Here is a 144,179-nt window from a genome sequence, read left to right as displayed (position 1 = left end):
AAACACATACATTGAAAGTGCTGAAAGAAAAAATCCTGTAACTAAGAATACTCTATCCAGCACGGCTATCATTCAGAATAGAAGAAGAGATAAAGAGTTTCCAAGATAAATAAAAGTTAAAGAAATTTATGACCACTAAATGAGCTCTATGAGAAATATTAAAGAGAAATTTTTGAATGGCAAGGAAAGGGTATAATTAAAGGTAAGAAAAATAGGAAATGCAAAAGCAGCAATATTAAGTATATCTATAAAAACCAGCCAAGGGATTCGTAAAATAAAAAAGATGTAAAATATGGGGTGCCTCAGTGGCACAGTCAGTTAAGCACCCTACTCTTGGTTTCAGCTCAGGTAGTGATCTCAAGGTCATGAGAGGGAATCCTGTCAGGCTCTAGGCTCAGCAGGGCGTCTGCTTGAGATTCTCTCTCCCTCTCCCTCTGCCCCTCCCCCGGTGCTCTTGTGCATGTGCACTTGTGTGCATGTGCACTCGTGTGCATGTGCATGCATGCTTTCTCTCTCTCAATTAAATATAAATATCTTTTTAAAAAGATGTAAAATATGACACCATATACCTAAAATGTGGCAGAGAGAGGAGTAAAGAATGGGTTCAAACTTAAGCAACCATCAACTTAATATAGACCATTATATCCATAAGATGTTATATATAAACCTAATGGTAACTACAAACCAAAAATGAGAAATAGATATGAAAAAATAATAAAGAGAGAAAAGAATCCAAATATAACACTAAAGAAAATCAGAAAACTGTGTGAGGAAAGAGCAAGAGAAGAAAGGAACAGAGAAGAACTACAAAGGGAACCAAACAAGTAACAAAATGGCAATAAGTACAACCTATCAATAATTACTTTGAATATAAATGGACTAAATGCTTTAATCAAAAGACATGGTGATAGAATAGGTAAAAAACAAGACCCATCTATATTCTGCCAACAAGAGACTCATTTCAGACCTCAAGACATGCAGATTGAAAGTGAAAAGCACTTAAACACATGGAAGTAAAAAGAAAGCTACGGTAGCAATATTAACATAGATAAAATGGACTTTAAAATAAAGATAGGCAAGGACATGATATAATCATAAACAATCCAACAAGAAGATATAACAGTCATAAATATTAGTGCACCCAACATAGGAGCTCTCAGATACATAAAGCAGCTAATAACACACATAAATAAATTAATTGATAATAATACAATAATAGTAGAGGACTTTAAGACCCCACTTACATCAATGGATAGATTATCCAAACAGAAAATCAACAAGGAAACAATGGCTTTGAATGACACACTGGACAGATGGGTCTAGCAGATATATTAATAACATTCCATCCTAAAACAGAATATACATTCTTCCCAAGTGTATATGAAACATTCTTCAGAATAGATCACACATTAGGCCACAAACAAGTCTCAACAAATTGAAAACGACTGAAGTCATACCATGCATCTTTTCCAACCAGAATGCTATGAAACTAAAAATCAACCACAAGAAAAAAATCTGGAAAGAACACAAATAAATTGAGGTTAAACAACATGCTAATAAACAAAGAATGAGTCAAGCAAGAAATCAAAGAGGAAATAAAAAAATGCATGGAGACAAATGAGAATGAAAACCCAATGGCCTGAAATCTTTGAGATGCAGCAAAAGTTATTCTAAGAGGGAAGTATATAGCAATACAGGCCTACCTCAAGAAGTAAGAAACATCTCAAACACCTAAGGGAGCTAGAGAAAGAACAACAAACAAATCCCAAAGCCAGTAGAAGCAATGAAATAATGAAAAGTAAAGCACAAATAAAATAGAAGTTAAAAAAAGATAGAACAGATCAATGAAATCAGGACCTGGTTCTTTGAAAACATCAACAAAATTAATAAACCTCTAGCCAGACCCATAAAAAGGAAAGAAGAACGAACGAACGAACGAAAGAAAGAAAGAAAGAAAGATCAAATAAAATCAAAAATAAAAGAGAAGAAATAACAACCCACACCGCAGAAATACAAAAGATCATAAGAGAATATTATGAAAAATTATATACCAACAAATTGGACAGCCTAACAGAAATAAATAAATTCTTAGAAATATATAACCTCCCAAAACTGAATCAAGAAGAAATAGAAAATTTGAGCAGGCTGATTACTAGCAATGAAATTGAATCAATAATAAAAAACTCCCAACAAAGCAAAATCCAGGACCAGATGGCTTCACAGATGAATCCTATGAAATATTTAAAGAAGAGTTAACACCAATTCTCTGATTTCTCTTCAGATCATGTAAATTTTACACCTTTTACTAAAGAAGAGTTAATACCTATTCTCAAACTATTCCAAAAAATAGAAGAAGAAAGAAAATTTCCTAATAATAAATTACTCTAATACCAAACCAGAAAAAGACACTACATACAAAAGAACTACAGGCCAGTATCTTTGATGAACACAGATGTAAAAATTCTCAACAAAATACTAGCAAACCAAACCCAACAAATTGTTTACCACTATCAAGTGAAATTTATTTCTGGGCTGCAAGGGAGGTTCAATATTTGCAAATCAATCAACATTATATATCACATAAATAAGAGAAGAAGACAGGATGTCCACCATCACCCCTGTTATTCAACACAGTACTCTAAGTTCTATCCACAGCAATCAGACAACAAAAGGAAGGAAAAGGCATCAAAATTGGTAAGCGAGAAGTAAAACTTAACACTCTTGGCAGATGACATGATATTATGTATAGAAAACTCTAAAGACTCCATGAAAAATTACTGATAAATGAATCAGTAAAGTTGAAGGATACAAAGTCAATATACAGAAATCAATTGCATTCCTATACACTAATAATGAAGTAATAGAAAGAAAAAATAAGAAAACAATCCAATATACAATTGCATCAAAAATAATAAAATCGCTAGGAATAAATTTAACCAAGGAGGTGAAAGACCTGGACTCTGAAAACTATAAAACACTGATGAAAGAAATTGAAGACAAGACAAACAACTGGAAAAATATTTCATGCTCATGGAATGGAAGAACAAATATTGTTAAGATGTCCATACTACCGAAAGCAATCTACAGATTTAAAGAAATCCCTATCAAAATATCAACCTCATTTTTCACATAACTAGAAAAATAATCCTAGAATTTGTACGGAACAACAAAAGATCCTGAAGAGCCAAAGCAATCTTGAAAAAAGATGAACAAAACTGGAGGTATCATAATTCCAGATTTCAAGATATACTTCAAAACTGTAGTAATCAAAATGGTATAGTACTGGCACAAAAACATAAGACACATAGATCAACAGAACCAGAATAGAAAATCCAGAAATAAACCCATGATTATACAGTCAATTAATCTTTGACAAAGGAAGTAAGAATATGCAATGTGAAAAAGAAAGTCTCTTCATCAAATGATATTCGGAGAACTGACAGCAACATGCAAAAGAATGAAACTGGACCACTTTCTTACACCATCCACAGAAACAAACTTAAAATGGATTAAGGATATAATGTGGACCTAAAACCATAAAAATCCCAGAAGGCAGGACAGACAATAATTTCTCTGACATCTGCTATAGCAACATCTTTCTAGATATGTGTCCTGAGTCAAGGAAACAAAAGCAAAAATAAATTTTTGGGAGTACGACAAAATAAAAAGCTTTTACATAGCAAAGTTAACAACCAAGAAAAATAAAAGATACCCAACTGAATGGGAGAAGATATTCGCATATGACATATCCAATAAAGGTTTAGTCCTCAAAATGTATAAAGAACTTATACAACTCAACAGAAAAAAAAGCCCCACAAATAATCCAGTTAAAAATGGGCAGAAGAGGGACACCTGTGTGGCTCAGTGGTTGAGCACCTGCCTTCGGTCCAGGGAGTGAACTTGGAGTCCCAGGATCAAGTCCCACATCAGGCTCCCTGCATAGAGTCTGCTTCTCTCTCTGCCTTTGTCTCTGCCAATCTCTCTCTCTGTGTCTTTCATGAATCAATAAATAAAATCTTTTTTAAAAAATGGGCAGAAGACATGAATAGACATTTTTCCAAAAACGACATCCAGATGGCCAAGAGACACATGAAAAAATGTTCAACATCACTAATTATCAGGGAAATGCAAATCAAAACCACAATGAAATATCACCTCACACCTGTTAGAATGGCTAAAATAAAAAACTCAAGAAACAAGCGTTGGTGAGGATGTGGAGGAAGAGGAACCCTCAAGCACTGTTGGTGGAAATAAAAACTGATACAGCCACTGCAGAAAACAGTATGGAAGTTTCTTAAAAAATTAAAAAGAATTACCATATGATCTAGTAATCGCTACTGGATTTACCCAAAGAATACAAAAACACTAATGTGAAAAGATAGATACATGCACCCCGAAGTTTGTTGCAGCATTACTTACAACAGCCAAATTATGGAAGCAGACCAAATATCCATCCATAGATGAGTGGATAAAGAATATATGTATATATATATGCAATGAAATATTAGTTACAAAAAAGAATGAAATCTTGTCACTTGCAACAACATGGATGGATCTAGAGAATATAATGCTAAGTGAAATAAGTCAGAGAAAGACAAATACCATATGATTTCACTCATATGTGAAATTTAAGAGACAAGGCAAATGAACAAATAAAAAAAATAGACGCTAAAAACTAAAGAGAACTGATGATTACCAAAGAGGTGGTAGGTGGGGTGATTGGTGAAATAGGTGAATAGGATTAAGAGTACACTTATCTTGGGCACTGAGTAACTTATAGAACTGCTGAATCTCTATATGGTACAACTGAAACTAATATAACACTATACATTAACTACTGGAATAATAAGTGTAAAAATAAAATAAAAATTTAAAACATTTTTAAAAAGTCAGAAAACAAAAACTGAAATCTGGTGCTTTGAGAAAAGTCAACTGGCTAATTCAGTCAAGAAAAGAAATGAAAAAATGTGCTAATGAAGTCAGTACTAAGGGAGAAATAACCATAAAAATGAAAAAGGAAAAAAAAAAGACCAAACCTTAATAAACTGGACTTGAACAAATGGAAAGGCATTTTGGGTATGAAGACTCAAAAATAGCAAAACTAACCCTTCAAAAGATATAAAATAAACAGTGCATAAATAGCACAATTTCCATAGGAGAAGCACAGAATTTCATCAAAGAGTTATTGCTGCCTCTTGCCCATTTTCCCTAGCCAAAATACCAGGTAGATATAATTTCTCAGGGGAATTGTACAAGAAACAGATATTTCTAATGTTATTTAAAATGTTTTAGAGTATAGACAAAGAATTAAATGTTCTTTTTTGAAATAAGTAGGGCACTGATGGTCAAAATCTAATAAAGCACATAAAAAATAAAACTATCTCTTATCTCTTGTATGAATATTGAAGAAAATTTCTTTTTATTATTTTTTTATTTTATTTTTATTTTTTAATTTTTATTTATTTATGATAGTCACAGAGAGATAGAGAGAGGCAGAGACACAGGCAGAGGGAGAAGCAGGCTCCATGCACCGGGAGCCCGACGTGGGATTCGATCCCGGGTCTCCAGGATCGCGCCCCGGGCCAAAGGCAGGCGCCAAACCGCTGCGCCACCCAGGGATCCCAAGAAAATTTCTTTTTAAGAATATTTTTAAAAAATATTTGTATTTATTCATGAGAAACACAGCAAGAGAGAGAGGCAGAGACATAGGCTGAGGGAGAAGCAGGTTCCCTGCAAGGAGCCTGATGTGGGACTCCATCCCGAGATCACGCCTTGGGCCAAGGCCAAAAGCTCACCCAGGGGTCCCAGAATATTGAAGAAAATTCCTAAATAAGTCCAGCAGCATATTTAAAAATAATGCATCATTTCCAAGTAGAATTTATTACAAGTCTGCAAAAGGAGGTTTAATATTAGAAAATCTATTAATCTACAGATATGATCTCTCAATTACTGGCATAAGAAAAAGAATCATAGGGACCCCTGAGTGGCTCAGTCATTTGAGCATCCAACTCTTGGTTTCGGTTCAGGTCATGGTCTTATATGGATCATAGGATCAAGTCCCATGTCAGGTTCCATGCTCAGTGGGGAGTTTACTTGAAGAGTCTCTCCCTCTGCTCCTCCCTCCACCCACACTCTCTCTCTCAAATAAAATAAATAAATCTTTAAAAAAAACAAACAGAAAAAGAACCATAAATTATCTTCATATGTATTAAAAAGACATTTGACCAAATTCAAGAACCATTCTTCATGAAATTCTTAAGAATATATTTATCAATGGATAATTCTTTAAATATTAGAATATTTTTATTGCCGCCCCCAATCAGTTTTATGTTTAAGGGGGAAACACAAGAGCATAACCACTCAGGAACAAGGCTGCAATGGTCCTATCACCAGTATTATTTAACATTATACCAGAAGTACTAGTCATGCACTTATGCAAGAGAAAGAAATTAGAGACAGAGAAATTAAAAAGGAGATAAAGTTATCACTCTATGCAGATTACATGATAACATACTTAGAAAACCCAAGGAAGTCAAGTGAAACACTACTACAAATAAACAAAAAATTCAGTAAATTAGAAGGTGTAAAATTATAATTAGAAGTTTCATATACCCCCACCCTGGGATCCTGAATCCTGGCTTAACTAATAATAAACACTCATTGGAAAAGTGAAAAAAAAAAAAAAAAGAAGTTTCATATACATAATCAAATTAATTGAAAACATAATGAAAGAAAATACCTCATTTCTAGGGAAAGGGGCTAAAATAAATGTTCAAGGCCTTGTAATCTAAAGAAAAAAAATATTAAAACATTCTCTGAAAGACAAAAGGAAGTCTTGAACAAATGGAAAGGCATTTTGGGTATGAAGACTCAATATCATAAAGATGTTGATCCTCCCTAAGATAACTTGTAAATTTAATGTAATTCCAATAAAAATAAAAGCCAAGTCTTTTTTTCAGAACTAGAGTTTAAAACTTATTGATCTTAAAATCTATATGGAAATATAAACACAAAGTCAGGAAATCTCCCAAAAGGAGAATACTGGGGGAATTTTCTTTGTTAGATAAAGCTTTAATAATAAAGTATACTGCTGACACACAGACAAATGCCACAGTCAGAAGGAGACCTAAATACATATGGAACAGAACTAAATACATTTTAGTATTGATATCTCAAATCACTGACAAAATAGGACTATCAATCAATTATCTGGGAACAACCAGGAAGCCATGTGGAGAAAAAGTATGGCTTGATCTATATTTCACATCATAACCCAAGACACGTCCCAAATGGGCTAGAAATTTATACTATTGATACAAACACATAAGAATAATATGACACTTTAAAAGTACTGAAAAAATAAAATAAAAGTATTCACTGAAGCACTAAAACAACATATTGGAAATAGCCTTACTGCTTACCATAGGGAACTGGTTAAATGCATTAATAACATATCTTTAAAATGGATTATAAACAAAAATAAATAAATAAATAAAATGGAATATGATGATTTTATGTTAAAAAAGATATTTTATATGAATATATTATATCAAAAGGTCTCCAAGCTATAATAAGTGAAAAGAGTAAGGAGTAATAAAATGTGCAAAGTATATTGTTAGCTGTACTTAAAAAGAGGAACAATATAATAATATATATTTGTGGGCAGCCCCAGTGGCTCAGTGGTTTAGAGCCGCCTTCAGCCCAGAGTGTGATCCTGGAGACCCAGGATTGAGTCACATGTTGGGCTCCCTGCATGGGGCCTCCTTCTCCTTCTGCCTGTGTCTCTGCCTCTCTCTCTACGTGTGTCTCTCATGAATAAATAAATAAAATCTTAAATATATATATACATATATATATATTTGTATTGGCTTGTATATAAATAAAAACTCTTATGAAGTATAACTGAGAAATCAATAAAACTGATCACCCATTAGGGGTCTACAAGAAACAGATGGCTAAGGTCAAGGATGTGAAGGAAAATTGTAGCTACATACATTTTTATACTTTCTATCAGAAAGTTAAACCAGGTAAATACTTATGCAAAAAGTTAGTACATATTTTTAAATGACAACAGTCCTAATCTAATTATAACCAAAGTGAAACAGGAAGGTCTATAAACAATTTGTCTACTAGCAGACAAAAACTCTACTAGCAGAGATAAATTTATTTCACCAATAAATATGTCCATAATGCTTTTTTTGTAAATAAATACCACTTTAAAAAGAAAATGTGGGGCATTCAGTTAAGCTCAATCAGTTAAGCATTTGCCTTCAGCTTGGGTCATGATCCGGAGCGGCTGGGATGGAGTGGCTCCCTGCTCAGCGGGGAGTCTGCTTCTTCCTCTCTCTCTCTGCCTCCCCCAACTCATGCTCTCTCTTGCTCACTTGCTCTCTCTCAAGTAAATAAATAAAACCTTTAAAAAAAATTTTTTTAAAGAAAAAGAAAAGACATTCTTGAACTTTACAGCCTAGGCCAAATGCCCGTGTTTTATATTTATACACACATGCATCCCCTGTTCTTCCGTAGAACACTTATTAAAATTAATAATCAGGATGCCTGGGTGGCTCAGTGGTTGACCATCTGCCTTCAGCTCAGGGCGTGATCCTGAGGTTATGGGATTGAGTCCCGCATTGGGCTCCTGAAATGGAGAGCCTGCTTCCCCCTCTGCCTACGTCTCTCTCTGCCTCTCTCCCTGTGTCTCTCATGAATAAATAAATACAATATTTTTTTAAAATTTAAAAAAAATTAAATTAATAATCAACTCATAATAAATTATTCAGTGTCTGTCTGCCATCCTAGAATGTAAACATCACAAGGGCAGCAACCAGGACTGTCTTGTTTACTTCTGTTTCTTACAGTGTTAACACACAGCAGGTACTCTCTCTGTGTTACATGAAGGAGTTGTGTTTTAAAATCTAGATGTTTTATTTCCATTTGTTCTGAGAGTCAAAATAACTACTGCTACATGCCTGGTTCACTGCTACTTAGACAGAGGGGCTGAGCAAGATGCTTGCTGATATCCTCTCTGCTGTGCTGCTTCATGCAGGTATCTATCCTTCCTTTGGAAGAAAGGGTTAAACTGAAAAGCTATTTGCAGGAGACCTCTGAGGTTTCAAACACTTGATGTGCTCTTGAAAGAAGTTTTGGAATTTTCCCCACATTCATTCCACTCTTCTGTACAAAAGAACTCTCCATATCCATCAAGTTTTGGCCACGCTAATGGCCACTACAGTTAGAGATGTCATTTTCCAGCTTCCCTTAATTCTTAGTGAGGCTTTGAGTCTTGGTTTTACCTATTAGGTTTTAGCAACAATGTCCGCTTCATGTCCTCCAAAATGAAGGTGTTTTCTCTCTTTCCTTCCCTTGGCCTGGAACATGGGTATAGTGTGGTGCAGGTGAAGACAACTGGAACAAATGGCTTGGAGCCAGAGAGGAAAGCCAATGGAGCAGATGGCAGAGTCATCCCACCAACCAAGGTTCCTAGGTGACTTTGTAGAGCATAGCGCAATTACCCATCTTGAGCTATGAGACAGAAAGAAGCTTCTAGAATATTTAAAACACTGTACTTAGAGTCACTTTTTTTTTTTTTTAAATGGCAACATTCAACTGCTGGGATTCTTAGTTGCTGGATCTATTTTGCAGAGAACAAAATCCACTCTACCTAGTTTAAGAAGAAAGGGATTTTCTATAGCCCATTAGATAACTTATGGAACTTTTTGGAAAGCCAAGAAAACAATCTTGGATTACACACTGTCAAGGGCAATGTTGCCAGAAAAAACGTCCAACTCACAATAGATTTATTCCCAAGAAAATCCCACTGATGAGAACACTCTAAGCTAACCCCCCACCCAGTATCATCCTTTTCTCTGGGTTCCACACTAACTTGTTGAACTGTGAGAATGAACACAGCTACCCATAGAGCTCAACTGGGTCCTGCCTCTCTGTGTCACACCAGGGTGGGCTCTGGCTGTAATGTATCGATCTACTTAGCTCTCCTTCCTTTCTGGCATAATGTTTCCTGTAAAGAAGCTTTTGTTTCAGTCTCTTGGGGTGTTTGGTGCTTTCATTTGCTCTCAGCAATATCACTGAATGGCCCATTTCTTCTTTAAGGGTTCCTAAAAACGTGATCTTTCAAAATTTTTCATTTTAAGTTCAGCATAATAAAATGCTTTAAACAAGGGATGTCATTTTCAGCAAGAGTCATCCTGTCACAATTCTAGGGCTAATTCCAAAACCATCCCTGAAAGGACATGATTTATGGACAAAGAATGAGTTTAAGTCATAAAGTTGGCAAGTAGTCAAAATAGATCAACTCTCAATTATTAACATTCTGAGCCATATGTGAATTGACTAGAAAGCAGATCTTGGGTCATAAACATTAAGACTTGTTCTTTCCTTTCTGTCAGTTTAAACACCAAAAGCACTTTAGGGAACTAAAGAAACATGAACATTTGTAAAGGAAAAAGACTTACTTCTATTGCCAGGATACTCTTTCACATTCTTTCTAATGTTTTATTTAGTTTAATGTTTTCTATAATGTTTACACCTTTCCTAAAAGGTACTTCATTGTGACTCAGCAAAGTATGTCACCTTCATATATTTTTCATATTTTTACTTGCAAGCTTTAATATATGTACACACCCATGAAGCCATCATCACAATGAAGATAATGAGGTGTCTATCACTCCCCAAATTCCTCAATCCCCATGTAATCCTAAAACCCAGAACCCCAGGCGTTCATATATTTTCATATAACTTCATATATTTTCACATAACTGCAAACTGTCTCTTCAGTGTTTAAAACATTTTTCATCTTAGTTTTGCCAGAAATCTTCCTTTAGTCTATAATATTCTCACCTTCCTTATTAAATGGAAGATACTTCTTTCATATCTTAATGAATACCTATCACTACTTACTCTTCGAAGAGTAAAATTCTAACTACTTTTCAAACTTTTTTCTCTTTCTATATTATTGGCAATCACTTTTTATTGGAACTCCATCAAATATGTGGATGCCATCTCCTCTTTTTAAGTGTATTTTTTAAATAATTTATCAAGCTTAATTGAAGTTGTGTGTTAAGCAAAGCCAAGAGGCTCTGCGTGAGGGTTTCTAAGTTTATCCAGGAAGTAAAGAATTTAATAACTTCAGTGAGCTACAGTGCTGCAGCTTTGTCAAGGCCATGCCAACCTGCTTTTCAGAAAATTTCTGGTTGTGTATATGAAAGACTAGGTGATCATAGAAATCTGACCCCAAAAGAGAGTGGTTTTATTATAATTTTAGATTCAATCTTTTTGAAAACAGTTTTATTGAAGTATAATTGATATATAATAAACTACATATATTTAAAGTGTACACTTGCAAGCTTTGATATATGTACACACCCATGAAACCATCATTACAACAAGATAATAAGCATGCCTATCACTCCCCAAAATTCCTCAATCCCCTGTGTAATCTTAAAACCCAGAACCCCAGGAAACCACTGATCTCCTTTATGTCACTACAGGTTAGTTTGTATTTTCTAGAGTTTTAAATAAATGAAATCATACAATATGTATTGTTGTTGTTGTTGTTTTTGGCTGTTTTCCCCCCTACTCTGCATAATTATTTTGAGATTCATCCATGCTGTAGCATGTACTGATAATTTATTTCTTTTTATTGCTGAGTAACAGCATACTTTATAGCCATACCATAGTTTGTTTATCTACCCATCTGTTTATAAACATTTGGATTGTTTTCATTTTTTAGCTATTACTAATGTGTGCCTTTATGTACAAGTGTGCGGTGTTATGGGCTAATTTGTGTTCCCTGTAAAATTCATATGTTGAAGTTCTAGCCCCCATTATCTCAGAATATAGCATCTTATTTGGAGACAAGAGGATATATAGAACTGATTAAGTCTTGTCCTCGTAAGAAGAAATTAGGATAAATGGAAAGACACCAGGGGAGGGGAGGACATGCACAGAGAAAAGACCCATGAGGACATAGCAGGAAGGCAGTCAGAGAGGCCTCAGAGAAAACCAACCATGCTGGTACTAAATCTTGGGCTTCCAGTCTCCAAAGCTGTGAGAAAATAGATTGGTTGCTTAACCTACCTAGTCTATTTTATTTTGTTATGGCAGCCCTAGCAAATTAATATATACGGACATGTACTTTCATTTCTCTGGAATAAATAAATACCTAGGAGTGGAATGATGGGTCATATGGTAAGTATAAATTTAATTATTTTTAAGTGAAAAGTAAATTCTTTTTAATAAACTGAGAAACCATTTTTCAAAATAGTTGTACCACATTACATGCTAACTAGCAGTATGTGAGAATCCTAGTTCCTTTGTACTGGTAAGGTCAGTCTTTTTAATATCAGTGTAATTTTAATAAGGTGAACTGCTAGTTTCTAGAAGTTCTATAGTTTTAGGTTTTTCATTTAGGTCTATGATCCATTTTGAGTGAATTTTTGCAAATGGTGTATAAATTAAGGTTATTTCCCGTTTCACCATTTGTTAAAAAGACTATTGAAAATCAGTTGACCATAAATTTGTGAGTCTACTTCTAAATTCTATTTTGTTCCATTGATCTATTTCTCTGTCTTTACAATAGTGCTATACTATCTTGATTATGATAATATTTTACTAACCTTGAAATCAAGTAGTTTTAGTCCTCCAACTCAGTTCTTTCCAAAGTTGTCATGGCTATTGTAGGTCCTTGGCATTTCCATATGTATTTCAGAATTGGTTTATCAATTCCTACAAAAGAACCTGCTGGGATTATGATTGAGATTGCATTAAATCTTTAGAGTTAGTTTCAATTAGTTGATTTGTTTTCCTAGTATGGTTCACATTTTCTTGCTTCTTTGCATGACTTGTAATCTTTAATGACCAGCAGACATTGTAAATTTCATCTTTTTGGGTGCTGATAGTCTTGTGTTCCTCTAAATATTCTAGAGCTTTGTTCTAGGATGCAGTTAAATTACTTGGAAACAATTTTATCCTTTCATGTCTTATTGGACTAGCTCAGAGCAATGCTTAGTCTAGAACTATTTACATTCTACCACTGAGCCAAGACCCTTCTATGTATCAAACCCAAGTCCTGTAAATCATGAGCTTTTCTACTCTGGCTTCTGGGAGGAAGTTCTATTCTCAGCCCTGTATGAGTGGTGGGCACTGCTACTTCTAAATGTTGAGGCATTTCTTTTCCCAACTTCAGGCAGTTTCCTCCAAGACAGGTGCTAATCACTACTCAGCTACACACTCAAGGGGAACCCTTTGCAGATCTCTGACTTCCTCTCTTTCTGTGCGGCTCTCTCCTTTCCAATACTCTGTCCTGTGAATGATAGCCATCTTAGTGTCCTGGACCCTCAGCTTTACCTCCTCACCTCACAAAGTCCACTACTCACTCTGAGTTCCCCCCCTCCTAGCACTGTGACCTGGAACTCTCCAAGATGGTAAGCAGAGTAATCACAGAGCTCATCTTGCTTATTTCCTGTCTCTCAGAGATCACTATCCTTTGTTGCCTGATGTTCGGTGTCCTGAAAATCACTGCTTCCAATATTTTGTCCATCTTTTGGATTGTTACTGGTAAGAAGAATATGGTCCCTATTACTCTATCTGGGTCATAAGTGGAAGTTCCTCACAATCTGCTTTTTTGCCAATGTTTTATAAGTCAAGATAAAGGCAATGCAATTTTTAAACAATTATGTCATTGATTAAAACTTTTAGTAAAATGTTAGCTATTTTAATTCACTTATTTTTCTTATATTATGCCATTCAGGAACTATGCCTTTTGATTCTAACCAATGTGGGATTCCTTTTCCATTCTGTATCAAGCATTGCCAATAATAAAGGTAGCACTGGACAATAAATATTGACTTTCTGTCTTTATGTGCCAACTCTGACTTGTTATGGCCACCAGATTGTGTTGGCTCATAATAGTCTATTTGCTACATCTCCATCAATAACTAAAAACAAGTAGAGAGGAAAAGTTTTAAGTTAAGAAGTTGTTTCAAATTTTGGTTAGAGTGCTAAAACATTCTCCAAAAAAGGATAAGGCCTGCTGTATGCCAGACACTGTGCTAAGTGTTTTACATATCTTATCTCATTTTCCTTCCTTCCAAAAACTATGAAGTAGATACCATTTTTAATATACAATACTTAGGGGAGGAAACTGAGGCCTAGCAAAGATACATTTGCCTAAAATTAACAGCTAGTAAATAATGAAAATTGAATTCTAGGCTAGACAGTCTAATTCCAAAGCCATGTTCATAATCACAGTCAACGTAGTTTGGGCATACATAAAAATGGAAGAGCAGAACAGAAAAGAGCTCAAAATCAAAACCACTATATCCATGGGATTTTACTGTATGATAAAGATGACACAAATTAATTTAACAATTACTGCTGAACAACTGGCTCTGCAATATAAAAAAAAATTATTACACCATACAAGAAAAAGATACAATTCACACATTTTAAAAAATTAAGGTACAAAATAGAACTAGTACTAAAAAGAATGTAGAACACCAGAATAATAGGTTCCTGTGTCACTCAGGGGGGCTAAGTTGTACGACAGGAACACAGACAACCTCAGAGTCTCAGTGCCTTGTGACAACAAAGGTGCATCTCTCCTTCATTTATATGTCCAACACAGATTGACAGGCATTCTCCTCATCATGGTCACTCAGGACCCAGACTCCATCTCAACTATGTTTCCACAATCACCACAGCAGGGAGAAGCAGAGGTTTCCAGCTAGAAATAATTAGTCTGATCTTGAAGAAGCCACGTGACCTATGGCTACAACCCATTGGCTAAAACAAACCATATCAAATGTTAAGGTCAAAGGGGTTGACAATAGTGCATTCAATCAAAGACCTGGAAGGAAAAGAAATATTCCGAATAGCCTTAGTAACTATTCCTTTGCCTTTACCTCAGTTTCATAAGAATGCTGCTAGATTTTAGTACTAGACATGATTTTTGTTTTTGTAGTTGCTGTTGACTTGTGAAGAATTCTTTTGATTATATTTTAATTTTTATCATATTTATATATATGTATGCAATTTTTTACACTTCTATTTTTCTTGTATCATTAAAAATTCTTTTTAACAAGTTTTCTTCACTCAAGTTTGCCATCAGTTTTTATCAGGGAGAATGTTGAATTTTATCTTTTAAAATCTATAAAAATAAGCACTTTGTTTTTTTCTCCTTCAACCTTAATAATTACTATGAATTTTCTACTTTGAATCATTCTCGCATTGCAGGGGAAAACCCTATTAAATCACAATTTATTATTATTTTGTTTAAATGCTTCCAGATTGATATATATTTCAACAGTTTACTTTGAATGTTTTCATTATCATATCTGAAATCAGGCTACATAGTCTGATATTTTTGTTCCATCTTTGTTGATGACTTATATAACTCATAAGTGAAAACTACCTATTCTAGTGTCTCTAAGAAAGTAAATTTTGAAACATCTTAAATTTCTTCTACAGTTGTTGGTTTATTCAGATTTTTGAACTTTTCTTAAGTTCTTAGCTTAAACTATCCATTCTACCCAGATATTTTTTAATGACAAAGTTGTAGATGGTCCATTTTAATTATTTAATCTCTATCTAAGGTTATATATCCTTTCTCATTCATAATATTTGCATTTGTATCTCTTACATTTTTTTTTCTTGGTCAGAACATGCCAAACATTTACCTGTTTTACTGACTTTTATAAAACTGGCTCTTGATGTTACTCATTAATTTTTTGCTTTATTATTGTCTTATTCATTAATTTCCACTTTCTTCCTCCTTTTGTAGTTGAATTCTTTACTTCCTGGCATCTTTTCTAGGTTCTTCAGACAAAAGTTTAGTTTGTTTCATTTCAATTATGATCATTCTATGTGCTATCTCAACTGTCACAACTTCTCCAACATCTAAAAGGTTTCTCTCTGGAATGAATGAGTGTGTGTGTGTGTATATGTGTGGATGTTTTAAAATTAATAATTTGACATAAATTTTTGCAAAAGAAACAAAATAAATTTCACAATGGTAGGACTGTTCACTTCACAAGGCCAACTGCTGTCCTTTAAAGCACTTGGTGAATGCATAAATGTACCTGTTCCTTGCAAACATCTCTCAGGTTCTTGTCTCTACTCATTCTACCTGGAATGCCCTTTCCCATTTTTGCTTGGTAAATGTGTGTCAATTCTTCAAGACTGGTTCTAGGTCATTTGCCAAAAATCAATTGCAGAAAGCCTGACTTTCCATAAGGCCAATTTGCCAAATTTTCTTGTTCCTTTGAACTATTTCTAAAGTTTACAACAATTCACATTGGATGGGACAGTTTTAATAGCTTTTAAACATTTGTGTAAACTTTCAGTTGACCACTTCATTTTGTTTTCATAACAGCATTTTAAGGAATGTTTAATTTGTCTCTACTCAGATTCTTGATGCTGCAGTTGGAAAAAACTGAGACAGAGGAAAGGGATTTCTACTGGGGGCAAGATAAAAAGGAGGGTCAGTACGCATTGTTTCTCACGCAGAGGCAAGATGTCCACATAAGGAAAAGGATAAGTTCGTGGCCCATATATTCAAAAGAATATATTCTCAAATGTAATTTTATAAGTACATTCTACTTATAAATAAGAAGCCGCACCCAGATTCCTCCCCTGTTCTCTACACATATAACCCTGTTTCATCTCACCTCTGTAGTCTCCTTCTGGGAGGGCTGTGCTATGTGCTGACTCTGCTTCCTGTCTCTTCCCAAGTAGTCATTCCATCCCTGCTCCTTCCAGTGCCAGCAGCAAGGAGCTGGGGCAGAGACAAACCCAACATTCCTTTGCATGCTATTATGGAGACAAAATTAAAACTAGCCCATCAAAACTAAAGCAGTGAAAGGAAACAAGTAAATCCATAGAAGCAGTTATTTGGTGACTAGGACTCATTTCCTCTAGGACTTCACTCCTTTGACTATTCTACAAAGCCTTCTCTGACTCTACGTGGCTGAATTGGGGGGTGCCACTATACCCTGTTCACACCACCATTATATCACTTAGAAATGATTTGAAGATAGAAGCATTCTATCTTCTATCTTATCTGATTTCATAAATAGCTCACTTTATAGACTACTTATGCATTCAACATCTACTTAATAAAAAAAATTCTTCATTGAACAGATATTTATGAAGGGGGCGTTAAATGGGAGAAGGAGTGAAAAGGTACAAGCTTCCAGTTAAAAATTATAAGTCATGGGGATGTAATTACAGTATGGTGACTATAGTTAATAATACTGTATTTCATATTTGAAAGTTACTAAGATGGCAAATCATAAAAGTTCTCATCATAAGAAAAAATGTTTTGTAACTATGTATAGTGATGGATGCTAACTACACTTATTACAGGGATCATTTCATAATATATACAAATATCAAATCATTACATTGAACACCTGAAACTAACATGTTATCTGTCAATAAGATCTTTTTAAAAAACTAAACACATTTACTATGTGCTAGAAAGTAGAGTAGATGCTAAAGATTAAGGTTAAGTAAGTCCAAGTTCCAGTCCAAAGATCTCACTCTGGGGGATGCAGACCAAGTCTCAGAAATCTTTATATTCACCCTTCCACTTTGCGTTGTGGTTGGCTTAGTCTGTGCTCAATAGAAATGCTGAGCATATTATAGGCATGCTGCCACTAAAAGAACTAGAACTACAAGTTCCAAGTACACTCATGGGTATTATAACTAACATTTAAAATAGCAGCAGAAAACAGTTCAAGTCCAAGAAAGTTTATGAGGTGGCTCTGAAAGCTACATTTCTAATTCACCAAAATATTCAACAATAGCAAAAAAAAAAAAAAAAAGACAAAGAAAATTGTTTAGTGAGATACATGGTATTCAGAAAGTCACAAGAAGAAGAAGAAAAAAAAAGAACATGGGATAGCCCTGTGTTTAAAGTTTGTCATTTAAGTTTTAGCAATAATAACCCAGTAACTATCTTCCAAGTCAGTTGGGATATATTAAATAATCTGTTAGGTGTAAACTCATTGAAAAAATGTTATTAATTCAGCCATGATTGAGTTCAAAATGTAACCTATCAGTCCCAGGATGATAAAAATTAAACAGTGTTGAAGCATTCCACATTCAGTGTCTTATAGCTTCCACATGGCTGATCAAAAACATGCAGAAATATGTAGTAATTTAGGAAGTTCAGTAACATATAAAAAATGACCACAATAAAATTTAATTCAAATCTGGCCCTCAGGATCTTTGAAAACTATATCTAAATTAGTCTGGATATTTAAAAATAGAAATTATGTTGTCTGATATTCCCTTAAATAACCCTCTTTTAAAATAAACTTCATCAGAAACCTAAATTTATTATTGGTACTCAAAAAGAAAGGTCTTTGGAATCTCCATCCCTTGAAATTCTGTTCAGTGGTAGTGGGTAGTAATTATGTTTGAGTTTGGGCGCATTTTCAGACAGCATACATGTTAGACTGAATAATGTCCCTGTCTCCCCAAAAATATGTCCTAATCCCTAGAGCCTATGAATATTACCTTATGGGGCCATTAAGGACTTCACAGATATAATTAAATTAAAGATTTTGAGATGGGAAGATTACCCTGGATTACCTGGGTACATAACAATTAATATAGTTATGATTTACAGTTGTATCAGTTATACTTTGTCAATATAACTATTTAATTTAGAGGCACAATAAATCCTATTTATTAGGATAAATCCTGTAGTCAAACTGATGTGAAAGACAAAATTACAAGGATAATAAAAGTCAACATATTCCGCTCCACCTCTCCTGAATGAACCAGAATTCCCTTATTTCCTACTTTGGCTCAAGGGCCAGACTGTGCCCTTAGGCCATCAAAACCAGTTAGTCACACAATTGCCTCATTGACTCCTATTAAGTAACTAACTCATATGCTCTGAGTTATAACTAGATCTAATTCAGGACCTGTCAGACTGTCAGGCCAGATTTCCATGATGCAGTCCCTGAACAAAACATCTAAGGCCAGAGATTCCAACAATTTCTTTTATCCTATAAATTTAAAGGATCTTTGGAGTAAGCCCTCTGCCCCTTACCACTTCTTGAATAGCCAGATAAGTTCTGAGAGGTGCAGCTCTGCTTCCCAAATTACTCTGGATGATCTGATCATCCAACAAATTCCCAGCTATCCTCACCATCATATAATCCACAGCTACACAATTAGGACTATTAATTAAATCTCAGGTAAAAGCTTTAACTTTATATCTTTGTAATTAAGAGACATTTTTATATACACACACATGCCCAAAGCCTTTTTAATTAAAACCTTTTGGTGGAAATACTCTTACTTTCCATTTTGGAGATGGTGAGAAGTATATGAAAAGTTTGATTCTACTCAAGGCATTCCTGTTTTAAATCAAATTAATTTTTCCATAAAATATTCTGTGATTTTCCCCCTTTTACTACACTTCAGCCAGACATGTTCCCTTTGAAATTAATTCCAGTTTGTGAAATTTGAAAGATGAAGACTAGTAGGAATTTAATTTCATATTGGTGGTTTCTGTGGCTGGGTAAACATTATTAATGTTTTCATAATGGCACAGTAAGTGATTTAACTCACTAAGCACAATGGACATATGGTACCATGTGTGTATTAGCTCTGCCCAGTTCATGAAAAGAAATCACTAAGTATGATTCACAGGTCTACATTTTTTTTTAACTAACCCACTGCATTTGAATATGAATTTGTCACCAATAGGGAAGATCTCTAGCTAATATGAACTATGGCAAGAGACCATAGATATACCATTAGATATAAAGCTTAATAACTACAGCATGTACAAAGTGGGTGATTAACAATTTAATTCTACAAATGCTGGGGTCTTATTATATATATGACAGGTCCTGTATCCTGAACTGGGGATGGAGTGATGAGCCAGCTCCAGCCTGCTCTATGGATCCTAGTATATAATCGGAGTACCACACTTCCTAGACTCCCTGTGGGTTCCACTAATCAGGTGCATTTATCAAAGACCAGGATTCAAACTAAATTAAGTGGTGACTTGGGTTGCTACAGATTTTGTGAGCCCATTACTAAACGAAAATGCATGTACCCTGCACAAAAAGCAGGAAAAAAACTTTCCTTCCTTCTGTGGTCTTTCCCACAATTTGTCACGATGGATTTTTTTTTCTTTTTTGTTTGCTCTTCAATGTTGCACTCCCAGGACGCAGGGACACTCAGAGTAGGCTTTGGACACTCATCTGCGCACAAGGGCCCTGCCCACAATTCTGCACACTGGCTGCTAGGTTTCCTCTGTCACCTGCTGCAGAACTGAAGCCTCCCAAAGTCCAGTCAGTCATCTCTTTCCCAAGTCCTGCCACCCCAGTCCATGGAGGATGGTCCAGTCCGAGAGTATTGTCACCTCCGCAGCCCAACGTTCTATGCACCAGGACAGAGGCTGGCAAGAGACCCGTCCCCACCACCCCATCACCTAATCACCTAATCGCCAGCATCACCTTGATGCTACCACCGGCCTAAGGGGAAGACTTCGTGACCTGCTCTGCCCGCAGATGCCACAGGGCACATGTGCCTGACTCAAACCCATCCCAATCCTCCCGCACTCCAGAGTGTCAGGAGCTGAAGGCCTGGAGGGTCAGGGCAGAAGGGACTGGCCCAGAACTTTTCACAGGGAGGTGGCAGGAGGAAAGAGCTGAGGCTCCAAGCTCCCAATGCAAAATCCGCCCTCCCAAAGTAAAACACAAATTTGAAGATAACATTTAGAATTTCAAGGTGGCAACCTCAGAGTGCTGGACTCCAAGCCTGGTGCCCTTCTCAGCATGGCATCTTGAACGACTGCACAAGCTACATGCTTGTGAGGCTGGTCCTGAGTGGAGAGAGGGTGGAAGGCTTTCATTTTATGTCTTAAGATTTTAGCAAAAGTATTAAGGTTTTTCATCATCAGTTTCTTGCAAAAATAGCAGGAAGAGGGGCACCTGGGTAGCTCAGTTGGTTAAGCTTCTGGCTTTGCTGAGGTCATGATTCCAGGGTCCTCCCATTGGACCTCACTTAGGGCTCCCCACTCAGCAGGAGCCTGCCTCTTCATTTCCTTCTGCAGCTCCTCCTGCTGGTGCTGTCAAATAAATAAATAAAATCTTTTTTAAAAAATGCCAGGAAGAGACTGTGAGGTTCTTAGCCATGCAGAAGCTGTTTGATTTTGCAAATTGGGAGTCATTCCTAGAAGCTCAGCGTAGAGCCTCCTCTTATAGACTTTAAGATAATTCTGTAAAGAATAGAATAAGCTAGCAATAATTCCCATATCCCAACCAGAAGGGTTCAGTTGCAAATAACAGAAACCACAAGGGATATAGTTGTATAATTCTGTCTGGAGAGGCATGATATAAGACAATTCCAGGAGTAAATTGATTACAGTGGTGAGCAATGTTCAGAAACAAAAGCAAGCATTTTATATTGAAGCTGTCATTCAGTGCTAGAAGAAGAACCAATTACACTAAAGCAGAGGCTTCACAGAAATGAAATAGCTTTGTCATTCTTCACTTCTCTTTATAGTATGAATTGGAGAGGATAGTTGAAACAGAGCAATGATTAGGTTTGAGAATGGAGAATAAATTATGTCCTTGCTTAGAAAAAAGTAGGAATTGTCCCCATGATAAAGTAGGAAAACGTGAGCTTTTGATTTAAGTAGATTTACTTGCTGTATTATGTTGGGTAAGTAGATTAATTCTCCAAGTCTCAGGTTCTTCATACTATCCTTCCAGGGTAGTTAGAGATAATACATAAAAAGAACCTAGAATAATATCTAATACACAGTAGATACTCAAGAATTGCTGTTATTATGATACTAAAATAAAAATTTGTGAATAGGAACAGGTTTAGGAATATGTGGATGGCTTTTCCAGGCGCCCTTATAACTGGGTTCATCACTCAAAGCAACACCACCCCAATTATCTATTGGATTCCTTGGCATTCATCTCCTATCCTCCCATCTATCCATCTACCAATCCAGTCCACTCACTCATCCCCCCTCTCACCAGTCCATCTATCCTCTCTCCCTTCTAAAACTGAAACTGTCATAAAAGTTGGAATTCAATATTCAGAAGCCTCAAGATTGCCTAGTAGCCATCTATCACAGCAAGCCATGAATTACAGATGGGATATACTCTAAAATAAAATTAGCTTAAAATCCATATAAAACTTTATCCTCAAAGAGTTGCATCAACTTTGTAGCAATCCCAGGGATGCTAAAAATTTCTGTGTTTGATGGGAGATGGGTCTTCATGTCAGTGCCACCATCTGTTTTGAATATTGATGAGGAATCCTTCTATAATTGCATGTACCATTTCTTCAGCTTAGAATTCTTCCCCTCGTTGATTTGATAAATTTAAGGTCCATGCCATATTTCTGCTCCTCTTGAATCCTCCAGCATTCCTGGCAACTGATCACCCCCTCCTCATTACCAACATTGTATCTCATGCACACCTCTGCATAGCACTTCCTATAGTAAATTACAATTATTTGTTTATACAGCCATATATTTTAGATCCTTGTTTATATTTTTAAAAATCTAAAAATCTAGCTCCATTGGATAACTAGGGGTGCTTGCTACATGCTGAATTAATCTAGAACCTTAACAGCAAGCACAAGCCCTTCTAGACTCCATCCCATGTCAGCTCAGTCTAGGTTCTCCTCTTAAGTTATGACCAGCAGCTCTATACATCCTTCCCTTTGCTTACTGGAGCTCATTGTGTGGGAAAGCACTTCACTCAAATCTCATCCATCCATTTCCATACCCCTGTTCTGTCCTGTACTCTCTCAGATACACTTTGGAATGTAAAGAGGAAAACAGGAGGCAAAAGAAAAAAACAAAAGAGAGGGTTTCAGGAAGAACAGCATGATCAACAATGACAAATGTAACACGAGGTAAGAGAGAGGTTGAAGTGTCAAATGTATTGAGCCTTACCATGCTCCAGGCTTACACAAGATGTAAAGAGTAGACAAAATAACAAGGCAGATGAGTTCTTGCCCAGTTGGACCTTGCATCCTGCCATGCTACATGCAATAAGTGAACAAACAATCACAGTTCATAAGTATGACAAAGGAAAAAAATAGGGAGATAAGATGAAGATGTTGCCTATAACAATAAATGGTTACTTATAATTAATCCTAAATTACTGCTGTATGTCAAATCTTGTTCTAAATACTACATGTATATAATCTCATTTAATCCTTACAGCAACCCTAGGAGATCTGTACAATTATATCCTTAATTATAGATGAGAAACTGAACCACAGAGAGGTTAAATGATGTTCTCAAGGTCACATGTCAATCATTGTACATTCCAGAAAAAGCCTGAGAATGGATATCTGAGCCAAGACCTGAGGGATGCTAACCAAGCAGCCAGAGAGAGAACCCCAGGCTATGGGAAGAACAAGGACAAAAGCCTGGAGGTGGTTAGGGGATTTGAAGATGAAAGAGGAGACAGGTGGGGCTGGATGACCAGGAGTGAGGGGGTGAGTGCAGGAGAGGAGACTGATGGGGAGCAGGGGCTGATCACTGGGCTGGTATGTTGCAGGAGGAGGTTGTGGTGAGAGCCAGATTGACTTGAGCAGTTGCAAAATGGAGATGTGGTGGCAGAAGGCAGGGTTAGTGGGTTGAGGAGAGAATGGGAGGTGCAGAAGTGAAGACAAATACTCAGAACTGCTTAAAGCAGCCCTGCTTTAGAAAGAGGAGAAAGGGTGGTAGAGAGAGGCAGGATGCGGGGTTGAGAAACTAAGTATGTGTAAATGCTGTAGAGAATGAGTTTATGACATAGGAGAGATGATTTTTCTGAGCCAGGTCTGAATATGCACTGAGGGGCTCTGATTCAGGGTATCAGGGAGGGATTAGAGTCTGGGGAGGGTCAGCGATTCCATTGTGACTGGAGTGATGGAAGGAAGGAGGGATTGGATGCTCATAAATTCATAACTGAGATGGAAAAAAGCTGGAAAGCTAGCATCTCCTTCTTTTGTTCTGTCTGTGAAGTAGGTTCCTCACATCCTGTGTCCCATTCATGTGACTGAATACTCAAGGCCAAACTTTACTAGAATTAAGGCTGAGATTCTTACTTCTCTCAGACCTAGTCCTTGTCCTCTACCCATTCCCAATTGAGGCTCCTGCTGTGGATTACCGCTCCTGGCGGTAATCTCCTTCTCTGCTGACCAAAAGATGATCAGTACAACAAAATGCTTTGTGACTGTTTTCGTGAGACCAGGGAATACCTAAAGTCTTAGAATGGCAGTAATATATGCTCAAAAATTAAAAATACATGAGAATTGATCTCTTTATCAAGGAACTTTGTGACAGATAGCTCACTATGTATGTAAACCTCATACCATGAGATGACACCAAAGGAATTCCATAGCCCCATTATCAAGGAAAATATTTCCTTACTGGGTGGAGTGAAATCCTTTGAACAATTCCCTCTGGCAGCATTGATTTTGTCAACCTAGACTGAATGGGATCACAGATTCTGACAGATAGAAAATTCCACTGGTGTAAGACATTAATGAACATGTTCAATAAAGCTGTTATGATGAAATGACATGTTCATTCCAAAACACCTACCCACGATTTATTCATCTCTTTTGAGAAAATTATAATGGTGTGTTTCTCTCCCTTAATAATAAAGATAATAAGAACAATCCATGCAGAAAAGGATGGGTTACTTCCATTACTCAAAATGAGTTTTACATAACAATTTGCTTGTTTTGAGAAATAAATTCTTTCTTCTTATGAAAAGGCTGAAGTTGTTGACATAACTATTATAAAATTTTTCTCAAATTTTCAGATGTAAGATCAGTAATGTCTGAGCATCTGATGTATTAAATGGTGATTATAGTTGATAACATGGCATCATTATAGATGAAATTTGTTAAGAGATTAGAACTTAACTATTCTCACGCACACAAAAGAGATAAATATGTGAGGTGATGGATGTGTTAACTTGATGGGAGGAATCCTTTCACAATGCATATGTATATCAAATCACGCCCTGCACTTTAAATATCTTATGATTTTGTCAATTATAACTCAATAAAACTAAAAAAAATAGTAAAATGATTTGTATGCATCTTTTCTTTTCTCCCACTCATCCACAATTCTTTTTTTCTCAACACATAAACTCTGTTGGGCAGGAAAGACTATGCTCTCTGAATTAGTTAAAAAAAAAATAAAAGGTTATGTTCAGAAAAATTTTAGAAGTATGTTGCACTATATTATCTAAAAACCATATATCAATTATAGTATTTTTCTAAATGTCTAAAAATTCACTATTTTAAACTAAATATCCTAGACTCAACATAAATATCTACTGTTTAAATTATTCTTAAGTCACAAGAAATAAGAGACTTTACCATATTAATAGTCTGAAATATGAACAGACTGTTTAAAGATTGGGATGAACAGTCATCAAGGAAGTATATGAAAAATTTTTCAAAAAAGCAGTAAAAATGCCCAACAAAACAGGTCACATTTTTCTAATAATGCCATTATTAGTTGTATCAATGTTTCTCAAGGTGAGATGCATAAAGCCCTAAGTTACCTGAAAGTTTTGTTACCAAAAATCAAATTGATTCTGTTTCCAGATTTTTATATTACAATTGAATCTAAAAGAAGAAAGATAGTAACTACTAAATGTTAGGTTTTATAATGTTTTACTATTAAGGAGAATGAAATAGGAGTTGTATTTAGATAAGTTCTGGTTATCGTTACAAGATAAATTGAGGTATATTTAAAATTTTAAGAATTTGAGCAAAAATGGATTCTAATTGGGTAGCACCAAATGGGAAATGATTAATAGGAGTTCTTCACGGACAGGAGCTATGGGCAAGACTTTTATAGAGAAGAGATGGAAGCAAAGCAAGGAAATTATTTGATTGGCTCTAGCTAAAGCATTTGCTTTATTTGGAAAAGCCTAGCTGGTTGTTTGTGATTGGTTGTCTTTATGTTCTGATTTATTAACCTTGAGGGATTTATAGGCATAAGTTTTAGTTTGCTGAAACTAAGGCTGCTAAGGTATTAGAACCAGCTCGGTCTACTTGCTCCCTTGTTTAATTAATTTAACAATACATATTTTTTGTTAGAACTTATCAGTTAATTTGAGATAAGAATGGAAACTAATTAGGGTATGGAGACAACACTACATATGACTAATTTTTTAAAAAATGAAAACAAAAAAAATATGATTTAGGAGATCCTGTATAGATTCCTATTGGATTTAATTAAACTGACAGAACATTACTGTTTCCAGAAACTTTTGTTTGCCTATGGTTTTTCAAATATAATGACCAAAAAATGTATTATTACTTCCAATGCTAATGTATTAGTTTAAGACACTAACTTTAGCTGTAACACCTGAAAGTGGGTTGAATAATTAAGGAGCTAACTATTAAGTAATAAAATGTCTAATGTAAGGCTGTCAAGAGCTGGAGCTCTGTATCATTGAGAACCACGGTCAGTCCTGTCTTTCTGCTCCATCATGCTTGGCATGTGACTTTTCTCCACATTGTCATGGCATGGCCCGCTGCACTACCTCACGTTTCATCTCCTGTCAGGGCCATATCACCTTAGTTTATCCCTTTGAAAAAGCTGTTTCAAAGTTTCATATAATAACTTACATGTTACTGGCTAGAATTGGGTCATATGGTCACCTCTTATGGAAAGATTGTTAGAAAGGTGAGTATTTTAGGGGTGCCTGGGTGGCTCAGTTGATTAAGCATCGGACTCTTGGTTTTGGCTCAGGTCATAATCCAATGGGTCATGAGATCAAGCCCCACTCATGGGGTCCTGGCTCAACAGGGAGTCTGCTTGAGGATTGTCTCCCTTTGCCTCTCCTCCCACTTGCTCTCTCTCTCTCAAATAAACAAATTTTTTTTAAAAAAGTATTTTAGCTTTCAAGCCATTACATAGAAAAAGGCAAGAGTGAAAGATTGCAAATGGATTTTAAACCACCCAGTCTGTATCTGTAGGCAAGGGGATGAGGAATTTTGTAAAAAATATTAATAGGCCATCCAGATAATTTTCTAAATCACAGAAAGAGCACATTTCCTTAGCAAATACTGATTTTTATAAGTATTATTGGTTGGCACTAGAAGGCAAATCTTACTGATTTAGTGAATCAATGTAAAAGACACTTACTTACCAGTGAGATGGTTTTTCAATGTGCTAATCTCCTGTTATGATTTGACTTTCAGAGGACTTCAATTTTTCAAATGCTTTTAGTTCAACTCTGGACACTTCTAGACACTCAAACTTCAGGATAACATAGATCTCAGCCCCATTATTCCCTTTCCAAGCTATATCAAGAAACAACAACAGGGAGCAAGTTTGTCTACTTACATTAGCTAGCTAGGGAAGTCAGGTGTTAAATGGTCTCACTTATATGATGATTCTACATATTAGAACCAGCTAGGAAATTTTTAAGAAATTCTGATAAATTGATTTTTAAGAGCTCCGTAGATAATTAGGATGTGCAGCAAGTGCTGATAACTACTGCATTAGAAAGAAGGAAAAAACTAGAAATAGCATGGAAAACCACGAGCAAGTTATTGAACCTCTTCAAGTTCATTTTTCTCATCTATTAAATGAGTTAATCCATATAAACATTTAGTTTGGTGTGTGGTACATGGTAAACAATAAATATTATTGTTTTGATGTTAATATATTTTTGAAAAAAAATTTTTGTGAGCAAATGGAGTTTTTCCAAGGCAAGCAATGAACTATAAGAGCAGAAATCTTGAAGACAGCAAAACTGGGTATTTAAATCCCAGCTTGGCCATTTATAGTTAATTTGACATTGAGCAGGGAAGCCATTTGATCTCTCAGTTTTTTCACCTATTAAATATGAATATTACCTAATTTTCAGGTTGTAATGTAGGTGTAATATAATGAAGATTAAAAGATACTATGTATGCTAAAGTGTAATTTTCAGAAATGTTAAATCATGACTCTTACACAAATATAAAATGGACATGTAACGAAGATTTTACTCAACTTTTTAATACTTGAAAGAACAGATATGATGGTAAGACCTGTTCAAATGAGAATCTGACTTAAAAAGCTTTATAATCTCCAGTCAAAATTCATTTGCATTGATACAAACTAGAATTATTTGCATTGCTATTTGTCTTTTACAATTTGACATCTATCCTTGGAGAGATGTAAAATAATCTAGTCAAAAGAAAGTCAATTTAAGGTGCACATTCCTGCAATGGGATAATCTGAAGTTCTTCTGGTAATGCTTAGCACTCTACTGAAAGCATTCTACTGTAATCTTTGACCATTTCCAAGTCCTAACATGTAAATAAAGCACATGGCAGGGTATATCCATCATGTATTAAATACTGATTAAATGGTGCTTACAGTTCTTGTTATTCTTGGGTAATATGATTATTTACCCAAAAAACCTAAGCAAATCAACTGAATGTATGTCTAAGACAGATTTGTCATTATTATGACACTAAGCATTCATGCTTTACATTCCTCCCACTGCTGTAAACATAGCAATGATAGGTGTTTTTATAATAAAGAAAAGTCACAGTCATATTCAAAAGCAGTATAATAGATATCTGCAGCAATATATAGGCAGCCCAGAGTTGGACTTGTGTGGGACGACAGAGCCAGGTGTCCTTACGAAAGCTGGAAGCAAGGAAGTGTTACCTTTGCCAGCTCAATGTCTGAATCTCTCTGATATTTCCAGTCACCAACGGACAGAAGCTGGAGCCACCAACTAAGAACTAAGACCATGCCTTGGCTAGAGATGGTACAGGCAAGCAAAAGACTGAGAGATGAGGAGCCTTGGATAAGAGGAAGATGGAAACTTTTACATAAAATAAGCCTTAAGGGAACTAGAATTTCAAAGAAAATGAGAAAAATTAACAGAAAGACAGCAAATAAACCTAACCACAGCAGTAATAATTCATAGAGAATATGATGCAGCCATTAATTGTGGAATGTTTAACAACATGGAAAATGTGTTAAAAGGAAAACATGTCAAGAGGGAGGTCAATGTGTTTAAGACAAGTCTGCTCTTTGGCCTCTACTCCTCAACTCCTTTTCTACTCTTCTTTTTCCTCCATTGCAGGGAGCAGGAAGTCTGCATACTCGCCTTTTCATACTCCCCTTCCAGTTGTCTCACAGAGAATCTTCCCGTAGGAGACAGTAGCACTGGGAATGACAAGGACTGTCCTTGGAGATAGCTCCTAAAAACGTGGTGGCAGCAGCAGGCAAGTCTGAGCAACACGGTTTGGGCGGTAGGGTTCCTGGACTCGTGTAACACTAGTGGGATTTTAAAAAATTTATTCTATCATTTTCTTTCCATCTGAGCCAAGAACCTTAGAAAAGGTTCTATTCTGAGTACATAGCCAAGTGGCTATGCAGTGACAAGTGCAGGATTGTCAATGCGGTTGTTTTAAAGTTAGCCTCTCAGGCATTGCGATTGAAACATAACCCTGATGGCTTGCACAGTGTAATAAAATGCTTCACAAAAGGTTGCAGAATTGTAGGATGTAATAAAATCTTAGCTTCATTTCCAATGCTGCAGAACTGCCCGCTTCCTGTAAATCAGCAGTTGAGTTCCGGCAGCCTCAGGAGCACACAGACTGTCGAGTCTGGGCAAAAGCATCTGACTTTCTGCTTCTGTTATATCTTGGGCATGGTAGCACCTCCGGCAGTTACTAATCTTTAGATAAACATACCTTCCCTTTTTGCGGCTCTTCAATCCTTTCAACATATTCATAACTACTTTTCTGTAGTACTTTTGCTCTGGGTTGGTTGCCTGAGTGGACACTGACTGATAGAGCTGGCTACATTAGCACAGTACAGGTAACGGGCAGCATTCTCGTATATGCTGAAAAATCAGAGCAACGATGATTCTTAAGGAACTGTGGATGAAAGCAGGAACTGACTTACTACGCTAAAAAAAAAAAAAAGTGAATAGCTTACACAGTACAAATGTATGTACATATCTATAGAAAGGAAGTTGGCTTTCTCTAAAACTCTGTAATAGAATTGCAGGTGATTTTTCTGTGGTGAGAGGATTACCAGTGCTGGAAGCAGCCTAATTAGGCTCACATCCCAGCTCTTCGACCTCTTAAGTGTGTAGCCCTGGGCAGGATTTTTAACCACTCCGCTTCAATTTCTCCAAATGCCAAGTGGTTTCAGAAATATCTCAAAAAGTCCCTTGAAGGGAAAAAGTGAGTTACTGAAGTTAAAGAGCACAGAAAAAAACCTGGTATATAATATATAAGTGGTTTTCAGAAATTAAAAATGATTTAAATATTCTAATTCATTTTTAAAAAGATTTTATTTATTTATTCATGAGAGACAAACAGAGAGAGAGAGAGAGGCAGAGACACAGCAGAGGGAGAAGCAGGCTCCAAGCAGGGAGCCTTACGTGGGACTAGATTCCTGGCCTCCAGGATCACACCCTGGGCTGAAGGTGGCGCTAAAAGGCTGAGCCACCCAGGCTGCCCTAAATATTCTAATTCTAATAAAGGATATATAATTGACCAGAAAACATGTGATATAAAAAGAAAAATGTGACATTTCACAAAAAGAAAATATAAGTAGTTTTAGAGTTACTGTTAAATTTTTAATTTAATTGTTATAGTGTCACAGGGCTTGAGAAGCCACGTCCTATTGGTTACACAAACCAATCACAGGACAATGTAAGAGGGAACTACACGAGGGTGAGAAGGAGATGGGGATTGTTGTGGGCCACCTTGGAGACCGGCTACCACAATCTGGACTATGAAGACCACTGTCATACTTATGACCAAATTAATTTTTTCCCTAAACCAGTTAATAATGCATGCTGCTAAGAGTAACAGAAATTCCAGCCAAAGGTGATTTAAATAAAAAGTTTTCATCCCACAAGAAGCTCCAAACTAGGCAGTCCACAGCTAGTATGGCAGTCAAGGATACATTCAAGGACCCAAGCTCCTTCTCACCTTCAGCTCTACCATTCTCAGTGATGACCACAGCACTTCCAGACCCCCTGGCAGAAAGACATCATGTGGCTCCAGAGACCTTCCCCTTATACCTTGGTCAGAATCTCATCATACAACTTTTAGCTGAAAAGCAAACTGGGGAATTGAGTTTTTAGATATTCCAGTCTCTATAGTAGATGAAGGCAAAGAAAAACAAGGAAAACTGTGTTGACTGAGCCCCCACTTCCTAAGTTCAGATTTTGGAGACAGCATTTTCCTAAGGTAAATCACTAGGCAATAAATTACTAGAGCTACATTATAGCATAAAAGAAGTACAGGGATTTTGCGTGTAAAAGGTTCTTACGAACTCTTTCTCAAGTTACCATATTATATAGTTTTAGGTATTTAGCATCTCTTCTCATCAATAACCTTATACAAGCATTTCTTAAAATGATTTTATATGCTATTTGCATTCATTGGGAAAGACAGATTTTCCATTACTAGTAGGTAAAAAGAGTAAAACAACACAATAATTTTATGTGGTTTACTTCATCTTAATTTCAAGATTTGCATTAAAGGTTTTTGTTGGTGCATGAAATGTCAAGCCCAGCTACACTTCAGCTCAATGCTTCTCTTGCCACCCACTGTGCCCCAAACCTTTTCCTACTATCCATAGATCTCTCCTCACATAAAAGTTCTTTTTCTATCACTCTTCTTCTTGGTTCAGGATTCTCTTCTTTAAATAACATAAAAATAAAAAATGATAGGGCAAATGACTAAACACATTCCCTTTAGGAAAAAAAAATGATGTTATAAGAAACTAACTTTGTAAAGGAGACAACCCGAAAAACAAACTGCATTCTGAAAATACCATGAAATGCCAACATAGCATTTTTGTACTTCAAAAAAATGTCTTCAACTTTTATGCCAAAATTGACTTGAAAATTGAAGCTGTTAAAAATACACACTTAATTTAGTAGCTTTTAATTCACAGGGCTTTCTCATGGGTGGGGTTGCAAAGTGGTGAGCTGAATTTTGCCACAGAGGAATATACTGCCTCTGTACAAGTCAGACTTTTTACTAAGAATAGACTTGTGGGCTGCAGGATAATTAAAAAGTGCTTGGCATAATTGAAGTTTTGGTGAGGAAATGATTAAAGTCATGGTCTTGCATGTTGGGTGTATACAAACTACTTTAAAACTTGGATACTGGAATGTATGGCCTTAAAAGGACTGCATTAAGATGAAAAACATAAAATGTCCCTGATAAGCTGTACTTCATTTTTAAATAGAACTGAAGTCACTAAAATTATATATTGATTTTTACATGAATAGTAGAAACTTGCTATACCTATTAGAATATAGAAAAACATCTTTTTTAAAAGGGTAGTTTATGCTTTTACTCAAAACAGACAATGGAAAATAAATTACAGAAAAATGTTTACTTGGTCATTTCATCATTAACAAACATTTTCAATGTTGCTCAGTATCTCTAGCTTTGTGCTCTACTAAAATTTAAAATGTATGTATGTAAAATTAATTCTTGTTATTTATAAAAAAAAAAACCAGATACTGATTAAAGTATTGAAAGTTAAAGAATTAGGCTTTCTTTTAAAGGTTTTGAATAGACAACAGTGGGTGGCAAGAGAAGCATTGAGCTGAAGTGTAGCTGGGCTTGGCATTTCATGCACATTTTGAATAAGCAACTATTACCAGTGACGACTTTGGGGAGTGGAATCTGGGGTGAGAAGCAGTGATGCAATACTTTTTACATCATATTCCTTAATAGCATTTGAATTTGCTTTTAATTAAACATTATCTTCATAATTAAGTTCTTAATGATAAAATTAAGTTGAAAACTTTATTAGATCAAAAATCACTGAAGAAACTGAAAAGTCATAAAAAAGAATTGTCTTGACTGAAACTTGAAAAGTATCTTCACATATGATATGAACAAGTTTCAAAATAGATCCAGCCTGGATCTGGAATTACCATCTTAAGACTGAACAGGAAAACTGAAATGATAACATACTGTTCTGTGTTATAGTGCTCTTTAAAATCTATCTGATTCTCTCTCTCTCTTCCTTTGCCTCTCCTCCACACCTCCACCTCATGTGCATATGCTTGAACTCTCTCTAAAAATAAAATGAAATAAAAATATGAAAAAAACTCTATCCGAAAAATCAAGGAACTCAAATTCCTTATTATCAATTGACCCATTAACAAAAGGAAAGGCCATCATCCTCATCTTTTTCCTAGTAATTTTGAAGTCTCCTAACATGCTTTAATTACCAGTTTCAGGGTTCCCAGGCTAGGTGTAGACCCCATGAAATACGATAAAGATGAAAAATACAAATTTAGATGATTATTTTACACATGGCTACAACATTAATTTTTATTTATTTATTTATTTATTTATTTATTTATTTTTAAAGATTTATTTATTTATTCATGATAGAGGGGGAGAGAGAGAGAGAGAGAGAGAGAGAGAGGCAGAGACACAGGCAGAGGAAGAAGCAGGCTCCATGCCAGGAACCCGACGTGGGACTCGATCCCCAGTCTCCAGGATCGCGCCCTGGGCCAAAGGCAGGCGCTACACCACTGAGCCACCCAAGGATCCCTAATTTTTATTTTAAAGTAATACCTATACTGCACTATAAAACCAACAAAAGGTTTTATTATCAGACTAAATTATCCTAGACAAAATTATCAAGGACTGGGAAGGGGAGGGAATGGGAGAACTAACAAACTCCTAACTCTATGAAAAGGCACTGAAACAAAAATAGTGAAATAGACACAAATTATCAGGCAAATATGAAGAAAAGGTACGTAGAGGTAGCAATATCATCCAATTATAATTCAAGGCAAAAAGGCATAAAATAATGAAGCCTATGTACATAAGTCATCAACTTTGTGACTACCCACAAAAGATTAAAAAGTGAATGTTCTCAGACATCTTTTGAAAAGAGCAGATAATATCTAAATAATAGCATCAAATTATGTGGAATAAAAATAATACTTGTAGGAGGAAAAATGGGCAGAAAACACATGCAGTGGGAGATTTTAACATGTATCAGCATTAATATGTGACAAGACAGACAAAATAAGGAAATTCACAAAACTTAGAAAAGTGATAATGAATAATTGCAGAAGAATAACAAAAATAGAAAACCAGCATTTTAAGATTCCCTAGTGAAATAATGGATCTTGGCAATGATTATCAATGACTGCTTAAAAGCGTTTGGTAAAAGCTGACATGATTCTTTTTAATGAATGACTCAGTTTGATATCACCAGAATCCACTGATCCATTTTAATGTTAATGATAGTTGGACAGAGATCATATTACTCCTAATGTGATGCAGCTGAAAGTATACAGTACCACCTAGGACATATTCTTGACAAAAAGATTTAAAACTTGAATTCAATCATGATTTTGGACCTAAATACTGGTTTACAGGAAATACAGAAGATGTAGAAACATGTTACATAATGCCATGAGGATATAATCAACCAAGGAAAGATTATGAGAAATTCTGTAGGGCAAATTACCTGATTTATTCCATAAATGTCATGAAAAATAAAGGTAGGGCAACTATTAGAGATTCAAGAGACATGTCTACCAAATGCAATATGTGAATTTTTTTTGGATCCTGATATGAATAAGTCATTTGTAAAAAGACAAATTTTAAACACGAATATTTAAAAAACATACAATGTTTACTATTAATATTAATTACAATCTTATGCTGCCTGTTTAAAAAGGCAAGAGCATCAAAAAAAAAAAAAAAAAGGCAAGAGCATCAACTGAAATACTAACAGAATTAGTAATGTGACTAAATAGAAGATAAAAATGATACTTTTCATATACTATTAATCACTAGTAAGAAACTAACAATTCTTGAGCTACACAAAAAATCCAAATTCTCAGAAATAATTTTACAATGAAATATATGTAAGCAGTTGGAAAACTATAAAACTTATACTGATACAAATGCTTAAATTAATTGAGAACTAGAGTTTAAAACTCTATTTATACTCCCTCCCATTGCCTTAATAATCATTGAACATTAAATGTGCTTTAGCCCATCTTACCATATACCTTGGTTCCTTACGCTGTTATCAATCTACTAATCAAAAACATATGACAGTTAACTTGATTATTTATTTTAGTAAAAATGTCTCTTTACTTGGGAATCCCAAAATCATGAACTGAAGTATGCGGTTATAGAATCACTCATTATTAGCAGTTAGGCAGATAATCATAACTGGATCTGCCATTAATGATTAGGGGTTTGCTAAATCATTTGTGAACTTTCTAGGATTAGGAAATTGCTGCAGCCTCATAAAGTTTCATTATGGGAACCACAGCTTTATCACCTCCTATGGCCTAGTGTCATTAAATGCAGTTCTGCTATGTTAAATTTACAAGGCTCCCACCACCAGCAGCAACCAGATGACCATAAACCAGCTTAGGGAATATTGTCCTGGCCATTCCAGTTACCCCAATCTGAGTATTTATAGTGATTACATTGTCAAATTATAATGTGATCCTGGCAGTAGTTAATGCCATAATCCTAGGCATGGTTCTCTCTACATATTCAACATACCTTTATTTTTATTTTATTTTATTTTTAAAATATTTTATTTATTTATTCATAGAGACACAGAGAGAGAGGGGGGCAGAGGAACAGGCAGAGGGAGAAGCAGGCTCTATGCAGGGAGCCTGACGTGGGACTCGATCCAGGGTCCCCAGGATCACACCCTGGGCTGCAGGCGGCGCTAAACCGCTGTGCCACCGGGGCTGCCCTTCACCATACCTTTAAAGGATATCATTATAAATCAATTAAAAGCTAATGTGGGAATACATCCTAACAACCTTCCATATCATTCCTCAACTAAGTATCACAATAAATTATAACTGGTTCAACTATTTATAAATTAAATAAAACATTTATTTGTGAAGTAGATAGGAGTTTACATTTTTTATAACTAGGAGATTTTCTGAGAATTGCAGAAGACTTGCATTTATCAACTAAAATACCAAGTATCCACAGACTTAGAATTTAAAAATTAATAAAACAAATAAGCATAAACTCAACCATAAATATTATTTTGTTTCTGTCATTTTCCCATTACAAATAACTTTATCTCAGTTATTTCAAAGCCAAACTATACTGCAATCCATGCAATGGAAATTATGTGTTCTTCTGAATGAAGAAAATTTGTAATACAGAGAAAGAACAGAAGAGAAACTGAGATAGTAAACAGGTTAATAAGATGCTAATTTCCACTTCCAAATAACAAGCTATAAGTAGTCTAGATGAGCCATGGAATAGAGACCCAAGCTGAGGAAGGGAGTCTGATACACCTACATTCTCAGATCCAAAAGGCATCTAGAGTTAGTACCAGTTCTCCCCTAAGGGGTATGAGAAAATATTCAGAGTCTTTCATAAGAGAAGGGCTAGAAAAGAGGGATGAATTTATTGAGGCAAAGGGTCTCAAACAGTGCCACAAATGGGTTACAATGTGAAAGTACTAATCTTCTCAACTCGTAAAGTGGACTGATCTGGTCGAGACATATGTTGGCTAAGAGCTCTGGGCCAGAAATTTCTGGCTATAAGCATCCTCCTCTATTTACTATAGTTTTACATAAAATATATATTATTTTCCATATGTGTCACGGTTTTATTTTTTATTTTTTTAAATTTTTTTGTTTATTTATGATAGGGAGAGAGAGAGAGACGCAGAGACACAGGCAGAGGGAGAAGCAGGCTCCATGCACTGGGAGCCTGACGTGGGATTCGATCCCGGGTCTCCAGGATCTCGCCCTGGGCCAAAGGCAGGTGCTAAACTGCTGCGCCACCCAGGGATCCCTGTGTCACGGTTTTAAAAAGGTTAAGAAACAAACGAAAACACACACACACACACACAAAAGTTAGGAAGTAAAAAAAAAAAAAAAGGAAGTTCTGTTGTGTGAGAAGAAAATAGGTTTTAATCATCTCTGATGTTCAGCATTTGGCAGTATGTTTCCTGAGGAGACAGCTGCCAGTGCTGTCCATGGCTAGAAGCTGGGAATTCAGGCTTGGCCCCTAGGAGAAGACTGCTTCTGGGGGGTCAGAGAAAGCAGCAGCAGTTTTGATGGTAGGTGGAAAATGGAAGGAAACAATGGAGATTCATGGGTGTCAAATATACAGCATGTTTCCTCATTAAGACATTTTCTGAATTCTGAAGCCTGTGTGGGATAATTGGCTAAAATCTTAATCTGAAAACCAGTGAAGAACAGAGAACTACTTGCAGTCCATCAATGCTTAAGAAGGAAAGACTCTCACACTTAAATTCCAAAAAAGATAGCCATTGGAAAAAGGGTGGCCAGAGGTAGACTCTGTCTTGTCAAAACAATAACCTAGTCTTACATCAGCTAATTGCATTAAGGCACCTAATTTGCTTTACAGAAAAAAGGTAGATTCTCCTTGGCAAAAAATAAGTCATCTTTACCCTAAAGAGAAGGAAACTTGGGGGAAAACAAAGATATTTGATTGATTTACAAGAGTAATCAAAGGAGAGAAAAAGGAAAATAAAACAAGCAGTCTCAAGAGGGGAGTATATTGCAACACAGGCTTATAAGAAGGAAAACCCCAAATAAACAACCTAACCTTATACCTAAAGGAGCTAGAAAAAGAACAACAAATGAGGCCAAAAGCTAGAAGGAAGTAAATAATAAGGATTAGAGCAGAAATAAATGATATAGAAACTAAAAACAACAACAAAAACCCACAATAGAACAGATCAATGAAACCAGAAGCCAGTTCTTTAAAAAAAATTAATACTCAGCTCTCTCTCTTTCACTCTGATACACACACACACACACACACACTCACACACACACACACACACACACACACAGAGCTGGTGATCCCTTCCGCACATTTCTCACCCTATGCAAATGGTTTCTCCTCCCAAGAAAAGACTCTAGATTCACCACCACACATGCTGGGCCTTTCAGGAGCTGGGGTGCCAAGATGAGCAGAGAGGAGAACCCAGCCAGCAAGCCGACGCCCGTGCAGGACGTGCAGGGCGACGGACGCTGGATGTCCCTGCACCATCGTTTCGTGGCCGACAGCAAAGATAAGGAACCCGAAGTGGTCTTCATCAGGGACTCCTTGGTCCAGCTAATGCATCAGTGCGAGATCTGGCGGGAGCTTTTTTCTCTGCACGTGCTTAACTTTGGCATTGGCAGTGACAGCACGCAACATATGCTTTGGCGGCTGGAGAATGATTGTGGTGGTCTGGGTGGGTACCAACAACCACAGGCACACAGCAGAGCAAGTGACTGGTGGCATCAAGGCCATTGCGCAACTGGTGAACCAACGGCAGCCCCAAGCCCAGGTCGTGGTGCTGGGCCTGCTTCCAAGGGGCCAGCACCCTAACCCACTTTGTGAGAAAAACCTGCGGGTGAACGAGCTGGTCCGAGCGGCACTGGCTGGCCACCCACGGGCGCACATCCTGGATGCCGACCTTGGCTTTGTGCACTCAGATGGCACCATAAGCCACCATGACATGTACAATTACCTGCACCTGAGCCGCCTGGGCTACCCACCTGTCTGTCGGGCCTTGCACTCCCTGCTTCTGCGTCTGCTGGCCCAAGACCAGGGCCAGGGCATCCCCCTGCCAGAAGCTACACCCTAAGCATCCTCCTCCCCTGACATTAAATTCTCATTCCCCAGTCAAAAAAAAAAAAAAATTAATACTCGGGTGCCTGCGTGGTTCAGTCAGTCAAGCATCTGCCCTCTCTGCCTGCTTCTCCCTCTCCCTCTGCCTGCTGTTCCCCCTGCTTGTGCTTTTTCTCTCTCAAATAAATAAATAAAATCTTTAAAAAATTTAATTGATAAGCCTCCAATCAGATTCATCAAATAAAAAAATGTTTATTCATTCAAATAAACAAAATCCAAAAAGAGGACAAACGACCACCAAAACCACAGAAATACAAACAATTGTGAGAGAATATTATGAAAAATTATATGTCAACAAATTGGACAACCTGGATGAAATAGATAAATTCCTAGAAATTACCAAAACTGAAACAGGAATAAAAAACTTGAACAGACTGATAACTAGCAAAGAAATTGAATCAGTAATTTAAAAAGTTAAAAAAAAAAAAAACTCCCAACAAACAAAATTCCTGGGATAGATGGCTTCACAGGCAAATTCTACCAAACATTTAAGGAAGAGTTAATACCTATTTTTTTCTCAAACTATTCCAAAAATAGAAGAGGAAGGAAAACTTTCAAACTCATTCTATGAGGCCAGAATTACCCTGATATCCAAACCAGATAGACCCCACTAAAAAAGTGAACTACAGGCTATTTCCTGAATAACATGGATGTAAAAATTCTCAATAAAATACTAGCAAACTGAAATTAAAAATACATTAAAAAAATCATTCACCACAATCAAGTCGGATTTACTCCTGGGTTGCAGGGGTGGTTCAATATTCATAAATCAATCACTGTGATGCAGCACATTAATTAAAAAAAAACACACAAAGGATAAGAGCCATATGAACCTCTCAATAGATGCAAAAAAAAAAGCATTTGACAACATATAGCATCTTTTTTTTCTTTAAGATTATTTATTTATTCATGAAAGATACACAGAGAGAGGCAGAGATACAGAGGGAGAAGCAAGCTTTCTGTGGGTTGCCTGATGCGGGACTAGATTCCAGGACTCTGGGATCATGCCTTGAGCTGAAGGCAGATGCTTAACCACTGAGCCACCCAGGTATCCCTACAGCATCTACCTTGATAAAAACTCTCAACAAAGTAGGCATAGAGGGAACATACATAACATCATAAAGGCCATATATGAAAAATCCACAGCATGTATCTTCTTCAAGTTTGAAAAACTGAGAGCTTTTCCTCTATGGTCAGGAAAAAGACAGGGATGTTGACTCTCACCAATATTATTTAACATAGTACTGGGAGTCCCAGCCTCAACAATCAGACAGACAAAAAAGAAATAAAAGACATCCAAATCGGCAAGGAAGAAGTAAAACTTTCCATATTTGCAGATGACATGATACTATATACAAAACACCTGAAAGACTCCACCAAAAATTGCTCAGATACATGAATTCAGTAGTTGCAGGACAGAAAATGAATGTGCAGAAATCTTTCCATTTCCATATACCAATAATGAAGCAGCAGAAAGAGAAATTAAGGAATCAATCCCATTTACATTTGCACCAAAAGCAAAAAGATACCTAGGAATAAATCAACCAAAGAGGTGAAAGGCCTGTACTCCAAAAACTATAAGACACTTAAGAGAGAAACTGGAGATGACTCAAAGAAATGGAAACACACTCCATGATCGTGGATTGGAAGAACAAATATTGTTAAAATGCTGGTACCAGCCAAAACAATGTACACATTGAATGCAATCCCTATAAAAATATCAAGAGCATTTTTCACAGAGCTGGAACAATCCTAAAATTTGTATGGAACCACAAAAGAACTTGAATAGCCAAAGCAATCTTGAAAAAGAAAAGCAAAGTTGGAGGCACTGAAATTCTGGACTTCAAGTTATATTACAAAGTTATAGTAATCAAACCAATATGGTACTGACACAAAAATAAACAGATAGTTCAATGGAGCAGAATAGCAAACTTGGAAAGGAACCCACAATTGCATGGTCAATTAATCCTTGACAAATCAGGAAAGAATATCCAATGGGAAAAAGATAATCTCTTCAACAAATGATGTTGGGAAAACTGGACAGCAACATGTAAAAGAATGAAACTGCACCCTGTCATACACCATACACAAAAATAAATTAAAATAACAAAAGACTGAAATGTGAGACCTGAGTCATAAAAATCCTAGAAGAGAACACTGGCAGTAACCTCTTCAACATTGGCCATAGCCACATCTTTCTAGATATGTCTACTGAGGTGAGGGAAACAAGAGCAAAAATAAACTATCAGGATTTCATCAAAATAAAAAGCTTCTGTAAAGTGAAGGAAACAATCAACAAAACTAAAAGGTAACCTACAGAATGGGAGAAGATTTTTGCAAACGACATTGTCTGATAAAGAGTTAGTATCCAAAACATACAAAGAACTTATTTGCAAATGACATGATCTGATAAAGGGTTAGTATCCAAAATACATAAAAAACTTATAAAACTCAACACCCAAAACCCAAATAATCCAATTAAGAAATGGCAGAAAACATGAATAGACATTTTTCCAAAGATGTACAGATGGTCAACAGACACATGAAAGGATACTGAACATCTCTGATCATCAGGGAAATATCTCACACCTGTCAGAATGGCTTAAATCAACAACACAAGAAACAGCAGGTGTTGGTGACAATATGGAGAAAGGGAACCCTCTTGCACTGTTGGTTAGAACGCAAACTGATGTAGCCACTTCGGGAACCAGTATAGAGGTTAAAAACAGAACTACCCTAAGATCCAGCTATCATATTGCTGGGTATTTATGCAAATACAGAAACACTAATGCAAAGAGATACATGCACCCTGATGTGTATAGCAGCATTATCTACAATAGTCAAGATATAGAGGTAGCCCAATCCATTGATTGATGAATGGATAATAAATGTGGGGGGGGGGCAGGTGTATATCAGAATATTATTCAGCCATAAAAAAGAATGAAGTCTTGGTATTTGCAATGGCATGGATGGAATCTTGGCATTTGTGAGGACATAGATGGTGCTAGAGAGTGTAATGCTAAGTGAAGTAAACTAGAGAAAGATAAATACCATATGATTTCACTCACATATGGTATTTAAAAAACAAAACAAATGAGCAAAGGGGGGGAAAAAAAGAAATGAGGCAAACCAAGAAACAGACTGTTAATTATAGGGAACAAACTGATGGTTACCAGAGGGAGGGGGGAATGGGTAAAATAGGTGATAGGAATTAAGGAGAGCACTTGTGATAAGCACCAGGTGTCCTATGGAAGTGCTGAATCACTATATTGTACACCTGAAACTAATATCGCACTGTATGTTAACTGGAATCTAATAAAAACTTTTAAAAAAGACAAAAATGTCATAATAAGGTTAAAAAATGGATTAAGGGACACCTGGGTGGCTCAGTGCTTGAACATCTGCCTTTGGCTCAGCGCGTGATCTTGGAGTCCCAGGATCGAGTCCCACATCGGGCTCCCTGCATGGAGCCTGCTTCTCCTTCTGCCTATATCTCTGCCTCTGTGTGTGTCTCTCATGAATGGGAAAAAAAAAAAGGATCAAATAGGAAAAAAATCAATAAGCCCAAGTATGTTAAAAATTAAATAATAAATAGGCTAAAATATTCAGATGATTGTCAAACTGAAAAGGCAACAAGCAAACTATATTTTTGTGGCTTACAGAATAAAATATAAGGCTATAGAAATGTTGGGAATAATAGGATGGAAAAAGATATACAGTTGACCACTGAACAACATATCGGTTAACGGCATTGACCCCCTGTGCAGTCCAAAATCACATATAACTTGTGACTCCCCCAAAACTTAACTACTATAGCTTACTGTTGACTGGAAGCCTTATCAATAATGTAAATGAGTTAATAATCAATTAACTCATATTTTGTATGCTACATGTGTTATGTATTATATACTATATTCTTAAAATAAAATAAGCTAGAGAAAAGAAAATGTTAAGAAAACCATAAGGAAGAGAAAATACATCTACAGTACTACACTGTATTTATTGAGAAAAAATATATGCGGACCCATGAAGTCCAAACTTGTGTTGTTCAAGGGTTAATTGTACTATGAAAGCTGGCATAACTATATTAATATGAGACGACATACTTTAAGGCAAAAAGCATTAGTAGAAACAAAGACATTTAATAATGATAAAAGGGGTCAACCCACAGGAAAACAATTCTAAATCTGAATGCATACAATAACATAGGTAAAAATAGATACAGGGAAAATGGAAAGAATTAAGAAATGAGAAATAAACACAACTAAAACTGACAGAATGAGAAATAGAAAAATATACAATAATGATGAGAGATTTTTATGTGCCTTCACTATTCAGAAATTTAATACCATTTGGGGAGGTAGAGAAAATTGCTCTCCTGCCTTAGGACAACGCCCCCATAACTAAAACTGACGAGAATGCTTTTAAGAAAAAAAATTACAGGCAAATCTCTCATGCAAACGTAGAGGTAAAAATCCTCAACAAAATATTAGCAGATTAGTTTAATACAGTAATAAACAAAAAAAAAGGATAATATAGAATGAGCAAATAGAGTTTATTTCAGAAGTGCATGGGTGATTTAATATTTGAAATCAATTAATCTAATTAACACTATTAACCAAAAAGCAGAGGAAATCATATACTTATTTTGAAAGATATATTAAATAGCAATTCATAAAATCCAACATCCATTCATAATAAAAACTCTTAGCAAACTAGGAGTAGAAAGGCATTTCTTAATCTGATAATACATCTACAATAACCCACATCAAACATTATACATAATGAATTATTGAAAGCTATTCCCTAAGATTTCAAAGAAGAAAACAGTATCTGCTGTCATTATCTTATTCAAAATTGTATAGGAAGTCTTATCCAGTGTACTAAAAAAAAGAGAGATAAGAGAAAGGCATAAAAATTAGAAGAAATTAGTCTTTATTTGCAAATGATATGACTGTATGCAAATAAAAGCCCAAAGAACATACAAACTATCGGAATTAAATTTCATCAATATATCTGAGTATAAGGCAAAAATATAAAAAGGAACTCTATTACTGCACAACAAATGTATAAAAATGAAACTTAAAAAATACTATCGATAGGATCTTCAAAAAAAATCACACTGAGGCCTAACAAAGTATGTGCAAGGCATTTAACTGTAAACTACAAAACATTACAGAGATCTTTCTAAAAATTTTAAATAGTGGAAGGATAGTGGAAGGATATATAATATTTCATCTAATAGTAAAGATGCCAGTCATCTTTTTCAAATTGATCTACATAGATCTAGAAGTTCAATAGGATCCCAATAAAAAACCCCAACATTTAATTTTTTAGGTGGACATCAACAAGCTGACTCTAAAATTTGCATTGAAATAAGAAGGACCAAGGATGGTCAAAGTAATCTTGAAGAACAGAGCTGGAGGGAAGAGTGGTATTGTTGCAAAGATAGAAAAACTGAACAATAAAACAGAAGAGAGCTCAAACAGAAACCACACATCTGATTTATGACATCTAATTTTATCTGCCATGACACAGGTGACACTGAAGTACCGAGGGAAATTGATTTGATTTTCAACAAATGTTGCCAAGTCAGTCAGATATATGGACATCCATATGAAAAAAAATTCTTATCTCCTGGCTCAAACCATAAGCAAAATCTAATCAAGATGGATTGCAGATTGAAACATGAAATGCAAAACAATAAAGCTTTTAGAAGAAAACGGAAGACACCATCTTCATTAGCTTGGAATAGGCAAAGATTTCTGAAATAGGATACAAAAGATGCTAACCATAAAGGAAACAACTGATAAACTAGACTATATTTGTGACAATTTTATGTCAGTTTGACGGGATCATGGGATCCTCAGCTATCTGATTAAAGATTATTACTCCGTGGGTCTGTGAGGGTGTTTCTGGAAGAGATTAGCATTTGAATTGGTAGACTGAATAAAGCAGATTTCCCCCTCCAATGTGGGTGGGCATCATCTAATCCTTTGAGGGCCTGAATAGAACCAAAAAGATAGAGGGAGGATTTACTGGAGGTTTGCATGATTACTTGTGCTGAAACATCAATCTCCTGCCCTCGGTACTCCTGGCTTTCAGGCCTTCAGACTAGAATTTATATCATTGGCTTTCAGGCCAATGAACACCAACAGCTTTCCTGAGACTCCAGATTGCAGACAGCAGAGCATGGGACTTCTCAGGTTCAACGGTCACATAGCCCATACCATGGAAATGGTTTCTCTAGAGAAACGTGACCAACACAATATTAAAATTAAGAACTCTCATCATCAAAAGTTACAATGAAGATAGTAAAAAGACAACTAATAGAGAAGTAGAAAATATTTTATATATCTCCCACAAAGATTCATATCCAGAATTCATTTTATACTACCACCTATCTTGACTTTTAACATAAAAATATTAATAAAGGGGGTGCATGCCTGGCTCAGTTGGAAGAGCATTTAACTTTTTTTTTTTTTTTTTGACAGAGAGAAAGAGCACAAGCAGGGGGAGTGGCAGGCAGAGGGAGAGGGAGAAGCTGGCCCCCTGCAGAGCAGGGAGCCCTATGTGGGGCTGGATACCAGGACCCTGGAATCATGACCTGAGCTGAAGGCAAACACTCAACCGACTGAGCCACCCAAGTGCCCAGAGCATGCAACTCTTAATCTTGGTGAATTCAAGCCCCCTGTTGGATGTAGAGATTAATTTTTTAATTTTGAAAAAAAATTAATACAAATGAATATCAAATAATAGATATGTAGAAAGCTTCTGGTTTTATTAAATTGACACCAGCTATAGCACTTCTAAAATTATGAACAAATGCTAACATTTATAATTTAATAACTCCTGGTAAATTTCAGAGCATGTTCACATTCCTACTTTACAGTCACAATTAAAATTGAAAGATGACTTGGCCATACTGCTATTCATTTGAATGTCGAATGACAAGATTTGTTACTAGGTGCCAGGCATTAGCTAAACAATGGAGTGGCATAACAGAAGTAGTTCCCACCAGCATCTAATTATTATCTTGGGATAAATGCCTAAGTTGAAAATTATTGTAGCAAATGGCATGAGCAATTCTGTTTCAAGAACCCTGAAAACTTTTATGGCATTTGATACTATAATTTACATCTAAGCATTTATCCTAAAGTAATAATTAAATGCATGATGATAGCCATTGCAGAAGAGTTTGTAATAGAGAAAACATGAAAACAACACAACTATCCAACTGTGGAGTAATAATTAAATTATTTTTGTATATCAAGAGATAAATGGAACAGTAAGTCCCATTTGTAGTGTGTGAGAATTCTTAGTTTACCTCTTTAGAAAACTAGGAATTACCTTTTTAAAATTACTATAGGGAAAAAGAAATTCATTTTCACTTGCACTTCTTTAGTACTAAATCTGAGCTTTTTTTTTTTTTTTTTAAGATTTTATAAACTTACTTGACAGAGAGAGACCACAAGCAGGTGGAGCAGCAGGCAAAGGGAGTGGGAGAAGCAGGCTCCCTGCTGGGCAAGGAACTCAATGCGGGGCTGGATGTGGGGCTTGATCCCAAGGCTCTGGGATTATGACCTAAAGCAAAGGCAGACACCTAACCAACTGAGCCACCCAGGTGCCTCTAAATCTGAACATCTTATTTTTATTTGTTAGCCATTGGTAATTCTTCTGACCTGTTTTTATCCTTTGGCCATTTTATCTGATGGACATTCAAATTTTATTAATGTGTAAGACTTGTTAATATGTTAGGCAGAAAAAAGAAAGTATAGATATAAATATTTGTGTCTACACAAAGATTTTCAAGTGGTAGGCTTAGTGTTTTATTGTTTTATTTTTTTAAAGATTTTATTTATTTATTCATGAGAGACACAGAGAGAGAGAGAGAGAGAGGCAGAGACACGGGCAGAGGGAGAAGCAGGCTCTATGCAGTGAGCAGGATGTGGGATTTGATCCTGGGACTCCAGGATCACTCTGGGCTGAATGAAGGCAGGCGCCAAACTGCTGAGCCACCCAGGGATCCCCAGGTTTAGTGTTTTAATAGGAGTCAACTCATTTAATTAAAATTCTTATTTCTCATTTCAATTTTATGAACACTATCAGAAAGGCTAAAATACAACTCTCAAATAAGACAAGTTCAAAATAGTAAAACCCAAGTTAGACTTCTGGCATGGAAATGAAAACTTATGAAGTTTTAAAGAATTAACTATGCTCATCTGGAGAAGTAAAACAAAATCTTTTAAATATAAAAAAGTTTTAGATAGTATTCAGGTGACATTCAAGAAGTTTTAGTTACCATTAATTACAAAAATGAAATTGCCATTTTTAAAAGATCATTTACATATGCCTTACCATATTAGATTCAAATACTCTATTCAGTTCTCTTTCAAAAATTGTGTTTTTTTAAATGATAGGAAAGAGATCTACTTTACAAAGAAGTTGCAAAAAATAAACTTATGTAAGCTTGCAAAAGTGGTCACAGTTTACAATTAAAATGTTTATTAAAAATAATGTGTGACAGCTAATCACAGGTTTAACTTTTCTGTTTTGAAGCTTAGTCTGTTGTCAATATTAACTTCATCAAGTAACAACAAACAACATAGAGGGTTCCTAACAGTTCTCCTTCCCTCTAACCCCACCCTCAAGCCATGCCAAAGAAAGAACAAGCAAGATACTTTTTTTTTTTAATGTACCTAAACTTTACAATCTTAAGGAAATCTTAAATTTTAAGGAAAGAAGTTATTTTTAATATTTTTTTCTCTCATGGAAGTGTTATTGGAAAGTATTGCAACTGATTGTAACATTAAATCAAAAACACTAACATTATACTTGGGACGTAAGCAACGTTCCCAACCGAGTAGTATCAGAAGAAAAGAAGACACCAGATGGGATTTTTATTAATCTTAAGAAAAAAAGAAATTCCTCTTAAAACTACCTGAAGCAACCCATTCCACTTTTCCTGACTTCCTCCCAATGCTGACTCCCTCCCATTTTCCACTGTAGCCTCTGTGACACACATCTGATCATAAATAAGGTCTCCTGTACCCTGAGTCTCTTCAGACTCTACCTCTGCCTGAAAGGAAACCTGCCACCTCACCCACAAAACGGCTTCCCCTGCAGATGGCAAGAGAGAGAGCTACTCATTCTTCCAGACTGTGTAACTTCCCTACCTTTCCTGGCAACTCCCCTTGCCCTACTTTGAAGCTCAGAACTAATGGCAGCATTGCCATCCCTCCATCTACCTATCCATCCAACAAATACATGCTTAGTGGCTACGTACCAGGCACTGTGTTAGATGTAGGCTACTGGACAGTAAATCCCACTGCTAAAATCTAGGGAAACAGATGTGATGCAATCACACAAGTAAAAAATTGCCAATTCGGAAAGAGTTTTTCAAAAGGAAGGAAGGCATGAATTCAGGTTTCAGGGAGAGCAAGTGCAACTGGGCACGGTGGGTAAGGTAAGGAGAAAGTGGTAGGAGTGAGGAAGTGGGCAGAGCCTTGAGGCCATGGACATGAGGGCCAGAACATGCAAGGCCGTAAGGGTCACGTTGAAGACTTTAGATTTTATTCTAAATGCAATCAGAAACAAGTAGTAGAGTACTTTGATTCTGTAGCACAGCAACCTGCTCACCTGCCCATGTTTACCCAGGATGCTTGCCCTTCACCTCTACCCCAATTCCTGCCATTCTAGATGGCTTTAACATCCGTGCCTTCTCAGTTACACGGCATCCTGTGTTCCAGTGACCTCCACTACACCTCAACCAGACTTCTCACTTTTTCCTTGTCCCACACTATTGCACCTGTGAAAATCCAATTCTAATGTTTCCAATATTTGTCAGACCATAACCTCCTTCATTCCTTCCACTCCCTAACATGTCTACCATCCAACCTCTAAATTTTTTTTATCCGGTTAGCAAATAATTGAAAGTAATATGATCTCATTGGAATAAGTAGAATAATTACTATTTCCTCTATCCCTACACCAAGGTATGTAGGCTTCTCAACACCTTTCTCCATGCTTATGCCAACATATATGAACTTATTCACAAAGAGACGCTTGGTTTGATTACAAAAGGTGAATCATACTGAATACATAATTCTGTCACTCAGAAGGTTACAATAAAAATTTTGTAAAAATAAAAATCATGAACAAATCTCAAGCCAGGAGATACAGATTGAATTCATTAAGTTGCATTAGGCTGCATTAAAAGCATTATTCTAGGTTCCCCTTCACAGGGGACCTTCACTTGTGGTTTGCTGCAACAAACTTGCTGACCCCAGGACACCTTGAAATGGCGTTCAAGTGGAGTGAAAGTACTTCCAGTCTTGGTAGTAGAGAGGAACTGACGCTCGTGACTGAAAACGTTGGGAGCAGGAAGGTTTTTCACATCCCTTCAGCTGTGGGTAGCAGGTCTCAGGTCGTGAGAACTAAAGCCATCCGCCTTTCACCACCTGGCTCGCTACTGCCCAAGAAATGTGCAGGGCAGGCTGCTGGCAGGTACTGAGGGAACCACAACCATGAGGAGCAAAGAAAACTAAAACTCACATGGGGTTTGGAAAGAAAGATGGCTAACAGAAGGGAAACTGGAGATTCCTACTGTAGTAGAACCAATGGAAGAAACAGATGAGAATTTTAATGAAAATATAATGGAATTACAGCACTACAAACAAAAAAACCAAAACCCAATGCTTTCAGGAACTAAAAAACATGATTTCTTAATTAGAAATTCAATATCCAACAGAAAGAGAATGGCTGCCTTTGAGAACCACACTAGTGGTCAGAAAAATCAGGTGAAAATATCTCACAAGATACCCTGTGATAGACCCTGAGGGAAAAGGCAAGTTGTGTGGAGAGCATATCCAGGAGACAAAACAAATAGGAGGAAAAGAACATGTGGAGAGGTAATAATTACATAAATAATGGAAAAAACCTTTTAGGACTCAAGAAAGTCTCGAGGCCCTGAATATCAGGGATAAAGAGAAAACCCTGCCAGGTTGTTGGCACCATGGGACAAAGGCTTTCTGGGATGGTGGAGAGTTGGCAGTAGAGACACTGCTTAGGGACACCAGGGCACTGACACAGGGCCTCCTGAATGCTGAGTTTGGTTCACACACCAAAAGAGTCCAATGTCTGTACTTCATGCTGCAGTTCTCCTAGAGTCTGGCACATTTCCTCTTGTCCTTTGTCACTAGTATCTGAGTTCAACCTCAGGGACTCTACAGTAGTCATTTCCTTCCACAGACCATGTGAAACACTGCAGGCACTAAACTACCTAGGTAAAAATTAGAAGTATAACAAAAAGAAAATATTCATAGGGGAGGTAGATGCATGATTGTTACAAGAAGCCTTTACCTTTATTTATGAAATATATATGAAGGTGGTATGGTCATTCATTGACAAGAGCAGAGACTCTGGATGCCTGCCACTTACTAGCTCTGTAACCATGGGTAAGAAACCTTTTCTGTGTTTTGGTTTCCTGAAAAATAAATGGAATTAATCGCAGCTATCTCATTAAGTGCAAAGATTAAATGAGTTAGTACATGTGCCACATTGGGAGCTTTGTCTGGCACATAGCAAATCCTTAGTAAATAAAAGCAATGCTGCTGCTGCCACCACTGCTTACAGGAAAACAGCACTGTACATAGAACTTTAATTTTAGAATCTGAAGAGTTGAGCTTAAATGCCAACTTTAAGATTTTAGAGTTTTATACCATAGCTATGGTAGTTTTCCTTCTATGCTTACATTTTTTATATGTAAAACAGGAAATATGAATACCTTTCTCTTTCAACATCCATCCATCTATCCACTGAGCATCTACTACGGATCAGCTATTGTGTAGTGGCTGGAATAGAAATATGAATAAGATACAGTTCTGCCCTTCAAGAGCTCACAGTCTGGTGAGCAATATTCAAGAACCTTAGTTTCATTTCATCTCAGTATTTTTTTAAAAATATTTTATTTATTTATTCATGAGAGACACAGAGAAGGCAGAGATATAGGCAGAGGGAGAAGCAGACTCCTCTCAGAGAGCCCGATGTGGGACTTGATCCCAGAACCCCGGGATCACGACCTGAGCCTAAGGCAGAGAGTGTTAAGATGCTTAACTGCTGAACCACCCAGGTGTCCCCCATTTCAGTATTTCTTAAAGTTCTGTTTGCCTTAGGAGGTGAAGAAAGGACCACAAGGGTCAGCTATGTGTCTTAGTAAAAAGCAAGTTCCAATTTCTGATCAGAGAAGAGGATAAAACATCTCGGGGAGACAGCTCTGTTCAGAGGTTGGACTACTAGCTCACAATTTGCTTCTCTGAATGATCTTTCGAGACCCGAGCCTGTTTGAATAAACAGCTCTCAAGCCACTGTCTGAGAGGAGCTACTCTTACCTGATTTCCTTGTTGACACATCAATCCCCTTTTAGAGTATCCTGCCTTGGCACACTGGGTAGGAGACTAGGAGGAGTAAGTTCTTGGTATCTCTTCTATGTCACTGCAATAGTAAGCACCTTATCCTAAAACTTGATATTAAAAGTGCTTATTTTGATCATCCCAAGGGAGTTGGCTACGGAAAGGGGTGGGAGAAGTCGTTCGCCTTTAATCTTTTAGTTAACTCAGGGGATTTAGAATGTCCATCCTGATAATAATTTAAGACAATTACCAATAAAAAATGAAATAGAAAGAGACTATGAATTTATAGGAGAGACCAAATGCCCATTCTTTATAAAGAAACAGTGTACACCAACGTGTTTCCATCTGTCACCATCAGTTGGCATTTAATAGCTATGATTTAAAATTCTATTATTAAAAGCCTCATAGAAATTAGAATGGCATCATACTTGAAACCATATTAATTTGACATTTGGTATCTTTAGAAAGTATGTAATTATACCATTATTAAAAATTAGTATCCAGAATATTTGATTTTATATATATATATAAAATCACAAAGTAAAACAATTATTATTATTATTATTTATTATTTTTATTATTTTTTAACAAAGTAAAACAATTATATATGTTATTCAAAATCATGTATTTGGCTCATAACTGGCCTAGATTTATTACAAATTCACTTGAATGGTGGTTACAGACAGTAACAAAAAATGATTCTGGCTTCTTTTGTGTGTGTGAAAACCATTCTAAAAATCAATATAATTTAAATAAGTATTAAACCAGAGCTAAGTGGAAATTACCTAGCAAACAGGAATACTAACATCTGTATCTTATTTTAAAGTTGCAATTGGATAATGAATTGTATTTAAGAACTCTACATAAATACTCTACTACCACCCATAAATTAAAGTATATTTATTATTATTTTTGTACCTAATCATGTTTTAGACTTAGAGTAAAATCCTTTTGCTTATAGAAAATAAATCTGACAATTTATTCAAACATTGTTACATAAGAAGTTTTAAGAAACTGTAAATAATTCTTAATACTCTCATTTTGATTCTCCGACTTTTCAAGACTATGTTGTATTTCCTTCAAACATACTTCCTGCTGTTGTGCTTTCTAAATAAGAAAAGAAATAAACATAATCAATAATGACATTCATATCAAAGGGTAGTCATAATGTAAAATTTATGTATACAATAATTAAGTACATGACTTCTAGTTTTTTAAGAGAAAGAAATTTAACATCTGATATATGCATTAACAACTTACCTTAGAGTTCATTTGTCTTTAAAATCCAGCATAACTAAAGTACATACCTGGTTGATCTCTACTGTGATATAGTTTGTTGTAATACACAGTCAACCCCAAATAATTACATATTTAACATGATTAACATAACAGATTTTATTTAAAACTGCCATAATTATTTTTCATTACATTTAACATGACCTATTTTAATACTAGTTTTTGCCATTTCCTCTGCCTAAGAAATCATATTTCATACCATAAGATTTTTGCTGCCTTAAGATGTGTCAGAATTCTAGTTTCGATAATATGAACACTTTATTTTTAGAATCCTTTAAAAATAAAAATAACTCTAAAAATTATATTCTTGAGACGCCTGGGTGGCTCAGTGGTTAAGCATCTGCCTTCCGGCCCAGGGCGTGATCCTGGAGTCCCAGGATCGAGTCCCACGTCGGGCTCCCTGCTTGGAGCCTGCTTCTCCCTCTGTGTCTCTGCCTCTCTCTGTGTGTCTCTCATCATAAATAAATAAAATATTTTAAAAAATAAAAATAAAAATTATATTCTTTATTTGAGGGAAAAAATTAAAAGCCCAATAATATTCTTTAAAAATACTCAGTTGCAAATAAATTCTCAAGTAGGTCTATTCACTGAAAATACTTCAGATAGATAGACAGCCTGCCATTATCATTTAGCTTCCAATTGAAATGCAGGCACTTTAAAATGAGAAATCTTTTATTTCCTTCCTATCAGGTATATATCTGATTACTTCTGAAACTGAGTGATGCCCCTTGGGGGCAGTGGAGTGGTATGAAGCAATGTGCTAGGCTGGCTACAGGAAGTTACAGAATGAATATAGTGAATCTTTCTGGAACATCCATTTTACTCAACAGTTTGGAGAGAAAAATATTCCTAAGAACACACTTATATTGTAGGGTAGAATATAAAATGTTCATAGATTTCAGGATAATATGTTAGACTCCAAAGACATTTCACGCTTTAGGCAGGTCGGCCTGGATTAAGGGAGTGAGGCCATGCTTGGGTCTGTGCATTCACTCTGCCCCAGCTGAAGCACTTGAACAGAAACTGTGAAGAAGCCTGCTTGTGTGGTCAGGGTGCTGAGGAAGACACTGGGATATAATCAGCTATGAGACCTGCTCTCAGGGCGCTTACAATTCAATTGGAGCTAAGATATGTATACAAAATAAATACGGACCTGCCCACGGAACTGTCCCCTGGAAGGGACACAACACATAGACTCATTTTTCAGCAATATCGAAATCTGTTCTTACAATTCTCCATTTTTACTACTGTAAAAATTATCAGGTTTAATAGAACATTACATCTTAATTTTATTTTTAACGATTACTTAATTAATTATTCATGAGAGACACACAGAGAGAGGCAGACACACACACAGGCAGAGGGAGAGGCAGGCTCCCTGCAGGGAGCCTGATGCAAGACTCTATCCCAGAATCCCGGCATCACAACCTGAGCCAAAGGCAGACCCCTCAACCACTGAGCCAAACAGGTGCCCCATTATTTTTTTAAAGATTTTATCTATCTATCTATCTATCTATCTATCTATCTATCTATCTATCTATCTATCTATCATCTATCTAAGATTTTATTTATTTATTCATGAGAGACACAGAGGGAGAGCAGAGACATAGGGAGAAGCAGCCTCCATGCAGGGAGCCTGAGAGGGGACTCGATCCCAGGACCTAGGGATCACAAACTAACCAAAAGGCTGATGCTCAACCACGGAGCCATTCAGGTGCCCCTAAGATTTTATTTATTTATTTGAGGGAGAGAGAGAGAGAGAGAGAGAGCGAGCAAGAGAGCCCAAGTAGGGGGAGTGGCAGGCAGAGGGAGAGGGAGGAGCAGACTCCCCGCTGAGCAGGGAGTCCACCACAGGGCTGGATCCTAAGACCCTGGGATCATGACCTGAGCTGAAGGCAGACACTTAACCAACTGAGCCACCCAGGTGCCCTAGAACATCACACCTTAAACTTATTTATTTTGGTAGCTTTAACCAAGCATTGGGACTATTATAGAGAAACCCAACTCATGTTAGTACTTATTTTTTCAGAAGCTTTAATTACACATATTTTACAGTATCAGAAACTCTGATGGTGAAAAAAATAAAAATATATAAATAAAAGAGTTAGAATAAAGGGAAGATCCATGTTAAATTAAAAGTGAGAAATGTTTGTTCTGATGAAGTTGCCATGGAAATTTTGATGGCGATAAAATTAAACTAATACTGCATGCCAAAAATAATCTAACTTCTGAACCTTTCACGTTTTCAACTTTTTATACACTTGGGAATGAAAAAAAACAGTTTCTATGGTGTCTCCGGCTCCCAGAAAAGATAAACTATCATCATTTTCTATGTCATCAAGTATACAGTTTTGAAGTAATTTAGTCATGACTAGTGCTAGCTTCTGTAGTATCTTATGCCAATTGACGATTTTCATGAATATTTAGGAAGAGACATCAGAAGATTAATTAAACACAGCCAATTTAGGATTTTCATTTCATGGCTGAGTGGCCCACAGCACCTATCTTATATGCAGATATAACAACACTGAATATTTACTTAATACAAACTCATCACTTTCTAAAGTAAAATATTCATTACTCAAGACAGATATCAAAATCTAATTCATAAGAGTTTAAATTGTGTATCTTAAAAAAATGAAAAATTCATACCAGAAATTCCTGAGTAGATTATATCTGTAACTTTCATTAAGCAGCTGTCGTGTGAAAGTAATATGCAGGAAAGGGCCAGACGAGGCTTTGGGAAAATGTGCTAGGAGCTACCAAGGATGCACAGTAATAATTCTTTGGCATAAAAAAAAAAAAAAATTCTTTGGCATAATCATGACATTTTAAATTTTCATGGTTTAGATTATTTGTTATCCTTAATATTACCAGAAAAGCAAGAGTCCTGATTCCCCTCACTTCATACTTTAAGTCAACTACATGGTAAGAATGTTAAATGCTAATTTATTTTTTATGAAAATACATTAAGTCATACTAATACTTACACTGTTTATTTTGCAAACAAGTTGATTTTGTTCTTCACTTTTCTTTCTAAGCTCAGTTTCCAGATCTAATATTTTCATCTGTAAAGCCCTCTCTCTAGATGACATTTTCTCTATTTCTTCAGAAACCTGTAATTTTCATTAAAAGAGTAAAATAACTAAATATGCTTTTTAAAAAGTATGATCTAAAACCTTGACATAGTTATAACTGTACCTTTTTCTCTGAACAGATACTTTAATTGCAAGATGTTTAATGATGTTCTATCCTCAGGAAACACGTAGAGCAACAACATATGTTTACTTCTCTTTGCAGTATAAGTATCTGCAAAATTAGTTTGAGATGGAAGACGTATACATATTTGCACTGCTCTGTGACTTAGGTAGGTGTTTTGCCCAATAATATATTTTCATAACCTACTGAGACTAGTGGGCATGTTTTACTGTATTTATATTCACCACGATGTCCAGACCGTGATGGTACACAGAAAGTTCTCATTCAGTGCTGACTATAGACTGGATGGATGAGATTAGGCAGGGTAGGGGACATATACACTTCACTCACATACACAAAGGAGATAGCTTTTTCATTCATTCACTTCCAAAGTGATCTGAATTTGAGTTTTCTTATTTCTATGATTGCGTATTCTAGCAGAAAGTCTAGTTTAGCTATGTTCATCCAACAATTAAAATACACGGGAACCTATTTGTAAGAATGTTGTGTTGGAACCACAAGGGTAAGTGTTGAGGCAAGGACTAGTTCAGGAGCAAGGAGCTAGTGGGAAAGACTGTCCTCTAACCACACTCCTATAAACTCAGTTCTGAGTTACTATAAAGTAATCTACAAAGATTTCTTTTGCACAAATTCCAAGGGCAGTTGTGTATAAGGGATGCTGGCAGGGATCGGAAGCTGTAGGAGAAAGAGCCCTTGACGATGTCCTCAGAATGGACAATGGTGATAAGGCAGTGATGGTACTCCTCACCTGACAAGAACTAGAGACAGAGACAGCCCCACATTTCAGTGCAGCAGGAGAGACAGAAGAAGGCAATCACATTTCTGGGGATTCTGAACACTTCTGAGAAGGAATCTGAGAACACCTAGCATTTCTGAAGTCCACTTAGGCTGAACCCAGGATAAAACCATTTATTTTCCTCTCAAAGGTTGATGGGGCTGAGAAATCCAGATTACATTTCTATCATTAGCAATACATTCTACTATTTAGCTTTTATTCAATGATGTATGTTTCAAAGTCAATTTAAATTGGTTTTTCAGAGTTAAAAAAAATCAAAGTATATTATATTTATATATATCAAAAATATCAAAATATACATATGTATATATATATAAGACACCTGTGATATAAGAGCTACACTTCAGGGATATCAGATTTTTTTTTAAAGATTTTATTTATTAATTCATGAGAGACCGAGGATGGGGGGCGGGGCAGAGACACAGGCAGAAGGAGAAGTAGGCTCCACGTGGGGAGACTGACATGGGACTCGATCCTGGGTCTCTAGGATCATGCCCTGGGCTGAAGGCGGCACTAAACCGCTGCGCCACTGGGACTGTCGGGATATCAGATTTTATCTATGTGGAATTGCCATTAACAGGCTTGAGAAAGACATGTGTAGAAGACAGTTTAGAAGGAAAGATTCAGAACTTGGTATTAGACATGTTAAGTCTGAGATGCCTATTAACAGTGGAGATGTCAAATAAGTAGCAGAATATCTGAGTCTAGATTTCAGGGGAGAGAAAAGTCTGGGGTAAAGATATATATCTGAGAGTCATCATGGTAGAGACAATCTCTTTTTAGCATCATTCAATCTGATGAAGAAATTCACTATCCTCATTTCACCAATAAAGGAACTAAAGTTGAAAGAAGTGATTCAGGGCAGCCCCGGTGGCACAGCGGTTTAGCGCCGCCTGCAGCCTGGGCGTGATCCTGGAGACCCTGGATCGAGTCCCACATCAGGCTCTCTGCATGGAGCCTGCTTCTCCTTCTGCCTGTGTCTCTGCCTCTCTCTCTGTGTGTCTCAATAAATAAAATCTTTGAAAAAAAAAAAAAAAGAAAGAAAGAAAAAAGTGATTCACTCTGGGTCAGGGTGTAATGTATCAGAGCCAGAATTCAAATCTAGTTCCTGCTGGACTCCAAAGCCCATCTTCCCATCTTAAGTCCTTTTAAGATTACATTTTCAAGTCATCTGATAAATTTACCTCTTCTTTAAGACTTTCCTGAATCCTTTCCTATCAACCGCACATTAAACTAACGATGTCCTCCGGTATACCTTGTACACTCCCTCTGTTATGGCACCTACATGCTGGATGACATTTGTCTGTTCACATATTATCTTCCCACTGGACTATGAGTGTCCTGAGAACTGAAGCCAGGTATTTGGAAGAAGTTATAAAAAGACATGACCTCCGGGTAACCCACGAGCTGGACCTGGGCAACTAGAAGCTCCCCACCTTCTCCCCTGTCCTTGAGATAGGTATGTGTTCTGCTTTCCTCCTTGGTTCTCAGAAGCCGCTCCAAGTAAGGAGCCTTTAGAAAGGAATGGGGTGTTGAAGCTATTTGGACTGGGTATATGACTGAACCTAGTTAAGGGCCTGTACACAAACTTTTAAGATTCTGTCAAGTGGGTGTAGAAATCTACTCATCTTGTGGTCATCCAAGACAACCCTCATGTTCCCTTGCTTATTAAACCTGTCTTTCAACCTGGAGTGGTTTGCCTCTTGCTACAGTCTCTCCCTGCCCTCTGCACACAGGTTTCTGATAACACCAGGGAAACTGCTGAGCAGCTTGTGAACTAACTAGGTCTTAATTATCTTTGCATCTCAAATACTAGCAGTGTGCCTGACACACACTGAGATGTTTATTAAAGGCTAGCAAAATGGATTAACTGGAATTTAATTCTTGCATGTATTCATGTAAAAACACTGGCCAAAAGAAAAGGGAGTCGAGCTCCACAGCTCACTAGGTCCTGATCAAAACCAAAATGTTTACTAATTTGCATAATTGCTTTGGTTTTATTTGAAAAAACAAAAAACAAAAAGAAGGAGGGGGATCTCCTTCATGTTTTCCATTTCTGCCTTTTACCCTGCCACATCATCATTTACCTAGTTAAGTAACTGTACCAGTAATACAGATGTTTAGGTCCAAAAGGGAAAAGTAGGTAAAAAAACAAAAATGTAATTGCTCTCTTCACCCTGTCATCAGGATAAAAACAATAACTGTAGGTTTGGTAAGATGAGATATTGTCTGTTTAAAAAGGCGACTCTTTGGTAAACTAATTAAAAAGTTTCTAAATAAAGCCCATCTGTACCTTTTGTCTTCCTTCTTCTAAAGCAGCTTCCAGCTGTCTGGCCAATGCTGTATATTCTGCAGATTTCTCTTTAAACTTAAGATTGCTATGCTTAATACATTCTTCTTGGTTTGCCAGCTTCTTTTCAAGCTCTTTATTTTCCGCATCCATCTGTTCTAATTTTCTTTTTACAGAAAACATATATTTTAAAATTATAGTGCGTAGAGAAAAATGTAACACCAATTTTAAGTCAATTTAATACTTACTGTTTAAGGTTTTCACACTTCAACTGAATAAGATAATTTTCCTCTTCCAGAGAAAGCTTTCTCAGAAGATTATGATTTGCATCAACCTAAAAGGGGAAAAATAAAGTTTTCTTGGTTATTTCCTTTATAATCAACTTCCAAAGAAATCTATGTACTTTATTAGAATAATCATAAAAAAACAAGAATACATAAATATTATTACTCTTACACAGAGAGACACAAAGAAATATTACACTGTTAAAAAACAAAGTCCTAAATTCCTAGTTAATTCTAAAAACACTGCCTCATAAAAAATCACCTACTAAAATTTTTTCTGGAAGATGGCAACTAAAACATTCTGAACAATGCTTTAATGAAAAAGGACACTTATCACGTGAATTTGAAGACTAACAATATTAATCTCCTTTTGATGGATTTTTAGGTACTCTTACAGTTTCCTGTTTTAACTAAAGATAGTGATTGATAATTGACTACCTATGAAGTTGTAGCTACAAGTAAAAACTCTATTTGTGAGAAACAAAATAAAACAAATCAACCAAAGACAATTCCTGATACCAAGAAAGAATATCTTCCCATTGCTTCAAAAGCTATTCTTATTTTAAGAAGCTTTGAAAATAAATTTTTTCTCATAATTTAATTAATTATTTAGGTTATCTATGCAGATTTGACATTTTCCTAGAAAAATCTCTTCTCAGAGATTTAAATTTACCAAAATTTTACTTGTATGCTTTTAAAAAAACAGGATGCATTTCAAAAGTAAAATCCAGATTACATTTGGAAGACAGGGAATTTTTCCTAAAATTGTTTTACAAATAGCCAAAAACACGTACATGCTTCTTTGAAAAAAACAAGAAACATTTATTAAGCACTTACTTTGTGTTAGGCATTGAATTGGGATGTGGCTATGTGGTGACTAACTAGGGACCCATAATCTCTATTCGGAGGGAGTAAACAAGTATAATTTAGAAAGAAAGTAATTGAGAATAATCCCAAATGAATTCTATGCATAATTCGAATTGAAATAAGTCATACTTTTTATAAGGTAAATTACAATAATTTAGCATATCCTGATGTCAAAAAATATATATATGAACATAGCATTGTCCTTCTCTCATGCTATTACCATGTTCTGAAATATCTAAATACATATTTGTATGAAAAAACTAAAATGAGAAATGTTAGCAATTTTTCATGATAAAATAAGTATCTACAATAAACTGATAAGCTGATTTAGATGGGAGTAAAAACAAAACAAAACAAACAAAAAAACAAACCAACAACGCAACCCCTGACATGAGTGCCCTCAACTGGTGAAATCATTCCAAAGTGTTCCTTTAACATATCTAGTAGAAAGCAGAATAATGGCCGGACACCTGGCCCTGAAGCTCCCTAATGGTGCACGCCTGGTCTGCACATTTCCCCTTGTAGTGCTGCAGACTCTCCTGACACTCGTGAAGTCTCCGTTCTGCTCCCGTCAACGAATCATGGACGTGCTCTAACTCCTTCAGATGAGACTCCATCTGGCCTCTCATCTGAGTTGTAGCATTAGGGAAATAAGTGCAAGGTCACACATTCAGCATTAATGTTTTTACTATCTTAAATACTAGACAGCCTCATAATATAATATGTATCTTAGGTATAAGGGTTTTAAACAAAAGGATTCAACCAAATAGATACAGATAAACATTAAGTTAGACTCTGCTAACAAGAACACATACCTCAAAAGTGGGTTGTACTTTAGTTTTCAAAAAGTTTGTTGAGTAACTATTATAATACTGTAAGTTAATTACATTAGAATTTAAAAAATTTAAATAGTTTTTTAAAAAGTTGAGTAAGTGCATATAGCTATATCAGCCTACAGGGAGAATGTTTAACCTACTTAGGAAAGCAAACTTTTTGAATCCTGTCATTTATATTCAAGCATAGTCTTTTTTTTTTAAAGATGTATTTATTTGTTTATTTGAGAGAGAGCAAGAGAGAAAGAGACAGAAAGAATGAGCACAGAGGGAGCAGCAAATTCCCCACTGGGCAGGGAGCCCGATGCGGGGCTCAATCCTAGGACCCTGCGAGCATGTCCTGAGCCAAAGGCAAACGCTGAACCGACTGAGCCACCCAGGCAGCCCTGAAGCATAATTATTACTAGTAAAGCTGGTATGGCCATTTTCCACTGTCCAGCCAACAGTCTAAAGTAATTGTCACTTTGTCATTCAATCTTGTAACTCAGATATTTCAATTAGAACAGCCTTGCTGCACTCATTTTAGTCCAGATTGGTGGGGTTTACTGGGTATTATGTTAAGATAGCTAATATGATCAGTCCTCAGTAGACTGTCATTTCATCATTAATATTACTATGAACAATCTCTCTACTTGTACCTATATTCATCTCTTTGGCTACTGAAGTGCCTCACAGTGGCACTTTTGTGGAGATGTGACAAGAAGCAACCCTAAGAACTGTTTCACAATTAAGAAAAAATAACCAGACTTAGGGCATTTAGGATGTTTATAGGGAGGAAAACACAAGAGCCAGACTCTTGCCTTAAGACAGGGAACACCAAGAGCTACTGTGCACATCAGGCATTCTTGATCACAAAAGATAAAATAAGAACAAAGCATACCTCTGGGTCCCCAAACACCCAAGAGCTCATGAGAACACCAGAAGATTTAACAGTAGAAAAGGAAAAGGAAAAAGTTCCTCTTAAAAAATGACCTTTCTGGTTTAATACCAGTTAGAAGATACTGTGACCTCACTGTATCTGAAAATCACAGGCTTGTGCCCCATCAGCCTTCTGAACAGGTTTTTTAATAGACTTTTATTTACAGTGCTGCCCAGCAAAAGAGGAGACCTTTGCGGTGGTGTGTCTCGTGAGAAAGAGAGACCAGGACACATGAAATGCTAGATGTGCTGCTAAAAATAGGTAAAAAGTAATTCTAAGAAAGTAGTAAGTTGCATGTTTGGTGGGCTATCTTTATCTCTGTTTAACCAGCAGAATGCCTGCTCTGGCTGACCTCTTCTTCACACTGTGCTTCACTCAGACTTCTCAATCCCAAGAAGTGGGGGCAATGCAGACAGTCACCTTTTTAAACTCACTTGGAAGTGCCTGGTAACATCCCATGACCTCTCCAGCCAGGAGTCAGTGTCCTACGACTTTCACTGCTTCCTTACCAAAACAACATGAGAAGACCCAAAGAGAGATGCGGTTTCATTTAAAAAGTTAAAAATATTCACAAAAACATCAAAACTTGCCAACACTGGCCTTTCCCTCATTCTGTTGCAATGGGGTGACAAAAAAGGAAATGATGCTGTTTTTTTAAAATATTATTTTTCTTCCAAAAAGCACTTAGCAGAGAATATTTACTTTGCTTTTAGACACAAAAGATTTAGTACCAAAAACAAAAAGGTGGGATTAAAAATGAGAGTTACTCAAGTTTCCATATTTATGGCTGATGAAGCCAATGATAAGTGATAACCATTTTTTTGAGATATGTGAGTCTGCTCTTATATCAGAAAAATTAAACATTTATGCTATTTTCCAAATATTAAGGAAAAAGTAAAAAAACATTCATACAAACAAACATTTCAAGCCTGGAAGAAACATTATCTCCTTAGAAAACAAACTCCTACAGAGACTTAAGACAGATAATTCCTAGGTCAAGACTAAAGAACATGACTACAATGAAGGAATATGTATAATACTCATAAAGTACAAAAATATAAGTATTACTTGATTGTTTAAAACATCAAACTCACCTTCTCTAATGTTTTATTTTTGTTTTTTGTAATTAGGTTATTTTCATGTAGCAAATTTCCACATCTGCTTTTCAGCATTTCAGCTGCTTCTTGCAACTTTTGTATCTGAAAATAAAATATATTAGAGTAACACATTTTATTAAGACCTTAATGTAAAATAAAAAGCTAAACATTTGAATTTTTAATTATAAACAAATCATTATTTCCTTATCAATACCCTCAGCATCTTTACCTAATGTCATTCCTCACTCAGTGCTCTACTCCAATACACAATCCTTTTATGATTTACCTGTCTTTTCCCATTAGTACTTCTAGAGTCTCCTTGAGGCTGAATATTAGCGAGATCTTTATTTGCAGGTCAATATCACTTTAAAGAAATAAAAAAAAATCTGGAGACCAAGAAGTAATTGAAATATTGACATGCAGATTTGGGAAAAGTCACATTTATTTAACAAAATACATTTTTGTTTAAAAAATAAAAATCAACCTCTGGTCCAAACTAGCTCTCATACCAATTATTTTACACTCCAAAACAATGCTTAAAAAAAAAAAAAAAAAAAAAAAAAGCCTGAGCCCTTTATACAAAGCCCAGAGCCTAGAACATGCATGTTATTCTTGCTAAGGATTAAACCCAAATAGTCAGTTGGAGGACCTAGCTGACATTCTCAGTATCAGGGCCACAGTTCACCACAGCCTCTACCCTACCTCTGGTAAGTTCTTCATGACTGCAGTATTCTCACTGGATGTCTAAACTCCATCTTCCCATCTAAACCATCCAGATGAACTTCTTTCCTACTTATCTACAGAATGCCCTCCTTAAGCTTTAACCTTTAAAATTTACCTTTTACCTTTAATAATTCATTACGCTTAATTCAAATGCTCTCTCTGCTAGTAAAATCCAGCTCTTTATTGACCAGATTGTTACCACTGCTAAAGGAAGAACCTGGATAAGTCCCATCTTTCTCATAAAGATTTTCTTGAATACTATGTTTCCAAAACATAAGGTTTTATATAAATTGCCATTGAACACAGCTCTATTCCACACCACATGTATTTTCATATTCTCTTCCAGGTCTTTTGTGTGAGTAAATCAGAATTTTATTTATCAGGGAAGAGAGAGTACTGAGTTTTAATGACCCTAGAAGGGAGTCATTATGCTTTATAAATACCATTAAAAATATAAGATGACAAATAAATATAACTAAATTTAACAAGATTATACAGAAGGTTCACATTATACCTATGTAACTAATTTTAGATCTACTTTTAGGAATAGCCAATACATACACAGTCAATGTCTGAATCAGGAATCAGCAGAATCATCTACTTATAATGATATATGGGACCTTAAAAAATACCTGGGACATATATTCTATCACAGTTCTATAACGTGTGTGTGTCTGTGTCTATGTATATATATATATAATTTAACATTAAAATCAGTGCAATAGTCACCTGAGTTTTATATACTTCAATAAGGGCTTTCTGTTGTTTTTCTACTTCTTGCAATTCTAAAAGTTCATTTTCAACAGAAACAACCTCATCCTTCAAAGCATCAAGTGTAGTCTAGCAAGGAAAATATAAATAGATTTTATAAATCATTAGTATTCATTTATACTCCAGTGCTAGCATTATAAAAACATAACTCATTTATCAAAAGGTTAATAAGATAATCACATTTATTGCATATAATTACCACTTAAATTCAAGATTTTTCAAAAATTAACAATACTTATGAATAACCATAGTAAGACTTATGTAAGACATATTTTTTAAACTTTTAAAATTTCCTGACAAAGAAAGCCTTGGGAAATAGACCATGTTCTTAGATGGGAAGATTTGATACTATTGGCATACCAGTTTTTTTCCAAATGATTAACACTTTAAATGCAATTTCAACCAAAAATCTAACAGTTGGGAGTAGGGGGAAGAGGAAAAATTAATTTTAAAACTCATACAGAGGGCAGCCCTGGTAGCGGTTTAGCGCCGCCCGCAGCCCAGGGCATGATCCTGGAGACCTGGGATCGAGTCCCATGTCGGGCTCCCTGCATGGAGCCTGCCTCTCCCTCTGCCTGTGTCTCTGCCTCTCTCTCTCTCTCTGTGTGTCTCTAATGAATAAATAAATAAAATCTTTAAAAAAATAAAAATAAAAAAGATAAAACTCATACAGAAAAATAAATGGGAAAGACTAATTCTGAAAGGAATATTAAGGTAGAAAATCTCAGTACTTATCAGATTTTAAGAGGTACAAAGAACTAAAAATTTTAGGATACCAACATAAGAATATAAAGGTTAATGGAACAAAATCAGAAAAATACACTAAAATTATATTTAGTATAAGATAAAGTTTGAAATTTTAAACCAATGAGGAAAATATGGATCACTAAATAATGGTAATGACTGTTAACTATTAGAAAGAAAATAGATTAACTACTTACCTCCAACATAATTTTTTATATTTATTTATATTTTTAAAATAAAGTCAAAATTTTTCACAGAGAATACTGCTAAAATTTTGATTTTAGGATTGCAACCCTACTAAGCATAAAATCGGAACACACAGATTTGGGAATCTGTATGCTAGCAGAAGACATGAGACTCCTGAGTCAGAGACACAAAACTTGATTACAGCAATAGCAGTAGCCAGTTGTCAGATTTGCATTTGTTTCCTAAGCCCCAGTTCCCCCAGGGCAACACAGTGAGGGCCAGATGACACCTGCACACATAGTGAGATCACTGCAGAGGAGCAACCCTAAGTTTAGGGAGCCCAGATCTCGTATCAGGCAGTAAGCACGTCTACCCTTTGATAAGAAAACACTGCTGTCTTCCAAGGATGCTCGCTATACAAACATCCTTGAAATGATAGTCTGGATTGCAGGCAGTCAGTGCTTCTACTTGTAAGATATGCAGAAATGTGATAGACATAGCAGAAGCCATAAAAGAAAAAAAAATTCATCCACACATATGTGTAAATATATCTCTCCAAACTTCATTGCCTCTTCAAAATTTAAGAGGCACACAAAATGTTAAAAATAGTAACAAATTATGACAAAGGATTAATACCCTTAATACAGAGTTCTTATGAATTAATTGGAAAAGAAGACATATAAAGGACAATGAGTAATTTATAAAGGCAGAAATGTAAATGATCAATAAATACATGAAAAAATGTTAACTAGTTATTGAAAAATGCTCTAGACACTGGATATTCTTCTATTAATGAAAAAAAGAACCAAAAAATCTTTTCCTTAATGGGGCTTATGTACTCTGCATATAGACAGACAAAAAGGGGATAGATGAACAGAAACAAGAATGTGAAGTAAGACGTATCCTACACAAAAGCTGGATATTGGGGATGGGCCGGGGAGACCTCCCGAGAAAGGGACTTCTGAGGAAACACTAAGAAGTAGTGTGGCTCTTTAGGGAAAGAGAATTCTCACAGAGAAAAGCAACTGTGGGAGACACTCTGGCCAGTTAGGGCAAAACCAGCAAGAAGGTCAATGTGCAGGAAGGGAGAGAATGAAGGGGAGAATGGAAGGAGATGAAGTCAGCGGAGTACTGGAAAGCCAGATGCAACAATGCTTTCTTAGGTGTTTATTAACCAGATATCATTGGAGGGTTCTGGGTGGAGCAGTGATATGGTCTGACTTACATTTTTATGAGAACTACTCTGCTGCAGCTCTGAAACCTGACTGCAGCAGCAAGGGCAGAAGTAAAGTGGGCTCAGGAAATTACTGTAACTATGAGAGATGATGGTGGCTTAACCCAGGACAAAAGCAGTGGTGCTGAAGAGAGGCGGTCTAATCCTACATCTATGTGAAGTAGATCCGCTGACAGATTAGAAGCAGGTGGGAGACCGGGTATAAGCACAGATGACTGCCGTTAACTGACATGAGGACAATTGTAGGATGAGCTATACTGGGCAATAGAGGAGTTCTATTTTAAACATGCTAACTTTGAGACACCTATTAAATATCCAAGTGGAGATTTCGAGTAGGTAGTAGAATATATGTTTGGAATTCAGGGGCAAGGTAGAAATATAAATTTGAGAGCCCCCAGGATATAGATGGTACTTAAAGCCCCGACACTAGTTGAGATTACCTACTGAATTTGAAGAGATTTGTTTTAAAATTGTCTACTACTGGAAAAAATATAGGGGCCCATTTTAGATGGGTAATTTGGAAATACATAACACCAACACTAAAAATGAGCCTCCCTTTTGCCCATGTAATTACAGTTCTAGAAATTTATCCTAAGAAAATAGATATGCAAAAACTCAAAGAAACTACCCATATTTTTACTGATAGTAGCAAAAACCTGGAAGTAGTCCAAAACTATATGCTAAAAATAATTTAAGTTTCAGTTGTGAGATTACAAGTGATTTTTAAGTATTTCCCTTTATGCTTTTCTAGTTTTTTTCAACTCTTTATAATGAACAAATAGAACTTACAACCATCCAAATAGACTCTTGCAATTTTATGAAAAGAGGTCACTGGGTCTTAGAAACAACATTAGCTAGATTCTTTTTTCATTTGAAACATTAAAAGTTAAAATTACCCTAAAGTCATTAAAAGTAACTAAGTACAACACCTCAGCAATTTTTACATTGCAGAAGCACATGCCAAACACACCTAGGTTTTTTTCCTTAAACAAAATCCAGAGAATAATGCATTAAAAATACATGTCTCTAAATTATTAATAGAATATAAAATGTAAACTTTAACCCAATGATTTTTATACCTATGTAATTTAAAATTAATTGCATTTGCCATGTGATTAAAAATTAGATTTATAATTGATGAAATATTATTCTAATCCTTTCTTTCTGAAGGTTATCAAGGAAAGTGAGAAACATAATAAATAAAATTGCTTCCTCTTCCAAGATAAACATTTTAAGCATTCATTCAATAAATATTCATGAAGAGCTAAATATATGTCACACCTTCCCTGGACATTCTGGGCATACAAAGATGGAGTTTATAAGGACAAATTCATCCTAATTGAAAAGACCGGAGGGAAATAGCATTTGAGGTGAACTAAGGTAGGTCTTTGATACTAGGAAAAATGATTCCAAACTGTAAATATAGTAAAACTATAGGAATAGATACAGGAAAACATGAACAAATTGCAGGAAATAAGGAGTATTCATATTTGGCGAGAGCCCAGGATCACTAGAAGACTACATTCCCTAGTCTCCCTTGTATCTAGCAGGGGTCATGTGCCTGTATAAGTAGAGGAGTAGAGTGGTATGGAACTTGTAGGAAGTCAGTCTCCCTAAGAGGAGGTGAAGGATGAGATGAAATAAAGGAGAGGGGGTAGTATAACTCATCTTTTCCCCCTTGCAATTCTATTGTTTGAAACTTGGTTATGATGGCTGGAGCTCCAGCAGTTATTTTGGGTCATGAGGGTCATAACCCAGGAATGGCAGAGGAGAGATCTAAAAAAGAGGCTTGGTTCTCTGATGCTGTATCGGCTTCCTGCTGAGTCTGGCCTTCTTTACATAGATTCTTTTCTGTGTTCTGTTTACTATCCTCCAAAAATAGTATTAAAGAACTGAGAATGATTCCATCATCTTTAATCAAGTCTCATCCAGTTACATGTATCTCTAATTGAGAACTCAATTTTTTTTTTTTTTCTCAGAAAGTACAAAAGCTTCTTCCCCATTTTTTCCTCCGGTACACATACAAACCAATCACCCCTTGGATTTGATTAAGTTGGAAAATTCTTTCTGGTTATGAAGCAGCCAGGAACATACTTTCTGGTTTCAAACAGACCAGGCCTGAGGTTATATCCTATCGTAACCATGACACCTAGAAAAAAATCTTACACATTAAAGTTAATGTAATTTTGGATGATTCAATGGCTAAAATTGGAGAACAAATTTTTTAAAAGTCAAGACAGCTGTTCAACCTCATAAATCTTATGTAATATTACTGAAAACAACTTTAAAATGTTTCTGTGTATACATCTATAAACACTTAAAAATCTATACACAAATATGTGTGTCTATATGTATATACATAGATATATAGATATGATATATATGTAGCTTTAGAAGTTGCATATTATATTGACACTCTAATATCCTCACAAACATAAAGGACAAAATGACATAAGAGCATTATCCTAAGCATGCTATCATTTTCAGAGACCTCTACTGAATTGTCATTAGACTATACATACACATGTGAACACACATTACCTTTTTCTTTAAAGATTTTATTTTTAAGTAATCTCTATACCCGATGTGGAGTTCAAACTCACAACCCCAAGATCAAGAGTCGCATGCTGCACCAACTGAGCCAGCCTTCACCCCAGAACACACGTTACCTTTAATTTTGTATTCTCAAGATTCAGAGTTTCATTTTCACATTCAATTGAGTGAAGTTTTCTAAGAATTTCTTCACAAGAATTTTTTCCAAGGTCTTCCACTTTCTTTAGGTCTTCCAAAAGATTAGTAATTTGCCTTTATGAGATAGAGGATATGTTTTATAAAAGTCATTCAAATAATGCTTTTTAAGTGCATTTCTGAAATTAGGTTGGTAGGGTACGCTTTTTCAAAAGTTAGGACAAGTCACAGAACAAGGTGAAGAGGAAGCAATTATCTACCATGTTACTACTTCAGTAACCTTGATTAGCAATAATTACCCATTAATGATGCCAACGAAAAATTACACAACATTCTCTTTGCTATTCCAAAATGTCTGAACTGTCGTCCTTGGTACATCTGTCTCTCATTCACACATATGCACACACATATACACAATCTCAAAGCCAAGGTTAAATAAAAGGATCAAGTGAGACAGTAACTCACCTTTAGAAGCTAGCATTATCCATGCTAGCTTACAATGATAAAATTGAAGAGGATATACAGAAAACAAAACATTTAAAAACAAATGTGCAGGGTTCATAGTTTATCAATAATAATTTTCAAAGCATAAAAGATAGGCATTTTTACTCATTGATTTTCTTTGTCATGCAATTAAGGCACTTTAAGGAATAATAGTTTTTCGGATTTTGAAAGCATTTGTGTTTTTTTATTGCAAGCTCCATTATATACTCTTACTTTCACATTCTTACTTAGTAGAGAAATATCACTTCCATTTTAAGATAAAATAGCATTAACAATTACTACAAATAACAGGTGACACAAACCCAATTCAAAATACTAACCTACAAAGTTCAAAATGTGAACACCAAGGCACTTTTTAATGGGTAATCATTTTATTGTATTTTTAGAATAGAATAAGAAAAGTTTTTAGAATTATAAATAGCAAAAACATCAAATCATACGGACAAACTTCTCCACATGTAACCCAGAAGAACCAAAACGCAAACTGCTTAAAGAGGAACGAACAGAAAACACTTCTTACTAAACCATAAAAAGATTCTAAATTTTTTTTCTTACTTTTTCATTGTTTCAATCTGAACTTCCAATTCAGTTTTTTCTATTACAATTTTCTCATAATGACTTTTCCAGGCATTGGAAGCTGAAATTGTTTCAGACAGCTTGGCTTCCTAAAAAATACATCAAGTACTCATCTTGTAATTGAATAACACTTTGGTTTTGTGCTCTAAACACAAATACAATACAAACAAGGAAACACGTATCCTATAAAGAATGGGGCTTTTGATATAGAAAATTTTAGTGTACAACTCTGAATATAGGAAACTTTTAAAGTAAATGCTGATAAAATCTTTATATTAGTATTGTTTTATATGTGTGTAGCAGCAGTAGCAACACAACATTTTAAGGGTGTTAATATAACTATTTTTTTTTTAATTTATTTATGATAGTCACACAGAGAGAGAGAGAGAGAGGCAGAGACACAGGCAGAGGGAGAAGCAGGCTCCATGCACCGGGAGCCCGATGTGGGATTCGATCCCAGGTCTCCAGGATCGCGCCCTGGGCCAAAGGCAGGCGCCAAACCGCTGCACCACCCAGGGATCCCATATAACTATTTTTTATCAATGTTTCATAATTAATGAAGATAACTTCCTTCCTATTTCCTGAACTTTTCATTTTGCATTCTATATTTGGAAAATGCTAACACTACATAAGCATCAGACAAGAAGCCCTCTATGATATATACAGAAACTTTCTGAAATTCCATAATTCCATAGCATTAAGTAATGCAGCCTTATTTATTGTAGCTACAATGATGTCAAGCTGTTTTGTAGAGGTCACCCCTGCTGACCTTCAAACACCGTTATCATCAGCAAAGAGATGAAGATTATTGTGGTGGCTGTTCCACTTTGAATGTGAGCTCCCAGAGGTAGAGACTTTTGTCTGTATTGTTCATTGCTAGGACCCTGAATAGTGCCTGACACACAGAAGACTCTCAACAGATAACTGTCAAATGAATCTACTCTTTATAACCCACCTGGTGAGCTATAGTTATTGTGTCCCTGTCTACATTCTAGAGAACAACAAACTCACTGGGAAGACAACAATATCAATAATTATTAATCAAAAGACCCAGAAGTAATAATGATAGCAGTTAGTACTTATTGGGGGCTTCTTTCTGTCCTTCCATCATTCTAGTCACAGAACAAGCATTTGTTGAGCATCTACAATGTGCAAGACTTTATTGGTTTACATTTTTTTACAGTAATATTGTTGATACATTGAATAAAGTCTAGTATTCTGTTTTCATATTTTATATAAAGTGAATTTTAATTTACACTATGAAGTATATAAGTTGGGCCATATATATATAAAGCATAAGTTGGGCAATATACTATAATGTAAAAATATTCAGAAATTGGAAAGCTCCTCTGAAGAGATGTCCATTAAAAATGTACCTGAATGATAAAATAAAACAAAAAACACCAGCTATTGTGAATCCAAGAAGAACACTACAGCTGGAGATAATAGCAAACAATAAAACTCTCCACATTAGAGGAATAGAAAGAGGGTTAACATGGTAAAAATATAGGATGGCTAGGCACTGTGCTTTAACATATATTTTCTCATTTATTCACCCCTACAATCATATGAGATGGGAATATTATCTCCTATTTTATAGATGAGGAAATGGAATCTTAGAGAGGTTAAGTACCTCAACCAAAGTCACTAGATGAAAAAGCAGATGGGCCTTCCTGTACCATGATCTGGGGTATGGGTGACATGATGCTATTTAAACAATAATGTCTCAAGAATGTTAATGACTCGATTAGCTTTTACCACTCAATATTTTCAGGCATTCAACTAGATCTTATGACTGCCTAGATTTTGAACTTAGTCCTCAATTCTTTTTCTCTAGTTAAATTCTTCTGAATGTAGTTCATCTTTAAGTGTTAACACTCAAACTTATAAAATATGAAGTTGTTTTGTTTACACAAGAGTTTATGCAAGTCCACTTTCATTTCTAAAAGCCTCTAATAATTCTATAAGCCTTAATATCAGATCTTAAGAGGTGGACTACTCGTGAGACATTAAAGAGAGTAAATATTTTGTTAATTGCTAATTGAATAAATATAATTCATCAAAAACAACAAAGCACTAAGTCAAGTTTTCAACTTTGTACTACACCCAACGATAACTTTCACATGGTGTGTTTACGTCAGTGAATGGCTTTAAGTGCATTACAAAGTTCAAATGAAGTGAATTACTGAATACAATCATATGGTCTAGTAACATAAATCAGCATTTCCCAAACTGGTGTTCCTTAGAACCAGTTCCAAGAGTTGCTTTGTGGGTAAAACAAGAGTTCTGTGGTTAAATAAGTGGTGAGAAACTCTGAGTTCAAAACTCTTGGTCATACTGTTTTACTTTTACTGAAGGCCTCCTCAGGACTTTTAATATGCGATTGCACATTGTCCATTTCCAAGGGAGAATATGTATGAAGTGTTACCCTTAGTTTACCCTAGATGTTTTGGGACACACTTAACAGATCCTTTAATAAAGTTACCAAGAAAATACTGATATAATTCAACATGCAAGTGACACTTTATGTAATCTTTCAAAATACAGTCTAAGCAAAAGAGGGTGAATAAAGTTTTTCTAGTATCAATAGCATTAAGATATTAAGCATTAATATTAAGCATTATGATATTAAGCATTATGATATTAACTACATTAAGAAAGAATGTATATACTTACCTGATCTCTAATTTGGGAGGTAAGGTTTTCCATGTCTCCAGTAAAGTGTTTAAGCCTTTGTCTGTAAATTTTAGATGCCTTTTTTAGAGCTATAGTTTTTTGCCTACTTGATTCTTTCATTGCTACAGCTTCATGCTTATTCTTCCTCACTTGTAAGTTCCATTCAGCTATCTTGGTTTCCAAGCTCTAAAAATATATTAGTAGTACTTAAATTATTTTAGAACTCCAAAGTTTGTGTAAACATTGTAAAAATACATAAATAATCTTCCATAGATTTTATCAAAAAATTAATCATAGGATTAATAAAAAGCAAAACAGTAAAGAAACGTGGTTTCCCAATGTTTATTTATAATCAGCTATAGAATGCAAATTTAAAATATATAAGCCTACATAAAACTAATCCTACTCTTAAAGATATTAATATTGGTGATTATGGTACAAGCAATTTTTAAAAACTTTTTAATTAACTAGAACTTATTAAAATTCCAGATCTAGAATATTATATATACATCGTACTAGTTACTGAAGTTCAAAAAAACCATAATTGAACTGGAAACAATCCAAACAAAATACACAAAGCTCAAAGGAATCAGTAGCTCCCTGCATATGTTAGGACTCTTTAGTTGAAATGATAAAGGCTTAAACAACATATGACTGACATCTATAGATGACAAAAGATGTAGACCGTTTCCTTACATATCTCTTTGTGTCATAACTAGAAATAGAATATTAGGCTGGGTGGATGATATATGTAATTCAGTGTGATAATTTTCATGCTTTTATTTCAAATCATTTTCAGATTTTGTATTTAAAGTATTTGACTCTGAAATACCTAAGAATTTAGAGACCTGAGATTTTAATACTTTTCCATTTTTTGAAAGTTGTGTAGTACTGAAAAAAAAGCTAAATTATTACAGAATTTAGGTTTTAGTTTAATATTTCTTGGACAATCATATTAATGAAAAAAATCAAAGGAGTCACAGTAAAAGACTAGGTTTTTCTATTTAACTCCATGATCAACAAAAACTGTGTTTCTTAACTTCCATTAAAATTTAGATTGAGAAGTACATATTCAATAAGATTTAAGACTAGCCCTGTTTGAAAAGTGAACTCAGTAAATTAAGAGAAACAGCAAAATACTCTTAGTCTTTAGAAATCTACTTAAACTAAAAATTCACATGAAATGTTTTAATAAGTAGTTGAGGGAAAACAAGTAAGCCCAAGAACAGTACAAGTCTACTAAAGACTCCACAGGAAATACGGCTGTCATTCCTCTATGAAACCACAGGGTGTCATCAGCACACTGTGAATAATTGCTACACTTTAAGTAATTAACCATTTTAAACACCAAAGGTAAAATAAATTTTTTGGAACAAGGTTCCAGTCAGGACTTTCTCACTAGATTTAGCCTATCCCACATTTGAGCACTGTTAGGGAGTATACTAAACTCTCCAATTATTTTTATCGTCTCAAAATAAATAACTCTTCACAGTCTTTTGCCAAATGAATGGACACCCATTTAAAGTCAACTATCTGCCTTTCTCTATTTCCAAAGAAACTCTACATGCTGCATATTATGAAGATAATTATTCAGTGTCTTCTAAATAGTGAAAATATTCTATCTCTAATTGTTATATTATAAGGATCTGGAAAGAAAAATGGGTTAAAATATCTTTGGGCTACTTTTCAGAGAACTACAATGTAATTTAAATTTTTTAGAGACCTAATATAATGAATTGACTCAATTGAGCCAATATTAAAATATTAAATGAGATTTATATTGCCAAATTGAGTTCATTATCTTTGTACTCCCAAAAGAATCTTGTGAAACCTAAATCAAAGAACTAAACTCTGACCCCCTCCAATTATTTAATGCCTTAAGTTCCAAAATTTGTGTTAAAGGGAAGGTAGATAAATCAGTAATCTAATGCAACTTCTTGTAATTATTTCTGAATAATAGGATTCTTGTAAAAGAATTTAAACTCAAAGTATTAGCAGAATATCATGGCAAAATCTTAAGATTTTAGTCTTATTATCTTATCTCTTAAATGATCATATGAAAATTGTTAACTTTAAAAAATCACTTCATTTTTAAATTGAAGAAAATACTTTCAAAAACTTCCCCAACTGCTATTTGAGGACATAATTAAAACTTGTGTAAGATAAATTGTGATAGATGATTATCTGAGGTGTTAAATTACATGTATTCTATTGTTTTTACTATGGTACAGTAATGCAATATCAACTCTAGTTCATCTGTAATGCCCTAGGACACCTATGCAAAGGGCACAGGGAGTCCTTGGGGGAAATGCTTAAGATCTTGTAGAAGACAAAGGACAAAACTTACATTCCCTGTCAGCCTGCTAAATGTCTCCTTACTGGGCAAAAGCTTTTCATCCTTGAAGGAAAAAAAAAAAAAAAACAACCAAACATCCCCAGTGCAGTCTTGAAACATGCTGTAGGTTGCAAACATCTGCTATGATTCAGGAGCGCAAAGCAAACAGAAATTTAATACAGATGTCCTCACACTTAATAGGAGTTATCTTTGTACACTTCTTTTCTCCAAGTGAGAATGTTGCTTTTTTTCTTTTGGCAAAAATAATGACAATAGATCTAGTTAGCTTGTGTCATGTCATAGCAACCTCAAATTCTTATTTCAAAGTGCTAGTAAAGCTTCCAGAAGAATATTGAAACCACTGAGTTTAAACCAAAATATTCCCTTTACTTACATTGCTTTAAAAACTGCATCACAAGAATGTTACTCAGTTTTCTAAACACCAAAGCTAAGTAATTTCAAAGTTGCTACCTTTAGTGACAAACACAAAAATAATAAACATATACCAAATGCCTCCTAAAAGTATGTATTTATGTGTAGATTTTGCAAACAGACATTATATCCCAAATATTAATAATGGTTTCAGTGTTTTTAAGTTATTTTAATTTTCTCTTTTATACTTAACATATTTTTCACATAAACATCAATTAACTATATAATGAAAAAGATTTTTAAAAGCTCTATAAATCCTTCCTACTATTAAAGAGAGAAACCATTTTTATCTTGGGATTTTAGGACCAAATCTCTAGATAGGCCAGAAATCTTAAGATTTGCCTCAAATATGTATTTCCCATGGCAACACTTAAATTGAATTCTTCCAAAACCACTGAATTCCAGAACTAAGGAAGGGCTTTATACTTGTTCATTAATTTTATCACTTAAACTATAAAAATGACTGAATATTTATGACCTTTATGTATTCTTTTAATTTATCATTCTCTGCTTCCTTTTTATGAATTTGGAACTGTAGTCGTTCATGTACTACTTTCACTGACTGTGAAAAACGGTTTGCTTTCAAAGCATTTGCCTGTAACAGAGAAAACAAACAAAAAGAAGTGTTGATATGTTTCTTCACAATCTCTAACTTTATCCATATTTAGACATGATCTAAAAAGTTGACATAAGCAAAATACCACTTTACATTAACCATGACCTCCCCCATTATAAATTTTATATAAAACCATGGGGCTATTTTCCCCATCTCCCCTTTTATTTAATGGCTCCTGATTATCTTTTAAAAATTCTTACCTATTCTAAGTAAATTATATCTAAAATGTTCCTACAAACCCTAAAATTCCTTAATTTATACTAAAATTGAAAATACAATCTTAAGATTTTATTTATTTATTCATGAGAGACACAGAGAGAGAGAGAGCGGCAGAGACACAGGCAGAGGGAGAAGCAGGCTCCATGCAAGGAGCCTGATGTGGGGCTCGATCCTGGATCTCCAGGATCACGCCCTGGGCTGAAGGCTGCGCTAAACCGTTGAGCCACCTGAGCTGCCCAATTGAAATACAAATTTATTCATAGTTCCTATGTATAGTGATTTATGCCAATTACCCTGACTTAAATACCATAAGAATCTTTTAAAAAGAAACTTTAAGAAAACTTGTAAAATATCCAAATATAAAAACCTTTCTGTGTCTATTTCTGAGGATATGGGGGCCAGGATGGGAAAAAAGGAAAAGAGGGAGTCAATATTAAGAAAAGATGATGAATTAAGCTCAAAATTTGCTTACCTTTTCATTCTGAAACAAACAAGAAAGTTCTTGAATATAGGTCTCCTTTTCAAGTACCCTCTTCTTAAGATTCTTCAGCAAATATAATGTAAGAGTTAAAAATATCACAATATGGTTAATGTTGGCTAGTTAAAAATGTCAGAGTAGACACCAAGTATAAAAAGACTTACAGTATTTTCATTTTCATTATGAGTTAGCTTCTCTAACATGCTGGATAAACTGTCCCCTGCCTATGAAAAAAAGATGTTATAAATCAGTATTGACAAACATATTTCTCTACATAAAGAAGTAGAAAAAATAAGCATCACTTAGAAACTAATATGGACAACCATCATGCACACTTCAGATTTTTAAAAAAGTCATCAGATGGATTTTTGCCTAAGTGTTCCAAATCACTTTTTGTCCACAGGTTATGAAATTGATTATATACTAATTTCTAAATAATACCTCAGAGAGTACAATCCAGTGACACAAAACCCACAAAAATCGTGTATACTAAGGAAGCTCATTGTGCTGTTTATAAATAGGTAAAAAATATAAAAAACCTTAACTCTAGCAAGTAAGAATTTTTTTTAAAGAATTACAGCATGTTAGTAAAAGAATTTTATGTAGACATTTTAAATGAGAACAAAGAAAAATGTTTATTCATTTTGAGAGTCAGACTCCTGCTTGAGAATGTGAAAAAGCTATGAATTCCTTTCACCCAAAAGCATTTATACCATGCACATATAATGTATAACTGCACAAACAATTTCAGAGGGCTCATGGACTGCATAAAGCCCACTTTTGGGATCTGCAAAGGTACAGAGTGGAATTGCTTGGCATACACAAATTTCCATTCCTCTTGGGTATAAACAACTTGTAAATAAATGTTCACAGCAATTTTATGCGTAACAGCCAAAAAGCAGAAGCAACCCAAATATCCATCAGCTAAGGAATGGACAAATAAAAATGGAATAGGTCTACAATGAAATATTATTATTCAGTAATAAAGAGAAATGAAGTACTGACATGTGCTATAACATGGATGAACCTTGGAAGGCATTGTGTTAAATGAAAGGCCGGTTATGAAGAACCACATTTTATATGATTCTATGTACATGAACTGTGTAGAATCAGCAATTTGTAAAAACAGAAAGTAGATAATAGGGTAAGGAGGGATGGGTGGGGTTGGGAGGTAGGCAAACTTCTAAAGGATGTGGGGTTTCTTTTTTGTGGTGATGAAAATGCTCTAACATTGACTATGGTGATTACTGCACAGTTCTGGGAATATACTAAAAACTACTGAATTGTACACTTTAAGTGGGTGAATTGTATGGTATGTGAATTATCTCTCAACAAACTGTTACCCCCCCAAAATAAATGAATGTATGAATGCAATCATACAAAGGAACTTCAATTCTAAGAAAATTTTATTGAGATCAGCTAAAATGAAATATAACAAACAATGAAAAATTTTGGGATAGAAAATACTCAAAGTACTTATAAACATGCTGTTTTTACGTAGAACTATTTGTGAAATGTTAAGAATAAGGTTTGGTTTAATGATTGCCATTTCAAACAAAAATTCAAGAATTATTTCCATTTCAAATATGCCAATAATTCAATTTCTACAGTTTCAGAAATAGTAAATCCTTCAAGTGAGAAATGTATCTATTAGACTAGTGCTTAGGGTTCCTTACTTGTTGGGATTCTGTCTTTCTAAGAAGATGTTCTAAAGCTTGTTTTACACGTTTGAAAGTGTCTAATTCTTTTGTTAATATTTCCTTCTGTTTAGAAATCTTCTTCAAAGAGGATGCAAAAAGATTAGCCTACCAAATATAAGAACACATACACATTTTAAGATACAGCATTAAAAAAAAATTTAAAACACACAGCATTAAGACACTTCTAAAATACAATGTTGCTATTATCAAAGAATACTTTATTCTAGTAACAAAATCATTTTTGCATATAGTAAAAGCAAATTTTGCCAAGTTTCTTTGTAGTAAATAGGATCTTACATCATACATTAAAGTAATGAAATCAAAATAAGGACTTAAGCCCTAAGTATTTCAGGCATTTATTTAAATAAAGCTAATAGAATACAATCTATTTCTTTGTCTCAAACTTTAGTACACTGAAATTTTAGAATACAGGTTTCTATGCCATATAACACTATAGAAGATAAATATATCCCATATCACAGAATATTTTACTTTAAATTCACTCTGGAAAATGTTGACTCTCTAGTTCAACTTCAGGGAAGTCAAGCACCACGTTATATACCTCCTAGCTTAGCCTCTTAACAAGCGCATGCCTGAGATTATCTTTGAAGAACTGCAGTTAATGACGTAGAAATAAGGACAACTAATAAACCTGTAATTTTTAATATCAAATATCAATATGTGAGCATAACTATATTAAGACATAACACTGCAGTTAATACATAACACTGCAGTTAATACATTAGTATTATGCTAACTGTCCATTTTATTAGATTTTCATAAGTACTCACATTTTCAAAACTAATCTCTTCAATGGTATCCTTAAATAATGGCAAAAATAATTCTACAGAACAAGTTGCCAACTCAGCTTCCTTAAATGTTGCTTCCAGGTCAGTCTCTTCACTCAGGCTGTCTTGCTTTAGACTAATTAGATATGCACAAATAAAATTTAAGTTAAATCTGTCACATAAACTAGTCATACTTTTTATGCAAATATAGAAGTTTAACTAAATATTACAGTTCCAAAAACTGCTTCCAAAATGTAACAATAAATTGTCACTGAAAATCTGTGAAATTTTTCCTATACTCCCCTATTTTTCTATACTTAATAAACACAGAAAAATAGTTTTTAAAATGTTTAGATATGTAAACACAAAAACCAACAGAAATACTCCACTGTGCTACTTTGTAATTATTTAATAGAATGTATTTGTCTTTTTTACTTCCCTTTCTTCTCCCTATTCCAAATCCGAAAGAATTTTCTAGAACTTATTCCCAAATGCTTTCTTGAAACTTCCTGTTCTTCGCAAAAAAATTCCTCCAGAAGAACAATAAGCTAAACAAATGGGACACAAAAAACTAAAGCTCTCCAAATCTCAAAACTCCTTTTGAGCCTAAAAAATTTTTGAGAATACTCTATTTCACTTACATTTTTTATATGAACAGTTATTTGAAGTCAAAACCTACGTGTAACTAAGTTTGAAGGAACCTTTTCAGTATTTATAAATAAAATTCCAAGTGATAGGAAAGCATTTTGTCTTTAACAGGCAGCTTCTTTCTTTTTCTTTCTTCTTTCTTTCTTTCTTTCTTTCTTTCTTTCTTTCTTTCTTTCTCTCTCTCTCTCTCTCTCTCTCTCTCTCTCTCTTCTTTCAGATTTTATTTATTCATAGAGACAGAGAGAGAGGGGCAGAGACACAGGCAGAGGGAGAAGCAGGCTCCATGCAGGGAGCCCGATGTGGGACTCGATCCCAGGTGTCCAGGATCACACCCCAGGCTGCAGGCAGCGCTAAACTGCTGCACCACCGGGGCTGCCCAGCATTTTTCTTTCTTTACAAAATGTGATATAATCATTCATCAACAGCTGATGGGAGGCTATGTCACAAAGCAGGCTATGTTAATTACTGCTGCTTAATGTTATAGGTGTAAGATGCTATCCATTATTAAAAATGATGGGCAGAAGAAAGTCAAGAATGGTTATATATGACTAAATATAACTGTCACTTTAACGTGCTAAACTAGAAGCTGGATTATACTACCAAGGTGACAATAATGGTATTTTAAGACTGTCTTTTTATGGGGTGCCCAGATGGCTCTATTGGTTGAGCATCTGCCTTTGGCTCAGGTCATTATCCCGGGGTTCTGGGATCAGGCCTTGAGGCGGTTCCCTGCTGAGGGACCTGCTCCCCCTACTCCTGCTCTCTCTCTCTTTCTCAAATAAATAAATCTTTAAAAAAGTAATTTAAAGAAAGACTGTCATTTTGGTGAGCAATGAGTCATATAAATAGCGACTGTATTCCCTATTCTTTCTTTTTTTTTTAGATTTTATTTATTTATTTATTTATTTTGGGTGGGGAGGAGAGAAGGAGAGGGAAAGAGAGAATCTCAAGCCAACTCCCCACCAAGCATGGAGCCCAATGTGGGGTTCAAGCAAAGGATCCTAAGATCATGACCTGACTGAAATCAAGAGTTGGACACTGAGCCACTCAGGCACTCTGTGAATACCTTATTCTAAAAAAGAAAGCAAAATGGGAGAGGTATATGTTATATAGCAATGTTCCAAATAAACAGTAAATAAGTACTCATCAACTCCATTTCCAATATTCCATACTATTTCTATCTTCATTTACTTTAGTTATAAGGCTTATTATTCTAATAATTCTCAATAGATAAGGCATTCATTTTTTGTGCTTTAAGATTCCAAAAAACTAGCCCAATTATGCTAAATCAGTACATTTGTAATCAGGTTAAATAAATATATGAACTGCTAGACTTGAAGAAGATACTCTTGAGAGAATGCTGTATTTCAGTCAAATAATTTACAGTATGGACAAAACATAAAATGTAAAAATCAGAAAATTAGATATCTCCTGCCATTATTAAGAATACCAGCTGAGATGACTTTCACTGGCAGCCTGTGGTAAATGTTCATTCTCTGGTGTAGTTGTAAAATGAGAACATAGTTCTTCTGAATGACTTCCATCAACCGCAGGCTTCTCCATAAATTTGATAAATGGACTTAGAGTTGGCTTCCACAACAACTCCTCCTCCTAAGCTGAAAGCTAGGAAATATTTTAGTTATTAAACTTATCATTTCAGTAGGTTATTTTTACTGTCATTACCCTATAAAATAAAAATCCTAAGCATGTTAAAGAATAATATTTTAGAGGCAAAGTAGAAATTACAACCGCTACTCATTGTGATACTGATTCAGAAAGTGTCAAAACTGCATTACACAACCATTCCACAATTGCCAATTCCATACACAGTTTCCAAAAGGCCCATTGTTTTCCATATAACCACAATATAGAAATTTTTATTAATATATTTATTAAGTATTATAATATCTTAATCCAGTCAAACTAGAAAAGAAATATAAAAATATGGTTAACTCTGATCCTTAGTTTCATTTTATCTACCCAATAGGAAATGTATGTTCCGTATGCCTAGAATAGTAGAAATTTAATATACCTTTGAGAGTATTTGGCAACAATTGCTACAATAAGATTAAATTATTCTTTTCAAAGTAGACCTTACAAAATTAACTCATTCCTATTTCCCAGCTCAATCTAGGATATTCTTTGGTGATAATGAATAGACAGATGATAATACTTGTAAGTTTTACTATTTTCATTCCAACTTAGAGATGTCATTTTTCAACTGTGAATACTCATGAATTTCTTCAGAACTGTTCCATTTTGGGACGCCTGGGTGGCTCAGTGGTTGAGCATCTGCCTTTGGCTCAGGTTGTGATCCCAGTATCCTGGGAATCAAGTTCTGCAACAGGTTCCCCACAGGGAGCCTGCTCCTCCCTCTGCCTATGTCTCTGCCTCTCTCTGTCTCTAATGAATAATAAAGTCTTTAAAAAAAAAAAAAAAAAAGAACTGTTCCATTTTAAGTAATGAATTAGTGCTTTAGCAATCATTAAAGCTATGTTTTCACAACTCTAATATATGGTGTCTCCCTGAACTTCATTTCATATTTATACAAAATCAAATACTATATTTAAGATCTTCTGCATTTTTTCAGAGATATTTCACGTCTTTGTAATTTATTTTTCTAAATCAGTATTATACATTTGTTCAAGAATTTTCAATACTGTAAGTAGATATGAAGAAATTATAGATTGAAAATTACTCATATTTTTAAACACTTTGAAAGTATCTATAAAAATGCATTTATTTTTGTCTGAAGGTTCTATACACCACAGAAACAAATATTTAGGATAGAGACCAAAGAAAAGCATGCTCATATTTTTGAAATACCAGCAACTTATGTACAAATGAAACTGCTAACTAATCTACCGATAGTCTAAGATGATCTACTAGAATGCTGCAAATCTGAAACATCTGTTAGTAGGGCGTAACAATATTTTGAGTATTTTGAGCTATCTGAAGTCTTAAAGAATTAAAAAGATAGATGGATACACAAAATCAATGAAAAACCAAACCTAAAAGTGAAGAATATGATCTGGATAAGTCACTGCAATCAACAGTACTATCACCTACTGATCTGTTTGGTTCCAATAGCTACCCTACTACTCACAGAGGAACCTTTTATTCAGTCACTTGTTTAAAATTTGTTGCTCTGCACATTGGAATCTCAAGAAAGAATATCTTATTTACATTTGAATCCTTAGCACCTATAAGCCTCATAAAAGCTAAGCAATAATTGAAGGAGAGGACTCAAGGCTTAGAGCAGTTAACATGATGAATAAAGACAGTTGCTTTTCACTTACTCACTTCACTGATTCATCTTTTAGGGGAATCATTAAAAGAAAAATGTTTCCTATATTTGAAATAAAAGTTCAAAAATATGGGCACCAGGGTGGCTCAGTGGTGGAGCATCTGCCTTGGCTCAGGTTGTGATCCTGGGGTCCTGGGATCGAGTCCCACATCCCACATCAGCAAGCAGGGAGCCTGCTTCTTCCTCTGCCTATAACTCTGCCTCTCTCTGTGTATGTCTCTCACAAATAAATAAATAAATAAAATCTTTAAAAATTTTTCAAAAATATAAGAGGATTAGGGATCTTCAATTTGTAGGCATATTTTATAAGATTCAGTTTGGGATCAGTATTTTAAATGAGTTCTTACTTGGCTCTGTGGGCTATTGGCAGCTATTTATACAAATTCTCTAAAAGTTTTATCACAAGATGAAATACATTTTTCTGCATCATCATCTGTAAAAAGTAACTATGTCTTTTCTTAAAGGGTAAACAAAATGAACACACTGTAAAAATAGAGACTAAAAATGTTACCTTCATTACTTATTCTAAAACATAGAGAACTGTAAGTCAAGTCTCAGATATTTCCATAGAAATTATCAACAATTATATTCTTACAATCTAGAAATGTTTTCCAGGATAAAAATTGTTCAGAGATTCCAAGGCACTCCATTATTTTTGTGTTGTGATATTACTATAACCAAAAACATATGTGTGCTCAACAATAATTTTCTTTAGCATAAAAAGTTCTACCTTTATAAAAAAAATGCTATCAGTTTAGTGGGCCAAATGTATCCTTGTATGAAAAAGCAGATGTTTCACAAGAAAACATTTTCAATTACATGGAATTTACTGCCAAATGACAAATGTATTTCTGTACAACTTGGTGATGAAACAAAGACACATATTCTGCATACATATTTAATAACCAAACCCCTAAGGTTAGAAATTTAAATATATTTTAATGTTCAAAAAATTAAATTTCCTATACAGAGATGACTTTACCAGTCCCCTATCAAAAAGGCATGTACTTAAAGCTTTTTCCAGGCATGGTCATCGTTTATGCTGACCCAGCTACACTCACTAAAGTATGTTCCATTTTGGCCAACAACAAGCATTTGAGGGATGGCTGTTCAGGGACTGTAATGCTGGCAGTAGTCAGAGAAAAGAAAGATCCCAGTTCATGTCCTTCCTCAGCATCTAGATTGTTCTAAGTAAACAAACCAGCTGCAGACAAATATATATTTAAAGCTAATCTATCTGAAGAGAAAAGCATAAGAACCTCACAGATTTCAATTTGTTTTGTCAAACATTAACTCTTGGAAAACAAGCTCCCATTGGCTGGCTTCACACAAAAGCACACAGCTTCTCCTGAAAAAAATCACTGAAATATTCAGCAAAAAATATGAAGTAGATATAAGAATGCTGCTCGTCTGATTATTCTACACACTAGTCAAAGTCTACTAAAGAATTGCAGAATCCTGCAGAAACAATGTGAGTGTGGTAAAAATGAGGAGAAAAAGGCAATCTAGGTAGAGGGTCAAGTATAAGCAAGAGGAAGGAATCACAAAGGGACATGATTTGCCAGGGCAAGAGGCAAAGAAGGAGACTGGACACACTGAAGTGGTCACTGTACGCTAAGTTCAAAAGCTTGATTTTTTTCCCCCCCAACGGTTAAGACAGACCATTAAATCATCTTAAGCAGGATCATAACAGATCAGAAGTGCATCTTTATTTTTTTATTTTTTATTTTTTAAAAAAACATTTTATTTATTTATTCATGAGAGAGACAGGCAGAGACACAGGCAGAGGGAGAAGCAGGCTCCATTCAGGGAGCCGGATGCGGGACTCGATCTGGGTTCTCCAGGATCATGCCCTGGGCTGAAGGCAGATGCTTAACCTCTGAGCCACCCAGGCGTCCCAGAAGTGCATCTTTAATAGATAAATCCATTGGTATTTTGGAGAATGGACCAAGCCTATGGAGGGGAGAACCGTAGGAGCACTGAAATCGGTTATTAGGGTTCCAGAGAGATGAAATTCCAATATTCTCTGCCTAGAAAGTCTTGAAGAAATCGAACATTGTCTCCCCTGGTGATAAAAAAAACATGAAAAAACAATGAAGGAATTCAAGTAGCAAGAGATCTGTACAGAAAGTGACCGAACAGAGCACCTCATGTACCTATGACCATCTGAATGGGTTGCTCCACATACCTGTTCCAGAAAACGACAGCGTATATCCCTTTAGGTACCGCATATAACTTATTAGTTTGAAGAAAATCTTCTCAAGGTCTTATTTTTTTCTTTCTCAAGAGGACAGCAGCCTGAACAAGATTCCTTAAGGACCCAGAGCATATTAAAATGAAAGAATACTGGGCCAGACTCACCTGTTCTCAGTCCTTGGAGCCACCTGACACGGGCAACTCTTAGCCACAGCAGGCCGGAGTTGCCTCTTCTACACAGAGAATAACCTTTGCCAGCCAAAGCTGTGGGGAGGCTTAAAGGGCATTAAGTAGCACTTATAGGTGGGGCTGTTTGGGGGGGTGTGTGTGTGTGTGTGTGTGTGTGTGTGTGTGTGTGTGTGTGTGTGTGTGTGTGTGTGTGTGTGTGTTTAAGTTAGGGCCTCTTTGGCTCATTGTTGGAGCTGATTTCCCACCAGGTCTTCTTTTTAAAATCTTTTTTACTCTTAAAAAAATCATCCCGAGGCAGTCCCACCATTCCTTAAATCAATCACTTGCGGGCCTGAGTTTATCTGTATGAACCAACTTCTTAAAAACAATTCTTTCAAGACCTGCTCTTCACAGGATCACTACAAATCACCTTCAAAGTAGTCACAAGGGGAGTGTCGCTAAACCAGAGCCTACGGGAACACAACTGACTTCGAAAGGAATTGAGCCCAGCGAGTAGATAGATGTCTTGCCAACCCCATTGCTACACTCAGCTCCTTGGGTCTCACTCATTTGTACAAGATAAAGCTACTTTCTCATACCTTTGGTTTTTGATACAAAAACCGTATTATTCGCACACAAGCAACCGTGAAAGTAGAAGAAAGAGAAACAGAAAACGGATACCTAGCTGTTAATGAATTATGGATATGACCATGACACGCTTATTATAAGCAGAAGGAAAGCAAACTGATTATAAAAACAGGTTGGGATGCCCGGGGGGCTCAGCGGTTTAGCATGTCACCAGGCTGACCCTGGAGACCCGGGATCGAGTCCCGCGTTGGGCTCCCTGCATGGAGCCTGCCTCTCCCTCTCTTCTCATGAATAAACAAAATCTTAAAAAAAAAAATAAAAATAAAAACAGGTTGGGACGCCCCGGTGGCTCAGCGGTTTAGCATGTGCTTTGGGCCCAGGGCTGACCCTGGAGACCCGGGATGGAGTCCCATGACTGGCTCCCTGCAGGGAGCCTTCCTGTCTCTCTGCCTGTGTGTGTTCTCATGAATAAATAAATAAAAACTTAAAAAAATAATAAAAACAAAAACAGGTTGGGATGCCCGGGTGGCTCAGCGGTTTAGCACGTGCCTTGGGTCCAGGGCGTGACCCTGGAGACCCGGGATCGAGTCCCACGTCGGGGTCCCTGCATGGAGCCTGCCTCTCCCTCTCTCTCATGAATAAATAAATAAAATCTTAAAACAAAAAAACAAAAAAAACAGGTTTGTCCCTTTAACCAAGCAACTGATTTTTAAAACTACTCCAAGAACCTCATTAACTCAAAAACACTCCTAACCTTCCTATGGGTGAAGTGACAGGCAAACTGTTGGAACAAGGGGAGGTGGGCGGGGGCCTGGGGTGACCGGGTGACGGGCACTGAGGGAGGCACTTGGCGGGATGCGCACCGGGTGTTATGCTATATGTTGGCAAATTGAACTCCAATTAAAAAAAAAAAATCAAAAAAAGAAAAAAGAAAAAGCAGCAGACCTAAACCGCAGGGCCCGCGCGGCGGCGGCGTTCTCGACCCACAAGCGCCCCTGCCACCTAGACTCCAGGCTGACGTCGCCTCACTCAAGGCCCTTTACGGCAACCCCTCCAAGGGAGCATCGTGGTCGTCATCCCGCAGGTAAGGGACGCGGAGGCCCGGTCCGAGGCCGCACACACCTGACGGGGTTTCCCACAGAGTCTGCACACCCAGAAAAACCCGGGGAAGCACTTAGGGGATTCGCCGCTAACGCAGCCGCAGGCCCTGCCACGGGCTGACAGACGGGGCGGTCGCTCACGAGGCGGCCAAAGGGGCGAGAGAACAGAAAGGCCGCCACGCCCGAGCCGGCCGGCCCCGCCAGCGAGGATCCACAGCCGCGCCGCCTTCTTCCCGCGCCGCGCAGAGCCTTCCGGGCAGTCACGCACGCGAACTAGCGGCCGAGGCCCAGCTCTCGCGGTGCACGCCGGGGCCGTCGCCCCGGGGCCCACCGCGCCCGCGGTCCCCGCCCGCCAGCCGTCCACGCCCAAGCTCCGCCCCGCTCCCGCTGCGTCAGCACGCCGCCGTGACGTCAGCCCGTCGCGGCTCGGCTGTGGAAGGGCTGCGAAGATGACGCTCGGCGGACGTCGGTGGAAACCGCGAGCGGCGTACCTGAGCTTCCCCAGCCCTGGGTCGGCGGGGACAGAGCGGGACGCAGGGGGCAGTGCGGCAGGCGGAAGCTAGAAAGGTGGCAGGCCGGCGAGTCGCTAGAACCGCTGGGGACGGAGGCGTGCCCGCCCGGGTGCACCCGGAGCTGGTAACCATCGAGCGGCTTCTCTGGCAACGGACGCCCCGCCCCTTCCGTCGGGCTGAGGCGACGCCGCCGATTGGCCGGGCTCGGGAAAGGCGGCGGCCGCGTCTGTTGCTATTGGTGCAGGCGCGGGGCGGGGCGGGGCGGGGGGCGGGGCGCCCTGCGTCTCCGGGTGAACTTTTCCCGCCCGCCCTTCAAAAGGCTGCGCTTGTGTGTAGTTACCGAAATCTTAATTGAGCTCAACCTAGAAAGGGAAGTAGGACCGACAGATTGCGAATTTTCTGACACATGGCCTGGAAGTGCCCTTCTTTTTTTTTTTTTTTTAATTTATTTATTAATGAGAGACACAGAGAAAGAGAGGCAGGCTCCAGGCAGGGACTGGATCCCGAGTCTCCAGGGTCACACCCTGGGCTGAAAGCAGACGCTTAACCACTGAGCCACCGGGACCGCCCTGGAAGCGCCCTGTTTTTGCATTTAAAGGGGACACTTGAAAAAGCCAAAGCAACAGCGACTACAGGGAAACTTGTTTTTGAATACACGGTATTGCTGTTTAACTGCGATCTGCTCTAGGCCTCTTTGCTTCTGTGAGGTTGGGAGCTGGACGGTGCTCTCCAAGGCGCCTTTCAGATTTTAAATTCCTTGCATCTGTTCTGCACCCGGCTAGGATGATTTATGAACTCCTGAACACGCAAGGCGAGATTTTACTTAGAAAAGTAAAACAGGGCAGCCCGAGTGGCTCAGGGTCTCAGTGACCCTGGAGACCCGGGATCGAGTCCCACGTCGGGCTCCCTGCATGGGGCCTGCATCTCCCTCTGCCTCTCTCTCTCTGTCTCTCCAATAAATAAATAAAATCTAAAATAATAATAATAATAATAAAGAAAAGTAAAACATTATCCACTTCAACTCTTAATGTTCATGTTCAGAACTGTACACCATCATGTGAAGTTCACAAATAGAGCCACTATCACCTGAGCAGTTTTAGCCCCGACGCGGCATACCTCATTATTGATTTTATGAAATATTTTCCATTGATGAGTACAGCAAAGCTTTTTTTTTTTTTTTTCAGGGCTGATTGTCCAGTAAAACGTTCATGATAGTGAAAAGTTCATTCTTATCGATCATGTACCTGTTACATATATACAAATGCTTAAAAAAAAAAAAAACACTGGGACTGGATTCAGCTCTTCCTGATGGATCATGACCTCTGGCAAGTCCGGTAACTTCCCTACTCTGGGCTTGTCTTCCCTTCCACTTAAATAAAAAAGGGGGGGTGCGCATGTGGAGTTGGGGGAAGGAAATTAATTTTGAGGATCTTTCCAGCACTTATCTGGGATGCTAGCTAACCTTACTAGCGTGTCATAACGAGAAAAATAATTGCACACAGAAGTTAGGCTTCTCATGAAAACTATTTTAATTAAATTGCATCAGTGTCAGATGTAGCCACCTTTATAAGACATGCAAAAGGAAAGAGGATTATATTAGATTCTCAAATTGACCCTTTTAACAGAACTATTCAGGTAAACCTGCCATCTCTTATCTTCTAATCTGTTCTAATCTAAATTTGAAATCTTGTCAGATAGTGAATTTTTGGATAGAAAGATCCCTTATTGAGGTAGGCCTTTGGGTGGCTCAGTCCATTAAGCATCTGCCTTGGGCTCAGGTCCTGATCCCAGAGTCCCAGGCTCCAGCCCTCATTCCCTGCTTAGTGGGAAGTCCGCTTCTCCCTCTGAACCCTCCTCCCTCTCATCCTCTCTTTCTCTCCCTCTAATAATAAAATCTTTTTTAAAATCCCTTATTTCATATTATTTAAATGGGAAAAAAACTCATCCAGCCCAACTAAAAATGCCAGTCAAAGCAGAGGCCAACGCTTTTTCCGTAAAAGGACACATAGTAAATATTATAGATTTTGTGGATTATACAGAATCTATCATATTTAACTCTGCCATTGATGCATAAAAGATGCCATAGAGGACACATAAACACATGGTTTGGCTGTGTTCCAGTGAAACTTAATTTACAAAAATAGACACCAGGATAGATTTGGCCCACAGGACATAGTGTGCAGACCTCTGATATAAAGCATTTAAAATATCAAGTACTTCATAAATATTAAACTCACAAGTGGTACATTTGTGTGTAGGATTCAAGATACAATATTGATAGAATTCTGTTTTCCTTCCTCATGGGAACAAATATATACTGTGATGTAAAAATAGCAAACAATGAAATAGTAGTTTAAAGATACTTGATGAATATAAATAAAGTTTAGCAAAATAAAAAAAAGCAATTTAAAAAATAGTTTGGTTGTGTAATTATTTTCATTGGGTTTATCCTCCACTCTGAGTTGCATGTGTTCTTTCCAACATGTTTTGGTTTTCTTTTGCGGTTTTAACAAACTTAGTGGTTTACAACAAGTGTTTTACTTGTTCGTGATTCTGTGGTGAGAAATTCAGGCAGGGTTCAGCTGGGTGGTGTTTTATCTCCATGCATGTGGAAATAGCTGGTGTCTCTCATCAAGCTGCAACTAGATTATTGCTGAGGCTGGAATATTCAAGATTATATGTTTGGTGACATGGTGGGCTCAACTAGAAGGCTAAGACTTCTTGCATCCTATCCATGTAGCTCTGCATGTGGCCAGCTTGAGCTTTTTTTTTTTTTTTTTTTTTTTAAATCATCCCAAGAGTGAGTGTCCCAGGTAGCAAAGGAAGAAACTGCATATCTAAAGCCACACAAGTGCATCACTTCTGCTGCATTTTGCTATCTAAAATATATCAGACGGCCAGCCCAAATATGAGGGAAAAAAGTAAAAGATTCCACCTCTTGATGGGACAGTGTCAAAGTCACATTGAGTCTATGGAAACAGTTTACCCCACAAGGCATTAAGGTATGTGCCATTTCCTGATCGTCAGGTTCTGTCAATACAGTATCATAAATGTAGACAAAAGTGAATGTCCCACAAGGTGATGAAATGATCATGGTCCCTGCACATGGTAGTATGACAGAGAACTAAAGACCTAACATAGCCCTTATGGAAAGCATAGTTCTTTGTATTTTCTGAAACAGTTTTTTGTGAATATTTTCTCCCATTTTGTATCTGGCCTATTCATTTTCTTTCCTTTTTTTTTTTAAGATTTTATTTATTTATTCATGATGGACAGAGAGAGAGAGAGAGAGAGAGAGAGAGGCAGAGACACAGGCAGAGGGAGAAGCAGGCTCCATGCAGGGAGCCCGACGCGGGACTCGATCCCGAGGTCTCCAGGATCAGCCCTGAGCCGAAGGCGGCGCTAAACCGCTGAGCCACCCAGGGATCCCTGGCCTATTCATTTTCTTAATGATACTTTTTGGTGAGCAGAAATTTTATATTTTGATATAATCTAATAGACCAACATTTTTCCTTTTATAGTTTTGTGAATACACTATTTTTTCTAGATGTTTTAGGAGTCTAAGCTTTTATATTTAAAGGTATGACCCATCTTTTTTTAAAGATTGTTTATTTATTAGAGAGAGAGAATGGGAGAGAGCATGAGCAGGAGGAGAAGCAGGAGAAGCAGACTCCCTGCTGAGCAGAGAGCCCTATGCAGGGCTCCACCCTACCACTCCAAAATCATGACCTGAGTCAAAGGTAGACCCTTAACTGAGCCACCTAGAGCCACCCTGTATGATCCATCTTGTATTCATTTTTTTGTAAGGAATGAAGCAGGTATCAAGGTTTACTTCATTTTATATAGATTTCCAGTTGTTCTACCATCATTTATTTGAAAGACTTTCACATTGAATTAATTTGTTTTTACTGAAAATGAAAATTAATTTATTTTTACCTTTCATATGCAAGTCTACTTATGGACCTTCCATTCTGTTTTAATAATGGATAATCTAAACAGATGCCAGCATTATATTCTGTTAATTACTGTAGTTTTATCTAAGTCTTACAATTAGGTAGACTCCATTTACTATAAAGGTGGTTGTCAACAGGGTCACAGGGTAAGTCAAAGACTGAGCAAAGTCTTGGGGAACAGAAAGGCATCACTTTTCCTAGAGAGAAAATGTGTGTCTTAGTTTAGGCTCCTATGACTAAAGTACCATTAACAGGGTGGCTTAAACAGCATAAAGTTATTGCTCACAGTTCTGGAGTCAAAGAAGTCCAAGATCAAGACAAGCTCTCTCATGTCTCTTCTTACAAGGACACTAATCCCATAATGAGGGCTCCACCTTCATGACCTAATTATCCCCACAGGTCTCACCCTCAAATACCATCACAACCGAGATTAGGGTTTTAAAATATGAATTTGGGGAGAACATAATCATTTAGTCTGTAGGAGTGGGCGACATGTTACCTGTTGTTGAAAGAAGTCCTTACCAGAAACCACTGAGACAGGCAACTGCTCCAGTTCTGCATTAACTCACTAAACCATTGTAGGTTGGGCTAGACATAAGTGTGGGGTAAGGTTGAAATGGGTTGTTATAACAGTGGTTAACAGCAAAAGCTTTGGAACCATACCAACCTGTATTCATGTTTTCTAGCTACAAGTCTTGGGCAAGTTACTCTACTTCTCTAAGCTATGTTTTTCTTAAAAAAAAAAAAAAAAAAAAAAAAACTAAACTAAAGAATAATTCTACCCGTCTGATACGATTGTTGTGATGATTAAGGTCATAATTGTACAACACATAGCTCTGATTAAATCCTAAGTGTCCTATAGGTGGAAAGTATTAGTAAACAATAGTTGTTTTAAGGTGTAAATCACATGATATAAAATCAAAAATGATTATTTCTCACTTAAGACTTTTTTTTTTAGGGAAGTTTTAGGTTCACACCTAAATTGAGGGGAAGTTTCAAAAACATGCCATATAGTTCTGGTCCACACACATACATAGTCTCCCCCACTATCAACATCTCCCATAAAACAGAACTTTTGTTACAATTGATGAAGCTGATTTGACACATCATTATCACCCAGAGTCCATACTTTATATTAGGGTTCACTCTTGGTGTTGCATATTCTATGACTTTGGACAAGGGCATAATGACATTGTATTCACTATTACAGCATCATAAAGAGTATTTTTACTGCCCTAAAAATTCTCTGTGCTCTGCCTCTTCATCTCTCCCTTTCCCCAAAACCTTTGCAACTACTGATTTTTTTTACTGTCTCTATAGTTTTGCCTTTGCCAGCATGTCATATAATTGAAATCATACAGTATGTGTCGTTTTCAGGTTGGTTTCTTTTCCTTGGTAGCATGCATCCATGTTTTCCATGGCTTGCTATCTCATTTCCATAGTATTCCATTGTCTAGATGTACCATAGTTTATTTATCCACTCACCTACCAAAAAACATCTCACTTGCTTCCAGGTTTAGGCAATTTAAGGCTGCTATAAACATCTGCATGGATGTTTTATGTGGACATATGTTTTTAATTCCTTTAGGTAAATACCAAGGAGTGGGATTGCTGGAACTGATTATCTGTTTTCGTCCAGATATTTTCCACAGATTTTGAGGTTTCGGACATGAGCCTTAAAAAAAAAAAAAAGTAGCATATGTGAATCTACTTTTCCTTCTAAACTATAAATGATTCCAGTAATTACCACAACCTGCAAAAATCTAGAATGTTTGACCAGTTAAATAAACACTGTCAAATTCAACCCAAGTTGTAGCATATGTTCAGTATTTACTCTCAATAGAATAATTTCATGTATGGAACATTTAATATATAGACAATTTTTAAATAAAAAATTTGTGTTAATATCATGCAGAAAATAACATTGCTTACCCTTATGTTGTAAGATAAGTATCCTATCTTATGAACATCATCATTTCTTTGACTGACCAAAGGAAAAATGATGCATGAGTATGAAATTTCCTTTTTAAAATATATTATTGTTTGGCTCTGTTTACATAGTAAAGACTTTAAGAATAAACATAAGCAATTTAGTCTCATGGCATAAAGATGTGTGGTCATAGAGAGGATAGACACTTTTATTATTCTTGTATTGTTTGAAAATCTATTATAACTACAAGCTTATTTGAGAGTTTGTTAACTATTTAAAGAACACCCAATTGCACAGCAAGGGAAACCATCAGTAACCAAAAAATGCAACCTAGTGAATGGGAAAAGTTATTTGTAAATGATATAGTCAATAAGAGGTTAACATCCAAAATATACAAAGACCTTACACAATTCAACACCAAAAGCCAAACAACCTGATTTAAAAATGGACAGAGCTGAATAAACATTTTATAAAGAAGATACACAGCTGGCCAACAGACACATGAAGAGATGCTCAACATCACTAATCATCAGGGAATTGCACCATGAAATATCACTTCATATCTCTCAGAATGGGTACTATCAAACATATAAGAAGTAGGTGTTGGAAAGGATGTGGAGAAAAGGGAACCCTCATACACTGCTGGTGGGAATGTAAATTGGTGCAACCACTCTGTAAAACAGTAGGGTTGTTTCTCAAAAAAATTAATAATGGAAATACCATATGGAACTACCATATGGTAGTAATTCTTCTACTGGGCATTTACCCAGAGAAAATGAAAACACCAATCAAAAAGATACATGCATCTCTATGTTTATTGCAGAATTATTTGCAATAGCCAAGATACGGAAGCAACACAAGTGTTTGTCAATAGATGGATGGACATAGTGCTACACACACACACACACACACACACACATACACACACACACAGGAATAGTAAACAGCCATAAAAAAATAATGAGATCTTGCCATTGGTGACAACATAGGTGGACCTAGAGAATATTATCCTAAGTGAAATAAGTCAGATAAGACAAATACCATAGAATTTCATTTATATGTGAAATCTGAAAAACAAAACAAATAAACAAAGGAAAAAACAGACTCCCAGAGAGCAAAGTGGTGGTTACCTGAGAGGTGGTGAGTGGCAGAAAGGGTAAAAAAGACAGAGGAGATTAAGTTCAAACTTCCAGTTATAAAATGAATAAATCATAGGGATTAATCGTACAGCATAGGGAATATAGGCAATAGTATTGTAATAATGGTATGGTGACAGATGGTGACTACACTTATGAACATTGGGTAACATATAGAATTGTCAAATCAATATGTTGTACACCTGAAAATAATGTAACATTGTATGTGTTATATTTCAATAATACAGCCATAAATAATGGTGGTTATATTTCTATTTTTTTAAATAGAAAAAAACCCACAAAAATATAAAGAACACTCTGAAAATGATAAATGTCAATTATGAAGAAAAATATTATAAGAAAACAGAACGTGATCCTTAGATAAACAGAAGATTAATAATGCAGAGATACAATATGAAATTGGGATATTAGCACATTAGGGTCTAGTATATACTTCGAGAAAAACTTAAAGCTAAAGGATGAGCTTTGTTTCTTTCTTTTTTTTTTTAAGGATTTATTTATTTATTTATTGAGAGAGCACAAGTAGGAGGGGCAGAGAAAGAGGGAGAGAGAGAATCCCAAGCATATTCTGTGCTGTGCATGGAGCTGGACATGGGACTTGAACCCAAGACCCTGAGATCATGTCCTGAGCAGAAACCAAGAGTCAGATGCTTAACCAAATGAGCCACCCAGGTGCCCCTGCTGTTTGCTTTTTTGAAAATTATTTTCTTTTAGGGGTGCCTGGGTGGTTCAATTGGTTGAGCAGCTGATTCTTGATATTGGCTCAGGTCATGATCTCAGAGTTGTGGGATTAAGCCCCACCTTGGGCTCTGTGCTCAGCTTGGAGTCTGCTGCTTCAGGCTCTCTCTCCCTCTCCCTCCAACTTGCATACACACTCTCTCTTTCACCCTCTCTCTCTCCCTCTCTCTCAAATAAATACAATCTTAAAAAAAAATATTTTCTTTTAGGTTTGTTTACTTTGGATGGCCTTTTTTCAATGGGCCTTTGTTCCCTAGTTTATTGAAGTTCAGCATGACCCTTCTGTGTGGAAGAGTAAGTTGCTTGGTCAAAATTCTACTTAGGATATTAAAATTATATTAATTTTTTCATCAAAATATCACACAGTTTATATATTAAACATATATATATATATATATATATATTTCCAAATATTGATTGGCACTTTTTAGAAATTATGAATGCTATCTTTTGAAGTGCCTTTATCAGTTGTAACAGTCTGGGCTGGAAGTAATACCGAACTAATGATGGCTTAACGATACATCTCACTTCACATATTAAGATGTCTGGAGTTAGGCATTCGCCAAGTTGGCAAAGCTGTCACCAGTGCCATCAGGGACACAGGCTCTTTCTACCTTTCAGCTTTATTAACTCTCACTTTTTGGCTGCCCTCCTCACCTAAAGGCCATAGAGATTCCTTCAGCTTCTGGCAGCCTAATAGGAAAAAAGGGTGGGATTTTCCTAGATATGTTTGTTGTCGTTTTTTTCCAGGGAGGAAAATGCCATCTGTAAACAATGTCAACATCACCATCTCTATCTCCTCCACCTCCCTCCTGCTAGCAGACTAATCCTTAGGTTCTTGGCTTGAGTCGGGTCACAGAGTTGGGCCCCAATATGAAGGAGGCTTGGAAGAATGAGAATCAGATATTTTTACCTCTGTCACAGAAGACAGGATCTTCCAGCAAGAAAGGGAAGGAGGCAAACCACTAGCTAGGCAACTAAAAGTGTCTAAGCAGGTGCCACACACACTAAAGAAAGGCCATAAATTAATACAGTTAATTAATAATTTTACATTTATTAAACTCTTACTGTGATCTGAACCCTATTTTAATCACATGTACTACTTAAATTTTACACCAATTTTACAAATGCAGAAAGTGAGACATGGAGATATTAAATAACTTACCTAAAGCCACACAGTTAGTAAAAGGCAGAGCTGGGATTTCAATCTAGTTAGTCTAACATCAAAGCCAAAAATTTAACCATTTACTCACTGCTTATACATGACCATTATAGTACAAGCTTAAAGGTGAATGCCAAAAAAAAAAAAAAAGTGTATAATTGAAAACAGAAGTGGTAGAAAATTTTATTCTTTGACTGTGGGATTTTTACTATTTTGGCTTTATCCCCTGCTTAGTAAGTAATTCACAGTGTGTGACTCATTGCTATAACCTATATTATAACTCACCAAGTGGAGATAAAACATGTATATGACATAATGACATTTAGGATAAATTATGACACTAAAAAAATTCATTCTTTTATTCTTCTTTGAAAAAGATAAAATGTTTACCAACAGTTTCTTTTTTTAAAAAGATTATTTATTTATTTATTTATTTATTTATTTATTTATTTATTCATAGAGACATACACAGAGAGAGAGAGAGAGAGAGGCAGAGACACAGGCAGAGGAAGAAGCAGGCTCCATGCAGGGAGCCGGACGTGGGACTCGATCCAGGGTCTCCAGGATCACGCCCTGGACTGCAGGTGGCGCAAAACTGCTGTTCCACCGGGGCTGCCCCCAACAGTTTCTTTTAAAAAAATTGTCAGTTGCTTATAACCATTGCTTTTAAAATATTCTTTAAATTTTTATACTATGAACATCTGATCTTAGCTAAAATGTATCATCCATTGTATATTTTTAGTTCTTTAAATGATTGTATTTTTAGTAACCAATGATGGCATTATATTAAAGAATTGATTGATTTTTCCTTTTCCCTAGTTATGTGACTCTAAAGAGACCCTACTCAAAAAAAGGAAAAATATTACTTTCTAATAGAGAAAAAAAATTAAAACATCTACGTAGTAAAAGGCATATAGCATCTAATCATTTCTTTAAAAGTTGCTCCCTATTCTTTTTGGAGGAGAATAGATAAAGGCAGAAGACAAAGTATTCAAATGGGAGACTTAATTTGTAAGTAATAAGGAAAACGGAAGGACATCAAAGATGGTCTCAGTTTAAGCAGAGCATTTACTGGGATTTTCTAGCAAGCCACAGCCAAAATTCTTGATACGAATATGCAGGTTATTTAAGAAAACAGGGATCAAAGTAGGGTGCTAGGCACTTGGGGATACGGGAAGAACCCTGAGACCTTAGCTATGCCCATTTAATTAAAGGGAAAAAAGCTTAATAACTTTAGGGAATAGAAATGACATGTCGTAAGAAAAAGAATGGGAGAATAAATATTTTAACTTCTAATTTAGAGAAGAAATAGAAATGAGCTGAAGCGGCTTTTGAAGTCATCCGGGAAGATGAGTGACTAAGCCAGAAGAATCTTTAAAAACCCTGGTTGGCCAGGATCCCTCCTGGGGAGAATACTTTATAACTGTCTGAGGTTGGAGGGGAGCCCTTCTAATATTCCCATGTTGCCTGGTTTCTGAGTTGTGCTGAGGACCTTGAGGAGCAGAGCACTGGCTCTGTATGGGGCCAGGCAGGGATTTTGTTGGTGGTAGTTGGTTGCTTTCACTGTTGAAAGTAAGGAGAGGGAAAGGAGGAGAGATTATGATCCCTCAGGATAGAAAGACACTGAAACCCCTGGCAGGGGTGGGGGTGGGGGGTGGGGCTGGGGACCTCCACATTTGTGAAAAATTATTTCAAGAATGCTGATCCCTGGGGCACCTGGGTGGCTCAGGCAGTTAAGCAATCTGCCTTTAGCTCAGGTCATGATCCCAGGGTCCTGGGACCGAGGCCCTCATAGGGCTCTCTGCTCAGCAGGGAGTCTGCTTCTCCCTCTCCTTCTATACTCTCTCTCTCTGTCTCTCCTGCGCTGTCTCTCTCTCTCTCTCAAGTAAATAAATAAATAAATCTTGTTAAAAAGAAGCATCTTGCTTTATTTTTTGGTAACACAAATCCTTCTCTGGTTCCACCTACAAACTCTTCAATTAAGTCGAAATTGCTCACAAGTAAGATACGTACCTGTTTCTTTGGAAAACTCATAAGGCTGTAGTTGGAACAATGTGGCAAAGCATAGGTGCAGCCCATGTGGAACGAGGACACAGGAATTTTAAGAAATCAAGTGTGCAGTCAGGTGCTAAAATCTAGGAGGGGGACCTGTCTCCCACAGGTCATGGAGTTGACATAGATAAAAACCAGCCGTACGTATGGCTCTGAGGGGGCCCCAGCTGACAACAAGAGATAACTAATAATACATGTAGCTACTGTTTATGGAGCACCTGTGGACAAAGCATCAAGACCACAGCCTTATGTTGTAAACCTGGACTATATTTTTTATATAATTTGACTACAGATAACTTCAGATTATTTTCATGTCATTGCTTCTCACATTTTATCTCTTAGCATTATATTTGGTATTTCTTGGCAGGCAAAGTATTCCTTGAGTCCTCTCTTAATAAGCTTACAAGCTGAAAGGCTTTTTATTTCACTTTAACAGCAAAAAATATTCAATGGAGAGGAGAAAGGAAATGACTAGAAAGCTGAAGGAAGGCTAAAGGAAAACAACCAAGAGTGTTGTTTGAGCTCTGTATTCTGATGCTGTTTCTTTACAAAGAATATTTAAACAATGCTGTCACCATAAAAATACATAATCAACACACTGTTTTAAATATCCGTAAAGACTACATAGGCTGTCTCTTTGTCGTGTAAGAGCTGTAATCACAAAGTAAATCCCTGGATATTCCCCAGGAGACTACTCCAAGTGCGGACCAAGGACCAGCAGCCTCAGCATCACCTGGGAACTTGGTATACATGCCGAATGTTGGCCTCACCTTGACCTACAGGGTTGGAATCAAATTTGAACAGGTGATTCTTAGGTACACTAAAGTTTGAAAAGTACTACTCTAAATAGCTTTTGGTGTACTCTGGGAGAGAGGTCTGTACAGGTCAACTCTTTGCTGAGAGCTTTGCCTGGAGATTCAGAGCCCCAGGTACTTGCCCTCTGAGAACAGAAGGGGGAGCCCTAATCCCCCAAATGCCAGATCTTTCAACTGGTTGCAGCTGCTCCTGTTCTTTGCAGGCCTGGCGGGGTGAAATGGGACTATTAGAAACAGCACAAGGAGAGGAAGGAAAAACTGAAAGACCTGCAGCCCCTTGCTGGGATTCGGGGCAGCAAGGGAATCTGGCAATACCTTAGAGCTTCCCAGATGGACAGAATCAGAGCAGAAAGAAAACAGGATGGGAGACTAGGGAAGAACTATGTAGTCTTTGTGCTTCTGCTTTTATTTATCATTCTCTGAGTCTCCCTGATTATTTTTCATCTCTTTAAAAAAATTTCCACTACATGTCTGCTTTCTGCTTTTGTTCTTCCCTGGAAACCAATGATAATAATAATGATAATATTTTACATCCACATGATGCTCTATACTATCTGGTACATAATAGATACAAGAGTATTCCATAGAACACAATTTTATACGTGTTTTACAAGTGAGAAATATTCTATACCTTTTCTCCCATATTCTTTATTAGGTTATCTTAAAAAGTAGCTCTTGTTTTCCATTTATTTTGGCAAATTTTAGAGTTGTTTTTTTTTTTTTTTTTTTCATGCACAGAGTCATCTGCAGAGTTCCTGGCATAGTGAGGATGGGGAGGAGGCTTAATAGCAAAAGTCTGGGGGGTGAAAGGCTGCATAGGAAGAATTTTTAAAAGTGTAAGAGCTTCATGCTCTGACATGGTGATGACTCAACAAAACACAAATGATTTCCCGGGCTCTATCTGAATCATCCACTTCACTCATTTGCTTTGAAAATGAATATAAGTTTGAAGACAATGGGAAAAGGGAGGCATGAAATGTACAATCTGAGTCCCTGGCAAACTGTGTTTTATTCAAATTCTTAGTCTTTATAATTTGTTTCACTTCCATTTTGATTTATTTCATAAATATTGCAAAACCAAAGTGATCCATAAGCTTTGTAGCCATGCCAAAGAGTGAACTTTCCTGTTCTAAATGAGATTGCTAAAGAGTTCAAACAGAAGCTTCAGAAGAAATAATTCAAAACTTCCTTGGACTCCTCAAGATGTCAGATCACCTGATTGCTCTGACACTAACTGCATATTTTACTCACTTTGACCGTGGTCTCTACCTGCAGACTGCATGAAAATAAAAAGGCCTTCTGGGGCCAAAAAGAATTTCAAATTCAGACAATGAACAAAAGATGTGCTTTAGATTCTTCAGTTACTGAACCTGAATAACTTATTTTCTTGAAAGCAAATAGAAAACAGAGCAGATTCCTAGAATTTCTTCAACTTGAAATAAATGCCTGAACATTGTATTCCCATTTTTCTTCACTTTAGGTATATTTCATTTTTGGATGTCATAAAATCCATAGACATGTGCAGTGAGTATTTTTTGAATGAAAGGATAAATTGTGGGGGTTTTTTGTTGATAAAGTCACACTTTATCAGAAGTGGACACTCCACTCAGGAATGACGTTAAAGTCATTTAGCCAAGTCAGATTTTAAGAGCTTTTTACTTTTGTCTCCTGTGGGGTCAGCCTGGTCAGAGAGCAGAAGGCAGTAAGAAGAGATCTTTAGCTGGCCTGGCCCCAGGCCTACTTGCTCAGCAAAACAGAAGTGGGAAAAAAGGCTTTCAGGAGTGAATATGATACCCCAGACATGATCAGAGAATGAGTCTGTGACCAGAGTCTTGTAGGGACAGATGATGAAAGTGGATGCCAGGCAAGTGGCCAGACCTGGGGATTGGATTCTAAAACCAAGGAAGAAGAAAGCAGGTAGACAGGAATGGATGTCCTATCTGGCCTCTCAACCTAGGAGGAGCAAAACATACTCCTGATGTACTTGTTCAGGTGAAATTGGACAAGAGTGTTCACATATGGCTGCTCTTTATAGAGCCACGTACAATCCCTAGCCAACATTCCACTCCACATGCTACAGGAGGCATTGCAACTGTTGTTAAGAACAAGTGGAGAGAGGTCTTACATGCAAGCCCTCAAGAGCCCCTCAGCCGAAGAACAACTCACACAAGTGTGCATGATGGCAAGAAGAAACTCTTCTTCGATTGTCAGTGGAGAGCTACTCTCAGTGTGACTTACAGGCTTAGTTTTTGAACATATTGTTTTACTGATGCCATAATGTTTTTCTTAAAAGCACACGAGATTGGCATAAGAAAGTAAACTGCCAAGAAAAGTTGAAAGTAAAGTTCATTGTTCTGCTCAATGAGTCACAGTTACAAGCAAAGCCTTCAGAGTCACCACACCTCTGGGCTAGCACTCTGTAACACAGTGAGAGCCGGAGGGGGGGGGGGGGGGACACCCACGGCTGAGAACCAGTCTGGAAAGACAAGACAGCTAAGCTGACCCCTGAGCTGTGGAGTGAGCACCTGTGGCAGCCTCGTGGCTACCAGAGACATTCCATTCTCCTACATACCCTCGGGGGAGTACCAGTTCCCCAGTGCCTTCTGACAAGACTGAGCAAGAAGAAAACTGCTTTAGAACAGAAGAGATACATTTTAAAAGATACTTTTAAAGTTGGGGGGTGCATTTTCATACTATAATCCAGGGCTCTTCTGTAATCTAGCTTTTATTTCCTTCTCCTGATTTCATTCACTCAATAAGTATTTACTAAGAGTTTCCTGAGCTAGGTGCTAAGGAGGTAGTGATAAAAACAGAGTTAAGGCACCTGGGTGGCTCAGTGGTTAAGCATCTGCCTTGGGCTCAGGGCATGATCCCGGGGTGCTGGGATCAAGTCCCACATTGGGCTCCCTGGGCTCCTTGTGGAGAGCTTGCTCTCCTTCTGCCTATGTCCCCTGCCTTTCTCTGTGTCTCTCATGAATGAATAAAAAAGTAAAATCTTTAAAACAAAACAGGGTAAGGTCTCTTCTCTCATGTGCCCTTCACTAGAAGCAGAAAACCAATTACACAAAATGAATGTGACACCATAACCATGATCACACTTCAAAGTAGAGGTATCTGATGCTATGAAAGCATGGAAGAGGGGATTTGACCTAATTAGGAAGCTCAGCTCAGGCTTCCAGGCCAGAACTTGAATTTGAAGGAAAAGCAAGTGAAAAAGCCAGAGAAGAGGTTCCACACAGAGGGACAGCAAGAGAAAAATTTCCTTCGATATCCCTCAATGTTGCAGCTCTTACCCCTTTATTTCCAGTTCCCAGAGAATGCGAGACAAGGTGATATGGTGAAAAAGAAAGGAATTGAGAGCCAGTAGGCCTCATTCTAGCACTATGACAATGCTCATACAGCCTTGAACGAGTTTATTTAGATTTTCTGAGCCTTAGTTTTGTCAACCATAAAACAAGTATGATAAAACCCATCACAGGGGATCCCTGGGTGGCTCAGCGGTTTAGCGCCTGCCTTCAGCCAAGGGCCTGATCCTGGAGACCCGGAATCAAGTCCCACATCAGGCTCCCTGCATGGAGCCTGCTTCTCCCTCTGCCTGTGTCTCTGTCTCTCTCTCGGTGTGTCTCTCATGAATAAATAAGTAAAATCTTAAAAAAAAAAAAATCACACAATAAAAGTTAGTTCCTTCCTCCATTGGCTAATTTTCGATCTTTCTGAGCCTCAGCGTCTTCACTGAAAAATAGAAGCAAGAATTATGCCTGCATCAGAGTTGATATTTAAATGGGTTCATTTGCAAACTCTAAAGAATTAGGTAGTTACCAGGTACTATTAATCAGTCGTAAAATATTTGTGATGCCTACTATGTACCAGACCTGTGATAGGTCCTTGAAAAATGGAAGATAGACTGAAGCACAGCCTTGCCCTTAGGAGAGGGTTGCTGAAAGAAAAATTTATTCTTTCCTCTGGTCCAGGGAGAAAAGGTGGTAAGGGCAGAGGAAAAGGCCTCTGTGGTCTGCACAGGCATCTAAGTTCCTGGCACTTGGCCCTCCCTGGGGGACATCTGATACCTTCCTCTCTGCCATCAGCTGAGAGTTTGCCCAGATGACCTGACCCAGGGACAGGCCTGCAGGATGGATTTCCAAATATTCCAAATAAGCACACAAGGGAATCTTACAACAAACAAAAAATGACTTGAGTGCAGTAGAAAAGTTGTTAGGCCGACCGATGAGGAAGAGGTTGTCACGAATGAGAAGGGTCACGACAGATTTCTGTGTTTTGCTGAAAGTGGAGTGAATAATCCAGATTCTCCGATTTTCAGCCCAGCCAGCCAGGCCTTTCTGCCTTTCTCTTTTGAGCTCCTTTTGTCTTATTTCCCTCTTCCTTCTGAGAAGATATACTGAATAAGGAGTAATTTCTTGCCTAACCATGATTCAAAAGGAAGCTCAGCCACAGAACAGGCAAGTGTGGGGTTGCCTAGAAAAAAAGGACATGTAGAGGCAGGTCTCAGAGAGATCCACCCAGGTTTTGCAAAAAAAGACACCTCCTTCACCACAAGTTCTAAGACCTTCCAAGTTCAGGAAGAAAGTATCAGCTTCCCCATTGACAACCAGGTGCAATGTACCCAGCAGGACCAGTGTGAATGAACTGGAGGCTTCTCTACAACATGACCCATAGAGACAATGTGGATCCTGTTAGCAGCCTGAAGTTTGTGACTCTCTTGGTGGCCCTAATTCCAGAACTCTTATTCCTGGGAGCTGGAGTGAAGCTTCAGGACAATGGGTATGATGGATTACTCATTGCAATCAATCCTCAGGTATCTGAAGATCAGAACCTCATCCCAAACATTAAGGTAAGTGACAAGTGTGAAGTTAATACTATTATCCCATTAGGACAGGACTGTATAGCCTTCTTTAAAGAGCTAACACCTTTGCCTGGTCTATATTTGAATAGTAAAGATGCCAGCATTTCTAGTAAGCACCAAAATTATAATTATGGCCAAGCCAGTTTGTTCACTTAATTCTGCACAGTCTTGGCTCATAGTGTTGATTTACCCCTCCTTGATTTATTCTTGTTGGTGACTACTGCTTTTAGCTTTTTTGTTTTCCTAACATGACTATTTTTGGGGTAGCAGCTTAAAAATCTGGTCTTTGTGGCAACAAAGACCAGATGTTTGACTGATGAATAAGCATGATTGTACTTATCAAAATCAAGTTGTTGGATTCCATCCTGAGGCTGAAAATTCTGACAGAATGAGAGTCTGGATGGAGTGCTGAAGAGCAAAATTTTTTCACCTGAATGTTCTATAAAGTAATTGACTATTTTCACCTTAATGTGGTGCAGGAGGATCAGAACCCCATTACTTAAGAACCACTTGTTGGTATTGCTTTTAATAAATCAGTATTGTCATAGGTGTGGTCTCAAACATGCTCACAGGAGTGACAAGGAAGAGATTTATTTGGTAAAAGCTTAAAAGTCTTTCACAAACCTGGGAAAAATTACAAAGGCAAGCCCAGACTCACTGTTAGTGTCCTAAAATCTCTTCCAGTTAACCATTTGAGGCTTATTTTGCTCCTAAGTTTTCCCAAAGTCTAAGTCCATCTCTAAAAGAAATGGGCTCCTTGAAAATATTTTCATTATCCTTTACTGCTACTTACTCAAGTATCACCAGGAAATCAAAAAACATAAAAGATCTACAAGCACCAAGATAAGCTTTTCTTTTATTTGGTTATAGGAAATGATAACCGAAGCTTCTTTTTACCTATTCAATGCTACCAAGAGAAGAGTGTTTTTCAGAAATATAAAGATTTTAATACCTGCTACATGGAAAGCTAATAATTACAGCAAAGTAAAACAAGAATTATATGAAAAGGTAAGAATCAGGATTTTCCTAAATGAGCTTAATTCTGGAGAAAAACAACCAATATAAACTCTGTTCAAACTTTAAAAGTGAGGACTTAGGCAAAAACAAGTCATTGATGTTAACATATAACTAATATTGGGAAGGTTGTTATTCACAAGATACATGGAAATAAAATAAATGAGTACAAATTATGGAACAAAAAATACGCAAATGCCATTGCCCAAGTGGCCTCTCAGAAGACCTCCTCGCTCTGCAACTTACAGTGTCCTTTCTGAAATTTTTGCTTAAAGACCCAAAGCTGGTTTTATCCTGTTGAGCATGAGCTGTGCAAGGAACAATTCCAATTATGACTACCTTCTTTTCCCATCCTGTCAGGGGCAGTAGACCTGCATGTCCAGGCAGAAACATGCTATAAAATATGGCTGACTTTTCCTGGCAGGGTGTAAATTAACAGAATTTCACATGAGCCCAAGTCCAGGACACTGTTTCTGAGGAATATGGTGATAAGAAGGAAGGCAGAAAGGGGGACACTAAGGGGAGGGGTTAGTTTTTCTTTTCCAACCAAAAAATAACTAAGGACTCTTGTAAGCTGCAGATCATAGTTAAGCATCCACGTCTGCGTGGTATACACAAATGTCAAATACATTTGGCAAATGACTGAAGTCACTGTGAACAAGAACCTGGGCAGCCAGCAGAAGGGGCAGGTGCAGACACATTGAGCACTTAGCTTAGGACTTCAGCAGTGGAGTGGATTCTAGACCTGTAAACCACAGCTCAAACAGAAGGGCTGGGACATATGGTACAGTTTCCCCTTTTCCTCATTTGTGTCATTGGGTATGAAATTTTTAAAGATTATTTTAATTCTTAGCTTTCCGTTGAAGTCCCTCTCTCAGTAATTGAATGGTACAGCAATCTGGATAGCACCCCAGTGTCCTGAAGAAGTTAAAGAGGCTCTTCAAACATTTGATTTATCACCAGATGAAAGCATTTAGCAATGCTCGGCCATGGAGCTAGGAAAGAGAGGAACTGAGATAAATTGGGAAGATAGTGTTTTGGTTTTGTTTTTAAAATTTGTTTCAGAAGACGAGAGAGAGCATACAAGCAGAGGGAGGGGCAGAGAGAGAATCTCAAGCCAACTCCCCGTTGAGCATGGAGCCAGGATACAGGGCTCAACTAGGGTCTCCACACGGGGCCTCAATCTCAGACCCTGAGATCATGACCTGAGCCGAAATCAAGAGTCAGATCTTTAATGGACTGAGCTACCCAGGTGCCCCTAGAGAGCCAGCATCTTTTAAAGCTTCCACTAAACACCAGGCATTTTACATATATTGTCTAGTTCTCACACACCTTAAAATTAGTTGCTATTACAAACTATTACTGTATGTTAGGAAACGGAAGCTCAAATAAAGTAAGGATTTTGTCCCAAACAGTTAGTAAATTACTGAGCCATGATTTTGATCCATGTCTATTTGCTTCCTAAACCCATGCTCTTTTTGCCAAGCTATGCCATCTCTAGCTATCTATATAGATGGTATTAATCAATTTGATCTTCTGTGAAATAACAAAGTATTGGAGATAATTAGTATCAAAACCAGGTCATACTCCTGATCCTAATGGAGGAGTAGGAAATAAATAATTAAAATAAAAATGATAATATTATTGAACTGAAAGATTAAAGGAAAGAATAAACATTGAGTGCTGTTTATATATCTGTTGGATACAGATTCCTTTAGCCTCATAGTATCAATTAAGCAAACAGTGAATGATCATTATATGCAGAGGCCATACTAGGCACTGTAGAGGACAAAAAGAGAAGCAAGGTGGTTCTTGTCTGTGTGAATCCATAGTCAAATGCAGGTAGGAAACAGGGGAGGGTTGGGAGAATTAGAAAAAGTAGGTAAGAGCTAGATTACTATAGTCTATAGTAGAATGGAACCCCAACCTCTTGAGTATTCCAACCCCAGCAGAGCACTCCTTCCTTTTAGCTTCAGAACAAATTTCTAGATGTAGGAATGAGGTTTTGTCCATGTGAAAACTATCCAAGGGCATGACATTTGTAGCCCTTTTGTAAGTGCTGCCTTGCAAAGCCCCTGGCTTGAATTCTTAACTTTCTAAAATAAATGTTAATTATTATGAAAATAATTCACGCTCATTGCAAAAACAAGTCAAACACCATAGAAATAATGGAAAACAAAAATGAAAATACTACTCTCCTCTACTCCATGGTGTGCATGCACACACACATAAAACATTACACATATGGTACAGATAGTGGAAGTGTGATGTATATTTATAGGATCATATTAGATCTATAGCTCTAAAATCAACTCTGTTTAGGGGCGCCTGGGTGGCTCAGTCCCTTAAGCATCTGCCTAGGCTCAGGTGGTAATCTTGGGGTCCTGGGATCGAGCCCTGTGTCAGGCTCCCTGCTTAGGAGGGAGTCTGCTTCTCCCTCTTCCCTTCCTCCACTCGTGCTTGCTCTCTCTCAAATAAATAAAATATTTAAATAAAATAAAATCATTTCTGTTTAAAAAAAGTTAACCACATACTTCTAAGGGCAAGTCTTGAGACAACATGTTATGTTTCTTCCTAAAAATAAAAGAAACAATGTTGTATATAAAATTGTATTCTCTAGATGGTTATTTGAATAGATATTTTCTTTAGTTTTGGACTTAAACTACTGTTTTATCACTAATAATTGAAATGGCCAGGGTACAAGATGAAATAGAACTTCATTCCGATGATTGTTTGGTGATCTATTTGATAATGGGAATGAAAGGATAAGGCTTAAAACAAACATGTCTTATTGTCCTGTACTGATGAAGTAAGCAACAGAACGCTGCTCACAACAGACTGTAATACTTTACAGTACAGTCTGAGTGACATTCATTGGTCTTAACATTCATCCAAATATTTTTACTATATTTTATAGTGTTTTATAATGTCAGAATTTTACAGTGTTGACTTTTGAGAAGATTTTAATCTGGAAAATGAGAAGATCAAATGGAAATAAAACTCCATGGAAAGTTGCTAAGCTTTTAAAATATTGATGTTTTTGAAAGTGCCAAATAATTTTATTGATATTTAGTTGTGCATGCATTTTAAACTCCATGTATAAGATACACATTTAAAAAAAATCTGTTATTAAATTGGAATACAATTCCTACAGTAAAATGCACAGATCTTAAGAGTTCAAATTGTTTTAACAAATGTATATGTTTATGTCACCAACATCACAGTTGAGATATAGAGTATTATTAAGCATTTCTCTTAATTCAGGCAAATGTCATAGTGACTGACTGGTATGGGGCACATGGAGATGACCCATACACACTACAATACAGAGGGTGTGGAAAAGAAGGAAAATACATTCATTTCACATCTAACTTTCTACTAAATGATGACTTAACAGCTGGCTATGGACCACGAGGTGAGTGTGACCAATCCAGAAATAAACATTGGGCAATACCATTTACAATATTCTGTGCTTGGTGCTGAAAAGCAACTCAAAGAACCTGAAACCTGCAGAGGACTTACCATCTGGATGGGGAGAGATAGGCTAATGTGCCCATGAAAAGGGAAGAGACAAAGTAGCCAAAAAAAAAAAAAAAAAAAAAAAAGTTGGACACCAGATTAGTGGCTCAGACAGTGAGTACTATAAGAATTCAGTGAAAGGAGAGAACATTTTGCACTAAGGGTGCTCAGAAAAGGCCCACCCAGGAGAGGCTCTTCAAGTTTAATATGTTGGTAAGTGGAAAGATGAGAGAGAACAGTGCAGAGTATGAGTAAACAGTGGCAGCAGAGGCATCCAGAGCATATTTGAGAGATGGGAGTGGTAGCTGCTGTGATGGTGCAGAGAGAGGAGTGAAGTAGTGGAAAAACATGCTGAAATGCATGTGGGGATGGGTGATGGGGAGCCTCGACTGCCCAAATTAGCGAGTCACCACTGAAGGCCATGGGCACAGGAGAGAAATCAACATAAAAGTGTTTTCAGAAGATGAATCTGGCTGTAGAATAATGATAATCTGGCTCCCTCAAATCAATGAGAGGGAAAGTAGGGGATCCCTGGGTGGCGCAGCGGTTTAGCGCCTGCCTTTGGCCCAGGGCGTGATCCTGGAGATCCGGGATCAAATCCCACATCGGGCTCCCTGCATGGAGCCTGCTTCTCCCTCTGTCTGTGTCTCTTAATCTCTCTCTCTCTGTCGCTCATGAATAAATAAATAAAATCTTAAAAAAAAAAAATGAGAGGGAAAGTAAGTATCAAGAGAATAACTAGAAGTCCAAGCAGGAGACAAAAGACTTGAATAAGAATAGGGGCAGTGAGATGGGGACAGGAAAAGGTGTTAAGAACAATGAGGTTTTTTTTTTTAAAAAAGATTTTATTTATTTATTTATTTATTTATTTATTTATTTATTTATGAGAAAGAGTGAATGAGAAAGAAAGAGAGAGAGCACGAGCAGGGGCAGGGGGAGAAACAGACTCCCTGATGTGGGGCTCAATCCCATCATGATCTGAGCTGAAAGCAGATACTTAACTGACTGAGCAAAAATGAGAATTTTCTATGTGCCGGGTGCTGTGCTTTTTGTTTTTCAAATGTTACCTTATTTAATCCTAACAACTCTAAATCTTGGGAGATATTCTCCAGAGGCTAAAAAGAGAAATAGAGGTCACACTACTACAGAGTGAAAGGCAAGAGGGGAGGGGTGTGTGGCAGCATTAAGGAGCACATCAGGTTTATGTCAGAGGTAGAAGGGACATCCACAGGTTTGGATCTAGGCAGGTTGATTGAGGGGAGCAGCCGATTGTTCTGGCAGAAAGGCTCAGCCTGTGATGGATGTGGGTGGCTGGAGTTTGGGAGAGAAGTCAGGGTCATAGATTTGGAGACTGGTGTTTAGTGGATGAATGTGAGGGAGAAACTGTACAGAGAACAGATCAACAGCTCAAAGGCTAACTATCCCATGCTTAATTTTTAGTTTTTGATTTTAACATAAAATAGTGCCTTTCAAATGATGTTTTCACTTTTAACTGCCATTTAAATCTATATAAATGTTGTTATCATCTATATGGATAGCAGGAACTAGGGCAACACACTGTACAAAACACTTTATAAAACACTTTTTCTTTTTTTAAGATTTCATTTTATTCGACAGAGAAAGAGAGCACAGCAGGGGGCATGGCAGGCAGAGGGAAAGGGAGAAGCAGGCTCCCCACCGAGCAGGGAGTCCAATGTGGGAATCGATCCCAGAACACTGGGATCATGACCTGAGCTGAAGGCAGATGCTGAACAGACTGAGCCACCCAGGCACCTCTATAAAACACTTTTTATAAAAACATCTTTTTCCCAGTAACTATGGGATGCTGATAATCTCTGCCAAATAGATGATCTCACCAGCACTTCTAAATTGCATGAGTAGGCACAAACTTTCCCTTAATACCTTCAACTTATTTCCCCTTCCTTCCTTTGTCCCACGTTGCAAAACTTGCACAATAAGCTGCAGCCTCACTCAGCTCTTCAAACACTTGCTCTCAGAACTTAAAAGAATTCAGAAAGGAAAAGTGCACTTTGGGAGAGGGGTTAATCTTGAAAGCTTTTACTAGGGAATAGTTTTGATCAGAACACTGAAGGAAATGCAAGATTTAGAGAAGTAGAGATAAAGATATAAGGGATTTGATGCTGAGGATTGGCGTTTCCCTGAGCCAAGAGTTGGAGACAAAAATATAAACGTGGAGAATCAGAGATAAAATAACAGAGAAAGGATGATTTGAACTGGAGAGGCGGTTTAGGATCTTTTGTACTCCTTTGTCCCTCTCTGGCCCCAGGGTTTCAATCATTGCTCTAGAAAGGAGGATAATGTACAAGAAAAAAGTAGGCATGTGTGGATAACACAGACTAAAGAAGAGCAAATCTTTGTTTACATGTTTGGCATCTTAGTCTTTTTGGGGCTGCTATAACAGAATACCATAGACTGAGTGCCTTTTACACAACAGAAATTTATTTCTCACGGTTCAGGAGGCTGGGAAGTCCAAGATTGAGGCAATGGAAGATTTGGTGTCTAGTACCCACTTCCTGGTACATAGACAACCATTTAATGGCCTGTGTTCTTACATGGTGGGAAGAGGAGGGAGCTCTCTGGGATCTCTTTATAAGGGCACTAATCCTATTCATAAGGGCTCCACCTTTGTGACCTAGTCACTTCCTGAAGGCTCCACTTCCTAATACCATCACATGGGCCATTAGGATTTCAACATACAAATCTGGGGGGGACATAAGCATTCAGTCCACTCTACTTAGATATACTTCTTTCTCTTTCCCCAAATCTAGAAATGGTAGGCCTGTAAGAAGCTACACAGAAATGTGCTACACAGCTTCACTGGAGAAATGAGACAATGTGGGACCATCACTAGTTTCAAATAGGGCATGCGCCAAGTAAATCAATCACTGGTTTGCATTTACAGGACTAAATGTATTTTCAGACTGCCTCTTATATGATGGTAGGGGGTAAAGCAGGAGATGGGAATAGGTCAGGAAGAGAAAAGTGGGAGGATTACACTTCAACCCTATGTAGTGAGTATATATAGTCAAGTGATATTACATCTTCACTCGTTAGCAAAGCCCACTGCTGAGATTTCAGGAACTCAAAACAAAAAATCTCTCTTCCACAGGTAGAGTATTTGCCCATGAATGGGCCCATCTCCGTTGGGGTTTGTTTGATGAATATAACGATGAGAAACCATTCTATATAAATGGGCAAAATCAAGTTAAAGTAACAAGGTTCGTACTTTTTCTGTTTAAAATTTTCTTTTTTTTTTTTCTTTTGACTGACCTGAAGCAGCTAATGGCAGCTAAAAACCTAACTTGCAAGGAAGAAATCCTTTCATTTTACAATTTTATTTCATTTTTTAAAAAGTTGATAAATGTTTATGTGGTTCAAATATGAAAACAGGGATGCCTGGGTGGGTCAGCCATTGAGCATCTACCTTCACAGCTCAGGGCATGATCCCATGTTCCTGGGATTGAGTCCCGCATCGGGCTCCGTCATAGAGCCTGCTTCTCCCTCTGCCTCTGTCTCTGCCTCTCTCTGTGTGTCTCTCATGAATAAATAAATAAAATCTTTAAAAAAATATATGAAAACAATATAAAAAGTTAACTCTAAGATATCTTGTTCCCACCCTTGTCTTCACCCATTTCCCTCTCATCCCCTCTAGGTAACCATTTTTTATTAGTTTTTTGTTTATTTTTTAGTATTTCTTCACGTAAATCTAAATAAATATGAATATATATTTTCTTTTTTTTCTTAAAAATAATTGTTTAGTGTTCCACTGTGTGGATGTACCATCTCACTTGCTTTCAACCGGTCTCCTATTGTTGGACAAGTGGGTTGTTCTCAATTTTTTGTTATTACCAATAATATTATAGTCATAATGCTACATATATGTAATTTCTCAGTATGCAGGCAGATCCATATATCTATAGAATAGCTTCCAGGAATTACTGGGTCAAAATGTGCCCTCATCTATAATTTTGGTAGATAATGACCAATTATCAATTGATTATCAATTGGAAAATATTTCTCTTCTAAAGGTTGTATTGTTCTTCACTTCTATTGGAGTGTCTGAGATTGCTTATTTAGGAAAGAATCCTTTTAAATATCATTATTACATGTTCACTTTCTTCTGCTCTGATGTCCAATGGCAATGAGCTCAAAGACACTGTGACGCAAGATACTATCAATCATGTTCCTCCTTGGGACTCCAAAAAATCATGTTGATTTCCTAGTATCTTTTTCTTTTGCCCTGTTTAGTTGTAAAACTTTTGGTAATACAGAATTCCTCATCCAGATCAAATGCTTTAACATAAAGTGGACTGCATTTCCAAATTAATGAGTTTTCTTAACAGAGTAGTTTTTTAGATGTTTTATGTGTATCTAGCCAGCTACAAGCCCTGTAATAAATTATTATATGAGCCAATGAAGATAAAACATAAGTATTTCTAAAATAGACCCAATTTCTCTTTCTATTTTTAGGTGTTCATCTGATATCGCAGGCATTTTTGTATGTGAAAAAGGTCCTTGCCCCCAAGAAAACTGTATTATTAGTAAACTTTTCAAAGAAGGATGTATGTTTATATATAATAGCACCCAAAATGCAACAGCATCGATAATGTTCATGCAAAGTTTATCTTCTGTAAGTATAAAGACAACTGCCTTAGAATGACAACTTCCTACAACATGCCATCTCTTCCCAAGGTGGACTGATAATGTTTGAAGTATTTAAACAAAAAGACAATTAGCACTCACTATGTTTTAGAGCTTGGGGGCTTTACGGTTTATCTAGTTTTTATTTCACAGATAAAAAACACCAAGGCCCCAAAGATGATCACCAAAAAAAATCACTTTAGAAAAGTGATTATTTGCTTTCTAGGGAAGGTAATTTAACAAGGAAGCTCTGTAGACTTCAAAATAAACTGCTCATCTGAAGGTATTGAGGAAAAGTGTATTGAGTTACTAAGAGTGATAAAATACATGATTATATGTCTTTCATTTGAAGTAGCAAACCATTTCCCAACACCTTCAAAAAAAAAAAAGTAAGAAGTAGCAAACCACCCTTATTTTAATTGTGTTTCCTAATTCTCTTTCCCTTGTTTTGCACAGAGCACAGAAATTAAAAGAAAAACCAGACGTTACCAAAAGAAGTCAACTAACCCTTTGTAGTTTCAGAAACTTAACCTTGTCAGTATTTTGCATTACCAAGAGACTAGTGTATGGATCTAGAACACCATTTTTAAAAATTGTTATTTTAAAAGAGTATTCTGTCATGAAGATCTAATACTTAACATTCTCCAGCTAGTTCATTTTCTGTCTGAAGGAAGAAGCATGAAGCAGCCAAATTCTCACCAGAAGCCTGCTTTGAAGGAATAGAATCAGAAAGGAAGGAGACTGGTGATACAGAGGTTTACTGGTATCAGCCTTCATGACCTGACCTGTCCACCCATCTTCACAAAGACCTGAAACTCACTTGTGTGTGTTAAATCTCCCCTCCACAGTGCTGGGGCATGGGCGCATGCCTCTGGAAGTTTTGCTTCCATAGATGACCAATGTTCCTTAGATTGACATATTCTTTTCTTTAAATATTTTTTTTCCTCAATCTGGTTTAGTCAAGGCTATGAGTCATTCTGCAACTTTAAAGTGATTTTTCATTCTTCTTGTCTGATACATTGTTTTTAATTTATAGCTTTAATACCTAAGGCCAACTTAATTTCATGTATTTCATCCACATTGTGATCCTTTGAAAGACCTAATCACTAACATCCAGTCAAAAAAGTTTCACAATTCTCTAACCATAGTCAAGAGAGAAAAGAGTTAAAAAAATAAATAAATAACAACAAAAACGGGTTACATTCCTGTCTCCCCTGGGAAACTCATGTCCTTAAGCAATTATCAGCCTTCTGAAGCTTTAGCTTCCCCTTCTATGAAATTATAGATGGGACTGGGAAGTCTATCAGGTTTCTTCTAGCTCTAAGCTCCCATGGCTCTGTTAGCAGGCAGTATCTACTCTGTAGGAATATAAGCACTGGGAATAGGTGGTAACCTATTACTTTGCGATGCAAACCATACCTTAAAAAGGGGTGACATATGTTTAGTATTATTAAATGAATTATATCTCTATTTCCAAAAGGGGAGAAAGATCAGGAAGTAGATTTAAGTTGCTTTTTTGTTCATTATCCTATTCTTACAGAGATCAATATTTGAACTAGATCAATTTATGTTGACTGATCAATAAATAAAGGTGCAGCTGGGTCATTATATATAATTCGAAGGAGTAGGTTGACCGAGATAACATTTTCTAGAGTGTTTTCTTTAACACACTATCATTTGAAAAAAAGTGGAACATTGTTTTGTTTTCTTAAGACTAAGATATATATACATGGTCTGCTCTCTGTTATCCAAGTGCAAATAGACTATAATAAACGGATCACAAATACCACAAGGTTGCCAGTGTTTCAAGCAAAGGGTGCGAAGGTATATTTGTAAACTCAATATCATTCTTGAAGTAATAAAGGGCTGCTTTAGCACTTCTGATATCTTATGTTTCAACTCACCTTTCCTTTTACCTTTAGTTGCTTGAGAAGAAGTATGTCTAATATGGGAGGAGTGCCTTTATTCTCTGATAGGCATTGTTCTTTTTCTAGGTGGTTGAATTCTGTAATGCACGTACGCACAACCAAGAAGCTCCAAACCTACAGAACCAAATGTGCAGCCTCAGAAGTGCATGGGATGTAATCAGAGACTCTGCTGACTTTAATCATAGCCTTCCCATGAATGGGACTGAACTTCCACCGCCTCCCATGTTCTCTCTTATTCAGCCTGGTGACAAAGTGGTCTGTTTAGTCCTGGATGTGTCCAGTAAGATGGCAGAGGTAATATTTTGCACCAAAGTGGCTGTAAACCATTCACTTTTTCTATCAGTTTTCGATTCTTTTCATTTTATAGCAGGTAAGGGCAAAGGAGGAGAGGCCAAGGTTTGGAACTGTTATGTATTTTGTCTTTTCTTGGGGACAAGAGGAACAAATTTAGGATGTAGGCCAGAAATTGAGATAAGGCAGATAAATGAAACCCACAGATAATCCCTAGCCCTGATTTTTTGCTACTAATTGCAACTTTTTTTCCAACCAAGATCCTTTCCCAAAACTCTGATGTGTAAGAGAATCTCTTGTCTGGCTATATTTCACTCGCTGGTAAGCTTGCTGAGGTAAGAGACATTGGGTTTGCAAGAGTGTGTGATTATCCATTGTATGTGTATTTTCCATGTCAGTATGGATAGAAAACCATACTTCCGTCATCCAAGAAGCTTGCAGCCTTCCAGAAATCCACTCCTGAAAGCCCCAGAACTCTCAGTTAGTGGTCAAAGTCTTAGTCTCTGGAACCAAGCATATGTGCTTTAAAACCTGGCTTCTTATTTACTGTTATATATTCAGGAGCAAAATAACCTTCCCAAACTGTTTTCTCATTTGTAAAATAGGGATTATAATACCTACTTTTAGTGTTGTGACAGAAGCAGCTTATACTAGCTCATTAGAGTCGATTGTTAAATTTTTAGAAAATTTGCAAGCCAGTAGTTAAATATAGCCATTATTAAAAAAATAAACTATGTAGATTTAGAATTAAATACAGTATATTAAAACAAACATAATAAATGCTTAAAACTCATCACTTCCTGATTATTTTCCTACTATTTTTTTTTTTTACAATTATCTATGAGCAGAATCCATAAACAACAGTTCATGGGCCAATTTGGCCCACCACCTATTTTTGCATAGCCCACAAGCAAAAATAGATTACTTTTAAAATGGATTAGAAAAAAAATCAAGAGAATGATAATATTTCATGACATGTGAAAATTATATGAAATTCAAATTTCAGTGTCCATCAATAAAGTTGTATTGGAACACAGCAATGCTCATTTACCGTATCTATGGCCACTTTAGTGCTAAAATAACAGAGTTGAGTAATTGCAACAGAGAACATATGCCTAAAATACTTGACTAAAATACTTGACTTTCTGGCCCTTTTCTGAAAATGACTGCTGATCTCCGATCTATGCTTTTAAGATGATTTCTGGCCTACTGTATCTGTCTGGGTCTACTACTACATATTTCTTACCCAACTCTGCTTTCAGTGATGTCAAATTGACAACTTGAAGTTAGCCATGGTGGGAGTATGTACCCCACAAAAATTATGAAATCAAGGTCTCTCTCTCTCTCTCTCTCTCTGCCAGAAAGCCAGTTTAAAAAAATATTTACCATCATACCATCATCTACTTCATAAAGTTGTCAAAGGGGAATAAATGAGAAAATAAATATGAAGCTTTTGGTTCCTAAGTGGTAGTTATTATTTTATTATAGTACTTGTCCTAAGGAAGAGTTTATCCTCTTGTATTCTCTGGATCACTAGTTGTAGAAAATTTGTCTTTTTTGGCTTGTCTCTGAAACGTTAGGAGCACCACTCATACATTCAACATCTAAATAATTTTGTAATCTTGCCTACCTGCAGCTAACTAGGGCATGATCTTCTAAAATATGGTCTCCAGATGATTTATATTGGCTAGCTGCCTCTATTGAAGAAGAATAGACAGAGTGAAAGTGATAGTTGGACTTGAGAGAAGATCTAAGGGATGTGGAAGAGAAATAAGCCTAAAGTAACACACTCATAGCAAAGCAAATTTCCTTCTCTTTTCCTGCCAATATTGTCCTTGAAATGTCATGGTCATTTGTTCATTAGGCACTTGTACTGTGCTGGCTTGTGGGATGCAGAAATGACAGGACATAGTCTCTGCTTCAAAATGCTCACAATTTGGGGCCCCTGCAGGGTGGCTCAGTTGGTTAAGTGTCTGACTCTCGATTTTGGCTCAGGTCATGATCTCGGGGTCATGAGATGGAGCCCCCAGACAGGGTCCAAGCTCAGTGAGGAGTCTGCTTAAGAGTCTTTCCCTCTGCTCCTCCCTCCCAACTCTCTCTCTCAAATGAATAAATAAGTCTATAAGAAATGCTCACACACATGCACATGTGAATAAATACAATATAATGTGACAAGGCTTCAAAGAGGTGTGAGTTGCTTTGGGAACGCTGATGAGGAAGCATCTAGTGCCATAAAAGAAAGTGACTGAGGAGGACTTCATTGAGAGGATGAACTTGGAGTTGAATCTTGAAGGATGAGAAGGTACTTGCTAGGTTGAGGGAGAAGAAGGGAAGATTTCCAGGGAAAGGAAGAATTTGTGCAGTGGCTGACAGGCAAAATTAGAAAAATCTGTGGGGAGTACATCTGTTGGTACGGCTACAACAAATATTGGGTGTGTCTAAGAAAATGGCGGATAAGATGCAGAGATGATATGAATCTGAGAGAAACTTAAGACTTTGAGTTGGTAGGACCTGTTCGAGGATATGGGGGCTTATAACAGATGGGTAATGAAAGACAGCCCACGCTTTTGGCTTAACTAGTTGGGAATGGAGATCATGATTAAGAATGGTGAATTAAAATTTTAAAACTTTAAAAAAAATTAATTAGCTAATTTTAAAAAAGAATGATGACTTCATGACATGATGTTAGCAATAGCTGCTAATTACTGGGTGCTGACTATATACCCATTTTGCAGATGAGAAAACTGAAGCTAAAAAAGATAATTTCTCTATGGTCACATAATTAGCAAACTTTGAAGGCAGGATTCAAAGTCCTTGCTTCATCCACTGTACCAACTTTCTCCCCAATATTGTAAGAGAAACAATATTTGGGAAGGGAGGCAATGAATTCAAAGTGTGTTGAGTCTGAGATACCTGTGGGACGTTAAATTGGTAATGTTTCCTAAGCAATGTGAAATGTAGGTCCAGATATTAAGGGAGCTGTCTGGGTTGGAGATAGAGACTACAGTCATCGCTGAAGAGGTGGTCATAGAAGCTCAGTTTGCTGCTCCCATAGCCTTCAAAACGAGTGATCCTAGTGAACATCAGTACCATCACCTGTCCAAACCTGGTCACTAATACTAATTTATCATTGGTTAATGCTTCAGAGTATAACTGTACTGTCATTTATGTCTCTCAGTTGAAACTCATAGTGATTCTATTTAAAAAAGTAAGAAAAATATTATTATCCTCACTTTACAGATGAAGTGCCCAGGCTAAGATGACCATGGTAACAGAGGATAGTGCCAGTACACATACCCCTAACTGCTACTTTTCTCTACTATCTTTTTGTGGTGTTTCCTCTTACCCAAACTGGATTTTAAAAGAAACAGCTACAAATCTAATTTTAACTGGTTTCATAGAACTTGAATTCTGAGTTGGAGAGAAACAGTGTGAATAGGTATCCTTAGAGAGTGGTAAATATGAACAGCTTCTTGGAGGCACGGTTCTAAACCACTCCCCCCTCTTTGAAAAGCACTTATTTTTTTTTTTACAATTAATGAAATGAGGATCCAGCATTGTGTCATTCTTTACAGCTCAAAAAATTACAATCTGACATTGCTAATGATTTGCAGAAATATTTGCCGATTGAGTTGCTTAGTCATACTTTTGTCTACCAAACAAATGTAATTCTTTTTCTTTTTCTTTTTCTTTCCTTTTTGGGACATAGGCTAACAGACTCCTTCGACTGCAACAAGCAGTAGAATTTTACTTGATGCAAATTGTTGAAACTCATACCTTTGTGGGCATCGTCAGTTTCAACAGCAAAGGGGAGATCAGAGCCCAACTACACCAAATTAACAGTGATGATGATCGAAAGCTATTGGTTGCACACCTGCCTATGACTGTGTCAGCAGAAGCAGAAACCAGCGTTTGCTCAGGGCTTAAGAAGGGATTTGAGGTATAGTAGGGCACCCCAACCCTCAAATCACCCTCACTTTCCTTTTCTTCATTTTGTATCTGAGGTTCCTTCTGATTTGGGGCAATCTGTTATACTGTGGTCATAACAGCTTTCAACTATAATGATGTTGACCCGTAATGATGGATTAGTTTTAAGGTCAGGAATCATATCTTGTTTACCATTAAACCCCATGTGCCTAGCAAAGTACCTGTCACATAATAATTGTTCAGTGAATGCTTGTTGAAGGAATGAATTAATAAATAAATAAACAGCCAAGGATGGAAGACTTTAGTGCCATCTAGATGATTTCTAACACTGTTCCTATTTCTAACACTGTTCCCCACATTCTGGGACTGTCCCAACTGTAGCCATTTTTACACTTGGGTTTCCAGTCAAAATCAACATGTCTGCCTTCTGTATATAATAATTCTGGACTTGTCTAATTCTAATGTGTAGCCAAGATTGAGCCAAGAGCCAAGGCGTCTTATTGGTCATTCACTGGCAGTGATAACACATAAGAATGTGCCGCCATATCCTCTATTACAGACCCTATTCTAAATCAGGGTCATATTGTGATGATTCAAACAGGAAGAGTCCCTCTCTACAAGCAAACCAGCAATGGCATGTAGAGTGATGCTATCAAGTTCTGTGATGAAGTGAATTGAGGCCAGAATGGAGATGGGCATAGAGGGCAGTGAGCCACAGAAGATCTGAAAGAGGCATATGCCTGATGGGTGGGGATTCTGGAATGAGTGAATTCTTCTGTTCAGTCAGACAATCTGAATTACATTTCCTTCCAAATGACTGATACTATATGTTCAGGTGGTTGAAAAGCTGAATGGAAAAGCCTATGGCTCTGTGATGATATTAGTGACCAATGGAGATGATGAGCATATTGACAATTGCTTACTCACCGCACTCAGCAGTGGTTCAACCATTCATTCCATTGCCATGGGCTCATCTGTGGTTGAAAATCTGGAGGAATTATCACGTCGTACAGGTAAACATATTTCTAAAAACTTATATTTTAGAGCATTTCCTTTAACTTGAATATTCAAAGCACAAACATGAAGCTCAGATTATGTCAACAGAATGTGTGGCTTAAGTGAAAAAAAAAAATAGAAACAGTTATCTTAAGGAAAACAAGATAAAAATTAAATTATGCCAAAATTGCTTTTAATTTTTAATTTTTTCAGAGAGGGAGAAAGAGAGAGGGGGTGGGGCAGGGGGCAGAGGAAGAAGGAGAGAGAAAATCCCAAGTAGACTCCATGCCTAGTGGAGCCTGACACAGGACTTGATCTCAAAACTTCAAGATCATGACCTCAGCCAAAATCAAGACTTGGCTGCCCAACCAACTGAACCACCAATGTGCCCCCAAATTTTGCTGACTTTTTAAAAAAGATTTTATTTATTTGAGATAAGAGAGTGTGCGTGCGAGAGAGAGCACAGTCGGTGGATAGAGAAAGAGAAGCAGGCTGCCCATCAAGCAGGGAGCCCAACTTGGGGCTCAATCCCAGGACCCTGGGATCATGTCTTGAGCCAAAGGCAGCCGCTCTACTGACTGAGCCACACAGACGCCTCCAAAATTTTGCTGACTTTTAAACATTTTCCTTAGAAGATGCCAATTATACACATCGAATGAAAATATAATTTCATAATTTCTTTGTTAAATCAGTCTGAGCATGTATAACACAGGGCTAAAAATATGTTTAATATGTGATAAAGACACATACCATATTGTAAGACACATACCTTTTTTAATTCCATATGAGGCATAGAATAATTTTATCTTATATTCCTTATAGTCAATAAAAATGAATATTGCTGACTTTAAAACTGAAAGTTAGGTTTTATGGAATTATCTTTGAAAACAATGTTTTCAGAATATGAATGTAAATGTAAATATATAGCAATGTAGACAGGTAGCAATTACCCTAGACTATCTAGGAATTACCTTAATTACAAGACTATTCAATAAATATTCATAGAGTTTTTATCCTGTGCCAGGGAGAGGTTTATTATTTTTTTTAAGATTTTATTTATTTATTCATGAGAGACAGAGACAGAGACAGAGAGAGAGGCACAGACACGGGGAGAAGCAGGCTCCATGCAGGGAGACTCAATCCCAGGTCTCCAGGATCACACCCTGGGCTGAAGGTGGTGCTAAACCACTGAGCCACCTGGGCTGCCCCAGAGAGGTTTAGACCTTGATGTTACAGCTGTGAACAAAACCGACAAAACCACTCATCTCTGCTGCTTATCACATGGCTGGTAGGATGCAAAGCAGGTCAAGCATAACTCCTTTCCCCAAATTAACCCTCTTACACAAGAAAGGTTGTTGGATAAGACCTAACCTGTTATTTTTTGTTTTATTTTATACATTTTAATAGTTAACATAATCATGTATTTCAGGAGGTTTAAAGTTCTTTGTTCCAGATAAATCAAACTCCAACAGCATGATTGATGCTTTCAGTAGAATTTCCTCTGGAACTGGAGACATTTTTCAACAATGTATTCAGGTCAGGATTTCCTCAATATCATACTAACGGGTGGGGTTGGGTTTGGGGGGGGTGGGGGGGACAGAGAGAAGGAATCAAGAAAATAGATGAATTGTGCTAACTGCCTCATTAACCTTATTTGACTATGTAATAATTCTTGCACAGAAGGCTTTTAATGAGCTTCTTGGTCTCACCAAAGCCTGGATTCAGTTTTACCTAATGTCTGTTCTTCACCACCTTAGGAATAATTTCCTGTAATTGCCACCTTTACCTTTAAAGGTCTGGAAGCAGAATTTGCTCCTTCCTAGCGGCTAAAATAGGTGTGGAGTGGGGTGGAGGCAACGCCAAGGAGGAAAATAAGAAATTGTGTCTTTAGTTTGAGTTCTATAATAACTATCAGTCATAATCCATTTTACTTTTTTTGGCTTCTTAAAAAACTTCTTCAAAGCTCCTCCCTCATATTAAAAGTATCAACTATTTCACTAAATTCTAAAAATTTTTAAGTACTCCTTCAACTACTGCAATTGACTTTGTTCAAAAAGGGCTTCCTCTACTCAAGCCATTTTCAAAAGGGCCAAATTTTTTCTAAGTAGTTTAAAGATATTTTGAACATAACTAAGAGTCTGGACAAAATTTCATCTGCTGTTTCCTCACAGATGGTAAGTGAAACTGCCAAGTTAATGACTTGTTGTGAACAATGAAATCAGTTAAATTATTCTTAGGAAATATTTAACATCAAGATTATATGTACACAGTAAGGCAATAAACCACAGTTCCATCATTAGAAGTGAAAAAAGGTGAATCATAAATGAGAACATACATTATCATTGAATTACAATTGGTTGTTCCTAATAATCTTTCTATCACATGATTTCTTCTTTAATAATATGAAATAAAAACAAACATTTTAAAGTTTTTAGAAATTTAACAAAAGTTTTTAAAAATCATATGGCTCAAATTAGCCTCATGTTCCCAAACTTGGCCTCCTCTCCCCCAGTTGTATGTCATTAGCCCCACTAGACCATGGACAGAAACTACATCTAATTCCCTTCAATAGATCTGGCCCGGCACAGAATGTGCCCCACTAGTCAGCAGTCCACAAATGCTTGTAAAACGAATTTGAATAAATAATCCGCAGTGTTTTTGCTGTCATCTACCAAAAATTTTATATGCTTTCCAAGTTTGAGCAATATTACAGAGTGTTACACAGTGTGTTTATTTAATAAATAAAAATTTTCAAAGTTATTTATTGACTTGTGTCTGTTGTAAATACACAGTGATTAAATAAATGTAGGGGCTCTGGTGTCAGCCTGCCTGGGCTCTATCCCAGTTTCAGCTCCTTGCCATGTGACATTGGACAAATGACTTCTCTAAGCCACGGTCTTCTCATCTGTGAATGTGGATAACAACAATACTCACTTCAGAGGGTTTTCATAGGATTAGTGAGATAACATATGTAAAGCATTTAACTGTACTGTCATCTGCACTCTGTATGTGTTGTATGCACACACACGTGTGCATGTGGCTTATTGTGAATGGCTAAATAATTATTTTAATGTACCCAAGCCCCTTGAAACTCAGTGTTTTGTTTATTATTAAAATATATAAAAAGGTAGGGGCACCCGGGTGGCTCAGTCATTTGAGTTGACTCTTGATCTCAGCTCAGGTCTTGATCTCAGGTTTGTGAGGTCAAGCCTCACACTGGACTCTATGCTGGGAGTAGAGCCTACTTGAAAAAAAAAATACATACAGGTATCTGGAGAGATAACATAAATCAAACCACTTAAGCACATTCGCGAACAAAAATTTTTTTTTAAGTTTGATATTATAATTGCTGATCTGAGGCTAATGTTGATTTGGATGAGAATTAGTATGAGAACAGTTAAAATTTCTCTATAAAAAATAATGAAGTGATACTTGTATTAACCATACTAGAATATTTTATATCTTCTGTAGTCCTATAATATAGAATATTTCACTTTGGTGAGGTATTTTTATAAAAAGTGATTTATATGAATATAGTTCATGTCAGAATTAAATTATTTTTTTGCCAATTTTATTTTTATTTGTCCAGAAGTAAAGGAAAAGATGGAATGTTTATGCCTACCCTAGAAACTTTCACATATATGTGTGTTTTCTTGAACAGCTTGAAAGTACAGGTGAAAATGTTAAACCTCACCATCAATTGAAAAACACGGTGACCATGGATGACAGTGTGGGCAATGACACAATCTTTCTAGTCGCATGGCAGATCAGTGGTCCCCCTGAGATTCTGTTATTTGATCCTAATGGAAGAAAATACTACACAAATAATTTTATCACCAATCCAGCTTTGCAGACTGCTCGCCTCTACATTCCAGGAACTGCTGAGGTAGGTGTTGTGAGCCTGTTCATAATGACAACATTTAGTTGAGTACATAACTTTCAGTTGAATCACATAATTAAATGCACTGTATAAAGAAATCCTATCCTGATAACATCAAAATTTGACTTCAAATTTATACAAAAGCATTTTGAGACTGTTAAAAATTTAAGAGAAACAACTAAGGTATGTTCAAAACTTTAAATAATGGATACCAAGGTCTTCTCTCTTCAACAGTGGAAATTAGTATGTATGCAGTACAAATAATTTCTTCTTGCTTACTTTCTTTGCAAAATTCACACATAGTTATTTATACGCTTGGGGGGAAAACTCTACCTAGAATTTATAATACGAATATATGCAATACATGTTTTTGAGTATCTGCTATATTCTAGGTTTTGTTCTAGGTGCTTTATATTAAAATACCATGGTAGGAATATGAACGGGGTACTCAGAGCATACAGGAGGGATGCACAGACTTTGGGGGAAGGTGACTGCTTCCTGAAAGTAAAAACATCGAAATAGAAATATGGAGGATAAAGAGGCCAGAGGTGTCAATGATATTCTGGACGGAGGAAAAAAAATAGAATATAGCTTTTCATAGAACTACAAGGAGGTCAATATGGATGAATTACACAGCAGCATGTGAGGTGGGCATTGAGGGGAAGGAAAGAGAGAAAGTGATGAGGCTAGACACAAATAGGACCCATGTCAGGAAGGGCTCTGTATGTCCATAAAGGCAAAAAGAGCTTGAATCCTAAAGGGAAAGGGAACCACTAGTGATTCCAAGCAGGGTGGTGAATTGCCTGAGTGCAGTCCTTCTACTCTGGTGATTCTGCTGAAGCACAAATCTGATCAAACTTGTCTTCTATTCAAAACTCATTGGTGGTCTCAGGATAAAATCCATGTGGTTACTGTTACATATCAGGCTGTTTATGTTAGGGCTTTTGTCCAAGCTTTTTTCTTGACCCTCTTCCCAAACACCCTCTGCTTTGCTCCTCCTAACTTTTCTCTCAACTCATCATGTTCTTTTCACATCATGTTCTTTGCACAGGAGCCAAGAACACTTTACCTACTTTTTTCTGCCTTTGCCTGACCTCTTAGCCTGCACTAGGTGCCCTAGAACAGAACACATATTACACCCAAAGAGAAGTTTTTGATATGGAGATCTGTATTGTCTTTTACTAATGTTATGATTACAAAAAAAAAAAGAATAAATAGATTATATTGATACTTGAATTATGACTTCACAGGAATATGGCCAAGCACATGAATCCCAATGAAGAAGGTTGGGTAGGGTGTGGTGGCATCTTAACTTTCCACACTGAGTCATGACTTAACTCCTTGGTGCTTTTTCTCTTTTTCTTCCAGCTGTACTGTGTTCCTCCTGTTCTAGGGTTTAATAAGAAGCAACAGCAGGGCAACTGGATGGCCATTAGGCCATCGACTCTTGGTTTCAGCTCAGGTCATGATCTTGCAATTGTGATAGGAGCTCTGTGTCGGGTTCTGTGCTGAATATGAAGCCTGTATGAGATTCTCTCTCTCTCTCTCTCTCTCTCTCTCTCTCTCTCTCTCTCTCTCTCCCTTCCCCCCCAACTTCTGTGTGCTCTCTTGCTCTCTAAAAAAAAGAAGAAGAAGAAGAAGAAGCAACAGCAAGGATGGGGATAAAAATAATGTATATAATCTTCTCCAAAGAACAAATTTCTGTTATTTGTAGTTTATGTTTTTTTTTCTTTCTGAGATTCTTTTGCAGGTTTCCCAAGGCAGGCTAAACAGGCAAAAGAGAATAGTATTTAGAAATATTTCTATAAATTACTCAACACAGACATTGTAGAATCCTGACTTATTAAAAAAAAGAGTATTTCTCTTTTTGGTCTCTTATAATGGACACGGGTTTTATTGCTTGAGATTTCTGGATATTCAGGGTGGGGACATTAAGGGAAGGAAGGATACCAATGCTTTTTATTTCATGTATTCACATAAATCATAATCATCCACTTAATTTGCTATAATTTTCTCAATTATAGAAAAGGAATATAAACGTTGAATTTGGGAGGGGGTGAAGTGGCTTAAATTAATATTATAAAATACTTTGAAGCTAAACACTTACTATCTTCAAAAATGTGTATTAAAATATGTCCTCCCCACAAATAAGTTCATGGTATAATTCCCTAAAATGTTACCTAACAATAAAAGTAAGTTGTGCTGTGAAAGTCACATAAATAATAAATTGTTATCCTCTAACCCATATTAGCTTCCCTGAGATTCTTTTGTAGTTACTTTAGAAAATACAACATCAGCAAAACAAGGATTGAAACCCCTCAGAACTTAGATCTATGCTTTAAAATTAAGGGTTGACTTTTTTTTTCTTCACATTTTACAAAACAAAAAGACTTTGTTTTGCAGCCTGGGCTCTGGACCTACACACTGAACAATACCCATCATTCTCTTCAAGCCTTGAAAATGACAGTGACCTCTCGCGCCTCCAGCTCAGCCATGCCCCCTGCTACTGTAGAAGCCTTTGTGGAAAGAGACAGCACCCATTTTCCCCATCCTGTGATGATTTATGCAAATGTGAGAAAGGGGATTTATCCCATTCTGAATGCCACTGTTACTGCTACAATTGAGCCAGAGGCTGCAGATCCCATTGTGCTGAAACTTTTTGACAATGGAGCAGGTAACAGGGAATGTCATGCCATTTTTCATGTTCTCAAGAGCTGCTGTTGTGTTAGGATGCTCAATCTTAAGCTTATCTGTAAAGTTCTTTCAATTCAATTATTTTTCTCATCCAATCTTTTGAGATTCTCAAGTCCTTAGAGAGTCACTGACATACCAAGTAGCTACCAGTCACATCTACACAAAGAAAGAGAATGTAAACTTGGGAAGAGTCTCCTTGAGGTTCTTTAGTGTGGCTGTGGGGCTGTAGAGTGAGTAAAAGTGGAGGAGGAAGGAGCTTAATGCCTAGGTCTTGGCTCTTAGTTGGCCAGTAACACTAGTAACATGATGAGGTCACACAGAACAGGCTTATGTGTCCTTGTGACATGCCCATATTTCTCTAAGATTCACCAGCTTTATTATTCACTGAAATAAAAAGATTGGACAATAAAATAGCAGATGAAAACCCAAGAAGTAAGATGCAGTGGTAGTCTCCTCGACTCAGTTGTCAAAAGAAAATTGGAAATTGAACTTGTGACCCAGGAGATAACCCCAGACTATTCTTTAACCAAGTAGCAGGGTTAATAAGAGGGCAGAGCCAGTGTGTTTACATGTATGATTTGCTCACAAGACAACCAGGCCAGCAAGCCTAGTGGGAAGTGCTCTTTCTGCACCTAGAGTTCAGAGCCTCATCATCATACATCACAGACAGAATAGCATCAGGCCAGGAAATAGCAGCAACTAGACTCAGAATTTCTGACTAACTCTTTTTGACTTAAAAATGGACTCTTCTACTGTTTTATCTTTCCTATTCCATTCTTTCCCTAAACTAAATTCTCAGAATGGCAATAGACCTCAAAGTCTATGTTGGCAGCCACAGGTGTTTGATCTACTAAAAAACTATACTCTTGCTTCAAAAATAAAAATTTTTTTCAAGAGTCTTAGGTTTGGCAACCCATTAGCATTTTTCCATGGCCATCTTACATGACATTTATGAAACAAAAGTTCTTTTAAAGGATTTTAGTTTAAATCTACCTCAGAGGGACACCAAAGAAGTTCTCTCATTTTGCCTATTGGAATGGATTCAAATGAACTTCTCATGCTCTGATTGCTTATCCATGGTCACACCTTTTAGTTTTTGTATATCATCCAAAAATGCACTTTGCAGAATACTTCTCCTTTGCTTCAGCCTGTGGGCCAGCCTGGAGAATAGATCCTGTTCTCTTAGGAGAGCTCACCTGAGTTAGCTCAATAGCTTTTATGTTTATTCCCTGAAACCATTTCATTTATTTGATGTCTAAATTTATACTCTAGAGGCAACTGGTGGCTCAGTCCATTAAGCGTCAGACTCTTGATTGTGGCTCAGGTTGTGATCTCAGGGTCATGAGCTCAAGCCCAGTGTTGGGCTCTGTGCTGGGAGTGGAGCCTGCTTAAGGTTCTCTCACTCTAACTCTCCTAATACTAAACATATTAAATAGCCAACACTTATTTTTATAATGGAAGTAGTATTTATCTGCTGACAAATTCATGAACGGTGATAAAATGTACACTTATTAAATGCCTTATAATTTAAAATGTGCTTTCTCATGAACACTCTGAGATAATCCACACAATAACCCTGTGAGATAAGTTGTCTCGTTTTAAAGATAAGAACACTGAGGCTCAGAGAGATTGTTTTATAGCTACTGAGTGCTGGATCCAGACCTTACAATCAAGTCTTACGACTCCCAAGCTAGTATTCTTTTCCATTTCTTTCTTACTCAAGGATTAAAAGAGATGGCAATAGTAACTGTGGCATGGAGAGAATTTCCTTCATCATTTCTTAACAAAGATAGACTTGATTAATCAGTAAATCACTAAATATCAAGATTTTATTTCTTTCCAATAGATAAAAAATGTCTAGATTTACTATAATAGCAAGTTGCTTAGCACTTTTTATTTTAATTCAATATACTCCTACTTTTCTCATGTTAAGGAGCAGTCCTGCCTCTGTAGTGAGAATTTGAGAACATTTTCATGGTGATACAGTGTTTAGAGTCCAAGGGCCAAATAGGTGGTGTGAACTGACTCTAGGATAGGATAAGCCATTTGCCCAGGGTGCCCACCTGCACTTGAATAGTGAATGTATCCTGAGCTTGGGTTAAACTATACCTCCCACTGCTACCCTTGATTCCCGGCCTCCCCACTATTCAATCATGGACTTGGTTGGAATTGAACTGCTCTCTAAGGATGAGTGTAAAAGGAAAGAAGTCCAGCACTGGCCAAGCTTTCCAAATGCCTCCTGAAGCAAAGCACAATGGATAGAACCAAAGCCTGTCAAACCTCAAGTCACTAAACCCCTCAGAATCTAGAACAATAGTTTCATGCACCCTCTAATAAGGAAATTAAATAATTTCACACTTCTTTATCAACTACAAGTTTTTTTAATCAGGGCTGTAGGACACTTATAAATCCCTTGAAATTGCATGAAATGTATATATGTGTATCTATGTTTATTTCCTGGGAACAGCATAGCTTTTATCTCAAAGGAGTCTATGACAATAAACAAAAAGAATATGCTTGATTTCCACGAAAAATTTGTATTATTTTCAACGATAAGAAGGAGAGCTCTAAAGGTGATTGGTAAATGTTTTATTAGCACTGAAGTATAACTCACTCACCTTCAGAAAATAACTTTTCAGAGGTTAAGGAACCACATGGAGTAGTTAAGGAGCCATTGGATTTTAATATTAAAAGTAGTTATGAGGGATCCCTGGGTGGCGCGGCGGTTTGGCGCCTGCCTTTGGCCCAGGGCGTGATCCTGGAGACCCAGGATCGAATCCCACGTCGGGCTCCCGGTGCATGGAGCCTGCTTCTCCCTCTGCCTGTGTCTCTGCCTGTGTCTCTGCCTGTGTCTCTGCCTCTCTCTCTCTCTCTGTGTGACTATCATAAATAAATAAAAATTAAAAAAAAAAAAGTAGTTATGACCATGACTATATTTGCTAAAATGGGAAGAATGGAGAAGAGTTTATTTCTTATTGATGTAATTAAATATTAGTAAACTGTGATGATAAGTATTGACACTGAGGTGTTTTTTTTTTTTTTATACGTGCAGGTGCTGATATTATAAAAAATGATGGAATTTACTCGAGGTATTTTTTCTCCCTTGCTGTAAATGGTAGATATAGCTTTAAAGTGCATGTCAGTCACTCTCCCAGCATAAGCAGCCTAGCCTACTCTATTCCAGGGAGTCGTGCTATGTACATACCAGGTTACATAGCAAATGGTAAGAATCATGAACACCATTATTTGAATAACACCATTTAATGTATATATCTCTGGTGTGTGTGTGTGTGTGTGTGTGTGTGTGTGTGTGTTGTGTGTATTAGAGATAGGAGTAAAAGAAAGAGAGATGGAATTTCAAAACTGTGCTTAAGTCAATGTATGATTTGTTGCTATCTCTTTGATCCTCCGTGATTCATGGTAGTGAATCAGGAAGCAATAGATAATTCCCCAGATTTTGTATCTTCATTTTAGTCATTATTTTGACCTCTTTCTTGTGGCTGTTTCATCAGAATTACTAACAGATAGAAATTTATTGAGTTTTTTCTCAGTTATAGCTCCTGTATTTCCTCTAGAGAGGTTTAGGCAAGGAAAAGAGGCGAAAGTTGTTAGCAGCTGAAAGAAGGAATAAATATGAGTTTAGATGTTACAGACAACTGAGTGATTGCTGAAGATGTCCTGTCTTCCTTCAAGAGAAAAACACCAAATAACTAGAAGATACACATATTTTCTTAACACCATTGTTATAGTTCCTGAAGGCATCTGGTGGTTAAAGTACAAAAGACAAACAAAAATATGCTATAATTATTTTAAACAATGTCAAAAACATTTCTAAATGTTATTTCCAAAACTGCAGAATCTTTATGAACACTTTTCATGAATTTTAGCAGCTACCACTGATCATTTGGACTATTTCATGACGTGACTATATTTTTGGTCTTTATGCGCTTTTAAGGAGAAAATAATCAAGATGTTCCAATGAATTTGCATCTCCTGATCATTTCAGTGTTGCCTAAAACATAATTTACTCTCCTGTGTATTTACTTTGGTTTACTTCAAAACCAGTATAAATCAAATTGCAAGGTAACATGGTTTTATGGCATAGATAGGATTTCCCATCTAGCTCTAATATTTTACTTATAAATAAATATTCCTTCTTTTGTTTATACATCAAACATTTTTGAAGGCTTACTAAGTGACAGGTTTAGTCCTAGAAACTTGGGATAGCAGGTAGAAAAACACTTGATTCCTACTGAGGAGCTCGAAGTCTAGTCGACTATCTAGTCTAGTACCTTTTTAAAATCCAGGAATTTAAAGGATACACATATCAGCATCTAGCATACAGTGAGATTAGAAAAGTAATATTCAATTGTGCTTTTCCTGAGTATTTTGTAGAGGCTCTTAGCAGCACAGGAAGGAAAAGGTAGGTTTTCCTAGGCATGCCTACTCAGTATAACATTCACTTTAGCAGCTCACTTTTTGATGACCAACTTGAGCTCATTAAAAAACTGGAGCTGCTCTATTTTAATACCACCAAATCTCCAGACACAGCAGTGTCTGCATCCTTCTCCTCACCAAAAGCCAGCATCTGGATCTGCTCTGGATCCCATCCATAGGCCTTGAGAGCTCACCCTTGCATAATTCCACTCTACTGACCCCTCTGAGCAGCATTCAAGCATGATTTACCATCCCATATTTTAAAAAATTCTATTGTTGGTCACCCTTCAGATACTGTCCACCTCCCTGCCATCTACTTCCTTGACATTAATCTAAACCTGCTGACTGAACTTTCTCACCTCCAGTTTACAACACTGTGCACCACAGTCTGACTTCCACCCAAATGCCTCCACTGGAATGGCTCCAGTCCTAGTCACCAATGAACACTCTGCTGTTAAATCCAAAGAACATATTTCCATCCTTGTTTTATCTGACCTCAGCAGTGTCTGACACAGCTGATTGATTTCTCCTTTGTCATTTCCTGGCTTCTAGGATTACCTCTTATGCTCTGGAATTTTTTTTGTGAGGCTCCTTTTCCGGCTCTTCCTTTTCTAACAAGCCTCTAAGTGCTGACAATCCTCAGAGATCATGCCTAACCTTCTTACCCTATCATCTGGAGCCACACTACCTGGGTTTGGAATCTCACTCTTCAATCTACTACTAGTTGTGTGACTTCGGGCAAGTTACTTAGCTTCTGTTTGCCTCAGTTTCATCATCTTGATAATAGGAGGTGGGGGGGAGGGGAGTAATAATTGTACCCTCCTGTAGCATTGCTAGGAAGATTAAATACTCAATACATTTAAGGTAGGTAAATGAGTTCCTGGCACATAGTGAACCAGGCGCTCAATCAATGCTGTTTATTATTATAGTTGAGATTGTTATTAGGTAACCTCATTAATCCATATGGTTTTAATAACGTCTATATGCCTATAACTTCCCAATTCATAAGTTTAAAATTATTAGATCTAGATAAAAACCTTTTTTGAGCTTGAAATCCATATCTAACTGGCTCCTTGTCACCTTCAATTAGATGTTTTAAAGGAATCACAAACCTTGTAACTTACATTTTTAGTCTCCTTCCCATTAAACTGCTTCTCCCACGTTGCTCATTTTAGAAACCTGGGAGCTGCTTCTTTTTCTTTTTCTTTTCTACCAACTTTATCTCCTTCACCATTCCATATTAAAATCCATCACCAGCTTTTATTGATTTTATCTCTGAATCACATCTCAAACTGCCTACTTATGCCCTCCTCCCCACTGCTGTCACCCAGCCCAACCTGCCACATTCCCTGTCTGCGGCAGTGACTGTCTTAATGGCTCCCTGCTTGCTGCACTAGAACTCATTCTCTAAGGAGAGCAGCCACAGTGACCTGTTAGGAAATAAATGTGATCATGTCACTGCCCTGCTTCCCCACAGCGTGAAAGATTAAACTCGAAAGTCATTACAATGGCCCGAAAGGCCCTCTATAAGCTTCTCTCTCCTGTCTTATCTCAAACTGTTCTCCTCCTCGCTTTAATTAAATTTTTCTAATTTGCAAGGCTCTTTAGTACCTCAGAGGTTTTACACAACCTGTTCCCTCTGCCTGGGATATTACTACCTCCACTCTGCCTGGTTGTCTCCTAGTCACCCTTTAGGATGCCTTTAAATGTTACTTCCTCGATACCACTAAAAATTATGAACCTGTACTATTTTTCTTCACAGCACCCTGCCTTTTTTTCACTTATGTTTATCACAACTTATAAATATAGTTTTTTAAGTATGATTATAAATTCCATGATGGATACTCTTTTGTCTATGATTACTGGCACAGCATATGCTCTCAAAATACTTATTTAGTGAAAGAATGGACAAATGAATGGATGAATGAATGAATGATGGAATAAACAAACTCAGCTTTCTAAAGATGTAGTAAAGCAAAGAAGGTTTTAAAACATCTTTCCATAATCTCTCAAAAACGAGCTATTTAGGAGATTGTAACTTGTTGTTTTGGCTGTTCTCTTCTTGGTCACAGGCAACATTCAAATGAATGCTCCAAGAAAATCAGCGGGCAGGAGTGAGGAGGAGCAAAAGTGGGGCATTAGCCAAGTCAGTTCAGGAGGCTCCTTTTCAGTGCTAGGAGTTCCAGCTGGCCCCCATCCTGACGTGTTCCCACCATGCAAAATTACTGACCTACAAGCCGTCAAAGTAGAAGATGAGGTGACTTTATCTTGGACAGCACCTGGAGAAGACTATGATCAAGGCCAGGGTAGGTTTCTTGGTTTCACTACCTGTTCTTCTACAAGGTAGCATTTCTAATAAATAAGTCAGGGGTTAGTTGAGTAAAAATAGCTTTAGGGGCTTAGAGCTGACAAAGCTGCAGAGGGTTATGAAAAGCTTTGAGTTGTTGATAGGGCTTTATATGCTGGAGTCTAGGAATGGGAGCTTGTGAGCTCCCCCAGAATTGAGAAGGCCCTGGTAAGCGAACTGACACTGATCAACTAGAAATCTTGATTGGAAACTTAAATACCATATGTAAGAGTGCTCTAGTCAACAGAAATGGGTTCTGCATTACAGAGCATGGACTTCCAAATACTGGAGGCATTTAGTTTTGTGAAGATTAGATGGTGGATAGTGAACTCAAAGATTTATAAGTCAGGGTAAGGAGAATAATTCCTATGACTCATGCAAAACTAGGTGCACTTTCCACCCCCATTTCTGGCCATCACTTTTGTTAGGGAGACTAGAACCAGTTCCATTACTTGGGCTTTCTTACCCTTGTTTGGATGGACATTAATAAAGTTCTTTCTTAATATTCCCTTTTTTAAGGCGTACACTAGGCTTCTTCCAGCATCATTTCTTGATCCCTGTAGCAATTCAACAAAATAACTTTCCTCAAAGAATAACTTTTCTAATATCTTTGCCATCACCAAAACATGGTTATCATTGACTATACATTCAGTAGCTTATTTCCTGTTGCCTCTGATTGAGATTCCTGTAGGAACCAACCTTCTCTGTTGAAAGCTTATTCTGTCAATATCAGTCAATAACAGTGACCACCTTGGGCCTTTGCCAGTCTTGCTTCCAGCTTAGGTCAACGTTATTTGGCTTATAATTCTCTATTTATTATATTCACCAGAAAGCACCTCAATAACAAATAATTTTGTGCTGCTGCGGAACATCAGTTTGTAGCTTTGTCTTCCAGTTCTTTTATCAAAATCTATCTCTTCCTGTCAGAGGAGAAGGAAGTGAAATACTTTACACTCTGAATTAATGGTTTTCCTAATATAAAGATTGGAGATGTGCAATAATTGAAATTCTGGGATGGATATGTCTTTTGAATAAAGGAAAAAGCTGTAACTTACATGCCAGGAAAATATTGTTTCCACTCTGGCTTTAAGTCCTGCTTTTTGATCTTTGGCAAGTTGCTTAACCTCTATTGACCTCAGTTTCCTTGTATGAAAAATAGAACTACAGATATTTATTTCATAAGGTATTGTAAAGAGGAAATGAAATGACACATATAAAATCAGAAAGGGGAGAGAAAGTGTGCCAAGTTTCCTGGCTGCTAGTTTGTGTTGCTACTGCCTTCTCTAGCTTTTTTTTTAAATCTAGAATAAGGAGCCATTATCGGTCCCATCTTTATTTAAAGGTAAGAGTGGTGCCACCTAGTGGTACCTAGTGAGAACCTAGTGTTCTCACTCTCCTCACTGCCTCAGAAACATCTAGTATTCTGAAAGAGACTAGTAAATGCAAGCTCTGGCTCCCATTACTACTGGAAATTGTTCCTTTCAAGGGCCATAAGATTTCAAGCACATTGCTGAATTAAAAGAGTAAAAAGAAAGTGTGCAGTGTTAATGGTTATTAATGGTTTGAGAAGAAGAAATACAACCATATGGGACTTTAGAATTGGTATCACAAAAGGCATTAATCAAGAGAATAAGGAGATCTTCATGCAACTTCACTGAAGAGTGGTATGATTGAAGTGGATCTGATTTGTTATAATGTCAAAACCATAAACCACAAAAGATATGTAGGGGGAATGCCTGTATGTCTATTAAGTTGTTGAAATCACTGTCATAACTGATTTGATGACTCAACAATGGCAAAATTGACCAATTAGTCATGAACAGACCAACTAGCAAATAGGTACCTGTTTAATCCAGAAACGTGCTTTCATTGCCTATTTTTCCCCCCACAAATTATTGTCTAGCATCCTCACCTCTATGATCAGAGTTTAAAATAATGGGAAAACATCTCTGGCTATATAATTATAAAATGTCTCTGTGACTATTCTTAAAAACTTTGTTAGCAATAAATGGATATCTCATATATGCCCAAGCATATCAGTATTTATCCAGGGAGCAGCTCTTTACTATACACAATATCCTAGAAAAGATAGCCAATTTGGTGGAATAAGCGAAACATTATCAGATCATTATTATGTTTGGGAATATTATGGAATTATGGAAATGGGTTACCTCCTTGGGTTTTCCTTAGAAGTCGAGGGTAATATAATTTCTAAAACTGAGAACCAAGCATGTTCTTCATCTCCTTTGTATTTATTTTTAGAAATTAGAGTGAAAATATATTTACTAAGCAAGTATTAATGCCCAGCACAGCACTAAACATAATTTAAGACAGTCATTGCACTCCAAGAATTTATAATGGTATACTGAGGGGAAAAAAGGCATAACATGGTCAAAAATCACAGTTTAACACAGTGCCATTTATATGGTTTGGAAGCCACAGAAGTGAAAAGACTGTAGAGATCAGTGTGGGTGGGAGCAGAGGAGAGGCCAAGTTCTTACACCAGGGAACCGGGCAGAGCCTTTGGAGTGGGGCCAGATTACAAAAAGCAACAATCTTGTAACTCCTTCTCTACAGTGACTACCTTCCCTTCATGCCTAACAACCTTTCACTCTGAAGAGTTTTCATCATGTTCATATATAATCATTGTTAGAATTTGTTATCCTTAAAAATTATTGAAAATGTGCTGCTTTTGAAAAAAGCCATTCGGTGACAGCAGTTGTTCTCCCCACTACCCCTTCCTCTAACCCTCAGGTATACTTCTACCTTGTAAGAATACTTAATGTAGGAGAGACCTAAAATAATTCTTAGGGGATGAACTGGATTTCCAAATGAAGAGAGGAGGTAGCACTGTTGTTGCCACCAGTGAAAACAGAGCTCCCTGAAAATGGGACCAAGTCTTCAATTTCCTGTCTCCATCCTCAACAGAAACCCAGAGAATTTATTGGTAAAGATGCTAATGAAGATGTAAGCTTCAGTAACTGGAAAAGTAGCAGTTATTGGGAAATAAGAAATAAGAGGGAGTATAGCCTACTGGGAGGCTGCATGGCATAGCGTTAAGGTATTGGGCTCTGGAATCAGACACATCATCTTTTACCTGTGTAACCTGAGGAAAGTTAATTTCTTTCAATTTCTGATTATTAATTTGCAGAAGCAGATAGTAAAAGTAGCTATCTCAGAGCATTGCTAAGAGAATTGAATGAGGTAAGGTGCAGAGAGGGATTAAAACAGTGTCTGGCCCATATTAAGTGTTCAGTAAATATCAGCATTTGTAACATTTTGGAGGCAGACGGGGTCTTAGAGATGTGCTCGTCTGACCCCTTTGTTTCAAATGTAAGGGAATGACTCTGAGAGTTTAAGTGTCTTGCCCAAGGCCACAGAGCTAATTTCATTGGTTAAAATATACCGTGAAAAAAGAGCTAGAGACCAAACCCAGAGCCTTACACCTAAGAGGTCAAAGATGCAGAAGCAGCCTGATTTCTCTTTCTCACAGGGAGAGGGGGGCCATAACAAGTACTGTAAAGGGAAGGAGCCTCTCCATGAACGCATGAGTTGAGTTTGTTTTGAGTCTTTGAAGTTATATAGCTGTCCTGCACAAAGTTTAACAGATGCTAATAGTAGAATGTAATGGGGTTTGGAATTAGAAGAAATGAGTTCATTTCCAGCACTATGACTTCTTGACTGTTCACCATGCTATCACATTTAACTTCCTGAATCCCCACCATTTTCTTTTAAAATGAGATGATCAATTTTACACAGAGAGAGCTGTGGATATGGAAACTGTAAATGCTAAGGCTTTTGAAATATTACTTGTTTCATTATCTAGAGGACTGGGAAAGCACCATGGAGAAGTCTTTCTCCGGAGAGAACAATGGACATAGGAACAATGGATGTATGTTCCACTGTGAGTGTTCTGCAGATGGTCAGCCTAGCTTCTCACTCGTATCTGTGCCCTTGTATTTGAACCACAGCAGGAAGCAACTCAGCTCCAAGTGGATTCACTTTGAGGGACTTGGCTGATTGATAAACTTGAATATAAAGGCTATATTTTGTTTTGACAACCTTCTCTAAGGGCAACCTTCTCTATTCTAATTACTCTTCAGGAGTACATATAGTCTATCAAAATTATTATAGTTTTGGAAACTGCTCAAAACATAGTCATCAGAATATTTTCATTTTTTTAATTAAAACTTGGACTGTTCTATGGTTTTCATTCCTCAGAATAAAATCCTCTTTTGAAGCTGCTCTGTTCATTGTTGAATCTATTTTTAGCCATTTTATTTATTTATTTATTTAGATTTTATTTATTTATTCATGAAAGACACACACACACACAGAGGCAGAGACACGGGCAAAGGGAGAAGCAGGCTTCATGCAGGGAGCCCGGTGTGGGACTGGATTCCTGGACTCCAGGATCATGACCTGGGCTGAAGGCAGGTGCTAAACCACTGAGCCACCCAGTGATCTCCTTTTTAGCCATTTTAGAGAAGAGTTATGATATTATGAGAGTGATCTAGTACTACACATAGCTTCCCTTTTTGTATCTAGTAATTATTTGTTATTCATAATTTTATTTTTGAATTGATGATACTTTCACATGGGTTGAAAATAAAAACAGCATAACAATGTTAACGTAACACTTAAAAATGTATTGAACTATACACTGGGTTGTACATGCTAAAAATGGTTAAGATGATAAATTTTATGTTATGTGTAACTTACTCCAATTTTGAAAAATTAAAACAATATAAGGAAATCAAAACAATAAAATTCCTGCCCTCAGCTTCTTCAAATTTAGCTGTTCTGTAACATGCAGTTTCTTAACCTATCAGTCTGCCATGAATTAATGTCATAGCACTTCACATATAATGTGAGAATCTTTCAAAAGTATAACTCCAAGTACCCTCTTCCATATTTTGTGGTTCTGCTGTCGTGTATTGTACTGGCTACAGTTTTATAAAGCCTACAATGTATTGTTATAGTTTCTGTTCTTTTGAGGTTTTTTTTTTTTTGTTATAGTTTCTGTTTTAAACAAGCAATTGTCGTTTTGATAAATTTTAAAAAGAAAAAAAATGACCCTTTTTAAGTAACCCATATAGTCACCATTTCTAGTCTTCTTCCTTCCTGTAAGTCTGAATTTTTATCTATCATCATTTCCCTTGTAGCTCAGGTCTTTAGGAGAAATTCTCTCAGGATTCAATTATGTGAAAATGTGTTCATTTCACCTTAAGTTATGAAGTACATTTTCACTAGATATAAAATTCTAGGGCAATAGATTTTCCTTTTAGTACTTTAAATATGTCATTTCATTGTCTTATGGCCCTAATTTTTTTCTGATGAGAAGTCAACTATCATTCTTACTGTTATTTTCCTGAGTATAAAGTGTCTTTCTTCACCTTTGGCTGCTTTAAATTGTTTTTATCTTTAGTGTTTAACAGATTAGCCATGATGTGCCTCAGTGTGGTTTTCCTTATATATGTTCTGTTTGGGGACTGTTGAGTTTCCTGGATCTGTAAAATATTCTTTTTGACCAAATTTGCAATATTTCCAGCTAATATATCTTCAAAAAATTTCTGTTCTATTCTTTTTCTTCTTTTCTTCCTGGATAATGTTGATATGATACAATATGATTATATTTTATTCTACCCACATACACTAAATGGATATGTCAGTAGATCACAAAGATCAGTGAGATTCTGTTCAATTTTTCTCTTTGTCCTGAGTGCTACAGTTTGATTTTTATGGACTTGTCTTCAAGCTTACTGATTTTTTCTTCTTTTGTGTCCACAGTACTGTTAATCTTCTCAAATGAATGTTTTCATTGTTTTTTTTTTCCAATTCTAGAATTTCCATTTTCTTCTTTTTTTAAGTTTCTGTATCTCTCCTCAAGTTTCCCATCTCTTCATTTACTATATCCAATGTGTTCTGTTGACTTTCAACATATTCATCATGGTTATTTTAAAGTCCTGTCTATTAATTTCTTTTTTTTTTTTTTTTAAGATTTTATTTATTTAAGAGAGAGAAAGAGAGAGAAGCAGGCTCCATGCGGGGAGCCTGACGTGGGACTTGATCTCAGATCTCCAGGATCACGCCCTGGGCTGAAGGTGGTGCTAAACCACTGGGCCACCAGGGTTACCCCTGTCTATTAATTTCAAATCTCCGTCATTTGTGACTCATTTTATTTCTTGATATTTTTCTTAACTACATATCACATTTTCGACTTCTTTGCATGTTTATGGATGAGCATGTGGTAGTAAATTAGAGACTCTGGAATCTGTTAGATTCTTCTGAAGAGTTTTAAAATTTTTCTTTTCTTTCTTTCAGTGAGAGAAAGAAAGCAAGAGAGAGCATGTGCATGCAGATGAGTGGGGGAGGGGACAGAGGGAAAGAGGGAAGCAGATTCCCTGTTGACAAGGGAGATGACACAAGACTTGATCTCAGGACCCTGAGATCATGACCTGAGCCAAAGGCCAATAGATGCTCAACTGACTGAGTCAACCAGGACTGCCATGAATTTTGAAATTTTTCTAATACATAGTTTGGTTCACCTTGAATTTGAGGCGGCTTGGTTTTACTTTTGAGTAGGGTTTGTCTATTTCAGTTTTACTTTTAATCCACAGTATATCCCTTAATTCTGAAATCCAATCTTTATTCCTAAAGCATGGCTCTTCCAATGTTTTAATGAATATCTCCAGATATTTACCACACTCCTCTAACCTGACAAAGCTCACACTCTAAACTCTATACCTTTGGTGAGCATTAGCATAAAACTCTGCTCTGCTTTTCAGCCTTCTAGCTTTTATTTGTCCCTATCTGGCTCCCTCAATTTTTAGCCACTCTGGCAATCCCATACTCAGTCTTCTGATTTCTCAGATCCAGAAGGTAGCTGGTTTTCAGTTCCAGCTATTCTATCTGTACAGGAGAAGGAAGTGCCTTAAGAGGAAAGGCTGTATACATATGAATCATTCCTACTTTGATTTCCTTCTTTTAAGGATTGTAACACCTCTGGTTTCTGCCAATTCTGCCGATTAAAATCTGCCGATTTTAATGTGAATCAAGTCCTTCAATAGCTTGTTTCCTTTGTTGTTTTGTTTGTCGCCTTCTTTGGAGTTCATAACTGTTACCTTCTGGAGAGTTAGTCTAATAGAAGCCACATAGCCATTCAAAGAACTCAGAACTAAACTTTTACCTTTGACTTAAGTAACACATATTTTTGTCACTTAACATTTATGCTTATATCTTGCTTAAGAGGATATTTTCCATGTGGAAGTTTTTCATTGTATGTATTCAAATCTATCAATTTTTTGTTTATGGCTTCTGAATTTTGAGTCTTAATTAGAAGGGCCTTTCCTACTTCAAGACTCTACTGGAATTTATCTATCATTTCCTACTACATACTTAATATTTTACATCAAATTTCTTGATCATTGTGGAGTTTACGTTGAAAAAAATGTTTGTGATATGGATCCAGTTTTATTTTTCTACATCATTTTACCCAAATAGCATTGTCACACACTATTTATCAAGAAATTTGTATTTTCCCACATTAATTTGTATTTTACCTCTATTATATACTTTTTGGATGTATTGTGGCCTATTTTTAGATAGTCGCTTATTTGTGTACCAGTACTACAATTTTTTAGTTATAGAGGCATTACAGTGTTTTTATATCTGATAGGCTTAGTACTCCCACATAGCTATTTTCTTAGTCTTTATATGGCCAGCCTTGATTATTTATTTGCCATTGAAGCTGTACAATAAGCTTGTTAAAAGAGAAACTAGAGGCACTTTTAATAAAATCATGTAAAATTTACAAAATAACTTAGTGGGAAAAATTACATCTTTATTATGCTGAATCTTCCTATTAAAAAAATCTAAGTTGTTCCTCTTTTCAGGTTTCAATATGAGTTCTTATATAATGCTTTAAAGTTTTGTTCATATGCAATTTTTTGTTGTTTATTTCTATTGTTGCTATTCTCATTAGTCATTTCTCATAGACTAGTAACCTTTCCATTTATATTTTTAAATTTCAGCTAACAGCTATGAAATAAGAATCAGTAAAAGTTTACAGAATATTCAAGATGACTTCAACAATGCCATTTTAGTGAATACATCAAAGCTAAATCCTCAGCAAGCTGGCACCAAGGAGGTATTTACATTCTCACCAAAGCTTTTCACAAATGGACCTGACCACCAACCTGATGGAGAGACACAAGAAAGCCACAGAATTTATGTGGCAATACGAGCAATAGATAAGAACTCCTTAAAGTCTGTTATATCTAACATTGCCCAAGCATCTCTGTTTATTTCCCCAAATTCTTCTCCTATTCTTACCAGAGATCATCTTATATTGAAAGGAGTTTTGACAGCAATGGGTTCAATAGGAATCATTTGCCTCACTATAGTTGTAACACATTGTACTTTAAACAGGAAAAAAAGAGCAGACAAAAAAGAGAATGGAACAAAATTAATATGAGCAAATGTACAGGGTACCTTCCTTCTTAGATATAAGACACATGGCCTTTGTGCTTTAGAAAAACATACCAATAAAGTCAAATTAACATCAGAACTATTAAATATGCTTTGAGTTTTTGTATAATACAGATCAGATTTTTACATAGTAAACAGACAAAAAATCTGTTATAACGCTCATTTTTGGAAGGAAATTGGGAGAAACTTTTGAGCTTTGGCTATGCACAAAATAATAAAAATTTTTCTTTAAGGTAATGTCTTTAAAAGCAAAGGCAAGGGCAAGGTTGAACCAAAGAGTCAAGAAAGGCTTGTTTTATTGTGGAGGAAAAATAGCCCCAGGTAGAGGAAAGGAGGTTGGTAGAACTGTCTATATGAAGTAATTGTTTAGTTACTTTGATTAATTTTTATTTCCCCTTATCTTTTCAGAATAGGTTGCTTGTTTATGACTAAAGATCAAGCTGCATTTTATATATGAAGCCCCTCTTGTAATGTTCTTCACCTCTTGCCATTTGGTTAACTATACTACAGATCAAATCCCATTGCTAGTGCTCAAAGAGATCTGTGTTCACTTTGAGAGTTAACAGTGAAATGTAGGTATATTACCCTAGTCCCCTGATATTAGTTTTGTAACAGAGGTGTATTGAATTTATTGCATATGAATTTGTATTGCCTTGGGTATTATTCAATAAAAATGTTAAAATTCTCATAAGGCTTTAAATAAAGAATGAAAGACATAGTTGTGAGCTTATTTTAATACATATACAGGCTATATAGTTTTATTTCAACCAAAGAAGAAGTCATGGGGGACCATGGGGGAGGGAGAAACTGACCTTTGTTAATGATTAACTGATTCTATCTTTTCTTTAAAGAAGATTCTAGGAATCCTTTCTCCATCAAAGTTTATTTACCTATGGGAGCCAGAGTTGTGGGGTTGGTGAATAGAGGGTGAAGCATAGGTCAAAAGGAAATAAAAATCATCTTTCATCTAATTTTACTATCCTTATTTTTTTAAGATTATTGAGCAATAGAATAATTTGCCTTGTATATTAAAGAACTTTAAACCTTATTGGCTAAATACAAATAATAAGGTGGAACAGATATATTTTAAAACCAGGACCTAAAAATGAAAATTAGATTAAGTTCTGGAGAAGCAGGAAGGGAATTGTGGGAAGCTGGAACAGGAGGAAAGAGAAAGAAGCATAGAGCCTGTGTCAGAGATTCAGGAGAGTGCTGGGGAGTAAAATGACCAGCAAATCTCTGTACCGAGGCTGCCTCTTTGCAACTTAGACTACGTCCAAGGTCTGACCAGTTATATTCTAAGTCTCACGGTGCCTAAATGTTTGCAGATGCAGACTTCAAGTCCCTAGGCAGCTCAGTCCCTCCTCCCTCTCTTGCCATTATGCCTGCTAGCCTGGGATTTGCTTCTCTGTAGCTTCAATGAGCT

At 36.7% G+C, this 144,179-nt stretch overlaps 2 protein-coding genes and 1 pseudogene across 8 annotated transcripts; 2 read left to right on the top strand and 1 right to left on the bottom strand.

Annotated features, from left to right (window-relative positions):
- The first annotated feature begins 37,986 nt into the window (after positions 1 to 37,986).
- On the top strand, positions 37,987 to 38,701 carry LOC112924416 (platelet-activating factor acetylhydrolase IB subunit alpha1 pseudogene; annotated as a pseudogene).
- Positions 38,702 to 51,659: 12,958 nt separating this feature from the next.
- ODF2L (outer dense fiber of sperm tails 2 like) lies at positions 51,660 to 88,061 on the bottom strand. 6 transcript variants are annotated; one of them, XM_072754690.1, is made up of 17 exons: positions 87,880 to 88,061; positions 81,480 to 81,652; positions 79,385 to 79,517; positions 78,570 to 78,698; positions 77,058 to 77,117; positions 76,888 to 76,959; positions 76,059 to 76,175; positions 72,814 to 72,999; positions 70,117 to 70,226; positions 69,039 to 69,174; positions 64,164 to 64,274; positions 62,709 to 62,813; positions 60,333 to 60,491; positions 58,960 to 59,045; positions 58,715 to 58,877; positions 55,397 to 55,522; positions 51,996 to 52,217 (listed from the first exon to the last, which is right to left on the bottom strand). In XM_072754690.1, the coding sequence occupies exons 2-17, from the start codon at positions 81,590 to 81,592 to the stop codon at positions 52,089 to 52,091; spliced, it is 1,935 nt and encodes a 644-aa protein (XP_072610791.1). In that variant the 5' UTR covers positions 81,593 to 81,652; positions 87,880 to 88,061; the 3' UTR covers positions 51,996 to 52,088. The 6 variants fall into 6 exon arrangements, with proteins under 6 accessions (XP_025860603.1, XP_072610788.1, XP_025860605.1 ...); XM_026004818.2 differs by lacking the exon at positions 60,333 to 60,491 and having other exon boundaries at positions 51,660 to 52,217; XM_072754687.1 differs by lacking the exons at positions 60,333 to 60,491; positions 87,880 to 88,061 and adding an exon at positions 87,234 to 87,358 and having other exon boundaries at positions 51,719 to 52,217.
- Positions 88,062 to 103,758: 15,697 nt separating this feature from the next.
- On the top strand, positions 103,759 to 143,469 carry CLCA2 (chloride channel accessory 2). Of its 2 annotated transcripts, XM_072754686.1 has the most exons (15): positions 103,807 to 104,556; positions 105,439 to 105,576; positions 108,847 to 108,997; positions 112,232 to 112,340; positions 113,593 to 113,752; positions 115,758 to 115,985; positions 119,692 to 119,922; positions 120,745 to 120,922; positions 122,335 to 122,441; positions 124,567 to 124,791; positions 127,189 to 127,459; positions 130,532 to 130,702; positions 133,989 to 134,222; positions 138,090 to 138,167; positions 142,297 to 143,469. In XM_072754686.1, exons 1-15 carry the CDS (start codon positions 104,347 to 104,349, stop codon positions 142,737 to 142,739), a joined length of 2,934 nt encoding a protein of 977 aa, XP_072610787.1. In that variant the 5' UTR covers positions 103,807 to 104,346; the 3' UTR covers positions 142,740 to 143,469. The 2 variants fall into 2 exon arrangements, with proteins under 2 accessions (XP_025860504.2, XP_072610787.1); XM_026004719.2 differs by lacking the exon at positions 138,090 to 138,167 and having other exon boundaries at positions 103,759 to 104,556.
- The last annotated feature ends 710 nt before the right edge of the window (positions 143,470 to 144,179 follow it).

This window comes from Vulpes vulpes, chromosome 3, assembly GCF_048418805.1.
Source record: "Vulpes vulpes isolate BD-2025 chromosome 3, VulVul3, whole genome shotgun sequence".
NCBI classification, from domain to species: Eukaryota; Metazoa; Chordata; class Mammalia; order Carnivora; family Canidae; genus Vulpes; species Vulpes vulpes.
Note: the sequence above shows the minus strand (reverse complement) of the source record. Positions and strands in the feature narration are given on the sequence as shown.

Bases quoted from the DNA above. Each gene is read 5' to 3' on its own strand.
- CLCA2 (XM_072754686.1), top strand. From the start codon at position 104,347: ATGAACTGGAGGCTTCTCTACAACATGACCCATAGAGACAATGTGGAT. The intron at 108,998-112,231 runs GTGAGTGTGACC...TCTCTTCCACAG, and splicing joins AGCTGGCTATGGACCACGAG to GTAGAGTATTTGCCCATGAA. The intron at 127,460-130,531 runs GTAACAGGGAAT...TTATACGTGCAG, and splicing joins ACTTTTTGACAATGGAGCAG to GTGCTGATATTATAAAAAAT.
- ODF2L (XM_072754690.1), bottom strand. From the start codon at position 81,592: ATGGAGAAGCCTGCGGTTGATGGAAGTCATTCAGAAGAACTATGTTCT. The intron at 79,518-81,479 runs GTATTCTTAATA...ATATCTAATTAG, and splicing joins AGTGAAAGTCATCTCAGCTG to TCTAAAGCAAGACAGCCTGA. The intron at 64,275-69,038 runs GTAACGTGTGTT...TTTCCTTGCTAG, and splicing joins TTGAGAATACAAAATTAAAG to ACTACACTTGATGCTTTGAA.